The 115,966-nt window shown below is 46.9% G+C and overlaps 3 protein-coding genes across 14 annotated transcripts; 1 reads left to right on the top strand and 2 right to left on the bottom strand.

Annotated features, from left to right (window-relative positions):
• Positions 1–1,793: 1,793 nt before the first annotated feature.
• Positions 1,794–48,730, bottom strand: TSC2 (TSC complex subunit 2). Of its 9 annotated transcripts, none has more exons than XM_083584730.1 (42): positions 48,613–48,717; positions 45,805–45,968; positions 44,828–44,914; positions 44,597–44,707; positions 44,321–44,465; positions 43,447–43,564; positions 43,021–43,069; positions 41,734–41,859; positions 40,929–41,002; positions 39,944–40,070; positions 38,493–38,636; positions 37,384–37,521; positions 36,879–36,982; positions 36,659–36,740; positions 35,734–35,889; positions 34,458–34,574; positions 34,224–34,346; positions 33,133–33,239; positions 32,471–32,609; positions 31,011–31,133; positions 30,599–30,733; positions 29,838–30,027; positions 28,644–28,737; positions 28,066–28,168; positions 26,606–26,700; positions 24,629–24,757; positions 23,084–23,248; positions 22,273–22,425; positions 21,455–21,564; positions 19,689–19,904; positions 17,630–17,845; positions 14,002–14,070; positions 11,945–12,105; positions 9,170–9,672; positions 8,440–8,515; positions 8,167–8,253; positions 7,092–7,278; positions 6,410–6,549; positions 5,649–5,727; positions 5,081–5,172; positions 4,642–4,740; positions 1,794–3,373 (listed from the first exon to the last, which is right to left on the bottom strand). In XM_083584730.1, exons 2-42 carry the CDS (start codon positions 45,940–45,942, stop codon positions 3,209–3,211), a joined length of 5,472 nt encoding a protein of 1,823 aa, XP_083440856.1. In that variant the 5' UTR covers positions 45,943–45,968; positions 48,613–48,717; the 3' UTR covers positions 1,794–3,208. The 9 variants fall into 9 exon arrangements, with proteins under 9 accessions (XP_083440856.1, XP_083440855.1, XP_083440859.1 ...); XM_083584729.1 differs by having other exon boundaries at positions 24,629–24,760; XM_083584733.1 differs by lacking the exon at positions 24,629–24,757.
• A 17-nt stretch (positions 48,731–48,747) lies between these two features.
• Positions 48,748–60,711, top strand: NTHL1 (nth like DNA glycosylase 1). 3 transcript variants are annotated; one of them, XR_014541373.1, is made up of 7 exons: positions 48,748–48,884; positions 49,825–50,087; positions 50,627–50,797; positions 52,184–52,343; positions 54,778–54,883; positions 55,869–60,595; positions 60,634–60,711. XR_014541373.1 is itself a non-coding variant. In XM_083584769.1 (6 exons), the coding sequence occupies exons 1-6, from the start codon at positions 48,773–48,775 to the stop codon at positions 55,990–55,992; spliced, it is 936 nt and encodes a 311-aa protein (XP_083440895.1). In that variant the 5' UTR covers positions 48,748–48,772; the 3' UTR covers positions 55,993–60,711. The 3 variants fall into 3 exon arrangements, 2 of the variants coding, with proteins under 2 accessions (XP_083440895.1, XP_083440896.1); XM_083584769.1 differs by having other exon boundaries at positions 55,869–60,711; XM_083584770.1 differs by lacking the exon at positions 50,627–50,797 and having other exon boundaries at positions 48,764–48,884; positions 55,869–60,711.
• Positions 57,941–113,855, bottom strand: NHERF2 (NHERF family PDZ scaffold protein 2). Of its 2 annotated transcripts, XM_083584765.1 has the most exons (7): positions 113,418–113,851; positions 107,745–108,005; positions 75,324–75,503; positions 72,698–72,851; positions 68,798–68,841; positions 67,626–67,688; positions 57,941–63,926 (listed from the first exon to the last, which is right to left on the bottom strand). In XM_083584765.1, exons 1-7 carry the CDS (start codon positions 113,718–113,720, stop codon positions 63,768–63,770), a joined length of 1,164 nt encoding a protein of 387 aa, XP_083440891.1. In that variant the 5' UTR covers positions 113,721–113,851; the 3' UTR covers positions 57,941–63,767. The 2 variants fall into 2 exon arrangements, with proteins under 2 accessions (XP_083440891.1, XP_083440892.1); XM_083584766.1 differs by lacking the exon at positions 67,626–67,688 and having other exon boundaries at positions 113,418–113,855.
• Between the last annotated feature and the right edge of the window lie 2,111 nt (positions 113,856–115,966).

Raw genomic sequence — 115,966 nt, forward strand, 5'->3', positions numbered from 1 at the left:
ATGAGAGGTTGGTGGTAGGCAAGGCCTTCAGGGACACAACAGCAGCACTCCACTTTTAGAGTAACAGCTCCACCACCACAGCAGAAAAGGTGGATCTCGAGAAAGGAGGGTGTCACTCCAAGGAAGAGGGAAATTATCCATTAGAAGGGACTCTTTCCATGGGCAACCAACACTGGGCGACTTCATTAACCCACAAATACAGTGGCCATATTTGTGTTCCAGTCACAACTGGAGGTAACATTTCTAAAAACCCTAAATGAGTGTGCCTTAGAATCAGCACCAGCATATTTGCCCTTCACACTAAGGTCCCAGGATTGCAACAACTAAAACACAATGTTAAAAACCGTTTAAAACACCCTAGAATTACATAAATTAGGTGGGCCTTAGAAACATATACATCTCAGATGTCAAAGACCAGGGTAAAGCTTTCACCAAAAGCTGCATCACTTACTTTTGTAGGGAGGAGATTCCTAAACTTTGGGACTGCCACAGATGTCTTCAGCTGGGCCATGACGCACAAGCTTCTGAGTGCAGTGGAACGACCAAGATCCTCTGCTGATCTTAATAACACCTGAAGGTCTGTAGGGAAGGAGGCAATCTTTCAAAACAGCTGCTCATGGAACCAGAAAGGCAGCAACCCTGGACTTGCTTTTAAGTGGTGCCTAGGTGCAAGATGTAAGTGTTGTTGAACTCACTGGGAACAGTGAGCACAGTACTATCCAGTTCAGCATATATGTAACTAGGCAATGGCCAAGAAAATACAACATGGTCACATTTTACTTCAAAGGAGGAAACTTGCAAAAAATGAGGGGACTGGTAAAAAGGAACTTTCAAGACAAAGTCAAAAGGGTTAAGCCTCTCCAAATTATGGGGGGGGGGGGGTATAAAACCAAGATATTAGAAACATGACTAGAATGCACACCGCAGACCAGGGAAGTTACCATGAAGGCCAAGAGAACACCAACGTGATTAACAACCGAAGTCAAAGAAGCTATTAGATGAGGTAAGAAAAGGCTTCCTTCAGAAAATGGAAGTCTTGTCCAAATAAGAACTAAAAGGAACACAAACTTCAGCAGAAGAAATGCAAACAGACAATAAGAGATACAGAAACAAAGAAATTGAGCACGTTGCTAAAAACACAAGGACCACCAACAAAAAATTATTTAAATACATTAGCAGCAGGAGACCAGCAAAGGAGGCATGTAGATTTTGAACCACAAGGGAGGGTGTGCTAAAAGAAGAAAGGGAGGCTGCAGAGAAGCTAAACGAATTCTTCACATTTGTCGTCATGGTGGAAGATGTAGAGCAGTCCCCCTGTGCTGGAACAAAGTTTCACTTGAGCTTCACATGAGGAACGAATAGTGGTGACTAGTAAGGCGGAATTCTAGGCCTTACTCACAAATCTGGTCTGAATAGCAACCCCTGAAGAGTTCTTAGAGAATTCTGATGTAAAATTGCTGATCTTCTACAAAAATATGCAACTTGTCCCCAAGATCAGTTTCCATACAAAGACTGTAAAGTGGCCAGTGTATCATCAATTATTAAAAAAAAATAGCTTAACATTTCTTACAGGCAAAGTGGTGGAGAGCATTATTAAAGACAGAATTACAAAGCATACAGAAAACAAGCCTTGCTGAAGCAGAACCAGCATGGCTTCTGCAAGGGTAAGCCCTGTTTCACTAACATCTTAAGAGTCCTTTGAGAGTGTCAGGAAGCATATAGATAGAGGTGATCCAACATTTAATCACACTGGAAGGAGAACGTTACAAATGGTGCAAGATGTCAACTGGAAATCTGGTTGTCAAAGAAACACTTTATTTCATTAAGTGTGTTGTAAGACATTTGCCAAACAAGATGGATACAAAGGAAAGTGACATCCAGTCATCTTTAGGTGACCCCCCTTTTAAAATCCCAGTAAAGGAAGGCTTTACCTTCTGTACCATTTGCTATTTCCAAGGAAGACTAGCTACAAATCAAACCCTCACATCATTGCTGGCCCTTGGGTTTAGTCCTGTGAAAGCCCGCCTGCAGTCCTGAAGGGAGCGCCAGCGACCACAGAAGGATGGCAGCAAAAGTCAGCAGAACATCCCACAGGGCAAACTCCCATGCTTCTTCTACTGCAGCACCGCCGCAAATCAAGTGGCGCCCAGGTCAGACTTCCTCAACCTGGCATCTTCCAGGTGTCGCTGGACTGTAACATCAGCCCGACCGCAGTGCCCATGCCAACTGTACTCCCAGTCACATCTAGAGGGCACCAGGATGGGGAAGGCTGCTCTTCCTCTAAGCAATGACCAGAAAGCCTTGGAGATGTTTTGGACTACAACTCACAGCACACTTTGGCTGGGGGGGCTAGAGGGAGTTGCAATCCAAAACAACTGGAGGGCGCCAGTTTGGCAAAGGCCGACACAGCCCACGGCCTCAATGGCAATAAAAGCTCGTCCCAGCAAAGGAAAGGAAGAGGTTAAATTTCTTCCAGCAAGGGACAATTTAAAATGGAAAAGCCAGGGATCTCCTTTTTCAAGGCCAACGTGCTCCTCTTCCCTCCCCAACTCTGCAGCGAATAGATTAGAGCGAAACCAGCCCAAAGTGTCTCTTGACTCTGGGCATGGCCAAATTGTTTGTGCACAAGCTCAGTGTTTGGCATCTTGACCTGCTGCAAAGAACAACTGTTCAGGAAAGACCACTCGCCAGCAGCAAAATCCACACCGCCATTATCCTCTGGGAAAAGAAAAACGAAGTCACTAACCCCCAGGCCTCCTCACCATGAGCTGGAGGCAAAACGCATGCACACTGGGGCCTGGGACTCATCCAGCCAGGAACATTCATGGCGTTGCTGGGGAGTTCATGTCAGGCTACTGAGACACCTTTTCTTCCATCCCTTCAACGAGCATCTTGTGTGTCTTAGATCTGCCTCCATTCACTCATAGCAACGCATCCTCAAAGTGTTAGTTTAAAAAACGCACAACAGCAATGGCAATCCAAGACACCTCCACCGTCCTCTCTGGAGAATGGCAGCCTGACAGGACTGTGGACCAGCAGCTTTCAAAGGGAGCATGAGCCGCCAGAGCGGCAGTGGTGTGTCCTGGATCGGGGAAACCCGTCTCCAAGTGTCGCCAACGTGGAATCTCCTCTCCGCAGCAGCTGGATGGGTGGGGGAAACAAGAAGGCTTTGCCCACCGGACAAGTTGATGCAGGACACGTTCCAACGCTACACAAACTCCGTGAAGTCGTCCACCGAGGAGATGAGGCGCTTCCTCTGTCCCGTTTCGTAGGTGGGAGCCGGGTCCTGAGGAAGGTGGGCAGACGCTTTGGCTGGGGCGGGAGGGTGCATGCTGGGGAAACCAGAAGCCTGGTACTGAGTCTCTTCTCTGATCTGAAAGAAGGGAAAGTAGAGAACGTATTTCAAGTCCTTCAAAAAAACCCAACCCTTTTATTTTCAGTGCTTTCAGAAGTCTTTACAGGGCCTAAGACCATCGTACCTACGGGACTGCCTCTCCTGGTATGCCCCACGGAGGACCTTAAGGTCCATAAATAGCAACACCCTAAATGTCCCAGGCACTAAGGAAGTTAGATTAGCCTCAACCAGAGCCAGGGCTTTTTCAACACTGGCTCCGGCCTGGTGGAACGCTCTGTCTCACGAGACCAGGGCCCTGCAGGATCTGATTTCTTTCCGCAGGGCCTGTAAGACAGAGTTGTTCCGCCTGGCCTTTGGCTTGGAGTCAATTTGATTCTCTCCCCCTCTTTCTTTTTTCCTTTTTCCTCTGTGATGAGGCTGCATTTTAATGTTTTAATGTTGTATTTTAATCTTGTTTTTAAGTTGTATTCATTCAACTTGTTTTTATTATTGGTTGTTAGCCGCCCTGAGCCCGGCCTTGGCTGGGGAGGGCGGGGTATAAATAAAATTTATTATTATTATTATTATTATTATTATTATTATTATTATTATTATTGGGACGCGGGTGGCACTGTGGGTAAAACCTCATTGCCTAGGACTTGCCGATCGTATGGTCGGCGGTTCAAATCCCCGCGGCGGGGTGAGCTCCCGTCGACCGGTCCCAGCTCCTGCCCACCTAGCAGTTCGAAAGCACCCCTAAGTGCAAGTAGATAAATAGGTACCGCTTTATAGCGGGAAGGTAAACGGCGTTTCCGTGTGCTGCGCTGGTGCTGGCTCGCCAGAGCAGCTTCGTCATGCTGGGCACGTGACCCGGAAGTGTCCTCGGATGGTGCCGGCTCACGGCCTCTAGAGCGAGATGAGCACGCAACCCTAGAGTCGGACACGACTGGCCCGTATGGGCAGGGGTACCTTTACCTTTACCTATTATTATTATTATTATTATTATTATTACAAAGAGACCAGCTGGTATTTTCCAAACAACTCCTAGGAAAGCTCAGTTGACAGAGCATGAGAGTCTTAATCTCAGGGTCAGGGGTTTGAGCCCCACGTTGGGCAAAAAGTTTCCTGCATTGCAGGGGGTTAGACTAGATGACCCCTGGGTCCCTTCCAACTCTACAATTCTGTGATTATTACCCCTATATTCGGGATGGGGTGTGTGTGCGTTAAAGTTAGAGGGGAAAGAGTCACATGCCACAAGAAAAAGAAACTTGAGGGAAAACACTAAGAGAGAGCAAAGGCAGTGTTACCCTGTGCCGGAGCCTCTTGATGTGCCGCAGGCGGGCAATCCACTTAGACGGGTACGTGTCTGTGGGGTTGGAGCGGCTGTGATGGACCTGAGAAGCCATCTAAGGGAAACAGTGGGAAACAAAGAGGAAGGTCAACTCAGGCAGGCTGGTTTAAGACGCCATCCAAGTGCAGCAGTCAGTTGTCAACTTGGCGCCCCCTCCAAGCCATTTTGGAAGATGGCTCCCATCAGCCAGCAAGGCTGGAGAGACAGGACCTTTGCCAGCCAGATTCCCTCCAGGCCTTTTGGACTCTCATCAGCCCCGGCTTCCTGCGACTGTGCTGGCTCTGGTCAAGGGGATCTGTAGCCCAAAGCAGCTGGAGGGCAACAGGATGCCAAAGGCTGAGTTGCCAAGTTCAAATGAAAGATGATCTGTTACCAGCTCCCACAAGAGCACTCACGTTGGCGTGCAGAGCCATCTGGCGGGCGACAAAAGCCAAGTTTTTATCGGAAACGATCTTCATCACACTGGTGTCGATAAGCCCTTCCATATCTACAGACCAGAGAGAGAAAGAGAGGGAGACTGCAGCATCCTCAGTCCATAACTGTACAAATTGTATGAATATTATTTGTTTGTGTAGCCGAAGCCATTGCAGGAAACAAAATACATAAAACAGAATAAAATACATCACACAGTTGAAATAATTATTAAAACCAGGCATTCTGTCAGGTAAGAGATTGCGTCCCTGAAGAATTCATCATTTCTACAAACTTGTCTCTTTACACCTTTTTCTCCCTACACCTCTGAAAACGTGGCTTTTAGATGTCCAGGAATAAAAGCCAAAAAATTAAAATTAACATTAAGAATTTTATTTCTGAAATTGTACATCCTGTTTCCTCCCCTGCGCATCCAAGACATAAGCTAAAATCCTTCCCAAGGCTCTGAGATTGCCAGGCCAGTGGAAATCTCTGGAGGTAACACCCTTCACGAACTCTGGTGGTAAAAAGAAGAGAGAGGCCTGGGCCTACCTTTCCTGCACTGCAGAGTGAGCAGGTTACAGTTGTAATCCAGAGGCTTGATGATGACGTGCACAAAGTTGAATTGGCCCTGGAGAGGGAAGAACATTAGGGTGTATGGCGGGGAGAGAGCCAGCGAGGTCCAGGGGCAATGCCCAGGCCTAAGACGTCTCTTACAGGCATGGGAACTCTCTCTTCCCTTGCAGCCACCTTAGTAAGGGTAGGACAAAGCAAGCCTGTCTTGAGTTCCATCAGGCTGAAAGGTTTGGGCCTTAACAGCTTTCATTCCCCTAATCAGCCCAAGTCAGTTTACTGTGAAAAGCTCATTACAGAATACACTTTGCTATTCCTGGAGGAAAACCCTACAGCCTGCAGGCAGAGTTTAGTTTCCAGGTCGAGGGATACTGAGGTTCTCAGATGTTCCCAGTTAAGACTGAGATGTGTAGCGACTGGCAGTTGGGAATGGAAAGGAAGGAGTTTACAAAGTAGAAAGAGTCTGGCCGTCTCGTCCGGTGCCAAACAATGGAGCAGTTTCCTCAGACACAAGCCAAGATCAAGGCTCATGGACGTGAGGGCAAAGGGAAATGCTTGGGGCACACCTGGATCCTCTCAGTTTGGGAACAGGAGACATGGCATTTATCACAGAGCTGTGATTCTTGCAGCAAAACCTTGCTCCTATCCCCCCACATGATCTCCAGGCGGAAAAATCCATCCCAGAACCAAACTGGCCATCTGTCAGGACCAAGCCGCTCAGCAGAGGCACATTTCCTTACCTTGATGGTTCCCAGCTTGAAGTCTTCCCCTGAATTGTTGTAAATGATGGACACAAAGTCGTTCCCCAGATGACGTTTCTTGTCGCAGCGGTATTTGTCCAGGTCTTTGGTGGGCATCAAAGTCGCAATGTGGAAAATGGCTAAGGAGGGAGGGAGGAAGGAAGGCTACATGCAGTTTGGAGTCTCAAGCCACAAGAGGAGGAAACGTTTCATATGCTAGACCAGCCTTCCCCGACCTGGTGATCTCCAGATGTTTTGGATGAGAACTCCCACCAGCCCCAGCCAGGGCAGAAGGGAGCACAGCTGTCCTGATAGAACTGATGGGAGCTGAAATCCCAAAACACCCAGTTGAAGGTCTGTTTAGTGTATGAGCAGCAATGCTGAAAGGAAAATTTAAAAAAAGCCTCAATGGGGCTTACACAGGAGACTTGGGGGGGGGGAGTATTGCCCCCTGGGGCAAACCCATCAACTGCCCTCTCTGCTGCCCTTAAAGGCACCCTCAGGCCCGTTATTCTTCATAGTGGAAGGCATTCAACTTACACACCACACAAACTAGGTTTCAAATTGCATTGGGCCAGTTCTGAGAGAGCCCTCCGCAAAGTGGAAAGCACTATCCCTGAAAGAATAAGGGCACAAAGGCTACCCAGCCTCAACACACAGACACTCCCTCATTCAGGCCTACCTTGCATGATGTCATCGTGCCAGCAGTAGGTAAACAGCCCGTCCTCCCCGCACACATCCAAGCCACCAAGGTAAATCTTGTCTGGCTGGCAGTCTTTCAGCTCAATGAGCGTTCCCAAGCCGGTCAGGAACTCCGTGTACCTGTAGGAGCCGTGCTCGTTGGAAAGGATGGCGAGCTCGTTATTGCTCTGGGGTGGAGACAAAACCACGAGAGCAGCTGTGTGGACAACAGGCTCAAGGGCTCCACATTATTTTACCTAGAGAAAAACCTGGGGCCTTTTTAGGATGTGGAAGGGCCAAAGCCCAGTGGTAGAGCATCTGCTTTGCATGCAGAAGGCTGGCCCAGGTTGAATCCCCCAATGGCAACTCTAGTTAGGGCTGGGAAAGACCCCGACCTGAAACCCTGGAGGGTCCGTATTGGCAATGCTGAGCTAAGCAGACCAAGGGTTTGACTCCACGTAAGGAAGCTTCTTTTGTCCCTCTACAAAATGGATCCTCTGCGAGGCCATTTTACAATGTGGTTCTGGCGGTTCTCTCACTGCAAGAAGTGAGGTTACAGGGAACCAGGCAGAGGGCCTTCTTGGTAGTGGTGCCCTGTGGAATGCCCTCCTGTCGGATGTCAAGGAAATAAACAACTATCTGACTTTGCAGTATTTTTAATCCATCCTTCAGCAAATAGTCTTAGGGCAAAAGATACTAACATGATTAAAGCAGAATACAATAAAACCAAAAATCACATATGCATAAGAATGATTAAAATAACCAACGTCAAATAATTTAATGAAGGAGGCAAGAGGAACATTTCAAACCGAGGGGCTTATAATAATGTTCACCTCCCTCCCAAAGATTTGGGCAAAGTGGTGCATCTTCACCTCCTAACAATTTCAGTGCCTGATGCACCTTAGAGGGGAGGCTATTCCAGAGATGAGGGGGCCGCCACTGAGAAGGCCCTTTTGCATCCAGGGTCCCCCAAACGTCGCAGGCAGCAGAACGGAACAGTTTCCTGAAGGGAACAGCTTATCCCTGAGCACCTTCTGCCAAAAAAAATCCAGGAAGCTGATGCACACGGCCCTTACCTGCCCTTCCCCAACATATAGTACTGCAATCTTGTGGGTATCGTAGGGGGGGATCTGATCCAGCAGCTGAACTGATCTCTCAAACGTCTAAGAATAAAAATATAAATGAGGAAAGCTTTAGAACGGCAAGCATGGTCAAAGCCACCTTGGCATCTTTTATGAAAAGGGAGGAGGGGCTGGCCAGGTATGGGGGTTAGCAAAGGGGTTAGAGGGTACGTGGGGTTGGCAAACAGAGCATGCTCAAACCTACCTAAATGACATGCTCAAACCTACCTCATTTGGCAACAGGAGGGGCTTGTTGGATTCATCACCGAAGAAAGGAGAGTGATACAACTGCAGGAACACAAAGCTAAGGAGAAAACATTAAAATAGATTTAATTCCATTATCTCTAAAGGTTTCGGTCAATCTTAGCATGTAGAACTCTCCACCTCTACAAACAGCAATAGCCAAGTATACAAGTGAGCCCCTCCAAAAGCAACTGGACAAATTCAGACACGATGTGGTGGGATCAGGTGAAAAGGCCCATCAATGCCAGCCTTCTGCTTCAGACACTAGCCAGCCAAACGCTCCCAGGACACTGAGAAGCAGGTTGCTTAATACCTTGCAGTCACTCTCCTCTCTCTGTCCCCGGCTCAGCTTTGACCCGCGAATGGAGTTGTGGCTGGTGGTGTTGGGCACAAGGAAGCTGCTAGTCTCTGCAGCTCTCTTGTGCACTGGAGCCAGGCTCTGATGAGGGAACCCATCATGGGGGTGCCTGGTCACGCCCCCTTAGAAAAACATGCCTGGGGTCATGGCCCCTTAAGCCTCACCTCCCCAACACACTATGCCCCTGAGGGTAGGGGGCACTAGGGTTTTCGTTTATGTGTCCAAGGAGGTGGAAGCCCAAAAATGTTTGAGACGCACTGATCTGGACACCAAATCTGTCTTTGATGTGGTCAGAAAGAAAAATGAAAGAACGCTCCCTTGTCTGATGCAGCCTCTTCACATGCACAATTCACTCACCTTGGGTTGATTCCTGGCACTTTCTCCGCGTTGGAAGCTGTTGCGCGGCCCTTGAAGGGGTCCCTCTCAATCCTCTTGCCCCTCCTCGAGGGCGCTGAATCAGAGATCGTGTACCCTCGGGGGCGGTGGCCGGTTGGAGAGCGTGGAGAAGAGACAGGGGCACTGCATCCCACCCTGGGTGCCCCAAGGGGGCGGTCATCTTCCCCTCTGCCTAGCCAGCTCCCGGCTGCCTCCCCTTCCAAGTGTCCCGACTGAGACTTGGACTTCCCGTCACTGCTCAGCTTCCCCGGCGGATCTTCGCTGCCGGTGTCCTTGAGGACTTCCTGGAGGGTCTGAAGCTCCGGAGAGGAACTGGACTTGCTGAGGGGCTGGGAGGGCTGGAAAGAGAGTGCCTCAAACTCACGGCTGTCTTCCAAGTTCCGGGCTCTTTCGATGGGGATGCCCATGGGGGCCAAATCATCTGGTTTCAGAACTTTCTCTTCTTGACTGGATGTCGACGAGGACTACAAAGCCAGGGGTGGAGGAAGGGGAGAAGGAAGGAGAAGAGGTGGTCACTGAAAGATAACTTGAGAGAAGATGACCCTTGACAGCAACCCATCTGGCCAAGCAGGCACTGGGAAGCTGGACCTTTTCTGCAGGAGTCAAGTTACAAGAAAGGAGATTCCAGCTAAACATCAGGAAGTGTTCTGACAGCAAGAGCTGTTTGAAATTGGAATGGTCTCCCTCGGGAGGTTGTGGACTCTCCTTCTTTGGAGGTTTTCAAGCAGAGGTTGGATGGCCACCTGCCATGGATGCTTCGGCTGAGATTCCTGCATGTCATGGGGTTGGACCAGATGATCCCATGAAGTATGTGGAGAAGAATGCACCCTGGGTAGAGGAGAGGGGATGACCACCCTCAACCCTGTTTCCATTTCCCAAGCAGCCCAGTAAAAAAAGGAAGACAGAGGGAGGTTTGGCAACTGAAGGCCACCAGCTGCCAAGCTCTAATACAGAAATACCTTGGGCCCTCCAGGTAAGAAAGATGATGATAGATGAATCATAATACACTAAAGTTTATTATTAGATTTGTGAGGTCCATGCCTTTACACAAAATACCATAAAACATTATTAAAAGATGAACAATAAAATTATAAAAATAAGCTAAAATTCATGCCATGCTGTCCCAGCAAGGAAACTACCCAAAAAACCTCGCCATTCAGGAAAGAAGATACAGCAACAGGTTAGGAGAGCAATGGGAGGAACCTCACCATTTCCTCCAGGAACCATACCCTAGTTTTCATAGCCTTCACCACAAAGACCGCTACCACGTGAGAAATCCGTGGATCAGCGTCCACCAGTAAAAACTTTACTTGGTCCTCAGAGTTAGCTATTGATTTGGGAATAGTTTGTAACATAGCATCCCTGAAGGCCGAATAGATGGGACAATACAACATGTAATGTGTGAGATCCTCTTTGGTTCTCATATAACAAGGACATATACGCTGCTCTACTGGGATTTTTGCATATCTGCCTGACAAATAAGCCGTAGGAATGGTTTGAAAACGGGCCATGGTGAAAGCTCTCCGAAGGGTGGGATTGGTGATATTCGCCAAATAATTGGCGCAGGTTTTGACTGTTTTCAGTCGGGGAAACCAGTGGGAGGACCCTGGGTTCTGTATTTTTGTGATATCTAACAGAGTGTCTCTCTCCAGGATCCATTCCTGAACTTTGTCCGGGCTCCACAGTTTGAGAATATTAAACTCCGGTAGGGTGTATAGGCCCTCCAGGTATTGCTGAACTACAACTCCCATCATCCTTGGACACTGGCTGATGGGGCTGATGGGAGTTTAGCAACACAGAAGGGCCCAAGGTTCCCCATACCTGCTCTAATCACAGGATTGCAACCAACATGCTGTTCTGCTCATGGAAGGGCTGTGGGCTCAGTGGCAGAGCATCTACATTGCCTGCAAAAGGTCCCAGGTTCAAGCGTCAGTGGCATCTCTAGGGAGGGCTGCAAGGACCTAGTCTGAAACCTTGAAGAGCTGCTGCCAGTCAGTGTAGACAATACCAAGCTAGATGGACCAATGGTCTGACTTGGTATAAGGCATCTTCCTATGTTACTGTGCAAAAGCCTTCCCCTCTGGAGCATTGGGGGCGGGGGAATAGGAGAGAGGATAAGAGGAAGTCCTGCTGTGCAAACGGAATTCCACTTGTACAGCAATGGATATAACCCCAAAGTCTCTCAGCTATAAGCTGCTGCTGATAATGATCATGAAGAGAAGCATCAAAATTTCCCTGAAAGCTCGACTGCAGCCTCAGCCAAAGCCTCTTCATGCTTTGGGCTACAGCCCATCAGTCCAAGCCAGCCCATACATGTGTTTTAAAGTTCTGTCAACATGTGTGTCTATATTCTTTTATGTAAACCGCATAGATTTTTCTGTGAATTTGGTCCAATAAACAAGGAAATGAACACCGCTTGGAGGAGACCCTGTTGGGTCAAGAATGTTGCATATGAATCTGAAACTCTTAAGCTCAGGGTCCTCAGTTCAAGCCCCACATTAGGCAAAAAGGTTTTTGCATTGTAGCGGGTTGGACTAGATGACCACCGGGATCCCTTCCAACTCTGTGATTCAGGGAAACTACACTCCTCTTTGACAATAACAGCTAAACCTACACCCCATGCATGTGTGCACACTCACTCACAAAAGGCATACTTATCTGAAGAAAGTTCAAGAATGTCTCATTATGTTCTCCTTGACAGGTTTAACTCAAGATCAAGCAAGGGAGCTTACTGACCCGACTATACGTCCCGGGGCATTTGACCACCTTCTCCTCGCTTAGGCCTTGCTCCGGACACACAGCTTCAAAGTCTTCAATCTCTTGAGATTCCAGGCGAGACTCTGCATCTTTTAAATCCGTCTCCGGTGGGCTTCCTTCTTCCAGAACCACGGCAGATTCTGACAAGAAATAAATAGAGGCCAATTGCACATGCAGAGATTGTTTTCCCCCGCACACACACCCAAAAAACAAACTTAAAAAATACATAGTTTTCGGCACACAAATGAAATTAACAAAACCAGCAAGAAAAGACAAGACCACCACTGCAGCAGCTTGGGGGGGGATATTGATTGCAGCTTGCAAGATAAAAAAAAGTTATTTCAAAGCAGAAATTCAAGAGTTAGCTGTAAACACACACAAAACACACACACCCCTCAAACAAACGTGCTGATCTGCTAAACTGTCCAAGCCAGAAGACCCCTGCCCAGTTTCCTCTAATGCTTCAGAGTGAAATGGCTGCCGTTTTTTAACCAATGTTTTTAAGATTCGTTCAAAGCGAGGTTCATTCAAAGTGAGAGGCACCTGCCTGATCCTGTGGACATTTTAACAGCATCTCTTCAAACACAGCAATCAATGGTGACCTGCAGCAATGCCACATCAGAATTTTACTTGAGTGGTTGTTTTTTTTAAGCGAGGGTTGGATAATGTTCTGTACATTGCACGAAAACAGCATTGATTAGCTTTGTGCTTCTGCTTCTGTTCACCGTAGAACCAAAAGGATTTCTAGACTGCAGCTTTTGCTAACCTGGTACCCTCCAGATGTGTGGTGTACTGGTTAGAATGTTGAGACTTTGACTGAAGACATCAAGGTTCAAATCCCCACTCAGCCATGAAGCTCCCTGGGTGACCTTGGGCCAGTCATCATCTCTTAGCCTAACCTACCTCACAGGGTTGTTGTGAGAATGAAATGGGGTAGAGGAGAACCATGTACACCACTTTGAGATCCTTGGAAGATAAAGGTAATATATAAATGTAACTGTTGATGTTGCTGCTGCTGCTTCAGGCTACAGCTCCCATCAGCCCCAGCGAGCTTGGCTATCCTGGCTGGGGCTGTTAGGCGTTAATAATCCCAAAACATCTGAGGAGCACAAGACTGGCAAAGGCTAAAGTCTAGATTGCAGCCTTCGCGTGAGTAGGCAACAGAAAGACAGACCCCCTGAAAGATTTCTTAACCTCCTTGCCTTAATTCAGATAGAATTTTGATTGATAGACTTATTATCTGTGGCTGGGTTGCAGGGTCAACACACAAAAGAGTTAGGAGGTGGAAATGGAAGACTCAAAACTGAACAAAAGGCAGGGGTAGAGAAACATTGGCAGTTTCAGTTTTTCCTGTTTCTAAGCTGCACCCGAATTGCAACTTTCCTTCTTTCTGTGTTCTATAGCAGAGATAGCCAATGTGGTCCACTCCAGATGTTAGAATGCAACTAATAATAATAATAATAATAATAATAATAATAATAATAATATTTCACCAGCAGGTCCCAGCGTGGGTCACAACAATTTAAAATCTGAAACAGTTAAAACAGATCACAACCACAGGAATAGGATGGGCCCTGTAAACAAACATCTCAGGTGCCAAAGGCCAGGATAAAGGTATAATAACCCCCAGCTGTTGGTGACGTTGGCTGGGGCTGGTAGGAGATGGAAGTCCAACACCATTTGATGGGCAACCACATTGGGCAGCCCTGCCCTACAGTTTGGTGGCCTGCCTATAAAGAGCTTCCCCACCCACCCCAAAACCAAGGCATTATGGAGCTTTCATGGACCAACCGAGGCCATGTCTGGCTTGGACTTGTTTATGCCCACTGGAATTTCCATCCCTGGAGTGCAATGAGATCAGGGACAGACATAAAACATGGAAGGAGTGGATGGAAGCACGAGGAAAGGCAGCCTCTATGAATCACAGTGCTTGTTTCTTTTTATGTCAATCCTTGCTCCCCCTCCCTCCTCCTTCTTGCTTTTCTTTTTATTATTATTATTTTTAATAAACCTCCTTTAAAGATATGCAAGTATACCTGCCCAGGAAATGCTCCTGTGCAACTTTTCTTGAGAACTGGTCAGGTACATGGAAGAGAAAGAGGCCACTGTGAAGGGAAAACCAAGGGAGGAATGACATCAAAAAGGAAGGAGAGGAAGAGAGAGAGGAAGAGACTCTATGGAGAAAATAAATAAATAAAATTAAAGCACCGAGTTTTAACACATAATCAGAAAGAGAGTCAGCTTCAACAAAATACATGGGAGAAAATAACAGGGTAGGGAAGTGTGAGAGCACTTAGAAGAGGTGTAGCCAAGGCTGAGCCTTTGGGGGCTGAGGACCCCTGCAACATAGCTTGGGATGATGGTGATGATTTTAATTTATTAACCAGCCATTTTAGACCAGAATACTCATCAGCCATGGTGGCTGGGAATGATGGGAGTTATAGTCCCAAACATCTGGTGGGCACCATATTGCCAAAGGCTGTGTTACAGGGAGAGTTTCCTCCTCCTACCCCTGCCCCAAACGAGGATGGAGCCATCCAACATGGTGCAATGCAGCAGATGGTCCTCCTTCGCAATTCTCAATGAAAAGAGCAAGAACTTCAAAAGGGCTTGCAGAGAACTTGACAGTGGACTTTGCCCTGCATTATTATTTTTATTCAGACAAATATTTATATACCGCTAATTCATAAAACAAAAACCAGAGCAACGTACAGCAAATGCACATAAAACCGTGTGTGTGTTAAAATAAGAAATCAGCTAACTATTGTGGAAAGATGTATTCTTAACTGCCCAAATAAGGCCTGGCAAAATGGGGAAGTTTTCAGCAGGTGTTTAAAGGCTGGAACAGTCTCCACAGGCACAATACTGGGTCAATGGCACGAAAGGTTCAGTTCCTTGTCAAATGAGCTTCCCCAGCTTGGGAAATGGCCAGTGATGCTCCTGCATTGATCTCAGTGATTGAGCTGGGTTGGAAGGGATCAGGAGGTCCCTGAGGCACCCTGGAACCAAGTTGTTCTGGGCTTTGTAAATCAGTCAATGAGAGAAGGGAGGGAGAAACATCCAGATACCCACACTGAATACTGGACAATGGAATGGTTAAGAAGAGGCGGCTTATGCAAGTAGGTATGGTTCAGGAAGTCAGGAAAAGGAGATATGAGATTAGTCACTTATCCCCCAAACCCTCCCTTTCCCTAAACTAAAACACAACCCAAAGAGGTGGGGAAAGCACCAGCACTTCCATCACTACAGCGGTTCAGCCTTAAAGCACCAGGAAAAAGAAAAGCTCCCAGCTCCCAGGTTCTTGCATCTTAAAATTTCCTGGTAAATGGGCATCTGAACACTACTACTTTTTTTTTTTTTTACACCGCACTTTAGATGCTGTCAATTACACTTGAATTTAAACTGGTCTGTGACCGAAATAATAAATTCACCTGAATTTAGAGTTGTCTCCAACTAAGTCCTACTCAGAGTAGACCCCCTGAAATGAATTTACCAACAGGAGTCATGGCCATTGATTCCAATGTTTAATGCCAGGAGACATGCATGTTCTCTGTTCTTGAGATCTGTCCTGCACAGGTGTAAAATTTGGGAGAGCAGTTTTCCCCAACCTGATGCCTTCCAGGTTGGCCAAGAGTGTGTGGTACAGTGCACAATATTTAGAATCTGGGCATTAACTATATTTCCATCTAAAAACAGAAACAAACCCACCAGCAGCCTCATTTACTGTCATCGGGGCTATTCAGATTAGCTAGAAAGTGAGTGGGTAGCAACAGGTTAAATCTCAGAAACGGGGGGGGGGGGGCTGGAAGGTGAGTAGGCGGGACACTGTTCGTGTGGGCGGGGTTGCAGCAGAGCTGTGCGCAATGCTGCAATTCCAAAGGAGAGTGGAAAAGATGTGGGATATGCAGCTGCCTGCAGGATAAAAAGAAACAAGATTCTAGTCCCTGTGGTTGTGTAAATATTGTGCTTGTGGGGGCAATGGCTGAAGTCAGAGCAACTGCAGGAAACATTCCCAGTTTTATCAGGGCTCTTGCGCAGATCTGTGCCTTTCTCCCCATGATGAGCAGAAACAAAATTACGCACACAAAAAGATCACAGAAAAAATTATGCAAAAAGAAAAAGAAAACCATGCATACTAATTTGCATAATTTAGCCAGGTTACAGAATCTGAGCTACTCTGACACAGAACATTGGTGTTTGAAATAAACACAGACCTGAGCAGTAAGGGAATTCTCCAACCCCCCTTCTTGCTGCAGACCATTGTTTCAGAACAAGGGAGCTTTAACAGAGAAGTCCTCCACCCAGTCTGCCCTGACAACTTCTGGAAGGAGACCTAGACTCATGAGTGAAGCATGCATTGATCAAAACACTCTTTGGCTCAGGCTGGCTCAGCAGAAGCACAGATTCTGCTGTGTTTAGTGGAATGAGCAGTGTGCTTCTTTCTATGACTGAATTATACACACATAAGTAAAATGGATTATTCAGAGTTGTATCCAACTGTTATTCAGAACAGACCCATTGAAATTTACAAATCTTTAGTCTAGGTTTGCCATATTTCAAGAAGTAAAAATCCAGACACAAAAGGCTTTTTTAGGGAAAGCTGCTGAGCTTTTTTTGGGGGGTGGGGATCCAGGAGAATCCAGATGTATGGCAACCCGACTTTAGTCATGCCGATGAATTTCAATAGGTCTAATCCACATAGGGATAACATTGGATACAACCCTAAGGATTTATGTTCCTATTCTGCATTTCTTCAGCAAGACCACATTCACAGCATGCATTAAAAGAAATGTAATACCACTTTTTAAAAAGTCATTCCCTCAAAGAATCCTCTGGCTTCCGTCACGGTGTTCCATTGTGCCAGAAGCGGTTTAGTCATTCTGGCCACAAGACTCGGAAAGCTGTGGACAAACACCGTCTCCCACGGCCTGAAAGCGAGATGACTGCCGCACCCCATAGTTGCCTTTGACTGGACTTAACCATCCAGGGCAGGGGTCTGCAACCCACGGCTCCGGAGCCGCATGTGGCTCTTTTACACCTTTGCCGCGGCTCCGGGGCGGATACTAGCGAGGGGAGGAGGCGCATTGTCGCGCCCCGACACTCCCCACTGTGGCGGGCGCTGTACTGGCTGTGACGTTGCATGGGGGCAGTGCGTGCGTTAGTCACGCACCGTCCCGACGTCACCTTCCCGGTTTTGCGGCTCCCAGTTGTTTTTTCTTCGGAAGCGGGTCCAAGTGGCTCTTTTTGTCTTAAAGGTTGCAGACCCCTGATCCAGGGGGTCCTTTACCTTACCCCATACTGCTTTCCATGAATGGTGTGAATGTGGCTCAAGTGGTCCAAGGCAGCATAATTTATTCAAGAAGCATGATCTAACTTCTATGGAATTATCCCTAATTGATTAAGGCAGCTTTCCCGAACCTGGAGCAATCCAACTGTTTTGGACTACACTTCCCATCAGCCCCTGCTAGCCCCACACATGGCCTGCTGTAACAGTGGCTGGGCTTCAGGCTAGATTAAAGACTTCCTTTTAGGAAGGTGAATCGTGTGCGCCTCCTGTTCTCCTAAAGCAGAGTGGCTCTGCCATGAAGCACTTTGGCTGGGAATGACTAGCTATTGTCTCATCCTCGCACCCTCTCTCCTGGGCCAGCCACTGAGCTGCCTCACCTGTGTTTGAGCGCTGCAGAAAGTACGGCTTGGCAGTCCCCGTTGGCAAGGTGGAGGAAGGGACCGAGAGGGACTTGTACAGGGTGGGGTCGCGGTGCTCCTTGAAGCGCTCGGCCGCCATGAGAGCATTGGAGAGCTCCTGCAGGGGCATGCTGTTGATATCCGAGGAAAACGGGCTCAGGGAGTTCTCCAGGCTCATCAGCCAGCTCGTGTTACCTGGAGTGGTGGGAAGGTGAAGATGCAGAACAAAGCAGAACATGCCACTGAGAAGCCATCCTTTGCACAGCTTTGCCTGGAGCGGGGGGAATCTTCCCCATTAAAAATAAAATAAAATCCCATCCCTGTTAATGACCCCAGTCTTGTTTCCCTCTTTCGTAAATGTCCTGCAGGGGATTCAGGGTCTCATTCCAGGTTGAACACATCTCAAACATCCAGCACTGGCCTCCTAGGTGAATGGAGAGCTCTGCCTAGAAGACACTGGGGCTGTGCACCAGATTCAAATACAGTGGTACCTTGGGTTAAGTACTTAATTCGTTCCGGAGGTCTGTTCTTAATCTGAAACTGTTCTTAACCTGAAGCACCACTTTAGCTAATGGGGCCGCCTGCTGCTGCTGCACCGCCGGAGCACGATTTCTGTTCTCATCCTGAAGCAAAGTTCTTAACCTGAGGTACTATTTCTGGGTTAGTGGAGTCTGTAACCTGAAGCGTATGTAACCTGAAGTGTATGTAACATGAGGTACCACTGTAATGCCTGGACCCAAACTGGGCTGACCCAGGCTTTGCCCCAATGAGGCCAAGAGAGCTCCGGATCGCCTGGGGCTGAGGGGAGGCAGGCAGCATCTGCAGGATCTGCTTCACCCAGCCTGCAGGAAAGGTGCTGGTGATTCCAGCAGGATTGACCTTTCCACTGATCAACATGTTCCCTTCCCAACAGCATGTTTAAAACCTTAATTAAATGCTAGGGCTGACCGCCCCCACCCCAAATCAATTCAGGCCCCTGGTCCAGGTTGGTCCCAGACTGTCCAGAGTCAGATCAGGGCTGATTCAGAGTCCCAGACTGGATTGAGGGTGCCATGCACAGCCCTAAAAGAATCACATAAAAACACAAGAAGCTGCCTTTTGCCAGGTCAGCCTGTGGGCCCCTCCTGCTCTGTGCTGTGGCTTTTCTGTCACTTGCTTCTGATCAGGGAATGCTGGGGATGAAACCTGGAGCCGTTTGCATGCCTGGCACGTACTCTACCACTGAACTCCAGCCCCAGCCCCTCGTGCCACACTTCCCTGCAGCTACATATAGAGCAGGGGGGAAACAGATAGCAATGGGCAAGTTGCTTTTCACAGGACTTTGTGCACCGTTAACTGAGCTTCATGTTGGGGAATACCTGGTAAGTTTTCACGGAACGCTGGAGGTCCCCTACACCAAAGCCACAAGGCATGATAAGTGCTCTCTCCAAGCGCTAATTGCTTTTTAGCATTACAACAAAACACTTCGCACCAGGCTGATGGAACATCATTGCTTGTCCATGTCACAACATAAACAAGGGGCTGCAACTAGGACACATTCCTGAAAAACTCCTATAATAACACACAGTGTTACATCATTCCTATGATTCTAGGATAAGGCACTGATTAAGCCGCGGGTGGTGCTGTGGGTTAAACCACAGAGCCTAGGACTTGCTGATCAGAAGGTCGGCGGTTTGAATCCCCGTTATGGGGTGAGCTCCCGTTGCTCGGTCCCTGCTCCTGCCAACCTAGCAGTTTGAAAGCACGTCAAAGTGCAAGTAGATAAATAGGTACTGCTCCGGCGGGAAGGTAAACTGCGTTTCTGTGCGCTGCTCTGGTTTGCCAGAAGCAGCTTAGTCATGCTGGCCACATGACCCGGAAACTGTACACCGGCTCCCTTGGGAAATGAAGCTAGATGAGCGCCACCACCCCAGAGTCGGCCACGACTGGACCTAATGGTCATGGGTCCCTTTACCTAAGCCCTTTACACTCAGCAACATGGAAACATGTGCACCAACACATGCCATATTTGTGAAGGCATACATTTCACCTGGCCTACCTGTCGGTCTCCGCACCAGTATCTCCGCCCAGCCTTGTGTTAGCAGGGGGACGTACGCAGCCAAGTTGGCCTTTTCCTTCTGTAGAGGCCCAGGAACAGCCTTTTCCGCTCGAGCAGCAGTAGGAGCAGGAGAGCTCTGAAATCCTTGAGGCATCGGGGTGGCTGGGAAATGGGAGGTGGAGGTGTCTAATGCCCCAACCCGCAAGGCATGGCCACCTGGATGGCAAAAGGGCATTCGGAGGAAGCAGAGAGGTTAGGAGGATTTTGCAGAAGGGCTGCATATTGGTTCAAAGACAATACAAAAAACATAGGCAGCTATTGAGAAGAAACGGAGTTGAACTGTGTGTGCTTAGGAATATAAGAAGCGCCTGCTGGATGAGGCCAGTGGCCCATCTAGTGCAGCCTCCTGTACTCACAGTGCCCAAACAAAAGCCTACAAGGCAGATATGAACACAAGAGCGCCCTCCCCTCCTGGGGCTTCCAGTGACTGTTAATCCCACTCTAGGGCTGTATTGATCTAGTATTGATCTAGCAGTGCAAAGATCCTCTGCCTGGGGGATCCTCTCATATCCAAAGCTATTATTATCAGGGCAAGCAATCACCAGTGTGAATCAGAAGGCAGAGACAGACCCTAAAGTAGTTCAGGTGATGTCTTTTATTGGGCAAAGCGGGGGGGGGGGAATCGTCTGCACACCTGTGAATTCTCCTTAACACTTGTTCGACAGGCAGCTGTATGGAGATTGTGGTGGGCTCCACTGAGGTCAGAATCCGTCTCCTGCTGGGTAGAGGCTAAACTAAGATGCACCTCTCCCAAACCAGTTTCTATTGACTAAGCACTGAGAACCTAAGAAGAGCCGGCTGAGTCACGCCCATGGCCCAGCATCGCGTTCTCACAGTGGCCAACCAGATTCCCGTGGGAAACCTGCAAGCAGGATTCAAGCACAAGAAAATGACATCAAGCCCCTGGTCCATTAGCCCCCAAGTAACCAGGCCAAGCCTGGGCCACTGTCTAGCAAACAAGGAAAAGAGGAATTCAGAGAAGCCCCAGAAACTGGAAACATGTAGGTAGGACTTAGAAGTTGCTTATAAGGACAGAACTCCAGTTATTCTAAGAGGGAGAACTGCTGGGCCGAACAGTCACAATAAGCCAAACTTTGCTAACCGGGTGCCCTTCAGATGTTTGGGACTACGACTCCCATCAGCCCCTCCCCCAGTCAGCACCATTTTAGAATGCAACTCCTACCACCATTTTAGAAAACAACTCCTACCAGCTCCAGCCTGCAAGTGCTGGATAATCAGCTGAAGGCTATGGATGCATTTACCAGGGATCAGCAGGTCAATATTCCATGGCACCTTTTTCTATATTGCTGCACACCGCTCTGGCATACAGTGTGTGAATTGGGGGCATATGCATATCCTTCAGAGCACCATCAATTTAGCTTCTACAATCAGGAAGCCAACCAGCTGCCACTGAAATATTGGCGCATTATCCCTCGAGGAATCACAAGTGAGGAAAATGTATCTGCTGCTTGCTGGCTTCCCACTGGTGCATCTGGCTGGCCACTGTGAGAACAGGATGCTGGGATAGATGGGCCCCTTTGGACCTGATTCAAAAGGCTGCTCCTCTTATGTTCTCAAACCCCGTTTGTCTCAGAAGTATCTACTCTGCAGTAGCTAGGCCTGATCCTGAACAAACAATATAAGCAAGCCTTATGGCTCTAAACACCTGAATCTTCCATACATAAAAATCAGGGGAGGCTCCTTACCAGACATCGACCTAACACGGTTGCGGGTTCGAACCACTTGTGGGCCAGCCTGGGACTCAAGCTTGGCTGGAGCTTCTTTGGTCTGCCTCACTTGCAAGGTGTGGTCTGAGCTAGGAATCCAAAGCAGGAATGTCGTCAGTCCGCAAAGGAATTAATTTGTCTCCGCTGGTAGATCTTGTGGGGAGGGGCCATGGTTCAGTGGCAGAACACCTGCTCTGCAAGCAGAAGGCCCAGTAGGCGTACCACCATCTCCAGTTAAGGGGACCAGGAGACTGGGAAAGGCCAAGACCCTCCAGCGCTGCTATCAACTGGGGTAGATGGGGAAGGGCCACAGCACAAAGGGATGAGCACCTGCCTTCCATGCAGAAGGTCCCAAGCTCCAGCCCCTGTATCTCCAGGTAGGGCTGAGAATGCCTCCTGCCTGAAACCCTGGAGAGCCCCTGCCAATCAGTGTAGACAGTACTGAGCTAGATGGACCAATGGTCTGACTCAGTAAAAGTCAGCTTCCTCTCTTCCTGTGTAAAACAGCATAAGGGAGCATCCTCTTGTGGCAGAAGGAGGAGAAGGGTGATCAAGTGGCCTCCCAGCCCCAGACAGATTTTGAGGCCAGGCTCTTTGTGCAAAAGGGCCCTTTCCTCCCATTTCTACATCCACCATATTAAAAACTCTGTGACATCACCCCACAATAGTTATTTGTCCCTTCTTCCCTACCCTCAACCCCTGGAGTTTTAAGAGTGCCCAGCGTCATTTCCCCAGTCTCCTTTGCTTAGTATTAGTATTATTTTTAAAAGGGGGGTGAGAGGTGCATCAGGGCTTACCTTGCCTCTGTGCTGTTCTGTGTCTCTGACAAGTCAAGGCCCAGGAGAGACCTGGTTCCCGTCCCGACGCTTGTTGTGATTGTCACCAGCTTGTTGCCCACCAGCCACGTCTTGGTCCTCCCTCCAGCGAGGAGAAACTCTCCCACCGGAGACCTGGAAGCATCGGGAAGACATGGGCAATGAATTAAAGCAGCTGCTACAACTCCCATCATCCCCAGCCAATATAGCCATACTCCCATCAGCTCCAGCATCATACGGCGGTGCTGGCTGGGGCTCCTGGGAGCTGTAGTCCAACAAAACATCTGACAGGCGTCAGGCTGAAATGAAGGAACTGAAGAGCCGCCTTGATGAATCTGGCCAAAGGTCCATCAGGTAAAAGCATTCTCTGCCCACAAAACAGGACATTCCCCACCACCGGAGAGACATTCCTTCTGATCATGGGGACTCCACATAGCTATCATGGCAAATAAGACAAATTCACTGGTTCCCACATCCAGTCCTTTTAAGGCCATCTAAGCCAGGGTTAGCCAACTTGGTGCCCTCTAGATGGAATACAAATCCCATCAGTCCTGACCACTGGCGACACTGGCTGGGGCCTATTGGGAGATAGCCCAAAGCAGCACCAGGATGCAGAAAGGTGACGAAGATCCAGTTCATACTTCATTATAAGGGGCATAATATTTCACAATAAGGAAAGGGCGTATCACATTTTGAGAAGCAAATAATGAGCCAAAGCAGTTGGCATATAAAACCAACAATAGCCATCCCTGAAAGAGGGCTGGGGACTCAGGCTTCGAGTAAGAACTGAAACCTTTTGGGCACAGCTGTGAAGTTTGAGAAGACGTATCGAGCCATCATGTCGAGACAGGTCTCCGTCAGCTCCAAGTGGAGATTTTTCAGGCTGTCGTCCGCTTGAGCCATAGAGTTCTCGTCAGCAGATCCCAGGCTGGAACTGGTGATGGAGGTCTGCAGCCGGCTGGAAAAAGGTGGGTTGGATGTTTGCCAAAGCACAATGGACAAGGAAAACCAGTTGTCTCACAATCTCTACAGCATGCAGCAAGCTGGGAGGCAGGGGGGTGGGACACACATATACAAGCTTAGCAGTTTTTTTATGGATATCAAACTTTGGAATGTGGCTCCACAAAGGAGTGACCTGAAATATGGGATCATGAGAGCCTATGTGTCTTCTTAAAATCTAGGAGGGAAAGTAACTAAAGAGGGGCTATTTCATCTGCTTGGAGTAGGCTTGCCTGACCCCTCAATTGCTGGGGGGGGGGGTTGTAGCTGTATGGTGTCTGTGGCAACAGGACCTACTAGCAGGTCACTTATCAGGCTAGGTAGTCACAGACTTGGATTCCATTTTGAAGCAGCCCTCCAAGAGACACAGTTGCTGACTGTGGGGGCTTAAGAGCTCGTTAAGGCTGTGATTCTAATCCTGCAAATTTTGGAGTAAGCCCCGCTTCATTCAGTAGGACTTACTTCTGAGTAGACATGGTTAGGATTGTGCCAGGTCATTACTGTTATAAACTGACATTCCTTTTTATACTTTCTATGAATCTAAGCATGGGATAGCAGGAGGACTAAAGAAATCAGAAGCCCCCAAAGTGAAGGGTACCTGAAAAACAAGGAGCCCCTTGTGGCACCTCAAAGACTAAAAAATATATGATGGCAAAAGACTTCATGGACTCAAGGTCACGTCATTAAGACACAGCATTCCGTGGCTTGAGTCCATGAAAGCTATTATAGCATAATAAATTTGTCCATCTTTAAAAGGTGTCACAAGACACTTTTGTCATTTTTGCTACAGGAGACAAACCCAAGGGCTATCCCTCTAAAAATTTAAGCAACACATTGTGTTGTACAAAATAACGGGACAACACAGAACAGATCTGATCACCAGCTTATCAAAACTTTATACCAAGTGGTCTCTTGTGCCACATGGTAAAGTTACCTTCTATTCCATCCCACGGCTAAATAGTCTTGTGACAGCTGCCCTATAAAATGCAGCACTTTTAATTAATTTTTTTAATTCAAGAAGTTGCCTTTGGAACAACCACCATTTGGGGGGAAAGGTCAAGCCCAGCCAAAACCAGCTGTCCCCTCTCACATCTTTATGAATGGGAGTCTCGCAACTAAACCAACATTTGCAGCAGCGTTAAATTGTGTGTCCTTTTCAACCTTAAAACAGGCAAACAGAAGAAAGAACTTGCATAGCAAACCTTGTTGGGTAGGGCTCAGTTCTAAGGAAATCATGCACGAACCCCAGCATGCAAATCCCCTCTGTTCCATCTGCCACCCTCCCCATCATAGCAAATAATGTGGCCGCGAGCCCAGGTGGCTCTCCAAGAATCACTACCTGTGGGCTGCATGATCAGAGACACTGATGCTGCGGGACCGGAAGGCATCGACACCAGAGGGTTCTTTCAGCTCTTTCACTGGAGGAGAATTATTCAAGCTTTGCCTGGCATTTTTGGCTATCTTAAAGCTACTAGGGGTGAAGAACAGGCAGCGGCACCACCACCAAGACCCCACGTAAAGGAGGTGTGATTTTGCACAGGAGGAAAATCAGTGGAAGGATGGAGGTTGGAAGGCCACAAAAGTCCCGGAAGGTGATGTAAAAATAAAAACAAAAAAACAGGATGCCAAAAAAAGGAGGGAGGGGGGAATTAAACACAATAAGCAAAACTCAAAAAGCATAAACAAACATTTCAAAAATGAAAAAAGACAACAGAAAGACAGCCGACATCTCCCCCATTCTACCCCAGATTGATAAATGTTACAAAATAAAAGTGGCAATTGGAATACTATGGAGCCCTGAGCAAAAATAATAAAAGTGGGCCTGTACAGTGGGTAGGGAATGTGCAATATGCGTTAGCTTAGAGGCACAGTTCACAAAACCCAAACCCAATTAAATGACAAGACAGAAGACTATGGAATCATCAGCCCCAACATCAAGGTCTAAAGCAGATTCCTGGGGTGAGGGCAGCATAAAGCGCAAGTGGCAACAGCTTCTGTTATTTTTCCTTCTGTGAAGTGTCTCCAGCAAAACAAAATGTACCTATGGAGTGAGCAAGTTCCCTCAGGGCAATGCCTGGCTACATTTATGCTGCTGCATCTCACTGCAACATTATCACTAAGGTTTGAGGGTGAAACCGCTGCCTGAATGACTCAAAAAAATTGATAACATAGGGAGGGTGTATCTCCTGCTCAAAGAACACCCTGTAGCTTTTCATACCACAAATGTTCCAATTTATTTTTCGCTGCGCTACAGTGTGAGGGTACCCTCTGGTAATGTTGGGAGAAACGCTGCAGAACAACTACCGGTAATAAACGGGAAGGACGTGTGGACGGACCCAGCACTAATGCAGTAATGTTGTATCCATGACATGAAGACCAAAAAGACACCACCAGTCTGGACTAATGATGCAGCCAGGTCAGGATACTGCAATGGCAATTGCTATGGAATACACCAGTACCACTAGCAAGTTCTGAACACAAGAACATCAGAAAAGTCCTGCTGAATTGGCCCAAAGGTGGCCCTTCTAGTCCAGCAACTAGTTCTTACAGCAGCCAGCTAGATGCTCCAACGGGAAGCCAATAAGCAGGATGTGATTGCAGTTGGTTGTGATTCCCAACCAGTGACATTCAGGGTCAAACCAACTCTGAATCCCTAACCCAAAGACTGCTGCATGGACAGTGAATGCAGGGCTAGGATTGCTTTTCCCAGATGCAAAGTCAGCCAAAGCAGAAATGCTACCCGCAGTTTTTTCAAAAACCCACTGAAAGCAGCTTCAATGCTTTCAATTGACCATAGTTCTCTCTGAACAAATCATAATGCTTTTGCAGAGTTTTTCCTCTCTCTCCAGATTGGGGGTGAAGAAGCTTCTAGTCTGGTGCTGAAAAGCTTACAAAATGTTCCAGTGTAACCACCAGCTAAATGGGCTGCAACCTGATCATTACAGCAGGGGTAGGGAACGTCCAGCTACTGTTGAACAACAAGACCCATCATCCCTGACACTTGGCTATGCTGGCAGGGGGTGATGGGAGTTGGAGTCCAGTGACAGTCGGAGGGCTAGAGGTCTTCCAGCACTGCATTGCAGGATGAGAGGAGGCAAAATACTTCAAACTGGACTGAGCAGTGAGTCGAGGTGGGACAGCTTTCAGCTGCAAGGGCATGGACCATCATCAGAACAAAATCAGGTAGCTTCATTGGCATAAAACCTGACCCATCAGAAAAGTTGTAGCAGCCCCCAGAAGGCAACAAATCGGTGTTTTTAACAAAGAGCACTTCAAAGTGCTGTAAAAAGAAGTGGACCTTCGGGGAACAACCTACCTCTTCGGTCTCTCATTCAAGCTGGTGCTACGAGCCCGGAAGCTGTCTTTCTCTGGTGTGTCATCAAAGGAGAGGAGGACATTTGATCGCAAACCCTGACATAAAGAGAATACGAAGAAGAGTTGAAAGTTGCTATTATTATTATATTTACATTCATATCCTGCCTTTTCCCCAGAGAAGGACTCAAGACAGCTTACACAAATTAAAACAAAATACAGTGGTACCTCGGGTTACCAACACTTTGGGTTACCAACACTTCGGGTTACAAACTCTGCTAACCCAAAAGTAGTTACTCCGGGTTGCAAATTTTGCCACAGGATGAGAATGGAAATCGCTCACCAGCGGTGCACCAGCAGCGGGAGGCCCTATGAGCGAAAGTGTGTCTCAGGTTAAGAATGGTTTAGGGTTAAGAATGGACCTCCAGAATGAATTAAGTTCGTAACCCGAGGTACCACTGTACAAAAAGCTAAAAACATATAAAAGAAAAACCGTAAAAAAAATATTCAACTGTAATGGAGTTAAAACAATATAAAATACAAATATACAGGTAATAAAAGCAATGAAAACAGCACAATTAAAAACAGTTTCCTTAAAAACCAGCCAGTTCTTGAACGCCTGTCAGAATTGGACAGTCTTCCCCTGCCAGCAGAAGGACAAGGAGAAAGCCAGTCTGGCTTCTCTAGGAAGAGAGTTCCAAAATCCAGGAGCAACTACCAAGAAGGCCCTCTCCCTTTCCCCCCACCAAACTGGGCCTGTGAGAATGGCAGGACTGAGATCTTTGAGTCCAGGAATGGAGAAGCTGTGGTCCTCTGGATGTTGCTGGACTCCAACTCCCATCATCCCTGATCACTGGTCATGCTGGGGCTGCTGGGGGATGGGAGTCCAGCAACATCCAGAAGGCAGCAGGTTCCCTTTCCCTGGCTCAGTCTCTGTCCCCAAGCAAATTCCTTCAAGCTTTAATCCCTGTTTGCCTTCTGCTTTTGTTTGGTTGGAGCTATACAATGACCCGGTTCACACATAATGCTAAACCAAACTGTGCGAAAGCACAAGCTCAAGAGTTCCTGGAGAAGGAGGAGGAAACTGCACTCCCCTGCTTCCAGGTCCTCCTGCTAATATACTGCTATGAGTCAAGCCATGGTTTGGCTGAGTACACCACCCAAACCTGAACCTGTAGTTTGCTTCCTCCAGACAAACCACAAACTGTAAAGCTCAAGAACAAAATTTAGTGTGGATCAGCCCACTGGGAATCTACGCCACATTGAAAAACCACCCCAAAAACATAGTTCCGTGGTGGAACAGGGCAAGACGTTTCCCCCTCTGTTTTGTGGACTGCTCTGGAGGTGGAGCTCACCACAGAGCAGCAGTGTCCGTCATGGTCCCATCCTGTTATCCTGTTCCCTGACTCCTGTCCGGCATGTCAGCTCTTCCCCTGTGCTTCTCAGGCACAGCAACCAGCTTACCTTGGTAATAAAGGGGACAAAGTCTTTCCGAAAGGGAAGGCGGCACTTGATAAACCACATGGCTATGACGTGATGTGCCAGGCATACAATGTACTGGTTAAACCTGGAAGGCATTCAAGGGGAATGATAATGTTATGGCAAGATGCAATGCTTAAAATAGTATATATGTGAATTACTGTGCAACACGCCATTAGCATCACACTGTGATATTACTTATACTAGTTGGAAACTTGGAACATAAAAAAGGTTAAGGGGAATGTTTCTATTTAACAACAGGATTTAAAGTGTGCAATCATAGAAAGGCACCCAAACTCCCCACTGAAGGCTGAAAAATAAAATGTAAAGAGAAAGGCTGACAAACACACACCATTTGTTGTGCAGACTGGAGAAACAGAGAGGACAACAGTTACGACAGATGACATATGGGAGGGAGTTTTGCCTTGGTTATGGCTTATAGCAGCCTTTCCCAACCTGGCGGCCTCCAGTTGTTTTGGGACTACAGCTCCCATCAGCCTCAGCCAGCACATCCCACAAAACACCCCCACCAAAACAACCACCACAACCCACCCACAACTTACTTGGAGGGGTTTGTGTAGGGCAAGGAGATGGCAAAGACGCTGGCGTACTGTTCAGCTGCAAAATTCCTGTAGAGGGCAGGCAGACGGGCCAATGCTGGGATTGGGAAAAGAGGAAACAGTAAAAGAGTCTGGCTGCAGATGGGATGGCTAGCAGAAACCCACTTCACACAGGGAGCCACCTTGTTTACAGGGGGGCTGGTTTGGGCATGCCCAAACTGTTCCGTCACAGGTACAGGTTTCTCCAGCATGAATCACAGAGGTCACCACCATGTGCTTATGATCTGGCTGCCTCTCTGGAGCATGGGTGAAAACACCATCCTAGGGGCCAAATGCGGCCCTCCCTACCCAGCCCTTGTGACTCTCCCTGGAGCTTAGCTGTGCTGCTCTGCATCCCTCTTCAGATGCTTTGGCCTGGCTGGAATATGTCATTGGACTGTAATAAAGCCTCTTGCCCAGATGGAGGAGCAGTAGCTAGAGCATAACCTGCTGCATAAAAGATCAGTCGCACCTGTTGCTCTGCCTACCCACCGCAGACATCTGGACCCCAGGAGGTTGCCGAGGAAAGAATGTGGCCATTGGGCTAAAAGAGCCCCTCGCCCCTGCTCCAGATCCAAAGAACACAATTAGCTCCACGTGCCACAGGGGGCTTCTGACTTGGCTTCCCCAAATCAGCCACCATCCCTCTCACACTACATAGCAAGACACATGCAGGATTTGGAAGGCTTTCTAAATCAGTTTTATGCTGTGGCACACCTGGGGGGGTCGGGTGGGAAGCTGCTGCTGTTCAAAAAGTCCCAGAATGAAACTTTGCGAATAAGAAGCTAAGAAGAGCCTTCTGGATCAGGCCAGTGGTCCATCTAGTCCAGCATCCTGTTCTCATAGTGGCCAACCAGATGCCTGTGAGAAACCCGCAAACAGGACCTGAGCACAAGAGCCCTCTCCCCTCCTGTGGCTTCCAGCAACTGGTATTCAGAAGTATTGCTCCCTCTGACCGTGGAGGCTGAGCAGACCTGTTATGGCTAGTAGCCATGGATAGCCTTATCATCCTCCACAGCCTTGTCCAATCATCTTTTACAGCCATCCAATCTACCTACAGATTTTCAAAAATTGCACAGAGGGAAAGCAAAGGTCCCTTCCTCTCCTGAGCTGTAATCCACACGCTGAAAAGCGAGAATGGAATACGCATACACTTACTTGAAAGGAATTCCAGGAGGGGGATGGCCATGTTGGCCGTAGCTGAAATATGTGTCAGCTTGACTATCAGGACAGGCAGGGCCTTGATGATGATATCTGGCATCTCAACGCTGCAGATGGAGAGAGCCACGACACACTGGTTGGCGCAGCGATAGATCAAGCCATGCTCCAGGCAATACACCATCTCCCGCTGGTGAAGGCAAAGACACAAACAGAACATTACCAAGCACTCAGTTCAGATGCGTTTACAGGCACTTCGGTGCAGGGCTCTCTGAGTGTCCCTTTTAATTTAACAAAATTCACACATGACTATATGAACAAAATTCATAGCTTGATTGTAATAAAAGCTCCAAGTGGTTTGTCCCCGCCCCGCCCCCCCCAAAAACCAACACCTACATTAAAATGATTGTAAAAGCCAGTTAAAAGATATATAAACAGTAAACTAAAAAGAGATTATCACACTCGTTAACATTCTACATTGCTTGGATAGGTCTGCCTAAGCAAATATGTTTCAAGCAATAAGCAAGGACCACAGTGAAGGCACCTGCCTGGTGTCAACAGGCAGGGAGTTCCAGAGTACAGACACTGCCACACAAAAAGATTGATGACTTACAGGTCTTTTGTTTCTTGTTTAATAGCTAAATGCAAGTCAAGGAAAGCCAAGCTCAAGTTAAGCCATATTTATTTATTTGGCAGCAGTGTCATTCTCCTGGCTCACCCACTGAGCACGTCCCACTCAGTTCCTGTGCATGCAATAATACCTGCTTGCTTTTGTCCAGGTGATTATGGTAAAAGATCAAAGTAGTCAGCACTGGAACCACAGCCAAATGCAAATCGTTACGGGAGAAAGTTTCCGGGGTGCCCCGCAGGCGCTCGGTCATCTTTTTGTCTGTAAGCTGGCGGCACACACAAAAAGTCACTGCTACAGAATCCAAAGGGAGGCACCCACAGGTTACCCACTCCTGTTCTGCATTGTTGCAACCCACCCGAGGGCCTTACAGTGAATGGTAGGCAAGATATTCAGCAAACGACAACAGGCTTCTCCACTGGAGAGCTCTCCCATGACACTAACACATGCCACAATTGTAGGGCAACCATCAAAAGCTCCCTAATGCGGACCTTTGTTGCCCCATCTGGATGCTCAGATGGTGTCATAAAAAGGCACATTCTCACCATAGAGCAGAGGGCAGAAGACAGCTGGTCAATGTTGCAAGGGGATGTTAAGTAAAGCACTTTGTACTGCAGAGACTCCGGTAACTTGTTCAGAACCAGCTTCAGCACCTTCCAGTCTGTCTCCTACAAACGAAAAAAAGGAAAGAGACACTCAGGGGAGCAGGGCAGTTCAAAGGTGGCATGGAAAGAACTGCAGCCCGGCTGCAAATCACACTCTTTGGGCAGATAGAATGCCAGGCTCCATCTCCAGGAAGCAGAGCTGCAACCATGCGACTACATTAAGCAGCCTTTGCCAAAGCGGTGCTCCCAATGTCTTAACCTAAAGCTCCCATCAGTCCCAGCCAGCCCAGACACATGACCTTGGGGTTGACTCGAGCATGGGCATGCTGGCTGGGGCTGATGGGAGTTGTAGGCCTAAACACTGGGAGGGAACCTGGCTGGTATAAAGTCAGCATTCATATACCCATTCCTGATTGGCAACCAGACCCTTCCAGCAGGACCTATATTTTCAGTTCTCACTAAAAATGACTAGGTTTTATTTTATTTTTTTTATAAAATTTTTATTAGGTTTTAAACACATAATAAAAGACAATACAAGACAATACATAAACAAACAAACATATAAACACGTATACTTTCTTAACATTTTTTCCTTAACCTTCTTTCGGCGACTTCCCCATACCTCCCCTTTCTGCATCCCTGTTATCAATCTTTTCAGCATCCCCTAATTTCCATATAAGACTTTCTTTAGATCTTATTTCTCATATCCAATTGCTAGTCGCTGCAATTCTGTTTTGCATTACCCAAAACATTTTAGCATTCATTAATTTTACAACAGTTCTTAAGATAGATTTTAAACTTCTTCCAATCTTCTTCCACCGTCTCTTTCCCTTGGTCGCGGATTCTGCCGGTCATCTCAGCCAGTCCCATATAGTCTATTACCTTAGTCTGCCATTCTTCCAGTGTGGGTAGTTCTTGTGTCTTCCAATACTTTGCTAATAATACTCTTGCTGCTGTTGTAGCGTACATAAAAAACGTCCTGTCTTTCCTTGACACCAATTGGCCTACCATACCCAGGAGGAAGGCTTCTGGTTTCTTCACGAACGTGCATTTAAGCACCTTTTTCATTTCATTATAAATCATTTCCCAGAAAACCTTGATCCTTGGGCACGTCCACCAAAGGTGGTAGAAAGTACCTTCAGTTTCCTTACATTAAAAATGACTAGGTTTTATATGCAATGCTCCATATGCATTTCAGCATGATGTGCAATGTCTTTCGTAAGGCGCTACTCTCAAAATAAAATAGCATGCCAGTGATGGGCAGGGCCAAAGAAGGCAGAGCCATGGATGGGTTATGGAGAGTCCCAAGGGCCAGAAAGAGAGCTGGAGGGCCACATCCAGTTCCCCATCCCTGATCTGCAGCTTGGGATCCAATTACCAGGTTTTGATTCATCACTCACTTGCTTCAAGCACTGGAGGAGGACTCCAAAGAAAACGGAGTAAGGTAAGTGGCCCATACGAATGCCCGTGCTCTGGGGAGGCACACTGGGGCTTCCCGAGGGAGGGGAGAGGGTGCTGGCAGGTTTCTTCTCTGGTTCCCTGTGACATAAGAAGGAGAAAAAAATCAGCCTGCTGCCAGACCGTAGCATCTTGAAGTACAACCTTACAAAGAATCCATGTTCTAAGTGGCTTTATTTATCTTTAAAATATTTACATTCTACTTGTCTGTGCAAAGTGGATTAACAATGATAAAAACCCATTACAACACACACCCCCCCCCATTACTACCAAAACCCTTTAAAAGAATGGAAACCCATTCAAATCTTCCAATCACATAATCTACTATCCTTAATCCAGTAAACGGGAGAAAGCTTACTCATGTGAAGGCCAATTGAAACAAATAGGTCTTTAAAGGCCTTTCAAAACCCCTGAAGTGTCACTGCCCAGTACAGACCTACTGGGATTTCCAAAGGCACAAGGGCCACCACTGCAGAGCTAGAGGCTGGGCCCACCAATTGAACTGAGATTTCAGTTTCTGGGCAGCATGGTAGAAGGGAGCCTCAGGTTAGAACATAGCAGAACTATTTTTGGGAAACAGTGGCTACAATCAGACAAAACCTACAAAAAATCGCAGAGGCAGTAGGGGCTGAATTTCATGAGCCCTTCTTTGGTAGCCAGGCCCAGTCGGTGGAGAGAGTCAGCCCGAAGTGAGAGCAAGAAGTCAAATACCTAAAAATAAGCAAGAGAAAAATAATTAGCCTAGCATTCCCCCACATGCTCCAAGGCAGGTTCAGAGATCTTCTCAATCCAATCCAAGCAGTCCTGCAATGTTTCTAAAAGATGGTTGCACTTCAAGCAGCAGGGAGTTCCACAGGAGCAGAAGAGTGACGGAGACATCAGCTCTGCAAGCCAAGGTAGTGAACTGGTAGTGCACGGGGCCTAACCACGGGGCCAAGCAAGCCACTTGCCACGACTCACCAGACGTAATTTACCACCAGCAGGAGTGGTGAAATCCGTAGCAGCAGCGAGACTTGCAAGGCTCTGTATGATATGCTGCTCCTCCCCTTTGCCCCTGCCAGCAGGTCAGAGCATTCAAGAAAGATGAAGGAGCACTTTGGACTGAACCATCCTCTCTGCCAAACCCAGCACAGCAATGGTAGGAAAAAATCAACTGAGCAGAATGTGCAGGGTATAGGAATTGCCTATTCCTCCCTTCCTGGGAGGAACTGCCCATCTCTGGGTGTCCTCCTCCATCAGACAGGAAAAAAAATGTATTTATTGATAGGACATAAAGGAGAGAGTGTTATCCAAGACCTTTACAGGTAGGGGCTGAGGGGTATGATTATGTGACAGTTGGGGCAAAGCACACTCTGTTAAACACTGAGCATGGAATTAAGTTCTCAGAATAATTGAAAAAGGGAGGGGGGAGGAATTCAGCCCTTGCTTGAAAACCGCGTGGGTATTGCCTGCTCAAATCTTAGAAGCCAAAGGGAGGGAGTACAGTTGGTGAAGTGGGCTGGGGGAGATCTCTGTGCCCTGCATCACATCCATTGCTGCATCTCAGGACTTAACAAAATCAGAACAAACTTCTGGAAAGTTAGCAGCAATATCCCCTTGCCAGCACCATTTGGAGCCAGTTCTCTCCTCCTTGTCATCTTCCCTGCAAGCCCTGCAAGTTTGGAAGTGGGACTGAGAGGCGCACACATTCCTCACCTGCAGCCGGATGCTGCTGGCAACTGGGAGGCTGTATCTGTGTTTATAGTGGAGCTGAATGTGGAGGATCAACATCTCATAGACGCGGGTGGCGTGGCTGGGGGGGAAACTGTAGAGTTTTGTCTGAAAGGAGGAAAGCAAGATGTTGTCAAGAGGAAAGCCAGAATTTATTTATTTATAAACTAAAAAGCCCAAGAGGAAACCACCCCGGGGCTCAACAACCTGGTCACTTACCTGGAAAATGACCAGAAGGCCCAGGACTGCTGTCTTCACATCTTCTAAAGAAGCAGAGTAAGACAGCAAGTCTCTTTCCTCTAGTTCAGTGGGAGGCAGCAGGGAATGGGAAGCAACCTTTTCAGGGAGAGAGAGCATACACAAGCTTTGCAGAGGGCCAAGGCCCGCAATTACATAAGGATTGCAAAAAAAGTGCTAGGATGGCAAGAATAAATACCCCTGGCAACAGCAGAGCTACATAAAGTATACAAAGCAACAACACCCACATTCATCCCATACATTTAAAGCACTACGATGCCACTTTCATGGCTTCCTGCAAAGGATCCTGGGAACTGTAGTTTGTTAATGGTGCTGAGAGCTGTTAGCAGACCTCTCTTCCTCTCCCGGAGCAACAATCCTCAAGTGGTTTAGCAATCAATCCATATTCACTGGGAACGACTGGGAATTGCAGCTCGTGGGGGTCTCTGAGTAACTCTCAGCACTCTTAACAAACTACAGCTCCCAGAATTCTTTGGGGGAAGTCAGGACTGTTGGGAGAAGTCAGGAAGTCAGCATCATAGAGCTTTAAATGTTGTGAATGAGGCCTGAATCTCTCTAGAAGAAGCAAAATGGTATCTTTGCCTGGACCAACAGGCTGTTTTGGAGGTTTTCCATGCTTGTGAACCCAAAAGGAGTTTCATATGTGAGTTTTTAGATCTGATAATCAGCTATTTTATAGCTGTTATGTCTCATCCACGAAAATAGGAGAGATTCCATTTTCATCAGACTTCACATGAATATGCTAACATGTGCTGCAGCATAGCCAAGCTTGGTTAGGTGGCTAGCTGTGTCCATGACACCCAGTGACATCCCATCTGGTTCTTCATTTTCAGAGATTTCAGTGGAGTTGCTACTTCAGGAAATCTTAATACTTTAATATTTGTAGGTTTCATAACCAAGCCATTGTCCTGATGACTACGGAACACAGAAGAAACAAATAATTTGTTGATTGAAGGTTTCTACCCTGATCCAAAACAGAGCACCTGATGATGCCTATGCAAAATTAAACAGCAAAGCTCTTTAGATCATTACCCGAAATTGACACACTGCCATCCCCCCTGCAAAAACACACTCAGCTTTGCAAAACCAAACAGGATATTCAAACCAGCAAAGTTCCTCAAGTTCATAGTGCAAACCCCTCCCCAAAGCAAAATTTCTTCCCTTGTTTTTGACACTTCCTGAGAGCAGGCACAGCTCCTGCTGCCAAAGCCCAGAGCTGAGCTGACAGCTGCCTCACCTTCTCTATGATATCCAACAAGCTGTTGAAGTGGTGGGAGGTGCAGCCTTCTGCCAGGTCCACCAGCAGCTGGGTGGCCAGTTTGCGGACTTGGTGGTCTTTGTCTTCTTGGATGTGGGCCAGCTGGGAGAGGACCACCAGGTTAATCAACTCCTCCTGCAACAGGACAAGACTTTTGTGAGCTGACTAAGACAGAGTGGTCTAATGAGGCTGGTAAAAGAAAGAGGTGGAACATTGATTTTGACAGCTGTGCTAATACTGTATTAGTAATTTTTCACTGTAGGTTTTTACTGTTTCTATAAACGTATGGTGAATACGTTTTATGAAAAACCAGGACAGAAATATTTTAAATGCACTAGAATGAAGATAAAATTGAGAAGGTGCAAGCCAGGAAGCTGGGGGAAGGTCCAGACAGCTCTTTAATTGAGGGTGTCATAAAGTCAAATGAAGGAATGAATTTTATTTAATCCAAAACATAGTTCAACATCATGTAAGAAATAAGGAAATGAAAATATAAGGGAATGAAACATACAAAAAAATGTAAAAATTTAGGTCCTTGTATTCATGATCCATGGAAAGTGTAATAATTATTGGTATTGGAGGGTAGTAACGTGTCATTTTTAAGGTTGGTTTTAGTTATTAGGATGTTGTCCTAGTGTGAGGAGGTATGCTATTCTCATTTGAAGCTGAAGAGCTACTAAGAATTTTAAATAGTGGCATATTTCACCGGATGAATTTGAACATAGCTGTCATCATGTGCATACATAATATATATTTTTGTGGTTGAAAACTCATTTTTTTGTCCTCTGCTGCCATTTTGTTTTCCTATCTTGATAGAAGTTCAAGGAAGTGACCTTCTGCCAGACTTAAACATGTGTCTGACATCACCCAAAGAACATTTATCAGAGTGAAAATGAAAACTCACCTCATAAATCTGCCTATTGACGCTCAAGACGAAAGAGAGAACATGCAGAACTTTGATGCGAATAGCACTCCGTGTCTCATTCCTGAGGAGGAAAAAGGGACAATGGTGTTTTCAAAAAGGAGGAGGAGCCCAAATCATCTGGGTTGTGACCAACATCCAGAGGATGGAAAGTCAGAGATATGAGGAGAGGAGCCACAGGTAAGAGCTGCAGGGTCCCTACCTGAAGAACCTCTCCATCAGCCCCTGCAGCTTCTGGATCCAGCTGTCCTTCGCGGGGTGGATGGACTGAGCTCGGTAGGTGATCAGGTTCAGAACAGAAGATTCCTTTTAAGCAAAAGGAAAGGCAGGCCAGTACTTAAAAAAACATCCAAGTTCAACAAAGTAAGATTGTAAACTGAGAATTACTCATATATAAAGGGTGATCTGTCAACACTGTTTATTGAATGGTAGCGGAAGTCCCATGCTCAGCGGCAGAGCATCTGCCTTGCATGCAGGAGGTCCTTGGAGGTCCAAGTAGGGCTGAGAATGGCCCTTGTCTAAAACCAGAGTGGCCCTGCTCACCTGCCCCCCAAAAATCCCCCCGAAGGGCAAACCAGTTCTGGATCCACCCCTCCCCATCCCTTGCATAATATAAGATTTTAGTTCCCTGTGCCCCTCCGCTGAGTGCTCTTTAAGGAAGTCCTAAGGAAACAACAGGAAATTTCTCAAACATTGCCATGCCTTACAGGTCTCTGACTTGCACATTTCTCCACAAGCTCAAAGTAATGTTTCTTAGAGCCATGGAAGTCATTCTGGTCACATAGCTCCTCCACCGTGGTCAGCAAGTCATGGACAATGGATTTCAGCTCCGGGCTCTCCAAGGTCTGAAAGGAAGAAAACACAACTTGAGAATCTCAGTGCAGTCACTTGCAGGCTAAATCAAGACAAAATAACTTTTATCACACTACATGTGCATCAATTAGGTTACCAATGCTGGAATATCTGTGTTATCAATGACTGTTTCTTGCCAATGGTTCCCTGTCCCACTACAAGTATTAATACAATCATCTCAGCCATGTCACCAATTGGCAACAATAAAAAGGGTGCCTATGTAACATGGATTTAAGCTCTAATTATCACATTCCATTATAATTCAACTTCCACCTTACGATTTTCTTCCCCATATATCTGCCAACTAAGATTTCACTTCATATACGTGATGAAGTGGGCTGAGTCCACAAAAGCTTACTCCATTTAAAAAACTGTGATGTCTTTAAGGTGCCACGAGACTCTGAATGTTTTAACTCGGAAGGAAGTGTCAGAGTCTCCTATGCCTCTATCCTTTACTGATGCTTGGAAAGACACAGAACAGGCAGTAGCAGGCTAGAAATTAAAGAAAGTGAAACCCTTCTCTAATCCTACTCCAATAACTCTGCCATTTTGCACCCCTCCCCCCAGAACACATCCAAAATAGCCTCTTTAAATTCTATTCCATGGTGTTAGAACAACGGACGTTGATTCCGTGAGACCTTATGGCTGCAGAGCCTGCTATTGAAAGGCTGGAAAAATAAGCACTCAACCTAGTCAGATGAGTGGCGTATAAATATCATTATCATCATCATCACCATCATCTGCTATTCAGCAGTCTGAAGATCTTACTGCCCTTTCTGTGCTTGAAAGTATAGCTTATCATCTTTGCTCTCATTTGGATTCCATTTGAACATAGGGACTTTCTATATTAATATGTTTAAGTCAGAATATTTGTATTCATAATGCCAGCTGGCAGTGGTTCTCTTTTTCTGTCACGTTTGCAAAACCAGTATTAAAAATAAAACAAAAGGGGCTTCCCATTTACCTGCAGCTGCTCGAGCAGCCGCTCGATGATATTCAGGAGGATGTCCCAAGTGACTGCCTGGAGGTCCTTCCCATATTTTTTGATCAGCCTTGTGATGGAAAGGACTATTTCATAAGACACAATGGTATTCGGACTCGTCATGGCCTGGAAGGGGGAGAGAAAGCCCCAAGTAAGGAACTGACATACCGGGACCACCTGAATGACAGAGGGCCCATTTGCTGGTTCCACTGGGTTAGGACACTTCAAGAAGGAAGCGCCCAGAAAAGTATGTTAGGTGCCATACAACGGGAGTGGTCAGAAGGGAGATCAAGGTTTCCTGGAAGACCTCCCAAGTGATTCATAGAGCAGAAACTGTTTCCAACTCCCAACAACTATAACAGTAGCGACAACAAAAAGTATTTTCCCCCTTCTAGTCTGCTGAAATCGGGAAAGCTTGGGTTCCCAGACTGTGCTCAGAGCACAGTCCCACACTTTGCAATTCTATGCCTGCCTTCCTAAACCATGATTTTGCACCTGGTTTTAGGTGATGCTTATAGTGAAAAGATAGATTCCACTAGCCTGAAGGCTATGCAACCCTGCCATCCAAAACTAATAATGTGTGTGGGAAAACTGCCAGAGAGACTTCAGGTGCACAAGGAAGATCAGAAAGTGCAGACTGCTACTCAGGAGTAAAGAAAGGAACTTCTGAGCCCTGGCAAACTCACTATAAAGACAATTTGCAGCCAAAAACGAAAAGGCTGTAAGTGGTGCAACTGAACCACGGTGAACGGAAGTGTGGTCACAGATGAAACAGCAGGCTGTGACTGCAGGTATCTTTGGCTTTTTCCAACACCCCTCCGCCCCCGTCCTTGCTGCTTCTGAAGCTTTGTTACAGCAAGAGAAACAGCAATCTTTTCAACCGTTATGGAGAGGAGCTTCAGCTCAATAGCCCATAGGTTCCCTCTGAATTCGCGTTCCCCAAAATTTATTTATTGCAGTTTATCCTTTCTCTGAGGAGCATTGTACAGGGATCCTCTCACAACAACCCTATGAGGTAGGTTAGTCTAAGCCAGGGTAGGCAACCTAAGGCCCATGGGCCACAAGTGGCCCACGGGGGTTGTTTAACCGGCCCATGAGCTGCCCCCGAACCAAGCCACCCGCTCAGCGAGTCCCCGCGCGCTGCACTAAACTGGCACAGCACGGCATGGGGACTCACTTCCACAGCACCGGAAATCACGTCTGCACAGATGCAGACACCGGAAATCACGAGCGCACACACTTATGCACACACACAATCTGGCCCACAGAGAGATCTCCGCTGGAGTGAACCGGTAAACCTTGCCGGCCCCTGGTCTAAGAGGCAGTAATAAGCCCAAGATCACCCAGCAAACTTCACACCTGAGCCAGGATTTTAATCTAAGCCTCCACCATCTATCACCCGCATGACCCTGGTTCGAAGGGCTCAGAATTACCTTCAGAAAGGAGGGCAGTACTGAAGTTGGCGAATTCCTGAGTGACTGCAGCCTGTGCGCTCCCCACAAAGCCATGCCCACGAAAAACACAGCCCCTCTCAGCAGTGCGGCATCTACCATGTAGGTCCTGCAAACATGGGAATTTTGACCACGATTAGTGGGTCTCAGACTTGGGCTTCAGGATCTTCCTTAAATCAGTACCAGTGAGAAAGGGGGAGGGAGGGGCCAGAGCCATCTTTCATTTTTTTTGCTCCTATCAGCACAAGTCCACTCCTCCCAACCTCCTTGCGGTGCACACCTGGCCCTATGGGGTCAGTGTCATCTGGATTTCTAAAACTTCCAACAGTGATGACGATATACAGGCAACTCCCCATTTACGCGCATTCAAGTCACACATGGCCGTGCGTCGCTGCAAACCTGCAAGTGGCATGAAATGAAGCAAAAACGGCCCTAAAAGAGAGAAGAAACAGCAAAAAGGGTGCAAAAACAGTGTCTAGCAATCCCACGAGCCTTTGCAAGTGCAAACTCAGGAGGCCTATGGAGATTTTGAGCAAGGAGGTTTGGAGGGAGTGATTGTGGCGTTTGCAGACTTTTTCAATTGTGTTCCAAGTATACACAATTTCACTTAAACGTGCGGTGCCTCAGATCATAACCCCTGTGTAAATGGGGAGTTGCCGGTAGTAGGTCTTGGGGGAAAAATATCAAGAGCTCATGCTCTTCTCTCTGTCTGGATAGCTGCTAAGACAGCCCTATCCAAGCCTTCCTCAGTGAACCGCCACTGAGCATTGGTCTCACAAAGCAGTCCATGCAAAGCTTGCAAGTCCAGCTGCCTGCCCTAGGATGTCAAGAGTGGGGTTAACCCCTGTACCCCTACAATCTTTTGGGCAGCATTAAAGCAGTTCTCTTGTACCAGCGTGGCACCCAACTTTGCGCTTGCTCCCGGCCCCAGGGAAAGCAGAGGTTTCAGCAGGTGGCACAGAAGTACCTGTCCTCCATGATCCGGCACATGTTGTAAATGGCACTGTGCCCCAAGTGAGTTCCTAACAGATTGCGCATGAGCTGAAGGACAAACAGAAGCATGTTGTTAAACAGAAGCAAATCCCTCGGAATTCTGTACACGCACATACATACATGCATGAACACACACACACACACAAACGGACAAAAAGAAAAAAGAAATGCACAAAATTTATGCACTGAAAAATTATAGAAAGTGCAAAGTCTGGTACAAAACCCTGCAGTAGCAATAAGGAACGTATACAAGATTTGCACAATTCTAGTTGCAAGATAATGAATCATCAAGTTTAACAGTTTGGAAAAGATAATGCAAGAATGATCTTGGTGCAAAATGCCACCTTTGGTTTTTCAGCACAGTGAATGCATGCAGAAGCCTTGGGGGTAGCTGGACCTCCTGGGGTGGACTAGATATCCCTTGGTGTACCTTCCAACTATGCAATTCGGTGATCCTATGTTTCTATAACTCAACAGTAGGCAGAAGTTTCTGATGCTAAGAACCGTTGATACAGTGGAGCAGACTACCTGAGAAGGTGGTGGCCTCTCCTTCACTGGAGGTTTTTAAGAAAGGTCTGATCACCATCTGCCAAGCATTCTTTAGCTGGGATTTCTGCACTGCAGGGGGTTGGGCTAGATGACCCCTGGGGGTACCTTCCAATTCTACAGTTCTATGAATCTATTTAGCCTAAATAGCTAAATAGCTTCCTACATTCAGTCTTTTCTCCCCCAGGACCACCGAACTGCCTTCTACCCAGAGAACTGGCAAGATAACGGACCTTCCAGCAAGGCTCACAGAGTTCCTTCACGTTGATCGTCCGGCACAAGGTGATTATGAAGACTGGGAGGGTTTCCGAAGGCAAGCAGTTGTAGCACACCACGGCGTCAAGGACCTGCAGGGAAACCTGGGAAGAGGGAAAAGGAATGTGATTGCCTTGGAACAGTATCATTAATCTTATTTATTTCAGGTACTTTTTAAAACTTAAATTTCAGGATTTCCATATGAAATGCTTTTTAAAAAAGAAATACAAAGAAGAACGATTATAATTCATTTTTTTAAAATACACTTATATCTCACATTTTTTTCTCTGATGAGCTTTAAGTAGTATACATCCTAAAGGTAAAGGTAAAGGTAAAGGGACCCCTGACTGTTAAGTCCAGTCGTGGACGACTCTGGGGTTGTGGTGCTCATCTCGCTTTACTGGCCGACAGACAGCTTCCAGGTTATGCGGCCAGCATGACTAAGCCGCTTCTGGCGAACCAGAGCAGCACACGGAAACGCTGTTTACCTTCCCGCCGGAGCGGTACCTATTTATCTACTTGCACCGGTATGCTTTTGAACTGCTAGGTTGGCAGAAGCTGGGACAGAGCAACGGGAGCTCACCCTGTAGCAAAGGTTCAAACTGCCGATCTTCCAATTGGCAAGCCCAAAAGGCTCAGTGGTTTAGACCACAGTGTCACCCAAGTCTCTAATCCCCACAACAACAGGCTAGGCTGTAGTAGGTTAGGTGAGAGGCAGTGACTGAGCTCAAGGTCAGTCAGTGAGCTTCCTGGCAGAACAGGGATTTGAACCCTGGTCTCTCAGGTCCTAGTCCAACACCTTAACCACTTTATCACACTGGCTCTCAAACAGACAGAAACAAACAGAGAACTACCTTTACATGCCTGCTGAACCAGGAAAATCTTAGCCATGCATCTGAATTCAACAGCAAGGGGACCTCTCTAATTTCAGTAGGAAGAGAGTTCCACAGCCGAGATTTTACAGTCCAGCTTCAACTCTGTCCCAAACCACAACCCCACTGCTATTAATGAAGAGAAGGGGAATACTGTTTCCACTTGAGACAACAAACGACAAATTAACAGAAAAAGTTGGTTCCAAGGAGGGATTGTTGAGAGAGAAAGGTTTGACATCCCAGAGGATTCTGGAGGGAATTCCAGTCATGGGAACCGGAAGGGAGAATGGGTAGAAGTGTTTTAAGAAAGCACCACCAACACCACAAATATTGCTCTCCTATTTATAATGGCACTTTGTCCTAACACCCATAGTATTACACATAACTACTGACCTCAATGTCAACTGCGGAAGATGTCTGAATGCACAAGAGACAAATCATGCTGTAGGAAAGAAAAACATAAAAATAAAAATCTAGCCCTCCAGGGCAAAATTTCTAAATCTACACGCTCAACCCTACCAGGAAGCCCACCCCATCCCAGAGATACAAGAGCTGGTTGCCCTGACCGAATTCTCCTTTATCATCATGCACTTATGATTAGGCACATAGGAAGCTGCCTTCTACCTAGTCAGACCATTGGTCCATCTAGCTCAGTATCATCAGCACTGATTGGCAGCAGCAATCCAAGGTTTCAGGCAGGGGTCTTTCCCAGCCCTACCTAGAGATGAAAATATGGAGTCCACATGGAGGTCAGACTGCTAATTTAACCCTCAAACAGGGTTTCTTAGAACCAACAGAAGGTTTAAAGATTAGCCTTACTTGACCATGTCAGCGATATATTCATCCAAGTAGCAGCTATTGAACTTGACTAGGTTGACCAGCACCAGCAGGAACTCTGAATCCAAACCAATATCCATCCACTGAAGGACAAATTCAGCTGAAGGAGAAGAAAAGAGGAATGCAGCCTGGAAACAAAATCACTACAAATTAACTTGTTTTCAACTTGCTGTAACACCTCCTGTTTTCTGAACCCCAGAAGGCGTTTCACAGCCGTGACAGATGTACCTCTCGTGCTTCTGCCTGACCCATCCAGATATTCACCAGACATGTCTTATTGCAGGAACATCAGAACCGCCTTGCTGGACCAGGTCAAAGGTCCTTCTGGGTTAGCATTCTGCTTCCACTAATGAGCAGCCAAGTACTCCTGGGAAGTCCTCAAGCACGAAGGAAATACCACCAGCCCACCCACAGAGGAGACATATGCTGCTGTATTTATTTCATTGACCTTTAAACCTGCCTCTGTGTCAAACTATGTGTGTATGATTCAGATCTGGGATTCATTATTGGGGGGTTAACTTACAGGAACAAAGGAAGCTGCCTTATACCAAGTCGAGCCATTGGTTCCTTTTATTCAGTCTTGTCCATCTAGCTCAGTCTTGCTGACACTGACTGGCAGCAGCTCTCCAGGGTTGCAGACAGGGGACACTCCTAGCCCTACGTAGAAGTTCAGTTCAGTGACTGAACCGGGAACCTTCTACATGCAAAGCATATTAACTAATAATATTTTTTGTATAGCACAAGTAAACTGAACGTTCCATTATTATGAAACTTTGACACATTGCAGGTTTTGGTCACTCTCCTCTCTGAGCAAGAATTTGCCACGATTAAATTAGTGGCTAAAAAGGGGACATACCCAAATTTTCTTCCAAATACGTTACGCATTTTCCGTTATCCGTAAGAGCCTTGAACACTTCAAGCCGTTCGTGCATGTCTTCATTAGAAGGATAATCTTTAATCACTTTGAAAAAGTGAGCTCGGAGGATACCAAGCCCCTCGCCCTAAAAGATGAGAGGAGTGGCTTCTTGACAAATTGTGGCTACTGGAATTTGGAAATCATGTTTTCTGCTAGTCCATAGTCCCATTCACAGTGTCTAGTTTCTGCATGCCTCAGGTGCACTCTGTGTCTTACCTGCCCTTGAATAATTGCCTTCAGGAGGTGGAGCACAGCATGCCTGGCTTCAGCTGGTCGGTCGGGCTGCAGCATATCATCAACCACTTTCCAGATGGCTTCCACTGCATGCTGAGGGCACAGAAAACTCCAGGTTACCCCCCACATTCACACCTCACTGTCCATTGTGAGGAAGGGGCCTTTTGGTGTAACTTCCTTATACATTTATCAGTTTTCTGCCCATGTACTCACATCTTCAAACTTTCTAGTTTTTGCTACCTCACAGATTTGACCGATTGCTCTTATCCGATTGTTCAAGCCAGATTCTATGCTCAGTTCCTGAAAGGAAAAGAAGGCAGCTTTAAACCATCACAAGTTGCTTGCAGCCCGATTAACCTCACAGCTAAAATGCTGTTCTGAGCCCCACAAGCAAGGGCAGAGTAAAAATGTGATTAATATCTAAACTAATTTGTTTTTGGTTTAAGATGTATATGAGCTTTCTCTATGGCAACACTGAACTCAAATAAAACAATTCCTCTGCTTTTGTGATCTCTTCTTGTGTGGGGTCATGGCCAATGATCAGCATATTGTCACCATACGAAGAGACTGCCAGAACTCTCAGCTGCAAGCAAACAGATGGCACTAATCGTAATTCACAGGTAGATAAATGCCGTGTCATCAAAAAGTGGAAATGGAAGAGTTTTGTCTGTCAGCGACCAGCCATCAGGTCCTCTTTCAAGTGAGGAGGCTGAAGATTCCTGAACCAGAAGGGGAAGGGCACAGAGGGCCAACCCCAGGAGCACTGCTACTGGATAAGCCAGTAGAACCAGCATCCCTCCAGACTGAGGATACGGCACTGCTATCCTCTGACATGAAGGACTCCATTGCAGATGACCCAATAAGGACAGAGGCAGTAAGAGGCTATTGGAAAAGGCTGAGGTGCTTTAGATAAAATATCACTTTCTAGCATGGGTGAAGCTAACACTTTGGATGTAGCCTCCACCTTGGGCTCAGCCTCCATTTGAGCTTTTTGTTAGCATTGCCTCAACTGGTCAAGCACCCAGCCTGAGCCCTGCCTAGCTCTGTACTCTGTATCCTTGGGCTTACCACACCATAGAATAGGACACTGCCTCTTTCCCTCCTGTGTTTAACCTGCTTAGGTAGCCTTTGCCCTCTTTTAATTTCCAGATGCTGATGTATATCAGGCATCCAGTATATTCGTGTGTTACCTTGAGTATTTCTGGGGTGATAACAAATTCCGTTTGCTTTCCTTCCGATGACTTGGAATTAGATTTGGAATTCCCAAGTCCTAAGAGATTCTTGAACTTCTCCTTTAGGCCAGGATCTTTGCTTTGTGGCTTTGCCATCGTTAACTAAGAAAGAATCAAGGAACCTGTGCAAGTAGAAGACAGAGGATGGCACCATCAGCAGAACATAGTCAACAGCCCCACATTTCTTCATATAGTTGGTGCAACACAGATGCTCCATAGATACACAGTGTGCTCCACACAAGCAGAGGTTCCCCCTTCCACTCCTTAAAGACAGTGCCATGTGTGAATCCAATAGAATGCATAAGCTGCTCCAAGGGCTCAATGGGTGGAGTAGTTCCACATGCTCATCAAAGCACCTGCCAAGCACTGGATCGGAGCCTCATATGACACAGACTGCAAAGCCAGAGTACATTATCCATTTATATTATGAGCGTATCATATCTGGAGTGGTAGAGCATTTGCTTTGCACACAGAAATTCCCAGGTTCAATCCTTGGCTTTTCTAGGTAGAGCTGGGAATGTCCCCTCCCAGAAATCCTGCAAAGCCGCTGCCAGTCAGTATTCACAGCTAGATGGACCAAGGACCTGACTCAGTATAAGGCAACTTCCTATGTACCCCCAAAGAGTGAGTGTGGCACAGCAGTTAAAAGTGTTGTACTTTGGACCTATTCAATTCTATCCTCAAGCACTGAAACTCACTGGGTGACTTTCAACCAGTCATTCTGTCTCTCAGCCTAACCTACCTCACAAGGGCAGGGGTGTATGCTGCCTTAGGCTCTTTGGAGGAAAGACAATATATAAATTTAATAAGACATGGTAAAGCAGGCATAGTCACTATAAATAAATCAAATGCCCCTGTCACAATAAATCTGTTAGTCTTTGGGGGCAGGATGGAGGCTATGCAAACCAAAGTCATAGAATCACAGAACTGTAGAGCTAGAAGGGGCCCAAAGGGTCATCTAGCTCAACCCCCTGCAATGCAGTAATCACAGCTAAATAATCAGATGGTCATCCAACTTCTGTGTAAAAACCACCAGTGAAGGAGAGTCCACCACCTCCCGAGATCATCTGTTCCATTGTCAAACAACTCTCTCTTCTTTTAATAGATGGGGTGTTAGGAGAGGGACAGTACCTCTGGTGGAGGACACAACATGCTTTTTCTGAGGTAGTTTGTCCACCTTTGGTCCCCAACCTGCACTCAACTCTCACCTGTGGCTCCTAGAAGCGGTCAGCATGCAACAGTGGCCACACCCCAGGAATGGCTTTGACTGGCCAGTTAAAGCAGGTGAGGGTAGCCCATGGGTCTCAAACCCTCAATGAGTTAGGGACTTTCCCTGCATGCAAAGACAGGCTCCGGTGGATTGAGACAAGACCAACTGTGGGTCCAACGGTCAAGAATGTGGTTTCTTCACATGCTGTAGTGACAGAAGTGAGGGGCAGATGGGGCTCATCAACCTGGGAAGGTAGCCCAATTAGGAGAAAGAAAACTCTGATTCTAAACCTCCACTGCCTTGTGGTATAACTTTGGGAGAAGAAAAAGCTAAGGAGTAAACCCTACATAAAACCAGAGTGGAGTCCCTAAGACAGTTGGAGGGCACCTTGTACACCTCCTCCCGGCAACTCCTTGCAACCAAGCTAGTGCCAAACATATTGCTCAGCTTTCCTTTGGACCACATCAGCAAGAAAGAGAGGGTCTTGCCATCTGGGCAGCCCAGGACTTCCATACACACTGCCCAGACTTGGTCACTGCCCAGGGGAGGTTCACTTCAGTGCTGCTAATGCAGCGGTTTGACTTCACCTCTGGAGGTGCACTCCATTGTCTCTCAAGACAGATGCCAACTACTACTACTATTACAGATTTTATTAAAACAGCTCTTATTTCATTTATTGTAGTTATCTTGAGTATTTTTCCACTATGTTACTCCCAACATAAAAGTGCTTTACAATTCTTGTCCTCACCACAACCCCCTGAGGCAGGTTATACAGCTGCATCCACTTCACCAGAGCACCTTGGCTGGTCCAAATATCTCAGTGCCACTATAAGACTCTTAACAGAAGACTAGAAGAAGGGCCACCATTCTGAAAGTTGTTTCCATGCACAACAAATTCTGCAGAACTCAGTGTCACAACGGTATAATGCATTGCTTGCTAGCAGCACAAGTTCCCCTCTCTAAAACTGGCCTGCAAGTTAAGAGATTGCAAAACACATGCATAGCCATTTGCTCCTAGCATGGAGGTAAGACAAACCCAGGACATCACTTGCAATCTTGGTGACACCACCACCACCTCTGTCTTTGCAGAAGCTAATTCATTATTTGTCTCCACAAAACACCCTCATGCCACAGCTGCTGTTACACGTTTAACACCATTTCCGTTAAGCCTTTTCCAATCAATGCAGCTGCACATGGGTCTAAGCTGCACCCCAAAACCTTTATCGTCACAACAACCCGATGAGGTAGGCCAGGCTGTCCCCACAGACAACAAACTTTGCAACCATCCAGGCATTACATGTTTACATATTTGTTGACATCCTAGCTTTCTTCCAAGGAGCAAAAGGCAGGACGTGCACACAGTCTCTATTCCTCCCTCCCCCACAAAAAAATTATACCCTCACAACCACCCTGTGAGGTAGGCCAGGTGGGGAGAAAGTCAGTGAGGGGAGGGCAAGAAGCTTGCTGCTCCCTCCTGCCCAACCCCCAGTTCGCTCCAGAGCCCCCAGCACCTTGTTATCCCCATGGCACCCATTGCTCCCAGTGAGGCTACTCACCTCCTGTGCTCCTAGCCCCCCACATAAACACACACACTCGAAACCCACCCCCCGTCCCACTCGCCGCCGCCGCCGCCTCCTCCTCAGCCCATAGACCCCGCCCCCTTCCACCGGAAACGCGGGTCCACTTCCGGCTTGGTGTGCGAGGCAGACACGGTGAATGCGCCGGCGGCCGCCGCGGGGCATTGTGGAGCTTGTAGTTCTGGGTCCAGGCGGAGGCATGTGCGCGAGTCGCGGGGTCTGCACCCGGTTGCAGCTGAGCAAAAGGAGAGGTCAGACCCGGCAAGCGGGTTCGGGGAGGCTTCTTGGCTCTGGGGGCAAGAGCCAGGAGGCTTGGGCTGAGCCCCCTGAGACGTATATTGAATCAGAGCATTGGTCTACTTAGCCTAGTTTTGCCTATAGGAATTGGCAGCAATGGCTCTAGTCTAGGGTTTCAGGCAGGGAGTTTTTACCCCGACCCCCGTCCTATCTGCAGATGCCGCTGGGGATTGGTGCTGCGACCTCCTGCATGCAAAGCACAGACCCTCCAAGTGTCTCTCTTTTCCAGCGACGTCCCTGATTTAGAGAAGCCGCCCCGGTTTCGGATTTGATCCTGGAATGTACCACTTTTCCTTAGAATGTCCCTATTTTCATGGGAGAAATGTTGGAGGATATGGAGTTATCCGACCCCCGAGCCGTCTGAAGGCAATCCTGTATAGGGAAGAGTTTTTTAAATGTTTAATGTTTTATTGTGTTTTCATATATGTTGGGAGCTGCCCAGAGTGGCTAGGGCAACCCAGTAAGATGTGTGGGGTATAAATAGTAAAATTATCGTTATGAAATGGGACGTCTCTATTTTCATCGGAGAAATGTTGGAGGGTATGAAAGCAGGTGCTCTGCCACTGAGCTGCATCCATTGGTGGTTCCAGACAAGGGGTTTTTCTTCCAGCCACACTTGCAGATGCCATTGAGGATTGAATTTAGGGCCTTCTGTGCTCAAAGCAGATGCTCTACCAAAAGTGGGAAGGCTTTGTGCATGCAGGTGGTATAGCATGAGACACTTAATCTCTGGGTCGTGGGTTTGAGCCACTGTGAGCTATTGGGAAAAGAGACGGGATATAAATGCAATCCATCAGAACCAGCACCTTGAACTTAGCCTGGTAGCTAATTAGTATCCAATACCAATTTAAAGTTCACTGCAGTTCAGTATTCTCTCCCTCTCTTTTTTTGCAGGGGGGGAAGGGGGTGTTCCTACACTGAGTGAAACCTTCTGCGCAAAGATCCACCGAAAGCAGAAGACAGTCAGTGTTGCCTATGACTCTCCCGGAGGAAATGGTCTGGGCAAGACAAACGAAGCAGAGGGCAAGAAGCAGAAGTGGGAACCAAAAAACTGGGAGCAGCACCTGAGCAACATCCGGGAAATGAGGAAGGAGAGAGATGCCCCTGTGGACCAGATGGGTGCTGGGAAATGCTTTGACAGTGATGCTCCTCCAGAGGTGAGGAGAGAGCCCTGGAGCTCAAAACTGAGCTAAACTGCACATATTTAGGAGCTGGAAGGATCTTGGCAGGTTGCATTGTCTGCCTTCCTGCCCTCAAAGAGCAGGACTGGGCAGGAGGTAGAGGTTGAGATCTGTTTGTAGAACAGATCTGGTTTTAACAATGATAACATGGGTTTCCCCACCTGAAGCTAGGAAAGCTAACCACTCACTGGCCCTGCTCTGCACCCTCCTTGAGTGTTTTTGCCTGGTTGAGATGTGCCCTTGAACCCTGATAATGTTTCCATCCATTTACCTGGATGGAAGACAGCAGAGAAATCTGTGTGTGTAGAAACCTCTGGCTTTTACGTAGCTGGGATGTAAAGGCTCTAGCCACATCCATTGCTCCAACTACTTTTGCTTTTGGCCCTGCCCATTACTAGCATATGTTGCCTATCAAGAAATATGGCCCCTAGGTGGTTCTAGCAAAAAAACAAAGTAGATCTGACGAAAGATGATAACCTGTGATGATCACCTTCCATCTCCATACCATACTGTAGGTTAGGCGCTACCAGGTCCTCTTGTCACTCATGCTCTCCAGCCAAACCAAAGATCAGGTGACTTCGGCGGCCATGATGCGCCTGAGGGAACATGGCCTCACTGTGGACAACATCTTGGAGACTGATGACGTGACTCTAGGCCAGCTCATCTACCCTGTGGGGTTTTGGAAGGTGAGCCATTTGAGAGAATAGGAAAGAGGAAGAGCATTAAGCCAATATTTTCCTTGCCCTAATCTTAGTAATCAGCGCTGGGCATTTTGAGGAAATGAAGCTGGTTATATCTGTGTTTGGTAGAGTTGCGGTAAGGTTCTTAGAAACTGTTGGGAGAACAGCTTTAAAGACTTTAGAAAATGTGAACGTCTGAAGATCATAGCTGCTGTATTGGGTTAAAGGGGGCCAATCCAGCCCAACATCCTGTTCTCACAGTGACCAACCAGATGCCCCAATGGGAAGCCCGCAAGCAGGCCCTGAATGCAACAGGTCTGCCCACTTCCAATTCCCAGCAGCTTGTGTTCAGAAGCTTTCTGCCTCTGACAGTGGAGGTAGAGCACAGCCATTGGTGTGGTGTGGAGTGGTGCATGCTCTAGTTATCTCCCGCTTGGACTACTGCAATGCGCTCTACGTGGGGCTACCTTTGAAGGCGACCCGGAAACTGCAATTAGTCCAGAATGCAGCAGCTAGACTGGTGACTGGGAGCGGCCGCCGGGACCACATAACACCGGTCCTGAGAGATCTGCATTGGCTCCCAGTACGTTTCCGAGCACAATTCAAAGTGTTGGTGCTGACCTTTAAAGCCCTAAATGGCCGCGGTCCTGTATACCTGAAGGAGCGTCTCCACCCCCATCGTTCAGCCCGGACACTGAGATCCAGAGCCAAGGGCCTTCTGGCAGTTCCCTCATTGCGAGAAGTAAGGTTACAGGGAACCAGACAGAGGACCTTCTCGGTAGTGGCACCCGCCCTGTGGAACGCCCTCCCTTCAGATGTGAAGGAAATAAGCAGCTATCTTATCTTTAAAAGACATCTGAAGGCAGCCCTGTTTAGGGAAGTTTTTAATATTTAATGCTGAATTGTTTTTAAATATGCGCAAGTTGTGGGCTTCCTGTATTTCAATATTAAGTAATCAATGGCACAAAAGGAAAATAGATTGGATGGGAGGAGGAAATAAGCAAACAGGTTCAAGATCTTGATTACAAGTGGTCCTAATGACTAGCTGGGTTGTGGAAGCTGTTTAAGGAGAGGAGGCACCAAATGTTGTGGGTCTGGTTGAGACCAGAGAGACCTCCTTACCAAGGGGCTTAATAATCCTTCCTGCCTTGCGGTTCTGAAAGCACACCCCTGCTAGATAATAAATAATAATTCTGTAATATCATTTTATTTATATCCCGCTCTCCCCAGCCGAAGCCGGGCTCAGAGATTCCATTGTCATTGTGGTCCCTGCTTCCATCCCGGCCCCTCATTCCTCATAGTCAGCCCCCTTATTCCCTCCATTGCTTGAGGCCTTCTTTGTCAGCTGGCTAAACCTCCAGCACACATCCCCCCATTTTTCACTGAATACAGCGGAAAGTGAGCTACATCAAGCAGACCACAGCAATTCTGAAGCAGGACTATGCTGGAGACATCCCAAGGACACTGGCGGAGCTGGTGAAACTCCCAGGGGTTGGACCCAAGATGGCTCATTTGGTGATGGACATTGCCTGGCAAGACGTCTCTGGAATCGGTACTGTTTCCATTTTTCTCTTAGCAGTCCCAATTCATTTGCTCTAGGAATCGGAGCTTCTAGAAGGATCTGGGATGGGGACTCTTGGGCCTAGGGGCCAAAGGTGGCCCTTTGGGCCTATCTATCTGGCCCTTTGAACATTCCCCAGGCCACACACCCTCACCAGTCTTGCTTCACACACCCCTTGAGCATTTTTGCCTGGGGAGAGGGCTTTTGTGTGCGGGTCCTGCTTGCAGGTTTCCCTTTGGTGCATGTGGGTAGCCGCTGTGAAAACAAGATGCTAGACTATATGGGCTCTTCTTACGTACATAGTTTGTCTAAGGCCACCTGAAGCAGAGGTGAAATGGGTCCTTTGTGGCTCACACACTTACAGAGCAATCATAACCATGTCTACTCAGCACCCCCATTGAATTCAGTGTTAGAATCTATGTTTTTCTTTTTTTATATAAGATATTTATTAGAATTTTCCATTTTATACAAACAAAGAAAAAATTAAAAAGAAAAAATAATAAAAACACATAAAGTTCATAACTTATTTTTCAATAACATATTTCCCTGACCTCCTCATGCCTCCCCTTCTTGTATTCCAGTTCAAATTGTTTATCCAGCAAATCCTTATCTCATAGCATTACAGTTAAAAAAACCCTTATTTTCTATCCATCTTCTTAAATTATTGTAGCTTAAACTTTTACTTATATACAAAGAAAAAAGAACCATTTTTTCATATTCTTTTGTACCATTACAGCTAGAAACCACTTAATTTCAATCCAACATCACTCAACATTCATTAATATTGCAGTGTTTTTGTAAGTAGTCCTTGAATTTCTTCCATTCTTCTTCTGCCGACTCTTCTCCCTGGTCACGGATTCTGCCAGTCATTTCTGCCAATCCCATAAAGTCAATCAACTTCGTCTGCCATTCTTCCAGAAGAATCTATGTTTTTCAAATGAATAGCTGTCACTTCAAAACAGTTCCTGTGAGGAGGCTTCTTCACTTTTGCCTACCTTGAATTTTGGGACTGTGATGCAATCCTGCTATAGGCAGGAGGTGGCGCTGTGGCTCCATGGCCCATGCTTGCACCAACCCACCTTTTTTATTTTAACAGTACTTCCATTTAACATTTTAGGTTGCTGGTTACAGGAAACCTGGGAGGGCTGATTCTTGATGAATGGGACTTCAGGAACCAGTTGATTAAAAACTGAGGGTGGGGAGAATCTCATTTGGGGGTTCTCTGGTGGAATTCCTTCCCGATTAATCAAGGAGCCTGTGTGTTTCGCCCAGAGATGGCGGCAGTGCTGGGTGACAGACAGTGCCCAGTAATTTCAAAGGTGGGGAATCAGCCATTGTTATATTTGAGGCCTTGAGGCAACCTGATACCTCCATGGCAGCTGCGAGCCTCTTCTGAATGCCTCCTCCCACCTTCTGACTTAAGACTCTTACAAAATGCAGACTCGGGACATTAAAAGGGGCATTATTTTTCCCCTCCCCCCACTTTTGCTTACCAGCTAGCCAGGCTATTTGCGTTGGCCTAATAAAGGCCTTGCCCTAATAAGGATGTTGAAATTTCCATTTCTGATTCCAAAAGTCGCTTCCTTCCGCCTGCCACTTCACAGCAGCAGGCCCTGATCTTCACAGGCATGCTGTGGACCACCTGAATGAAGTTCACGGACCACTGTGGTCCTCAGACCAGTGCTTGGGAACCCCCTGGTTTACAATTCAGAAAGCAGTATTTTCCGCAATCCAAAACATTAGTATATTAAAATGAATTGACCACACTTGGATTTTCAAAATCAAAACATTGTGTTGTATCCCTCAAAACATAAGAAGAACCTACTGGATCAGACCCATGGCCCATTTAGCCCAGCATCCTATCCTTACAGTGGCTAACCAAATGCCTGTGGGAAACCAGCGAGCAGGATTTGAGCACAAGTGCCCTCTGCCCTCCTGTAGTTCTCAGCAGCTGGTATTCAGAAGCATTGCTGCCTCTAAATTTGGAAGCAGAGCATAGCCATCATGGCCAGTAGCCATTGATAGCGCTTTCCTCCATGAATTTGTCCAGTCCTCTTTGAAAGCCACCTAGGTTGGTGGCCATCACTGCCTCCACAGTTCCACAATTTAACTATGTACTATGTGAAGCAGTATGTTCTTGTATCTGCTACTGACAGCCCAGTGACTATCTGGAACCTGTGGCCCTCCAGTTTCCTGACTCCCACTCCCATCAGCCCCCCGGCCAGCTGGGCCAGCAGCCAGTGGTGCTGGAACTTGGAAGTCCAGCAACATCTGTAGGGCCACGGGTCCCCCAGCCCTCCTCTGGTCGAAAGCTCCTCTCAAAGACAAAACCATCCTTTCAAGTAGGGGTCAAATATCCTCTAACTATTCTGGGAACTGAATATGGGATCTCCTCTCCCCTGACTCTACTCACCATTTTCCATAGGTGTGGACACACATGTGCACCGGATTTCCAACAGGTTGAAGTGGGCAAAGAAGGAAACGAAGCTTCCTGAGGAGACTCGGCTGGCTCTGGAAGAGTGGCTCCCCAGGTGAGGCAGTCGGGGTCAATTCTGACTTGTTTCTTTACTCCACGTGTTCTCTCAGTTTCTTTTTTTTAATTCAGTGACCTGGGCCACACATGATGCCAAGCCATGGTTTGTTTAGCCTAAGCCAGGGATCTGCAACCCGCGGCTCTGGAGCCGCATGTGGCTCTTTTACACCTTTGCCGCGGCTCCGGGGCAGATACTAGCGAGGGGAGGAGGCGCATTGTGCGCCCCAACACTCCCCACTGTGGCGGGCGCTGTACTGGCTGTGACGTCGCATGGGGGCGATGCGTGCGTTAGTCATGCACCGTCCCGACGTCACCTTCCCGCCCGCTCACCCGCTACATTGTAAGGGGCATGTACGCTGGTCACTGCATTGAAAGGGGGCATGTACGCTGGTCACTGTTTTGAAGGGGAGTGAAGAACACACACAAAAAAAGGTAGCTTGTTAATTTAATGTTTATTTCTATGAGGAGGAGTAATTCTGAGGGGTCAAACAAAGAAATAATAAAAAAGTGACAAAAAAGTTGTTTTTATAATGACAAGTTTTGTGGCTCCCAGTTTTTTTTCCTTCGGAAACGAGTCCAAGTGGCTCTTTTTGTCTTAAAGGTTGCAGACCCCTGGCCTAAGCAAAATGTGAAGTCATGGTTTGTTTTTGGCTTACGAGCTGTGGCTTGTTTTAACAATAGTTTGGCTTTATGATCAACCTGCTGTCTTCATTGTCTCCCATTCCATTTCGGAGCCCAATCCAAAGTGGTGTTTTCCATCTTCAGAGCCCTAAACGGCCTCAGAGGAGGACGTCCGAAGGCTTCCCTTCTCCCATACAAAATTTACCACAGGGTTAGGCCTTCAGCTAAGCTCCAGGGGCAGCTAACCAACAACCCTTCAAATCTTTCTGAACTACAGCTCCTGTAGCCTTAGGGTGAAGGGTGGGTGATTAATCAAATTAATAATAATGATAAATGAACATTTCCCTTCCTTCTCCTCCTAGAGATCTCTGGAGTGAGATAAACTGGCTTCTTGTTGGGTTTGGGCAGCAAGTCTGCTTACCTGTAAATCCACGCTGCAGTGAATGCCTCAACAGGGACATCTGTCCAGCTTCGAGGAAACGCTGAGAGATGCAACACTTACTGGAACAGGCCACCATACTGGGGGACTAGGACTTGGGGGCCCACCAATGGACTGATGATGCTGTAGCTGACCTGCCAGTGGCTTGAGCAAGAGGGATTTTCACCCTGAAATCTGGTGGCACTACAGCAATGACTTGGTTCCTGGTTTCCAAGCCATGCACAGGTGAGAGGGGTCCAAATAGCATTGTTCCTCATAAAAGGACCACAGAGTTGACTTAAGTGTGGTGTCCCAGGCTGCCCTGAAAGGACTCCTCTTAACCCAAGTATGAAGCCACACAGAGAGTAGTTAAATAAGTGCAATGTATTGGGGCTAGATTCCAGACTAAGTTAGCTGGACTCGAGTCCCACTGAAATCAGTTGCACGTGTACATCTTGACATAACTCAGTTCAGCTAGCTCAGGCCCCATCAGCACCATACATTTAAAGCAGTGACATGCTACTTTAAACAGTCATGGTCCCCCTGCCAGCCCCTTTCCCCCTCACAGAGCTACAGTTCCCAGAGTTCCTGGGGAAGAGGGGTTGAAAGTACTTTGGGAATTGAAGCTGGAAGGGAATAGGGGGTCTCCCAGTAACTCCCAGCACCCTTAACAAACTACAGCTCCCATGGTTCTTTGGGCAAAGCCATGAGTATTTAAAATGATGAGAGTCTACTTCAAAAGTATAGTCCAGCCCCCAGTATCTTTTAAATGAAGATTTTGTTGGATTCCTGTGGCTAGAAAGAGGAGATGGGGGAACGCAGGCTGAAAATGGGTGAAACTTTCTTTAGGGTGAAAATGAAAACAAGCAGAAAGTTCAGTTTGTGTCCTGTCAATGGAAGATCCACATGTTTTGATATGTCTGGAGATCTCTTTGTCATAAGCTATATATGTCTGACCAGAATTTCTAAGGTTCAGCTCACATGACATCCTCCGGCCTTTGTTTTGAAAGGGCAAGGCTCCCACTTTGAGAGCCTCTGCCTGAAGGGCAACCAGCGCTCAGGGTGTGTTGTATTTCCTTGTCATTATGCCTCTCCCTGCCTCCACACACACTGTGAAGGAGGCCGGTCATATTTTCTTCCCAGACCAGACCTTCCTAAGAAGTGTTTGTGGATTCTGTCAGCTGCCTTTGCCCTTGAAGAATTTCCAATTTAAATGCTAATAAGCTAGTTACCAGGCAAAAGGAGTTATCCAGCTCCACTGGATGATGTCATTCAGGCCTGTCCCAGCGTCATGGAGGAATTAGCCTGTTGCCAAGGTAGGGAGAGTTGGAAGTTTAAAAACAGATGAGACAGAAGAAATTCTTCCCACCCCAATTGTATCTGATAGGCTCCAGGGCTTGGAGATTTTAGATCAGCTTTCCTCCCAATCTATCGCCCTCCTGATGTTTTGAACTACAACTCCCACCAGCCCCAAACAGCTCAGCCATAAAATACAGTCCAAAACATCTGGAAGACACCAGGTTGGGTAAGAGTTCTCCTATGTGAGAACGAAGCCTTTGAGATGTCCCAAACAAAAGGGGTATTTGGAATACAGTGTAAGCCTTGAGCTTTGCTTACCCTGTCACATAAGCCAAGTGCATCTACCTAAAGAGTAATTCTTATTTTTATATAATAAACAGTTTTGTTTTTAATAAGAATTTTGTCTAACAGTCTCTGTTTGGTGCTCAGGTTTCCCGGAAGAGGGGGCTTAATCCAGAGTGGGGAACTTGGGCCCAGGATCTGAAAGCAGCCCTCCAGGCCTTTCCTTCTGTCCCCTGGGACTCTCCCTATGACATACCCCCTCATTGGCCCTGCTTCAAACCTTCCTTGAGGGGCTGGAATATGTTTCCCTGATAATTTAAATGCACCTAGAAGTGAGGCAATCTGGCACAGCCAGGAAACAGACACAAAAGCTGGATGGGAGGAAGCGAGGGATACCATAAGGAAATAATAATTTGGACACCAACATCATAAAACTCGCTGTACATGGGAAACCAGTTTTATTATTGACATTTTAGTATACATTTTTTTACACAATGCAGTTAACAGCTCTTCTTATAACTTTTTAGTGAATGTCTAGGTTAGATGTGCAGAAACTGAGTTAAGTGCTGCAGAGCATATAGGATGGCAGAGAAAAGAGAGCCAGGCGTGCTTTTAAATCGTCATGAGTCAATCCACGGAATAGAGACTGGGATGTTTGCTTTCTTGGAAGGGGTAGGGGGAAAGATACCTCTATAGGTACAGATTTGTATAGGAGGTTTCAATTGTACCACAACCCTCAAATTTGTGCTTCTGTCACACTTCTCCTATCCATAAAGAATGACTTTAGAAATCCTTGTTCAAACCAGTCCTGCATTCATTCATTTCCTTACTATTATATTTCACCTTTCTTTGATCATGGAGCCCAAGGTGTTATCCAGGCGTTTTTCAAAAGGCCTCCTATCCTGTTTCATCTTCCACTGACCAGATGTTCTTTCCATGTATCAGAGGGGTGGAGAACCTGTGGTCTTCCAGATGTTGCTGGACTCCATCTCCCATCAGCCCAAGGCTGGTGGTAACTGCAGCAGCAGCAGCAGCACCTCACACACACCTGTGGTGCATCAGCACCTTTGCTAATAATGAATTGGGGGCAACTCTTTTGGAGGTAAAAAATTTAGCCTAATTTGAAAAACAAGCGCCCTCCAATCATTTAAGGAATCAAAGCAGCCCCCCCCCAAAAAAAGCCTTTATAAATCTCACACCGACCGTTGTCAAAATCAAGTTTCAAGCAACCTTATCAGCAGGTATTAGCATATACCTGAATTACTACCAGTCTTACTCAATAAGTGTTTTCTTTGTTAAAAAAATTAAAGAAGACTCAGCAGAGCATTCTTCAGAAAGCCACATTTTCATTCACAAACGTTTCATTATCCTCCTAGAATCAGTGGTCCCGAGTCATCAAGAGAGATTTATGGCAGGCTTACTCAACCTGGGGCCCTCCAGTTGTTGTTGGACTACAACTCCCATCAGTATCAGCCAGCATGGCCAAAGGTCAGGGGTGATGGGATATGTATTCCAAACATCTGGGCACCAGTCTGGGGAAGGAAGATCTACATGCACTCTTATTTGCATTTGCTCCATAATGCACACCCTTCCTGTGGCATCAGCACGAAGCCCCCTTTCAGTACTAATGGGCATCTATGGGACTAACTGAGCATAACTGGGGCTGGACTGGGAGTCAGCAAGTACGGCTGTTCTCCAATAATAAATGGTTTGGGAATGCGGTAAAATCCCACGTCTGCAGACTGAGTTGTGCAAATTAGTCATATTTACATATATTTATTTTTACATAGCTTCACAGTCTTCAATGGTGCAGGTTTTTAAAAACAAATTGGAATGTTTTGGTCAAGCTTGGCAAAGAATGAGTCTCAAAGGGGGAAAGAATTCCTGACATTTCCCCAGATTCCATGTGGGCTAGAAACCCTGTTTTTAAAATAATAATAATAAAAATAAAAATCATCATCATCATAAAGTGAAGAGCACAGTGATTTGCAGCTAAACCCTTCTTGTCTGCTGAGCTTATAATCACTGAACATCCATGGAATCAATCTGAAATATGGGGGGGGGGGTTGTTGTTTGCAAAAAGACCGCTTTCTAGTTCTCATGCCTACTGAGATAAAATACAAAAGTGGTGGGTGATGCCTGGTGCTACCTCAGAAGACAGAGGGGGTAGGCCTTTGAGGGGACAGAGGTGAGGACTACAATGGTGTCCCTATGATAACCAGGCAGACTATGCAAAATCAGTCAAAATGTGGCATTCAATTAGATTAACTCAGGTGCAGAATTAGGGCACATTTCTTAGGCGTCCAGACCAGCTGCCCCCAACCTGGTGCTCTGGGGCTGCTAGGAATTGTAGTCCAAAATAACTGGAGACCATCAGATTGGTAAAAGCTGGTGTGGACAAAGGGTAACCAACATGGTGCTCTCCAGATGTTGTGGACCGCAACTCCCATAAGCCCCAGCCAACACAACCAATGGTGAGAGATGATGGGAGATGGAGTCCAGAAACACCTAGAGAACACTGCTTTGGCTACTCCTGGGGCAGACTATGAGTACAGGGCTGTCCATCATGGACACCGATACTCCACCTTGCCTTTCTCTCAAAGCCTCCTGTAATGAAACTGTATACTAGGTTATTCCTGAAAACCAATCACATAACAAGAGAATGGTACCATTTACCAAGCCAGCTTTGCTACATGGCAGCCATTTCCCCAGAGGACAGGAGAATAATCTAAGGCACCTTATTCAGCTTAGTTATTTGCAAAACATACACAAAGCCCCCAGAGTGTACTTATATCAAAGGGCACTTGGTCATCTTGCGGGTATTGTAGGGCTGTAAGAGTTGGAAGGGGCCCAAAAGGATCATCTACTTCAACCCCCTGCAATGCAGGAATCACCGCTGAAGAATCCCTGAAAACAAAATGCCCCCCCCCCCACTTCTTGAATACTTATATAGATTGTACATTTGTGCCCTAATTAAAAGGGTGGCAATTGCTTAGTCATACAGACCTCTTTTTATGAAAGAGAAACTGCATCCCATCCAGCTTGCTTTTTAATACTTGTTGTGGAAGTGGTTGTAAAGAAGAAAAGGGTGTGAAAGGTTGTGATGTCTCACTAAAGAAGGCTGGAAGAAAAAACTCTTCCTACCTGCCTCCCCTTACCAGATTAACAGTGTTATAAAATCATTAGCTATCTTCCTTTTTTTTTTTTTTTTTACTCCTCCCTCACTTAGCAGAATCAGGAGAAGAGTTTGGATAACAATTTCTGAGTTGCTGCTGCAATGTGATCACTCTCAGGCAGCCTTTGCCAACTGTGTGCCCTCCAGATGTTCGAACTACAAGTCCCATCAGCCCAAACCATGGATGTGCCTGCTGAGGCTGATGGGAGCTGTGGTTCAAAACAGCTAGAGGGCACCAGATTAGCAAAGGGATCTCCTCAAGAACAGAAGAGCCTAGTGTAGAGGTTCCACAGGAGTGTGTGCTTTACTTTTATGTGGCCCACACAGTTGACATACATCACTCATCGAGAAGGATCAAATTCAGTTAGTAAGTAGGAGCAATACCCCAGAATTATCCACTTTCACTCAGGCCTGGATTCAAGACATTTCAGTGCCTACCACAGAAAAAAAAGCACACCAAACAGTATACTCCCTCCCATGAATTAAAACAGGGAGGGGTAAGAACTTCCCTGGAAATGGTCAATCTGTCTCCCAACTCTTGTCCTCTTATAACAACATCAAGATCTATCTAGGGCAGGCATGTCCAAAGTCTGTTTCGGGGGCCTAATCCAGCCCTCCAGTCGGTTTAATCCAGCCCCTGTGGCAGTTTATTTCCTAGAGTAAAATCCTAAAAAACCTCAACAACTTCAATCCTAAACAAAGCTCAACAACTTCAATCCTAAAAAAAGGTTAAAAACTTTGGTCAGCCCTCACGGCCCTTCACTTCATCAAATCTGGCCCTCTGAAAAACGTTTGGACACCACTGAGCTAGGGAATCACAGAATCATATAATTGTACAGTTGGAAGGGACCCCAAGAGTCATATGGTCCAACCCCTTGCATTGCAAGAATCACAGCTAAATAATCCCTCAAAGATGGCAATCCAACCTCTTCCATGCCTCCTTGCCTTTAATAACAATTATTCTATTTGAGGGGTGGGGGAAGTAACGTAGAGGTCCTAACGCTGGTAATGAGCGAGTCAGATGGTCAGTAGATGCGGATGTGTTGCCGTCTCAAAAAAGAGACACATTCTGTGCTTCTGAGCCATTCCTTCAGAAAGAACACTGCAGAAGCTAAAACACATTCAGAGCTTGTTAAATTCAGCTTTACGCGTCATGGTTAAAGCATGAGATTTGACTTTGGCTATAGGGAGGGGTGCTTCAGGCCCAGTGACCAAATGCGGCTCTTCAGGCCTCTCCATCTGGCCCTCAGGATGCTTCCCAGGCCACTCCCCCTTCTCAAACCAAGGCCTGCTTGGTGCTTTCATCATGTCCTTCATCCCTGACTGGGAAATGTTCTTGGACTGTAATGAAACCTTTTGGATTCCATGGTTGGAGAAGGGTGAGGGTTGGTGTAGAACCTCAGACCTTTGGGGGGGGGAGCCCTGTCAGCTCCACCCCCTTTGCTTCTGGTTTCTCCTGCCACTGGTATGCAGCCCCCAAAAGATCGCCCAGAAGGGAATGTGGTCCTCAGCCTGAAAAAGGCTTTGGGGACCACTCTGTCCATCATCTCCCACCCCGGGCACTGCCTGTGGAAAGGGTTAGTAGTCATATGTTAAAAGGGAGACCATCCACTACAGCCTTTCTTTGGAACAGCTGATACGTGCAGATACCTTACTGCTGCTAAACTGAAAGGAAGGTTGGTCAATGGTGCAGCCACTGAAACATCAGCAATGTTGAAATGGGGTGCATGTTTTCAAAAGGCCTGGAAGTGGAAATAGTTGTGCGATTGGAGGTTAAATGAACTTGCACAAAAAGGGGGGTGCTTCTGCTTAAATCTCAAGATGCCTGTCCGTTTGCCAGCAGGACACCGTCTCCTAGAGGAACCGCTCCCAGGAATGTTAGTATTTCACGGATACAATTGTCTTCCTGTGCTTCTCCCGAGTCTCGCTAGAAAGTGTTATTTCCAGCTTCTGGCTACAGCCAATTCAGATCAGTGTTCCTTATAAATGTCAGGATTTAGAAAGAGGGGGGGCACTTGCTTTTTTCCCCTCCTTCTACCCTACCCTGGCCCCAGGGGGTTGGCAAGGGACAGCATGCATTTCTGCACCTGAGTGCACCTAATAATTGTGGTCTTTTGCCACGATTGGTAGGGAAGGGACTTTTCAAAAAGCACGTTTGTTCTGAAAAGTGTTGAAGGGAAGGGGCTTTTCGGAAAGCGCAGTTGTTCTGAAAAGTGGTAACAAGGCAAAAACAATTTGCAAAGAAAAGGGGGCTTGCTGTGCCTGAGGCTTAAAGGGTCAGGGCGTTTCAAGCACTAACTACGAACAGATGGAGGGGTGGGAAAAATTTCCCTCCTTTAAAAAATAAAAAGTCCAAGTTTAAAGCCACAGAGAAAACTCGCACAATCACGAAATGGTCAGGCAACCACATTTATGAGGATGCCAACATGGAAACCCAGCAGTCTCTGCCAACCTGATGCCCCCTCCTGCCCGAAACCAAGGGCTGCTGCAAGGAGTGGGCATTATCTAGAACATCTGGAGGGCACCAGGTTGGCAACAGCTGCTGTTAACCCATCACAGTGCAGACCGCAGCATCCAGTTAAGTGGAAAGGCTCTGGTTAACAAGTTCTGGTTGGGACATTATAAAAAAAAATATTGACATCGCTACAAGAAGAGGCAGAAGAAGCTCAAACAATTAATGATATAAAAATGATCCTATAAATAATACATTCTAAATATTGCAGGTTAAGCGATTCAAAAAGGAAAGGAAAATTGCCGCTTGCTTTTCCTGCTTGTTACTGTGGCAGTTTCACAGTTGCCTGTTTTTTGTGTTTGAGCCCTGCAGTTTCAATCTCTCTCTCTCTCTCTCTCTCTCTCTCTGACCACTTTTGTACAATAAAAGAGGCTGGGGGCAGGGGGGGGAAGGAGGGAATGTGCTTTGTACAAAGCAACACAAACCTATGGTAAAAAGCAGAGCCTGGCACGCCTTGGAGCGGTGCCCGTTGGAGGCACAGCGCGGCCGTCGCCATCCCCGTGCTCATTTGCAAATGTCTCCAGGCCGGGGTGGGGGGAGCTGCAACAGGAGTCGAGAGGAGCTCCCCGGCTGGCTCAGAAGTTGCTGAAGATCTCCCGCTTCTTGTTCCAGTCCATCTGGGGGGCCCTTTTGTTCACCCGCTTGGCCCGCACTTTCTCTTTGGCCTCCGCTGCCGTGGGACTCAGGTTCAAGCCGCTCTCCTCAAACGGATCCTTCTTCCCAGGCTCTCCCACCTAGCAGGATTTTTTAAAAAAAGAAAGAGAAAAGAATGGGATTCAAAAGAAGGGAAAGGACTGGAGGGATAGAGGGGTACGGTGGGGGCTCCTGTGCTGCATTTATTGCGGGGGGTGGGTTTCCCCCCACTTCAACCTGCCATCTCTTTTCAAACTCATTTTGCAGGGTTTGGAGAGGCTACCTTGCAGATGGAGCTGACAGGAGGCAGCAAAAAAACTAAAGAGTCATCGCAGGATGCAGACTGGGTCTCTTGGGCCTTTGACAGGGCAAAACTCAGCCTCTGCTCTTAGGAGAGGAAGCAGCAACTGAGAAGAACTATAACTCAGGGGCAGAGTATTTGCTTTGCATGCAGAAGGTCCCTGGTGGCATCTCCAGGCAGGGTTAGGAAAGACCCTTGGTCTGAAACCCTAGAGAGCCGTAGCCAATCAATATAGACAATACTGAGCTAGATGGACCAATGGATGTAGCTGAGTGGCAGGACATCTGCTCTGCATGTAGAAGGCCTTGGGTTCAATCCCCGGTCTCTTTCCCAGGCAGGGTTGGGAGACCCCGCAAGTCTGTGTGAACAATGCTAAGCTAGACAGACCAATGCCTGACACAATATAAGGCAGCTTCCTATGTTCCTAATTCTGATGCCGAAGAGCTGCGCTTACTCTTCATAGCACCCAAGTTCTTGGAACGTCAGCAAGTACCAACCCATCTGGCCCCATGTCAACCCACCACAGACCCAACTCTGCAGCCGAAACATCATCATGCATCACCAGCAGAGTGCAGGAGGGATGGGCCTCCAGCTTAATGGAAAGGCATGTGCTTTGTATCCAGAGAAGGTCTCATGTGCTATGCCTGGCCTGAGAAAGGGATGTCACCTGCTTTACAGTGGTGATTAAACAAACCAGCAGTCAGCAACTGGACACCTTCGGGCAGGATCCGACCTCCAACTGCCAACCCAGGGAGCAAGGGGATGTGGATGAGCAGCGTCAGAAAGCAATAGGATGTGGTACCCAACCCCCTGGCGAATTGACATAACCTAAGCTTAAGGTGCCATTTGGCGCCTAGCTTACATATCTGAGTTTCTAACACTGGCCCCACTCCCCTATCACAGTGGACCTCTGGGACAATTAAGTGCCACTTAGGGTTCTCCTTCTATGTCTATTCAAAACCACAAGCCCATGGCAGGATCGGGACCCAAGGCGATAAAACCAAGAAAGGCCCTCAGCGGAACCAAGCCGATGAAGCCTGTAAGAAAGCAGGACATCAGCCAGCACTGGCAAAAGCTGGATGAAACTAGTGAATAATTCCTCTCCCTCACCACCAACCCGGCATGGAAAGAATGCAGAGTTTTTGGACTCCAGTGAACAGTGAGGCCAGTTGCTCCTCTGAAGGAACAGGGATCGGATCCCCCGTAATTCAAGCCTCTCTGTGGTCTTCACAAAACTCTCCTCTAATCAAGGCCTGCATATTTCTCTCTTAAAGAAACAGGGCTGCAGTGGTGGCAGAGCATGAGGAAATAAATAAGCTGCATTGCATTCAAGTATTTCCCTTCGCATTTGAATGCAATTAAGCTTTTTTTTAAAAAAAAAAAAGGATAGGGGTTCGGGAGCAGGAATCTGCTGATTTTTTTTTTTTTTGCAATAAATAGTTCATATTCCCTCTACATCAACATATTCCTAGTGGCTTCTATTGTTCTCTTCCTTCTTTCATCCGGAGGGGTCCCCGGAAGGAGAAATAAGAGAAGACAGTTTGACTCTGGCCACCTCTGTGGTGGAACATGGCAGATGTTTAACAGCTGACAAAAAACCCCACAAAAAAACTTGCTTGTTTGGAAGGAGGGAGCAAGGAAGCTAAATTTTGGAGTGGAAAGCCTTACACGGCAGCAGCAGCAACAGCAACGTCAACAACAACTACATTTCCTATCCACGTTGTTACAGTTACTACTAATTTTTTATGACATGCCCATTGCCATAAGGTCCCAGGGCAGGTTATAACAATAGAAAAAGAAGGACTTAAGAAGAGCTCTGCTGGATCAGGCTAATAGCCACTGTGGCTAGTAGTCATTGATAGCCTTCTCCCCCACAAATTTGTCTAATCCACTTTTGAAGCAAGGCTGGTGACCATTGCTGCCTCTTGAGGGAGTTCCATAGCTTAACTATGCGCTGCATGAAGAAGGAGTTTTATCTGTCCTGATTCTTTCAGCATTCAGCTTCATTGGATGGCTATGGGTTCTAGTGCTATGAGAGAGGAAGAGCAGCTTTTCTCTATCCACTTTCTCCATGCCACAGATAATTTTTATAAATCTCCATCACGTCATCCCTTGCTCGCCTTTTCTCTAGACTTAACGGTCCCCCAAAACAATATTAGGTAAAGGTAAAGGGACCCCTGACCATTAGGTCCAGCCATGACTGACTCTGGGGTTGCGGCGCTCATCTCGCTTTATTGGCCGAGGGAGCTGGCGTACAGCTTCCGGGTCATGTGGCCAGCATGACTAAGCCGCTTCTGGCGAACCAGAGCAGCGCACGGAAACGCCGTTTACCTTCCTGCCAGAATGGTACCTATTTATCTACTTGCACTTTGCTGTGCTTTCGAACTGCTAGGTTGGCAGGAGCTGGGACCGAGAAACGGGAGCTCACCCCGTCGCAGGGATTCAAACCGCCAACCTTCTGATCGGCAAGTCCTAGGCTCTGTGGTTTAACCCACAGCACCACCCGCGTCCCTAAAACAATATTAGAATCAGTTAAAATGATCTGCAGTCACAAAAACAGGGTGGGCCCCCAAAAATATACATCTCAGGTGTCAAGAGGCCAGGGTCAAGAAGCTGCACTATGAAGGTTGCAGGTGCACTTCTGTGGGGAGGGAATTCCACAATTTTGGGGCTGCCACGGGGAATGCCCTCCCCCAGGACACTACCACGCCAAACATCTAAGGGTGGCAGAACTACCAAGAGGGGCACCACTCACTGATCCTAAAACCACATGAAGGGTGACAAGCTTGGAAAAGTTGTGCAGGAAGCAGGAGGTAGTCGGTGCAGAAATGCCCCTGAGATTTACAAGAGGTGGAAGGCCAGAAAGCAGGAAATAATAATAATAATAATAATAATAATAATAATAATAATAATAATAAATAAAAAATTTATTATTTATACCCCGCCCATCTGGCTGAGTTTCCCCAGCCACTCTGGGTGGCTTCCAATCAAGTGTTAAAAACAATACAGCATTAAATATTAAAAACTTCCCTAAACAGGACTGCCTTCAGATGGAAAAAGTCCCAGTCCAGATGAGCAGAAGACAAAAGCCTGTTCCATATTAGAAGCAGGAGAAAAGAGAAGATGGGTGGATCAGTGGCGTAGCGTGGGTTGTCAGCACCCGGGGCAAGGCAAGTAATTTGCGCCCCCTAACCCGTGGATTTGCGCCCCCTAACCCATGGATTTGCCCTAACCCCAGATGTTGCGCCCGGTGCGGCCCGCCCCCCCTGCACCCCCCACGCTACGCCACTGGGGTGGATGCCGCAGAGACACTGAGAAGGAGGGAGAGGCAGAACTTGGCAGAGGCAGGAGGAGGAAGAAGAAAAAGGGGCAGAATCCAGAGGGGGACCCCTGGAAGGATGCAGGTCCAGGGGATTTCCTTGGCAATGCAAGAAAGAATATATACGAGGTTTCCTGTGCAGTGTTTGGGCAGGTCAAGAAATGGGATCGCTTTGTTTACCTCAGACTCCTTCTCAGGACTTTGGCAATCGCTGTGGGACGAGGACATGGATCCCCCATTCAGCTGTCGGGAATGGAAAGAGGGTGTGTGTTTATTACAAGAAAAGTGGAATTGGAGGGGTTAAGAACACGATTTGGACAGCTGTAGGACAGTGCCTTGAGGTTTTGTGCCAGCATGGTGAGCGTGATGGTGCCACTTGGGGAAACATGGGCCATAAAGAAGAACAGGAAGGTGGGTCAACCCATACAATCTCCATTGCAATCTTTCCCCTGCATGGCTCACAATAAAATTTCCAGGCAGAGAACAAGTCACGGAAGTTTTTAAGAAAAGGCAGCATATTGTGTTGGGTCAGTTTGATAAGGATTTCTCATTATAGGCTGCGGCCCTTCGATCTCATGTGATCCATCTCATTTCCTAGCACTGCAGGAAGACAGATCTAAATAAGTTGGGCCAAAGGTTGCTGAAGCCACAGAAACCGGAGGAGAATGAAGGAAGATGGCCAGGGATCTCGTTGATCCGAAATGGACATGTCCTATGTGTCACATCTTAAATTTGTGACTCAAGGTGAATACCTGGAAGAAAACTAGAATTCCCCAGCCATGTGTCATGCAGGTGTGTTGGACTACAACTCCCATCAGCCCCAGCCACCATGGGCTAAGGACACGGGCACCATGCTAGCTGGGGCTGATGGGAGTTGTGGTCCAACACAGCTGCACGGCATCAGGCTGAAGAAAGCTGCACTCAGCTCTGCTGTACATTCTGAACAGGTAACAGGGTAGGGGTGGAAGTTGATTCAGTGTGCATTTCAAGGCAAACCAAACTGGAACTCAAAACACAGTCATCTTTCAAAATTTGCAGTCCTCCCAATTTTGCTGAGCAGTTCTCCAGGCAGGGAATGTGTACAAAAATGAATATACTAGAGTCAGGTATGCATCAAAATGCTTCTTATTCCAGGAAATTGTTTTGCAAAAGGATGTGTATATTGGGCAAAACTGCATACAATAATGTGTATATCGGGGGGGGGGGGATGCACTAAAATGTGGATATTTTCATGATGACTTTTGGGGGGGGGGAATGCCCAATGATATGGAGAACTGAACTTAAGAATGGAAAAATAAGAAACCAAGAGAGACAGAAGCAGGCAGATTCACCCATCCATACCCATCACTTACCTGCGTTTGTGCTGACCCATTGGTCATGGGCTGAGGAAGTCCGCCTGAAGGCAAAGGAGAAAGAACCCCAGTTGAATACAGTCATGTGGAAACTCAACAAACGTCCTGATAACATGCCAAAAAAACAAAAGAACCACAGAACTATCCCTGTGTCAAACATTACTGTCATTTGGTTTCAGAGATTCAAAGTTCTACTAGCACAGACACCTTATAATAATAATAATAATTTATTATTTATACCCCACCCATCTGGCTGGGCTTCCCCAGCCACTCTGGGCGGCTTCCAACAGAACATTAAAATACAATAATCTATTAAACATACCAAAAAGAAAAGAGGCTCCCCATGAAGCCCCACCAAACATTTGCAGGTGAGGGTTGTTCCTATGTATGTCCTTCTGAGGGCCAAACCAGCTGTGACTTTGATTGCATGAATGCTGCACTTCGGAGCTTCCGCCTATTGACATCAGGCGGGCGCCTTCACTGTATTCTTTCTGGCACCTGCTTAAAACATTTTTGTTTAGGCACAGTGCTTTGCAGGCACCATGGCTCAGCTGTCTGCCAGGTCTTGCAAAACCCTGTGCCTTTGCAAGTGCCAGGGACCATGGCAACGCTTGTCAAGGCAACTCCACTTTTAGCAGAGAGTTGCATTTTTGCCATATGACATCAGGTATAGAGGCACCCGTAAGATGGAGGTTCCCCACCACTGCTCTAGTGGGCTCAGGGGGACATCCTTATAAAGTCCCTTTAATTTCCCCCACAAAATTAAGTGAAGGAAGGCAACTTCATAATCTTTCTGCAGAAAATGGAGCATTTTCATAATGTATTGACAGGAAAATATAAAACTATGCACACACTTAAGAACGTTGTAGATCATTAAAGTAGATACGTTAACTCTGTTTAGACAGATAGTATTGCATTTGCTATGCCTATTATCCTTTTTTATGCATATGCATTGCTAACATTTATTTTCTTTTCTTATTGTTATTATGTTTTCACTGACTTGTATCTTGACCGATAATAATAATAAAACATCCTATCAGGTATTCTTTTAGATATATTTCAGGAATATCTTCAGGCATAAATGTTATTTTATCAGGTCAGATCTTTGGAACTGGCACTTTTACAGGTGCTGCATAATACCCATTCAACATCTGGAAGAAACCTTTTAGTGCGGCAGCTTCTACACTTTGGAACTCCCTGCTTATTGATTATCAGGCAGGCACCTTCACTGTACTCTTTTCAGTGCCCACTAAAAACATTTTTGTTTAGACAAGCCTACCCATATAGTGTATTGTTATTTTAAATTTTTGAAAGTCTTAAATTGTTAATATTCTCATTGATAATGCTACTGTTTTATCTCCCTTGTAAAACACTTTGAACGTTAGCAGATATTTATCTCTCTATATGTATATATATAGAGAGAGAAATATAGATAAATACTGCATGCAGGCCCTGCTTGAGAATAGGATGCTGGACTAAATGGGCCACTGGCCAGATTCAGCAAGGCTGCTTTTATGCTCTTGGATAAATTAGGACCAAAGTCACCACATGAGCTCTGACGATGAGTAGGAATCCGAACCCAGGTCCACTGTGGTCCAACACTCTACATGCTGTGTGGGCTCTTCCTGTCCCAGATTTAGCCCATAAAGTTATTCTACAACATCAGGAGCAAATGGAGGAACCAGACCATCTGTAAGAGTCAACATGCAGCAACGATTTCATAAACAGAAGCATCCCTACTGATATCCTGTGGATGTGGGCTCTAAAGGCCTCGTCACTCCTGCAAGACTTCCCCCTCTTTCTCTCCTTTGCCTGTAACTCAGCAGCAGCTGGTCTGGCCCTCCTCCTCCTCCTCCTCAGCTATCGCTTGAAAACAGGCCTCAGCACTCCAAGAGACAACCCGAAACCCTTCATACTTTCTGGGACTGGGTGACCATACTAGCTGCATCTCCTCAAGAGGAGAACAGGGGCTTTATTATCCACCATGCCAAGAAAGAAAAAGAGTTTCTCCCTGACCCTATCTCTTATTTTGCTCCTGCTCTCAGCATCTGACACCATTTCTCTACATCCACCGCCCGCCCCCCTCCAGTTCTGAATTGTTCCAAGTCGTTCTTTTGGATTCCTCTCTCCACTGAAGGCCAGGAAAAGACAATCCAGCACTGGAGGCAGAACTCAGCATAGTTAGATAAGAAACAGCTGTGTTAAAAACACACAGAGCTCTCCATTCAACCCAGCCAAGGAAGGAGGATTGGGGGTTGCAAGGAGAGCAGGGATATGGATGCTTGGTGGAACCCAGTGGTCTCCTCCCCCCCCCCAACTCTGGCTAAGCAACAGCTTACAAAACCCAAAAACTGCAAGGCCAGTAGAGGGGGTATCCACTGCTAGGGTTTTTTTTTAAAACGGCTGTTTTGCAAAATGTTGCTCTCTACTTGGATCCAGGCCAGTGGCTGGTGCTTCATTTGTGAAAGTGTCTGGAGCTGAAACCTGGCAGAGCTCTTCTCCCCTTCATCCCCAGTGCATGGAACCTGGTTGCAGTTTCTGTGATGAAGGGGGAAACTCTGCACATGCCCAGAGCAACTCTCTTCCTTGGCAAGATTGGAGGAATGTTCAGAGTGACTGTAGAAACTTCAAGCAGAGAAAGATGATTCCAAGATGTTTTGTTGTTACTGCAGACAAGGAACATGCTTTGACACTAACTAAAGAGCAGGCTTTCCAAACTGGGTGCCTTCCAGATGTTTCAGACTACACCTCCCATCAGGCTCAGCCATCACAACTGCTGTGGAGCATCAAGCTAGGGGGAGACTGCAGGTTTAAATCCCCACTCGGCCATCTTGCTCACATCTTGCTTGGGCCAGTCATTCCTTGCAGGGTTGTTGTGAAGATGAAATTGCGGCGGAGAAGAGAACCTATGTATCCCAGATCCGCACTATACATTTAAAGCAGTTAACCTGCCACTTTACACAGTCATGGCTTCCCCGGAAGAATTCTGGAAACTACAGATTGTTTTGTATCTCACCGCATTATACTTCCAGTCGTGTGGTGAGATTGGTTACAGTACAAAATCATATGAGCAAAAAAAATTATATAATGTGTGGTGGGTGTCAGCTTTTCTCCTGCTACTGGGTACATAATAAAGGGGTACCACTCTACTGAAAAGTGTCATTTGTTTTCATTCCCTTTGCTGTATTTTTTATTGGTTAGGTTCTCTGGTAATGCTAGCTCTGGGAGGGGAGCAGAGGTCTCCTAGCAAATTTCAACACCCCTAACAAACTACAGTTCCTGGGGGCGGGGGAGGAGCTGTGGCTGTTTAAATAATAAATAATAACAATAAATTTTATTTATATCCCGCCCTCCCCAGCCAAAGCCGGGCTCAGGGCTGCTAACAACAATAAAATAATACACCATTCTAAAATCTAAAAATCACCATTCATTATAAAATTAATTCAAATCAAATAGATGGCAACCACTGGGCTAGAGTTCTGGCCAAAGGAGGGAGTCAGGCTGTGCCCTGGCCAAAGGCCTGGTGGAACAGCTCTGTCTTGTAGGCCCTGCGGAAAGATGTCAAGTCTCGCAGGGCCCTAGTCTCTTGTGACAGAGCGTTCCACCAGATTGGAGCCACAGCCGAAAAAGCCCTGGCTCTAGTTGAGGCCAGCCTAACCTCTCTGTGGCCTGGGACCTTCAAGATGTTTTTGTTTGAAGACCGTAAGTTCCTCTGTGGGACATACCAGGAGAGGCGGTCCCGTAGGTACGAGGGTCCTAGACCGAGTAAAGTAGTGTTATTAAAGTAGTATTATTGTGCTTTAAACGTATAGTGCAGATGGGGCCTATACAGGGACATCTATCTCCCTTGCAAAATCTCTGCCCCCTCTGCGAAAGCTGGTTCTAGGAGAAATGCTTTACCTCCGATGTGCTCCTCTGTAGGGGTGATGCCCAGTTTCTTGAAATACTCATCTGTTTCGGGGTCCACAACTAGCAGTGTGGCTTCATGCTCCTTGGACTTGATATGTGACACTACCTCGGAATGCTTCAGGCCCTCGACGTTGATCCCGTTGACCTGAGGGAGAGAAAACAAGAGAGGTAGGGGGAGAGAATGAATGGCTGGATTACCACAATGCATTTCACATGGAGCTGCCTTGGGAGACAGTTTGGAGATCTCTAGGGTATCTGGTTGGCCCCTGTGAGAGCAGGATGCTGGACTGGATGGCACCTCCCCTGGCCTGATCCAGCTGGCCTCTTCTTTTGTTTTAATCTAGCATTAGATTTTGTAACAAACTGCTCCCCCTCCAATAGATAGATATAAAGGTTTTGTCCCTTTTAGAACAAAGGAACCAACAGCAGCCAGAGGGGAATGGTTCTGCTATGATCTGCTATTTTAAACCAGGACAAAGGGGAAATTCACTCCACACAGCGGCTCTCACGGCTTTGACAAACAATCACTGCCCTTTTGTTGCTAGCCTAGGATAATGGAGCAAAGGGGATCATTTTGTTCATGCCCGGGCGCCAATTATCACCTGACAATGGAAGGCAATTAATCAGTTCATCATGTGGTGTGCTGCTGCTTTCTGCTTTGACTGTTTTCTTTTTATTATTATTTTGGGGATTTGGAGGGGAAATGTCAGCAAACTAGTTACATGGGCAAGGTAGTGATGTGCTTAGCCAAGTGCTTATCCTGGAGCAAAAACAGTGGTGAGGCTGCTCCAGAATATGCTCCCCATCTGGATTACACCTCCCCCCCCAAATACCCCTGACCTGGCTGCTCTTAGCCCCACAAAGGTGCTGAGCTCACCTATCAAACCAAAGCTGTGGTTAAGTTGTTGCTTGGTTTTTTAAAGTAATTTCTCTACTGCTCCATCACCAGCATTTCGGCCTGTGGGGACAGTCCATAAAAATAAACCATACAGAGAATAAAACAAATTAAAAGTTAATCATAAAACCAACCACTATTTTAAAATATCTGCTGGAACAATGCACCTGAAGTTCAGCAAGGACGGGGCCTGTCTAACCTCAGGTGGGAGGGAGTTCCACAGGCTTGGTCCCACTACAGTGAATGCTTCTGGTAGATGCACCTGAGCTATGGGTGACCACCAACAGAGACTCCCCGAAAGATCTCAGTGATTGGGCAAGGATCTAAGGAATCAGGCGAGCCTGAAGATACCCTGGAGCACAGTTGCTAAACTCACAGCATATGACCTTTAGCCAGTCACTGTCTGTCAGCCTAGATTACCTCACAAGATTGTTGTGCGGATAAAATGGAGTGAGGCGAGGGAAGCACCATGAAACCACCTTCAGCTCCTCAGAAGAAAAGGCAAAATTTAAATGTCCCCCAGAGAAGCAGACAGCCCTCTGGTGCGGGAATACAAAACCCTCGGCACTTCTGAGGGCCTCCATTTCCTAGCAACCACCCAAATGGCTTCTCTTGCCAGAGGCAGGCCCTGACTGCTCTTCCACTACAGGCTCAGCTGCCTGCCTCAAGTAGCCAACAGGAAGGTGAAGCTGGAAGGGAGCCAGAAGCCAAGGAGAGCTCTTCAAAGCCTCCCAAGGGCTTCTGGCTGGGACACTGTCTCCATTTGAACACTTGTTGTTGCCACCTGCAGCCTGCACCTTTGCAGGCAGGCCCCTGACAGTTGCTTCAAAGCTGGAGACAGGTGCAAAGAGAAAGAAGACGAGGCAAGAAAAACATGAAGCAGAGACTGAACAGTTCCTCCCCTCACCTCACAAGAGCAGGCACCGCAGCCCAAACTGAGGAGCTGCTGAGCATCAAACATTTATGGGAGCCCCTAAGAGCTGGGATCAGGTTTCCAAATTCCACAGGTTCACCTCCTCCCCTCTTTGTGCACTTCAGGAAACGTGCCAGGGGGTTGCTAAATTAATAATCAGCCACCTATCGGTGACATATTGAGTGCTGGAAGCAAAATCTGTCTTCATGAACACACCTGCCTCCTAGGTGGCCTCTCCTACCTCCCTCTCATGTGCACGCACACACATGTACTGTTGCACTGCAGGCATTAAAGATTCAGGGGAGAGAAAGCGAGAGAGTTCTGTCGCTGCAGAACAGGTGTGTTCCTGCAGAGAGGGCAATAAGAGGCAACTGCAGAGATGAGCAATTGTGTTCTCTCTCTCTCTCTCTCTCTCTCTCTCTCTCTCTCTCTCTCTCTCTCTGAAACATGGGGGTTCAGGGTTTCCAAAGTATTTTTTTTCCCTGGAATTTAACCCTGCCTGATCATCTCAGATGTTGGAAGCAGCTGCTCAGTGACGAGAGAATGCTACTCTGCACATGCTCAAAAGCATGTTTTCTTTCATGGAGAAACACTGCAGGAAGGCACCTTGCAACAAACTGACTGGAAACAGACAGAATTCAAACACCAACATGCAGGTCTTTGACAGTGTCATAGTGTGGGCTCTGCATAAAAAGGTGAATGAACAATTCCAGGGCAATGGGCTACTGTGGAAGTGTTCAGGTGGAGCCTGACTGAGCAGAAGAGCTTCTGCTCCTAGGTCCTCCTCCCTTCAAGCTGTCATCCGTTACCTCAACGAGTTTGTCCTGCGGTCGGAGTCCTGCCTTGGATGCTGGTGAATCCGGGTCTACTGACCGAATGAACTGCCCGGGCCTGGCTTTCTCACTGTGGAGGTTGAACCCGTAGCCAGTGGGGCCTTTCTTGAGATGGCAAAGTCGCGGGCAGAGGTCCTTGGGTTGCCCGTTCAGATCCTGGATTTGGGAAGGAAAAGAGGCCATTGTTGTGTGGGATTGTTTCTTACTCTTTCTTTATAGAAATAAAAAGTGTCACACAATAAGAAAAAATGCACTAAGGAAACAGCCCTGAACAGGAGACACCCACCCATCTCCACAAGGCCAAACAGGGGCAGATTAAAAATAGACTCAATTAGAGGAAGTGCATTTGTTAAAAACCAATTGTCCAATCCCTCCTGACAGAATAAATTTAATACGCTTGCTAAGTGACAAAAGGATAAAATTAGACCCACCCGTTCAGGGCCCTCTCCCACTTCAAAGCACGCCTGACCAACCAGATCTTAAATGAAACACCCTACATAGGATTATCTGAGAGGCTAAATGCTGCCAAAAAACGGGGTGAGCTGCCTATCATTAGCTAAATGTGTGGACATTGAAAAAACAACATGTGTTCCTATCCCTTATGACTGTGGAGACTCTCCATCCTTCTGCCTTCAATTAAGAACAGAAGTAGAGCCCTGCTGGATCAAGCCAATGGCCTGTCCAATCCAGCATCCTGTTCTCCAACAGAAGAACCAACAAGACGCCCCAGTGGGAAACCCACACACAGGATTTCAGCACAAAAGCACTCTGTCCAACGGTGGTCTCCAGCAAGTAGCATTCCTTTCCTTCATCAACACTTTTCCTTGCTGAAAGTGAACTTTTTTTCCTGTAAAATAGTCTCTGGTTTACAGCAGCATCTCCCAAGGAGCTCTTGAAAATTGCTACAGGTCAATAGGCAGACCACTTAATGTCATTCAATTGGCTGTTGTCACAATTGCAACGCATTATTCTAGATGCTACATGGTTTTGGCATCACAATTTTAATTCCCACAATTCAAACTGCATTGCAATCCATTTCTGATTGCTTTCAAGTCACTTCCTCCCACCTGCCATTTCCAGTCTGTCCCATCACAGCTGTTGGTCGTCATCTTCACAGGCATGCTGTGGACCACCTGAATTAAACTTATGGACCACTGGTGATCCTTAGAGCACAGTTTGGAAACCCCCCTGGTTTACAGCACACCGGCAAGGCACAATTTAGAATGTAGCATTTTTCACAATCCAAAACATTAGTATATTTGAATGGATCAGACACCCTTGATTTTCAAAATCAAAACATTAACACAGTGTCCCTCAGAACATAAGAAGAACCTGCTGGATCAGGGCTATGGGCCATCTAGCCCAGCATCCTGGCCAACTAGTTGCCTGCGGGAAACTTGCAAGAAGCACCTGAGCACAAGAACACTTTCCCCTCCTGTGGTTTCCAACAACCGGTTTTCAGAAGTACTGACTGGAGGCAAGAACAAAGCCATCATGGGCAATAGCTACTGATAGCCTTTTCCTCTAGTCTAGTCCTCTTCTAAAGCCTTTCATGTTGCTGGCCATCATTGCCTCCTGTGGGAGTGAGTTCCACAGTTTAACTATTCACTGCATGAAGAAGTACTTTCCAACATTCAACATTCATTAGATGTCCACAAGTTCTAGTGCCTTGAGAGACTTCTATCATGTCATCTCTTTCTTGCCTCCTTTTCTGTAAACTAAGAAGTCCCAAACACTGCAAGCTTTCTTCACAGGGCAGTCACTCCATTGCCTTGATCCACTAATAACTTTACTCAGAGCAGACCCATTGTTAACTTGGGAAACATGATTAACTTAGGTTCATTATTTTCAGTGGGTCTAAGAAGAACTTAGCTGGAGACAACACCTATGCAAAGAAATTCAAGTGCTTGGTGAGTCCTAGAAATCTGTGGCTTTTCACACATCAGTGTTTTTTCTCTTCCAAAAGGTTGTGGGTTTCCTGTGAGCGAACCACAGGTACCACAAGAACACCACAGGGCCACAAACAAGTGAGGTGACATATCTGGGGAGAGGCAGTTGTGGCTGGGGGGGACCGTTCCCATGTCAACACAAAGTCTTTACTATTTGAGCAGTGTTGGGCTGAGTTCAGCACTGGGGCAATTGCATCTTGGAGACCCCTGCCTTAGCATTTCACCCTTTTAAAAAAGGTGCAATATTATATCAGCTGTTTTTTTTCTTTCTTTTACAGGAAATAGTGCCGCAAGGTGGAATAAGCACAAGGCCTGCGGCAGACAGTGGAAGCTCAAGTGGGTTATCTGGGACCCAAACAAGGCACCCAGCAGAGTCACCAGAGCAGAGGCTTTAATGTTGTCAGCACAGGCTATCTTTCCCCAACCTCTTACCTTCAGAATTTTGGTCTGTAAGCCAATGACTTACAAACCATGGTTTGTTGTTAGAAAACAAACCATTGTTGCACCACTGGGAAGGGTTTGCACCTAAAACTAAATCATGGTTTTCACAAACATGTGTATTCTAGGAGAAATTCTAACTAAACCACTGGTGAATTTTCACACCCACTTAAAAAAAAATAATTTGCAACCTGATGTGTAAACGTGGAGAACTGAAGATTGGGGGGAGGGGGGGAGAAAATGGGAGAAAAACCGAAACTGAAAGATTTGCCCATCGCTTGTGTGAGTAACATGTCCTGAGATGAGGGCAGATCAAACGCTGGGATCCCCTTTCTTCCTCCTTTAGCCCTGCCAGGCATGCCAGCAAATTAGCAGGCTGATGACCTTCTGCAAATTATGTTCTCTTTGGTACCTTAATCACATTTGAGATGCCTCTCCAGATTTACAAAGACAAAACGCCTGAAAATGAAAGCCTGCCAAGTTTCTTGGCACAGACGCCCTTGTCCCCCGAAATGAGAGCTGAGTGATGACACACAGGCGATAATTCCATTGCGAGATAGCAAGAGAGGGCCTGCACCCGCCCCTAATCTGCACCAGGTGGCCTGCAGAGAACAGCAGCGCATACACAGCAAGAGAGGCTGTGTGGAGCAATGGGAAGAGTCTCTTGATTCTGGCCAGGATTCAGATCTTCTGCTTAGCTGCTACTGACAATGGCTCACTGGTAGAGCATTTGCTTTGCACACAAAAGGTCCCAGGTTCAGTCCCTGACACTTTCAGGTGACCCTGGGAGAGATCCCCTGTGCCAGACCCTGCAGAGCTGCTGCCAGTCAGTGCAGTCACTACTGAGCTAGAATGGCCAACAGTTTGACTTGAAAAAAGACCGCTTCCTGTTATTTTAGGGGGCAAACTGTAGCTCAGCAATATACCACTGCAACTGATATTATTATTATTATTACTCACCCATCACCAGCAGATACCAGGGCAGATTACAACAATTAAAATTCAGGATTAAAAATAGTTATATTGCATTTTGAGGAATAGGATGGGACCTAAAAACGCACATCTCAGGTGTCAAAGGCCAGGGTAAAGAGGCATGTCTTCAACATTTGTCAAAATCCATATAGTGAAGAAGCTGGGTATGCGTCTGTGGGGAGACAATTCCAAAATTCAGGGACTGCTATAAAAAAGGCCTTCTCCTGGGCTGCCACCATGCACTTGGGCACCTTTCCATGCACTGCTCTGGTTCGCCAGAAGCGGCTTAGTCATGCTGGCCACATGACCCAGAAGCTGTCTGCGGACAAACGCCGGGCTCCCTCAGCCTATATAGAGCGAGATGAGCGCCGCAACCCCAAAATCGTCCATGACTGGAACTAACGGTCAGGGATACCTTTAGCTTTAAGATACCATAACCAAATTTTGCATGATGGTTCCTGAGATGAATGTTTCCTGTCTATCTTTGCATACAACTAGATGCCATTCGAAGTAAGATTGCGGACCGTACTTTTCAAAACTGGTTTTGTTTCTTAGAATTCCTGAGCAACACCAGGTACGAGGCTGCTAGCGATAAATAAAGTGTTCTCTCTTTTCCCTCCTCCTCTCCAGCACATTTGCCAGAGAAAAGAGTTACCACCTGATGACAACTCCCCAAGGTTTGGCTGCAAATTATCTCTGAAGAAAAAAATGGTGTGTAAACAATCCAATTACAAAGAATAGTTTCCAAATGGCTGTCTGTACAGGAGGAGAAAGGAGCAGATTTTCTATTTACCTGCCTTTTTCTTTACAAAGAAGGGTCCCTCGATAGATGCTAATGCAAATAACATTTTTCAAAATACTCCTCGGAGGCTTGGATGTTGTAGAGCTGGGGTGGTAACTTGAGGTTACTAATGGGCTACAGCCCCCATCAGCCAGCATGGCCAGTGGTCAAGGATGATGGGAACTGTACATCAGCAACATCAGAGGGTCCATGGGTTAGCGCCCCCAACCGATTTAGGGATCCCAGGTTCCTTAAATGGCTCCCATCCTTTATTAAGACAGATGAGTAGAAGGGTGAATTTTTGCCCATGAAGCTTCTCCCTCTATGGTGCTACAATGAGGAGAAAAGCTGTCCAGCTATTAAGAGCAGCAGAAGAGGCCCTGCTCAGAATTCTTTCCTGCCACAAGCTAGAAGTGAGAGTTGTTCAGTTATGGGAACTTCCTTCTACGGGGCTCCCTGCCTTGGACCCAGCTAGCAAAAGGAGAGAGAGAAATGAGCCCTGAAAATGGTGTCAGATGTGTAAAAACTACAATAAGGATACCAAACATCCAACCAGCTCAACAAAGAAACAGGTGGTTTCAGTTCAAAAGGGCATTGGGTTTTGCCTTGGAACTAACCTGCAGGAATTCAAGAGGCAATTTAATGTTTTGTTCCCTACTAAGTGGAAGCCCACAAGGAAGCTTTTACTACAAGCTACAAAAGCAGTCTGTATTATTTATTGTTATTATTTATCAGTGCTATTTTTCAAGAAAAATAGAATACCTCCCTTATTCTCTTATAAAAGCAATGACGCTCACCTGAGAGGTGCCGGAACTGAGTTCCGGCTGAAAAAAACACCCTGATTATTATTATTTTGATTTGTTTTTAAATGTATCTGAATCTGATCATTAAAGTAAGACTTTACTGTTTCTACCCCTTGGAGGAAAGTCTCCACATTCTTGCCTTCCTCTCCAATTTCTTCATCACCCCTCTCCTTGCTGATATTTCAAGGAACACTTCTCCCTTTATGAACCGACCCACAACCTGTGATCATCATCTGAGGCCCTTCCTCCTATGCTCCCTCCACAAGAGGCCCAGAGGGTAGTAACAGAATAAGTCAGGCTTCCTCAACCTTGGCCCTCCAGATGTTTTGAGACTACCATTCCCATCATCCCTGACCACTGGTCCTGCTAGCTAGGGATCATGGGAGTTGTAGGCCAAAAACATCTGGAGGGCTGAGGTTGAGGAAGCCTGGAATAAGTCCTTTTCAGTGGTGGCTCCCTGTTCGTGGAATACTCTCCCCAGAAAGGCTTGCCTGGAACCTTCTTTGTCTAGTTTCAGGTGCCATCCCATAACATTGGATGACCATCTGTTGGGGGTTCTTTAGTTGTGATTCTTGCGTTGCAGGGGGCTGCAGTCCAACAACCTCTGGAGGGCCACAGCCTCCCCATATCCATGTTAGAGAGAAAGCAAAAATTTGTGGGCAGAGGTGGCTGGGAATCTGGAATCATGGATACTTGTCTCTTTGGAAATCGACAGCAGATAGCCTCTTATCATGGGAGAGGCAAATCGGGGCTTACCACACAGATATTCAGGGTAAATGTTTGTGTATCCTCTTAATCAACAGTTAAATTGCCTTGAAGGTTATTTTGCTGGTGTGGCAGGGTAACAATAAATAAACCCAATGTAATCTAATCTAAAGCAGATTCCAGCATTGTATTCCACGGTTTGGCTGTTTGTCTTCCACAGTAAAGCAGGATGTCATGTTATTTATTTCTAGCAAGACAGATTAATGCTGGATTGCGTTCAATTCCTCCTCCCCCTCCCCCTTTATTTGCTCTGCGCTCCATCATGTGATTTCTCACGTAAATACTCACCATTAGTGAGAAATATGCTAGGTATGAAGTCAGATGAGCCCAAGTGAAGGGCCTTTTTTAAATAACTTATTCTTATTTTTTCCCAAGAGGCAGAACAAATGCAGGGATAGCTGAAATATTTGGAAAATGAATACAGTATGAACATAAGGAGCTGCCTCATACCGAGTCAGACCATTAGTCCATCTTGTTCAGGGTCGCCTGCACTGACCGGCAGCTGCTCCCCAGGGTTACAAATAGGGAGCCTTCTCTCAGCCCTCCCTGGAAGTGCCAGTGATCACATCAAAGACTTTTCACACACAAAGTTCTTGCACGGTCTTTCCTACAATAGTTGCCTTATCAAATCACTGGTCCATCTAGCCTGCAAAGTCCTACTCTGATAGGCAGGGGATCTCAGGCAAAGAACGCTCCTTCCCATACACTGGCACCCTGCTCCTTTGAGCTGTACATTCCAGACACTGAATATGGAAACTTCAGATTGCAAAAGGAATATTTATATGCCATGGCATGCAGAAGGTCCCAGGTTCAATCCTTGATGCCGTTTCCAGGTACAGCTAGAAAAGATCCCTTCCTGGAACCCTGGAGAACCACTGCTGCCAGCCAGTTTAGACAATACTGAACTAGGTGATCCAACGGTGATGGTTTCATTTATTTATTTATAAAATATATTTATATACTGCCATATAATTTAAAAAGAACAAGAAAAGGTTTACAACACTATCCGTATGTAATTAAAAAACATGTAAAAAAATTAAAATCAACGGCCATCAACTTAATGTTATGGAAACATGTTTAAGACCCAGGTCACTAGTCAAAATGGTGGCAAGCCCAGTTAGCAGAACTTGTGATGTTAAGATTTGACATGGAATACCAGGGTTCAAATTCCCCCCTCAGCCATGAAGCTCACTGGGCAACCTTGAGCCTGTCACTGCTTCTCAGCAAAACCTACTTCATACGGTTGTTACGAGGCTAACATGGGAAGGAGGAAAACTATGTATACAGTCGTACCTTGGAAGTCGAATCGACTTCCAAAATGTTCAAAAACCAAATTGTGGCTTCTGATTGGCTGCAGGAAGCTCCTTCAGCCAATCAGAAGCCCTGGAAGCCCCGTCAGACATTTAGATTCCAAAAGAACATTCGCAAATCGGAACAATCACTTCCGGGTTTGCGGTGTTCGGGAGCCGAAACGTCCAACTTCCAGGGCGTTCAGGATCCAAGGTACGACTGTACCACCTTGAACTCCTTGGATAAATACAATCAAACAAACAAACAAACAAACAAACCACAAACTGTCAATTACCACCACCACCATCAATCTCTTTCTCTCTCTAGGAAACACAATGTTTTGGATAAAGGAGCACAGCATTGTATCACAAAGTCAGGCCAATGTAACATGTACAATTCTCTGTCCCTCCATAGCAACCACATTACTAGGTCAGCGGATATTATCTGGTCCGATTGAGTTTGTCTTTAACGGTTCATATCATCCTGTGCAACACACACACAGCTGTCTCATCTTTCCTGACCAATGTAACAAACTCAGGATATTTCCCAGGGCCTGCAAGCCAGCAAGTTCGTGAGTATCTGCAAATATTTCCAGCCTGCCTTAGAGAATTCTTCAAAAACTGCAGAAAACAGGAAATGATTTAACTGGTTGAATAATATTGGAACTCTGAGCTTTCTCGACCCCAAAGGACACATTTTAACAAGAACGGGGGGGTGGGGGGCTTTGAACCTGGGCTGGAGGGGAGAGAGAATAATCCTATTTGAATTATTATTATTATTTTAGAAAAACTGAAATGACACAGTTCAAAGATCCATTACTGAAAGGGCCTTGTTGGGATTTTATTAGAGTTTTAACTGGAGCTGATATGAAATTTTGTTAGCTTTGAATTACCGGCCTTGGCAACCACCCCCAATCATCTCTGTGTTTATCAAAATACAAACTGTATTCTGACGTTTAAAAAACAAAAGCAAATCTTGGCTACATTCCCTTGGCCCCTTACCTTCCAGGGAAAATAAGGATTTTCTCATATCTGTTCCTGGGAACGCACAATTTATAGTTAGCCTTTGCAGATTTTGGAGATAGTTTGAAAAAACACACAACCAGGTCCGCTCAGAAATCCAGAGAGATGGGTAGGATTGGACAAATCTTAAGTTCAGCTCACTACACTTCCACATCAGAAAAAAAGGTTCTAATGGAAATTCAGCAGAATTTCAGTGTGCATTCTCCTTAATATGCCAATCCTGCGCAGTGTAATTTCTCAATGCATTTTTTAAAATGTTGTTTTCACTAATATATGTAATTTATGCACACTTCCCTTAAGATATGCATTTTCATATACTTTTTTGGGGGGGGGAGAGAATGCCTCTTGCTTTTAATATTTGAAGCTTTTAATGTTTGAAGCTTTTAATGTTTGACGGACTACTGTATTTTAATATTTTGTTGTAAGCCGCTCAGAGTGTCTGGGGAAACCCAGCCAGATGGGCAGTATATTATTATTATTATTATTATTATTATTATTATCATTATTATCATTATTATCATCATCATCATCATCATCATCATCATCATCCAGACGGAGAGGGATGTTAAGAGTATGCATAGAAACTAGGCTAGTGTAACCAGGTAATTTTTTTGCCCCACCTACTTTGGCCTCTGGCTCTGCCCACCGCACACATGTGGCCCCATACAATTCCCAAAAAGGGAATGTGGCCCTCTGGCTAAAGCAGGTTACCTGACCCTGAAATGCAATAAGTAAGGGCATGCTCCTCCAACAGCACAGCAGATAAATCTCAGTTTGGGCCCAGTGGTTAATCCTACTCAGAGCAGACCCACTGAAATTGATGGACTTATTGTTTCATTAATTTCAATAGGTCTACTTTGAATAGAACATAGTTGGCTACAAGCCCTCAATTAACAGTTTCCTGGGCTACCACCCAAGCTCATGTGTAAATTACGTCTGAGTAGTGGCAATGGTGCCTGAATTTCTAGCCTTGTCGACAGGTTCATCGTGGTTATTTGGACTCTTGTGGCAGAATACTTTTCATTTCTTATTATGGAAAAGCAAAACCTCCTCAGCATATTTTGCTCCAGACTCAGCACCATAAACATTGGCACTGGCCTTGATTAACGAGGCGACGTCTGGACAATTAATTAGTCAGGTGTCAGCACTTTAGAGCAAGGAAAATCCATTCTCGGGAGCGCCAGATACAGCTCCACAGAGATTTTAAAGGGGAGGTGGGGAAAGTCCTACAATTTATGCTTGTTTTCTAGCTCTCAGGGATGGGAATGAGCATTACAAAGCAGCAAAGGGGGTGTCTGCAATTTATAAGAGCACAGGAAACACTGTGCTTTAGAGAAAAAAATTAAACATATTCAAACACTTTACCTCAGAAACTCCAAAGACTGCAAGTACAAAAGCATCCGGCACATCAATAAAATGTAATGTTGACTTGAAGAAGCTTGGGGGGGTAATTAAATTTCCCAGCAAGAAAAAATGAGTAAATAATTTAATAAGAGCTGGAAGGACCCTGGCACAGGCATGTCAACAAGAAGCACCTAATGATATCCTGAGATGAGTTAAGGATAGTCTCAGGAGAACCAAGCGTGTGTTTTTATTCCTTGCAAAAAGGTAGCTTCTCAGCCTAACCTACCTCACAGGGTTGTTGTGTGGATAAAACGGATGGGGCTGATGGGAATGTTGTAAGAAATAGTAGTCCAAAACATCTTCAAGGCACCAGACTGGGAGAGGGTGTCCTAAAAAGCTTTTGCTGAACTCTGGCATTTCAGAGCAGACTGTTTTAAAATGCTCCAGCGAAGCCCTAAAAAACACACACACACAGATGCCAGCCAAGGACTTGTCTCATGTTCCCTTCCTGCCATCTCTTCTGAAATATCTTCAGCTCCCTTGCTAGTCATCCCAGTTGGCAAGGCCACCTTCACAATGTACATTAAAAGCACTATGGTACCACTTCAAACAGCCATAGCTTCTTCACCCAATGAATTCTGGGAGCTGTAGTTTGTTAAGGATGCTAAGGGTTTTTAGGAGTCCTGCATTCCCGTTGCAAAGCTACAATTCCCAGAGTGGTTCAGCAGTCAGTATCTCTTCATAAGGAACTCTGGGAAATGCAGCTCTGGGAGAGGAATAGCGACTTCCTAATACTATTCAGCACCCTTCACAGAGTACAGCTCTCAGGAATCTTTGGGTGGAAGCCATGACAGTTCAAAGAAGCATCACAGTATATTAAATGTATGGTGTGAATGTGGCCTTGGAGCAGTTTGCATGGGACCTCCAGAGGTCCGCCATCCAGGTTACTGACTGGGGCCATGTCCAGGGAACTTCTTGCAATGCTTCAGTATCAAGGTATCTGGAGACAGTTTGAGGCAATGGTATGGGGGGCTTGCCATCCACGTCCCTTATGACAATGACACACCACACAGCAATTGACATTATGAAGAGCAGAAAAGGCCACTCCTAACTGACATCTAAGTTGGACATTTTAATATACAGAGCCTTTCGGTGTGTGGAAATTAAATACGAACAATAACTTTTTGTACGAGGAAGCGGTTCACATTACATGTAACCCAAGACCTCAGTGTAACGGGAGGAGCGGCAGCAAAGTAATATTTTAAACGCTCACACAGAATGGACGCCTCGGAACGAAGCAAGAGGAAGGATCCTAAGCTGTGAGAAACTGGCTACAAGCTCCGTCATTCCCAGAGGCTGCAAACACCAGTGGGAGCCTCTAGACTTCCTGCCAATGACCTGGCACCGGCTGCTTTATTCTGAATTTATTTTATTTATTTATCACATTTATATCCCACTTTCCCCCCTCCATTTAATCCTCACAACAACCCTGTGAGGTAGGTTAGACTGAGAGGCAGCGACTGACCTAAGGTCACCCAGTGAGCTTCATAATGGTCCTAGAACCTCGGCGTCCAGATTCCTACTCTGACACACCACTTCATTCCTACATTTGCTTTTCATACAGCTATTTGTTTTATGTATAAAAAGCCGAATATCATAGCATATTTAGTAATATTTATAGTACGGGACACAGGTGGTGCTGTGGGTTAAACCACAGAGATTAGGGCTTGCCAATCAGAAGGTCAGCGGTTCGAATCCCCATGACGGGGTGAGCTCCCGTTGCTCTGTCCCAGCTTCTGCCAACCTAGCAGTTCAAAAGCATACCGGTGCAAGTAGATAAATAGGTACCACTCCGGCGGGAAGGCAAACGGCATTTCTGTGTGCTGCTCTGGTTCGCCAGAAGCAGCTTAGTCATGCTGGCCACATGACCCGGAAGCTGTAAGCTAGCTCCCTCAGCCAATAAAGCGAGATGAGCGCCACAACCCCAGAGTCGTCCAAAACTGGACCTAATGGTCAGGAGTCCCTTTACCTTTAATATTTATAATATAGTAAATATTTTAATATATAATTTTTTTTAAGCCTGCTAGGGTAGGACTGAAAAATGGTTCAAGTGCCTGCCAGAAGCACCTCCCTCTTGTGAACTTTAACATTAAGAACACTTATTTTTAGAGGCTTTAAAACAGCGGCAGAGGGAGCCAAGCCTTTCCTCTCCCCCACAAACAGCTTGTCACAAAAAATGTTGTCGCGGCCCCTGCTCCTCTCACTAAGCCAAAGTTGGGTCCCTGCCACCGAGCAGAGCGGGCATAATTGTCTCCATTCATACAGCACGCCAGCGATCTGATGTTTGTTAAGAGTGGAGCCAGCTTCCCCTCTCAGTGCCAGAGTGAGTCATCGGGGGATCCGAGGGGAAAGGTTTCGCAACGAGGCAGGCCTGAGTGGAAGGAGCCTGCAAGGGCTTCCCGCCCCAGAGATTCCCCAACTTAAAAGGCGGCCCCACACAATGGTTCTGGGTTTGTCCTTGGGAACATGTGCAAGACCCAAGAATGACGCCACAAAGCTCCCTAGGGAAGCCTTTGCCAACCTGGTGCCCTCCAAATAGATTGGACTACCTGGGAAGATGGTGGACTATGCTTCATCGGAGGTTTCTCAACAGAAGATGGATGGTCGTCTTGTCAGGAATGCCATTATTATTATTATTATTATTATTATTATTATTATTATTACTGCAATTACTGCATTGCATGGGGTTGGACTAGATGACCCTGGGGTCCCTTCCAACTCTACGATTCTATGATTCTGTTGACTCCCGTCAACCCCAGCCAGCACATCCGTTTTACTGGAAGGCACTAGGTTGGCTAAAGCAGCCTGCAATCCATGCTGTTCTATTTTAAGCTGGAATTGGAATACCAACTCTACTTCTGGATTTCAAGAATCCAAGTAATAATCTTCAACCAAGTGGGCAGTTCCTCTCTCCCCAGCCTAATTTTCTTTTTTTGAGCGGGGGGGGGGGTGTTTGTCAATGGGCCATTGTATGCATTGAAAGGTTTAAATGCCCCTTTCCCCTCACTGCAATCACGATCCCATCCTGCAGTTGGGTGGGGTGGAGAAAAGAAACAGATATAAAGGCCATGCTATTTGAAAAGGGAAATGTTAAATGGAAGGGGTCGAAATCATTTCTGGAGAGAGGCAGAATCACAGAGAAGAAAATAGCTTGACCAATCTGTACTGACCATAGCAAGCCAAATAACCTACCCCAACAGCTGTGCGATAGGTCACCTACGTCAGGAGGAATTGCACAGCTGTTCCATTATGTGTGTCTTTTCTGTATTAAAATACACACACCAGCTGGATGCTGGTTTTATCTGTCGTCTTTTAATTTAAATTTAAACTTAAATTTAAAGGGAAATCATCTGCAAACACTGTAAAAACCCACCTGGAATCATGAGGCAACCTTCTTCCTCCTCTCAGGCCAGCCAAAGACAGATGAGTATCTTGGCAAATCCATGGGAGGTGATGAAGCCCTTTCCTCTACTCAGGTTTTAAAGTGTTACTAATTGCCTGTAAACTGACACTAAACAGAACCCCTAGCCTGGACATGATCTCTGCAATTCCCAACATATACCCCTCTATCCGACAGGGGAATCTTGAGATTCCCCAGGCAGAAGGGAGGCTTGAGAGAAGGTCATTGCCCTGAAATTTTTGGAATGCTATCAGCACTCCAAAATCATCCAGATTTCTTAAACCCATTTTGAAGGTATGCAGCCTGGTAGGACTCCAACTCCAGCTGTGAGCTCAGAATAATGTGTGCAAACTGAGGTCGTAAAAGCAGTTCTGAGCATTTATCCAGTCCGTTTCAAGGGCTTCAGATATATCATCTTCTAAATTAGACCAGTATTTATCATCCCCCGAATTGCAAACAAGGCTCAAGCTTGAGAGAAGAGCAGCTTGCCAGGAGGTAACAGCTCAGAGTTAAAATCTGAATTGGAGATTTCCTGCCTCACAGCTCATGTTTTCAGTCATCTTTGCTACACCATCTGCGTGCAAAGTATATATATTTGTGCTCGTTGCAATGGTTCGTGTAATTAGCTACATGCAAAGGATAAGCTACACGATAGCTTTGTTTGTATGCACATTTGTATATGAGGTACCTTAAAATAAAATAAAAACCCATCATTAAGGGCAAAACTGGGAATGTAAGATGCTGTTTTATACAGTCAGACCCTTGGTCCATCTAGCTCAGTACTGTCTACACTGACTGGCATCAGCTCTCCAGGGTTTCAGACAAGAGTCTTTTCCCAGCCCTACCTGGATACATCAGGGACTGAACCTGGGACCTTCTACATCCAAAGCAGGTGCTCTAACCACCGAGCCAAGGCCCTTCACCCAAACTACATGTGGTGAAATATGTGTAATTATGCTCTGACCCATTTTTGGGTGGGCAAAAGGGGGAATGAAATGAGAAGAGGGTGAGGAGAAAGGTCCTTAACCCTGTCCCCTTCGGCTCACTTTCCCCCTCAGAATTGCCCTCCCCAAATTGCTCTTCTCTCTGCCAAAAGAAGACAGCAGTCCCTCCCCACTCCTGGACTCCATATTTTCCCCTCAAGGAGAAAAGCAGCTTGGAGAGGAAAATTTGGAAGAGGAAAATAACCAAGCGCCTTTTGGGTCTTCTTTTCTGCACATCTGCCCTTGATTTGGAGCATTTCTTTGTGGTATTTTTCAAGGAGGATAAATGTGCATTTGTGACAGCACAGGCTGTGGTCTGCACCATGAGAGGGAAGCAAACCAGTCCCCCACGTCTTGTTAACATCACCACTTCCGCCAATGGGTATCGTCTCCCTATCATCACCACCACTACTAGTTTTTCCCACTTTTGGACTTTAACTGGCCCAACTCCCTATACTGGGTAGAATGGCATGACACTTAGGCATGGGGTGAAAAGGGAGGCATAAACCCAATTATCCAAAACAAACTGTGCTTTACTTAAAAGTTTTAGTAAGGCAGCAAGTTAGATAGCAGTATTTTTCCCCAAAAGAAAACAAGCTTTATAGTTTGAGGTGTTAGCTGTAAAGGTAAAGGTAAAGGTCCCTCTGCCCGTACGGGCCAGTCGTGTCCGACTCTAGGGTTGTGCGCCCATCTCACTTAAGAGGCCGGGGGCCAGCGCTGTCCGGAGACACTTCCAGGTCACGTGGCCAGCGTGACGAAGCTGCTCTGGCAAGCCAGCACCAGCGCAGCACACGGAAACGCCGTTTACCTTCCCGCTATAATGCGGTACCTATTTATCTACTTGCACTTAGGGGTGCTTTCGAACTGCTAGGTGGGCAGGAGCTGGGACCGAAAGACAGGAGCTCACCCCACCACGGGGATTCGAACCGCCGACCATGCGATCGGCAAGTCCTAAGCACTGAGGTTTTACCCACAGCGCCACCCGCGCCCCATAAAAGAAACACAGGAAAAAATAAGCACATTCAGCTAAACCTATTATTAAACAAGCCAATACATATTGATCTATAACCCTCAATCCAGCTTTTAGGTCCCTTTTAGGTCTTCCTTCGGCTTTTTTCTGCTGCAGTACTCAACTATACTATTTCCAATGTTCCAGCTCAAAGTATTTCAGCCCTTTTAACCTCTTGAACTCTTCAACTGTTAATTAATTTATTTTCCACCTTGATTTATACACATTATTTTCACCTCATCCCAACCTCTCAGCCAATCAGAGGGGGAGAAGACACCTGGTTAAATTTCTATTTCTCAGGCTAAACGTTGGACCTTCCTGTGTACTTTTGACCTTCCTGTGCAGAACTTTTTGCTGTGCACTTCTGACCTTCCTCTCCTGTGCAGGTATAAAAGCCTCAGTCTGATCCCAACCTTTGACAGAGCAAGTTGCTCACTTGGAGCTTTCTGTGATGCAGCAACCTCTGAGGAGCCTTCAGCCTTGCTGCTTTCCTTGTAGGTTGTGGCATCAGACCAGAATACAACAGCCTTATTCTTTCACAACATCCCATGCCTTCTAAACATGCATCTGACTCCACCCTACACCTAGAGGCTTCTTGGCTGATCTATAGATGATGTTTCTACAGTTAGCACCCATGGTCAAATATCAGTGCAGGTGCAAAAGGTGAACCTGTGCCCCACCTTCTTCAGCCCTTGGGTTGAGGACCACCTGTTGGCACAAATCCTGGCACTGAAAGACCACCCAAACTGCCTCCACCAGATTAACCACTGCAAGACCACAGCAGGCCAAGAACAGGTATACTGCAGGGCACCTATGCACAGAGAGGTCAATACTCAAGGTGACTGAAGCAGGTTAGCCAAAGTGCAGCTAATCAGGCCCATAAAGAGCAAACGCAACATCCTTGCAGAAAATGTCACCCTTTTGGCTGACAAGAATGCCAGGGCAAAGACAGGCTGCTGTTTCACTGAAGGACAAAGCAGTACCATCTGGAGAGAGAGAAAACCACGGTTCCAGCCACTCTGCTGCTTTGGCTGTGACGATAAGTTTATCCTCCCATCACACCATACTCCTATAAAAATTAAGTGGTAAAAAACTCAATTGTAAAGTAAGCAGGAAGGATTTCAGCTTTGATATCCATGATCTGGTAAGATTTGGTGATCTTATGTTCTCATGACCACACAGAAATGCCACCCAGTAGGTCAGCCTTTCCCAGCCTACTGGTGCCTTGAACTTCCATCATCCCTAACCAGCACAGTATAATGTTGGGGCTGATGGGAGTTAAAAACAGTTGACAGGCGTAAGGTTGGCAAAGGTTGTCCTTGAGGCAGCAAAAAACACCACCAGCTGCTGACAACAGTCTGAAACAGCCTCCCATAACCTGGTGTCCTCCAGACATTTTGGACTAGAGCTCCCATCAACTGGCTGGGTTTGATGGGGAATTGTAGTCCAAAATATCTGGAGGCCACCAGGTTTGGGAAGTCTGGTCTGGATAAAAGAGTGGCCCCAAGATCAGAAGGGAAAGTTGACTATTCCTGGCCCACTGTGGGCTAGTCAGGTGCAAACATGCACCCATCCCTCAGTACAGTTATTCCCCTTTAATTAAGTGGAAGGATGTGACCAGGATTCTTGCAGGCTTTCCCAAAGCAGAACAGGGTGGGAAAGGAGCCAGTGTCCGAAAAACCTTATCAGCAAGGAACACAGTTCCTCTTCACGGTTTATCTCGGAGCCCAAACTGTACAGCAAGTTCTGAAGCAGCTGCCCCGAGAGCACGCCAACATTCCCTGCATTGCTCCGTTCCCCCCTTATCTCCTGGAGCAAGAACAGCCTGACAAAGAGGGTACAAAGTATTTTGGAACAGCCAGTGGGCAAGTGGGAGGGGAGGAGGAGGAGGGCTGTGGGTGCAGAAGCCATGTGATCACCAACCTCACCCACAAGCAAGGCCCCAACGCAAGATCAAGGGCATGGAGCGAAGGGAATGGTGTGAGGAACGGTTGCAGCATTTGGGGCTTTTCAGTTCAGAGAAAAAGCGAGTGAGAGGCGACATGACAAGTTTATGAAATTATGCATGGCATGGAGAAAGCGGACTGAGAAAGGTTTTTCCAACTCTTTCCTAACACAAGAATTTGTGGTCATCCAATGAAGCTGAATGTTGGAAGGCTCCGGACAGATAAAAGAAAGTCAATCTCTATGCAGCACAGAGTTAAACTTTGGAACTCTCTCCCGCAGGAGACTGTGATGGCCACAGACTTAAAAAGGTAAAGGTAAAGGGACCCCTGACCATTAGGTCCAGTCGTGGCCGACTCTGGGGTTGCGGTGCTCATCTCGCTTTATTGGCCGAGGGAGCCAGTGTACAGCTTCCGGGTCATGTGGCCAGCATGACTAAGCCGCTTCTGGCGAACCAGAGCAGCGCACAGAAACGCCGTTTACCTTCCCACCGGAGCGGTACCTATTTATCTACTTGCACTTTGATGTGCTTTCGAACTGCTAGGTTGGCAGGAGCAGGGACCGAGCAACAGGAGCTCACCCCATCGCGGGGATTCGGACCACCGACCTTCCATGAACAAATTCATGGAAGGGAAAGCTACCAATGGCTCCTGACCATGATGGCTATGCTCTGCCTCCACATTCGGAGGCAGTCATGCTTCTCAATTTCCAGTTGCCGGAAACTGCAGGAGTGGAGAGAACTGGTTGCTGGACTGTATGGGCCACTGACCTGATCTAGCAGGCTGTTGTTATGAGGTATCGATGCCCTGGCCTACAGATCTAGAGAGCAATGGGTTTCGTAGATCTATGAGGTGGGGCATTACGTTCTTGGTAATTTAAAATAGAAGGCAGCCACCACAGATGAGACCTGCGCTTGGGTCACTTTCAAAAGCAGCTCTATCATGTGCTGCTGAAAAGCCTCCAGGGGCCTAGTGGGCGGACAGTCAGTGAATGGTGATGAGTTGGGCCAGTGAGGTTTCTTTTTCTTTTTTACTTGATTACATTTATATCCTGCCTTTCCTCCAAGGTGCTCAAAGTCAGGTACGTAGTTCTCCCTCGCCCCATTTTATCCATACAAGAACACTGAGAGCTGAGTAAGGCTGAGAGGCAGTAAGTGGCCCAAGGTCACCCAGTGAGTTTCAGGGCTGTGTGGATTCGAACCTTGGTCTCCCAGGCCATAGTCCAACATTCTAACCCCTGCACCATACTGGCTCTCTGGTGTCCCCCTTCCAAGCTCCAGGGTCCCTTAGCCAGTGCCTGACCTGGTCAACCACTGGCACCAGGCCTGAAACCACGGCTGGGTGTTACATTTGAACTAAGCTCATGTCGAAGTCCAAACCAAACTAAGAACAGCTGGCAAAGGAACATCTTGTTGCCAGTAAATGGGTATGCCTGCCTCCCAAATCTCATCCTCTTAGCGCTACTGAGCTCAGGCTTTTGAATAAATATTATCATTAATAATAACAGCAGCAGCATTTGCTATTTAGCAAGGCCAGCAGATGACCTTGATTTCCGTTCCTGCAGGAGCTGCCTGTGTGTAAAGTTACAACACACTTTTTTTTTTTGTTCCCGCAAACATCCTCTTAGCAAATGTGGACATTAACAAAATCACAATTTTGGCTCTCTGTCCAGCCCTTTACATTGTAATGCCCTTATGCAATTTAAATGTGGAAAAACTGCACACTGAAAAGTGAAACTCCTAAATTCAATTCTAACATTAAAGAGCCTAATGAAAATTTGTCAGCAGATTTTTCCTAATATAAATATGCTTACATACAGTTTTCCATAAGATACATGTTTTTGCAAAGTGACTTCCCCTACTAGAATGCATTTTTAATGTTATTTTCAGTAATATATGCATTCTATGCACATTTACCCCAGTATAAGCATTTTATGCCTGTATTCTTAATGATTCCGCAACCCTCCTATAGGTGAACAAATACAAGCACGTAGCTGCCCTATCCCATCCAGTTTGGCTCTGAATGGGTCCCCCCCAAATTGCCCCAGAATCCTCTCCTCCCCTCCTAGAACTTGTGCAGAAGTTCCTCAGCAGATCAGCTGAAAATTCTGCATAAACATAGTAAGATCCTTGGCTTTATTTTAGAAACCAAATGGACTTTGTTCTTTTCTGTACATTCCTTTTAAAATGAACACGTACAAGGCAAAGGGGAAATAATTTATATACAATAATAATTTATGGGGGGGGGAGAGCAAAAAAGGGCCATGAATCTTTCTTTACTATCTTACCAGAACATAATAATTTGCCCTGCTGAATCAGGCTAATAGCCCATCTAGTCCAATACCCTGCCCCACAATAGCCAACCACATACACCAAAAGGAAACCCACACGCAAGACCTGACCACACAAGCCCTCTCTCTCCCTGTGGTTTTCAGCAGACCCATCATGAGTAGTAGTAGTAGTAGTAGTAGTAGTAGTAATAATAATAATAATAATAATAATAATAATAATAATAATTTTCTACCCTTCCCATCTGGCTGGGTTTCCCCAGCCACTGACAGCCTTATTCCCCTCCATGAATTTGTCCGATCCCATTTTAAAGGCATCCAAGTTGTCGGCCATCACTGCCTCCTGTACAAGTGAGTTCCACAATCTAACTCTGTGCTCCGTGAAGTAGTAGTTTCTTCTGACTGTCCTGAAGCTTCCAACATTCAACTTCACTGGATGTCTGCAAGTTCTAGTGTTTTTTTGGGGAGAGACAGAAACTTTCCTCCATCCATTTTCTCCCCATCACACGTTAAGGTCATAAACTTAACTATTAGGAAGAACATCTCAAAGACAAATTTTATTAGAGCTTCGGCTTCTGTGCTTTTGTCACTGGGTCCAAGAAATTGACACAGCCACCTCTCTACCCTTCGGAAAACTGTCCAGGGACAGATGTTCCGGTTAATTAAATCAAAAGAAGCTTGCAAGAATTCAGCCGTCCATTCCCACCCAGCTTATCAAAATGCAGCAGCTTCCAGAAACACACGTGGCTGAGGCCCTGATAAAACCCGTCTTACGACTGTTCACGTACGCCTCTACCAACACACGTCACTTTGAGCACTGCATATCCTATGCCAGCCTTCGCCTAACCCTGTGAAACCGCAGAGATGTTTTAGGATACAACTCCCAGCCAGCACGTCTCCACCTTCCCACATTCTTCAATTTACTTTTAAGCAGGTACAAATCACGAATTATCAGCTGGGTCAGATAACCCCGCAGAGAGCAGCGCCATCTCCGGAGAGGCGGGGTGTGTATGGTGTGATGGACAGGATCTATCAGCTCCGTTTTCAGCTTAGCAGCCAAATATAATCCATTCCCGCCCTTTGCTGGGAAGAATGCTGCGATGGAATCTAATCTATCTTGATCCAAGACAAAGCAAAGAGGACAGAGTGACCAGGAACCGTTTTCTCTCCATACACTCTGAAAGCAGCCATTATGGTCTAAGATTTCGCCTCTTGGCAAACATCCCTCTAACAAAGGTGTGAGAGAGGGCAAAAAATAGCTGCTTTGTTTTTAAATGATTTTTTTTAGTTAAAAATCTGCTCAACTTCTTCGGTTTTACACAACAAACTGGGTTATGCAGGGCCAAGTATACAAGCAGCACACAAACAACAAAGAAGCTTGTGGCACCTTTAAAGACCAACACATTTATTACAGTAAACTTTAAGAGGACCCCAAGGCCTCTGGTTTTGCTTATCCTGCAAGAGACCAGCACAATCTACCTTTCTGGAAAAAGAGGCGCCAAGGGAATGAAAGAAGAAAGCACCACATTATCAGCTGGTACCAAAGTGATTCATCAGGGAGTTTATCTGAAGATCGCCAAGACTCACAGTAAACTGGAAGGAAACTTAGCAAGGAAGGAAGACATGCAGTGTTGAAACCGACCCAAAATTTATCCACATCTTCCATGGCAGTCAGGTGGCCGTGAGCACCAGGGATAGGTGTTTTCTCCCTGATGGGCACAGACATCCAGAACTGATTGTGAAAGGCATGAAAGAACCACTTGTAGAAAGCAGTGGCATTTCTTACCATAACAGAAGTTTGGGTGGTGTGACACAGAGGAGCTGTGAGGGGATATAGGAGCTGTGATGGGATGGGGGTTTGGGTGAGCTGTAAGGAGATGGGCTGGGGCTTGGCAAGGCAAGTCAGGGGTTTGGAAAGCCATGCAAACAGGGGCAGCAGCCCTTACTATATTCAATATTCACGAATAAAGCCACCAACCCTTTTATACCCTGGCTGCATAAGAAGGTAGTGTGAGCCTGGAGAGGAGACAGAAAGGACCTCTGCTTTTGGGTGGAGCTGATCAAGTATGTTTGCTCCAGCTTGGAAGGCGTTCCTGACCTGCTTCTTCATTTGTGTCACGGCTGTGTTAACAGGAGAACTGTTAGCAACATGGCACAGGCCCAACAGGTTCCAATCTTGCTGCAAACAGAGAACAGCCTTCTCTGGTGCTCTCCAGGTGTTGCGGGCCCGCAGCACCCATTCAGCCCCACTGCTGAATCCCCCACACTTCCTGTGTACATTTCCTCCATTTTTATTGTCCTGTCCTCCTGCTTTTAATGACTGGCAAGGCCAGATGAAGAAATGTCGCTGCCTGAGGCAGACAAGATGGTGCCCACAAAGGCACACACCATACTTCATGTAGCACAACAAGCTGCCTTGTTGATGGGGCAGCATCTTAAAGGCAGAAAGGAGGAAGGGCAAGCTCTTAATTCCCCCCCTCCCCTGCTTTGCTCTCCAGTCCCTCACTGGTATTTCCCACCCATCCCAAATCTGCCACATGAAGTGGGTGCCCAATGGCTGGACCAGCCCTGAAGAAGAAGAGTCCTGCTGGATCAGGCCAATGAGTCAATGGGATAGATGCCTCAATAGGAAGACCACAAGCAGGATCTGAGTACAAGAGTGACTCTCTGCCACTGTGGTTTCTAGCAACTGGTATTCAGAAGCATTGCTGCCTCCAACTGTGAAGCCATCATGGCTATCCTCTGTAACTCCTGAATTCCAACATTCTGTTTTGCTGGATGTCCACAAATTCTAGTGTTATGAGAGGGGGAAAAAGACTTTTCTCTATCCACTTTCTCTATGCCATGCATAATTTTGGAAACATGTATTGTGTCACCTCTTGCCCAACCTTTCTCTAAACTAAGAAGTCACAAACACTGCAACCTTCCCTTGCTGCGGAGACCCTAGTATCACTAGAGGCCCTTGTCAAGGAACCATATTCCCTATTTATTTCAATGTTTTGCCCTGCCCTTCCTCCTGAAAAAGCTCAGTGTGGCAAACACACCAATTATAATAAAAACATAGTCAAAGGCATTCTAAAAACAGTTAGAAACATTCTAAAAACATTCTCTCAGCTGGTGATTATGGGGTTACCAAGAATACTATCTTCTAGCCATCAAATGCCTTGAGGAAACAGGAAGATCTTTAAATTCCTCCTAAAAGTCCATCATCTCCTTAGGGAGATATATGCTAGAGCAGACATATTTTACCAGCCTTCCCCAACCTGGTGCCCTCCAGATGTTTGGTACCATGAAGCTGCCTGAGGATGATGGGAGCTGGAGCCCAAAAGAGGCTTCAGATTGGGGAAGGCTCAACATAAAGCAGCTCCACATTGAATCCTACAATTCATCTTCACCCCACTTCAAGCACCTCAACCTCTCCTAGGGCAGCATCCAAAAATATAATCCTGAAGTCAAAGAAGATGTGTGTCTATAATTCTTTGCTAAACCTGTAGGTCCCACATTTCAAAACATTTTTGTTCCACTAGAGACCTGCCTCAAATCTGAAGCTAAAGATTTCACAAGCTGAGTTCAAATCAGTTATGTGTAACTCGACCTTTTTGATCCCACTGCCTTTACTCACAGTCTCCTGGGCACCAAAGCTGTCTTGCCTGTTCAGATCAAGCTACTCACTCGCAGATCATTAGTATTGCTATCTATTTGCTCATTCAAAGCATTTAACACCCTGCTCTTCAGCCAGAAAAAGCTCTCAGGGGGACTTACAGATCAATAGAGCACAACACAGTCCTAGCCCTCAGGTTTAACAACCTATAAAGACATGACACAAAAGGAAAAATGAATGAGGAGGGGAAAGGAAAGGAACTCAGGTACCAAGTTCTTGTTGTTAAGATTCATACAATAAACAGCTTTGAAGCTCACTTTTTTTTTTAATGGAATGCTTATAGTTAAATTGGGGGGGGGGTGAAACAGGCCTCAGAGGCCTCTGAGAAATATCCAGGTGACCCAACCTTTTTGGAAATGGCGATAATGCAGGAACAAGTTATTGACCTTACAGGGTGGGGCCTCGGCCTTCCAGGGCGAACCTGGAATGTGCTGGCTTTTTGTCCCTCGCCATGCCAGGTAAGCCGATGGCAGCTCAGTTGATACCACTATCTCCAGAGCAAAATGGTTCTCCTCAGAGAGCTGTTGGCTTCCATTTCTTGACTATGAGTGCTTTCTTGGAGAGATTCTGCAGTCATGTTATGTACGTTCCACTTCTTACTACTATTAAAGCTATAAATGTAATTTTATTCAAAGACAGCTGGAAAAAAACACCTCTTGGTTTTGACTGAGAGGGTTTCCACACCAACAACCAAAGCTGCTGGCCTTGAAATGTTACCTAGGCCAGGAACAGCACTTTAGATGGCTTACTGTCAACACAAGAGGAAATTTTGAGCTGACATAACAGTGCTGTTAATTAAAGCTAAGCGGCTAATCGAGATCTTTAGCAGGAATGTAAATAGTGCCCTGAAAGATCAGAACAGAGATCTATCCAAGCCTTCCCTAATCTAGGAACATAAGAAGAGCCGGGTGGACCAGATCGATGGCCCATCTAGTCCAGAATCCTGCTCTCACAGTGGCCAACAAGATGCCCCAGTGGGAAACCCACAAACAAGATTCAAGCACAAGAGCAACTCTGCCTCCCTCCTGTGCTTCAACCTCACACCCTCCAGATATTTTAAACTACAGCTGCCATCAGCCCCAGCATCCTACAGCTGTGCTGAACGAGGCTGCAGTCCCAAACATCTGGGGAGCACCAGGCTGGCGAAGCCTGCCCTGCCATGTCTCCATTTTAACCGTCTTTCCCCCCACTACCCGCCCAAAAAGCCCTTGCTTACAGGAACAGCACTCCAATCCACTGATTATTCTGTCTGCAGGACCCTGACGGATTCTGCTCTCCATCACTGCAGGCTTTTCCAGAGTGGCAGATCTGTCTCCATTATGACGCACTTGGCTTCTGAAGGTGCTTTTAATCACAGTCTATCAAGAAGGCTTCATAGCTATTAACCTGGCATGATAATCCTGATATATTGCTCTGAATTACAGCTGAAGCATTTGGGAACCTGTCCACAGATCCCAGCCTTTGTTCAGAACAGTCAGCCAGGGAGGTTGTTTTTTGCCAGAGGTTTTTTTAAAAAAGGCAAGTTATCTTGACCACTGTGTGTGTAAAAGGCTAAAAGGCAGCTCCCTGACATGTTGAAAAAAGGGTTTGCATGGCTACCCTAGCGGTATGAAAGAAGGGGATAATTTCTCAAGGGTTCCAATGTAGCAGTGTGTTCCTTAGATAATTTATGTTGCCACCCTTTGCAAAAGAGCAATTTGCAAACAGGCAAACAGATTTTTTTTTTAATCATACAATAACACAATCCATAAAATAATCTTTAAAAACTGGATAAATGTTACGATTTATCTATACATACTGCTTTGGGGCCCCAAAACATCCACTCTAAAGCAGTTAACGGGATTCTAATTACAACCAACCAATCAAAAGAATATGAAGTAGCAAAATCTCCCACCAATCACACTGAATATGTGTTTGTGAGCTGGATTCATGCTCTAACCACAGATGCAGCTCCCTGCCATTCCTCTTCACTCTTGGGAGCCAGGTGAACCCACACGCATGCACCTGCCAGCTGCTCCAATCTCTCACCAAGGAGCAAGCCCACCCACAACCCAAGGGAGTCTCCTTGCCCTCATCACACCCCCTTGGGGCCACCCACCGATGCTGGCACACTAGCGCTGACCCAGCATCGATGGCAGCCAAAGTGCCCATGCAGTATCCTCTGCAAAACTGCAAGAGATTGCCTTTTTCTGAATCCTGAGAAGATTGCCCAGCCACCTTGGGTGATCCCTAAGCAGAAGGAAATCTGTCATTTTCAGCTTCTCATTTCTCCAGTCTTAAATTCAGTTCGCCAAATCTGTTTGCATTGTTGAAAACCCTCCTTAGAATTCATCAGCATTTTAGTGCAAATTCCTCCCAATATACACATTTTGTATGCAATTTTGCCTAAAGTACACTTGTTTACAAAGCAATTTTCCCCTTTTGCATGTTATTTTTTACCAATATAAGCATTTTTATGGACATTTTACCTTAGCATGTGCATTTTTGTACACATTACAACTGCACTGCAAAAGTCAGGAAAGCACGTATTTCCAAGGAGGCTGTGCTTTGGTTCTTGCATTGTTTTGCAAAGTGTGAATTCGGCAGGTTCGCTTTTAATTGTCAGTTGGGTCGACTTTCTCCCCCTTCCCTAGCGATCTCCCATCCCTAGAGATCATCACAGACATGTTAATGGAACTCTTTCCCCACCACCCATCATCACCAAATCGCTTGGGCCGTTGGCATAAACACAGCTCTACTTCCAGGAAACATCACCAGCAGGCCCTTTCCCCGAAAGAGAACAGAGCTGTGAGCAGCTTGGTTCCGAGAAAGCAAAAGGAGGCCCTAAAGGACACCAAAGATGGGGTGGAGGAGATCGTGCAACAAGTCTGTTGATGTTCTTTCCCCTGCAAAAAGGTATCCAGGGACAACAGCAGCCATGAGCTTTTAACAGAATCATTGCATCTAATCTCTAAGAAGAGAGGAACTGGGACCTGAGGCTTCTAGTTTGTGGACTTTATAAGTTGATGGTTATTTGGTGGTAAGGGGAAGGAGATAAAGTCCTGCTCAGAGGCACCGCCTCCATTACTAGTTCACATGCCTCTGAAAAGCCTAGGCCCTGGCTCAAAATAATTCCTCTCGCCAACCCCTCTCTGCACCAAGTTGAACATCTTGCTTTCCTGGGGACCAAACACACTGGCCTATCTCAAATTCGAGAGAAGTGCTTGTTTTCTAAAAACAAAAGGTGAGGGGGCTGAAGCCGGACATCATCTTCCCTGACCTCAAAGCCTTCTCCTACAGCCTCAGATGTTTGAGGGTTCTGCTTGAGTGTTTCCCACTGGCTTCTGGTTGGCCATGGGAGAACAGGATGTCAGGCAAGTTAGGTCCCCTCTGGCCTGATTCATCAGTCTCTTCTTATGGAATCAGAGTGCCAACACCATCATGAGTGCAAATCATCACAAATGCACACTGAGAAGTCTGAGAAGCCTGCATCAATTGTTCCAAGTGCACAACTTTGCAATCTCAACTCTCTCTCTCTTTTGCCACCCATGGCCTTGCAGGGGGCATTGCATTGTTGATGACCCTCGGGTCCCTTCCATGGTTCTGAGTTGTCAGCACCTGACTACTGCTCATTTTGCCTCTAACTCTTCCAGTCCCTCAGGGAGCTTCTAAAACACCTCCTGCTCCCTTCAAACCCGTGGGAAAATCAGCTCTGGTCTACTGGGGCCTTTGGGTTTTTCCCCAGAGCTCCTTTATCAGAAATCCCAATGAAGAGCCGCTCAGAGGTCTTAAATGACCCGTTAATCCCGCATTCGCCAACCCGTTAATGGAATTAAAAGGCCCTTCAGAGAACTTTAAAGCCACCACTTAAATCTGTGGCTTGCCTGAATGCAGCTCTGTTTGTCAGGCAAATGCTTAAACAGTCAGATGTAAAAGATTAAGCTGGGATCTGCAGAATAAGGAGTACACGAGAGCTCACGCAGTCGCCTGGGTCCTGCCAACATATTCCTAATTAGTTTACAGCTATTTAATATTCTTACAAGCCAGTGAGTGAGTTTGAAAGTTTCTGGCTTATTAATTAATTCCGCAAATAAACGAAGTTTACATTTTTAAAAAAACAAAAAACCACTCTTTCTTATCTGGCTAGAGAGAGATTGAGAATTTGAGGCTGCCCAGTCCTTTCCAGACCCATTCACCAGTCAGGAAACCAGGAAAGAAAAAAGAGGCAGCTGCTCCTCATTTATTCCCCACAACAACCCTGCGAGGTAATGACGGGCCTAAAGGCACCCAGGGAGCTTCATAGCCAAGTGGGATTCGAACCCTGGTCTCCTGGGTCCTAGAATAATATTCTAACCACTGTACTGCACTGGCTCTCACTATCTCATTTGAGATAGATCAGGGATGAGGGAGTGCCCCTTTGGATAATGAGGTTTTTGTTCCTTATTGCACGCTCAAGATCACTTGATACGTCTCCGTTTTGCATGTGTTCGTTCATAAGTCTCCTACTTCCTGTTTCTCCATCAATCTACAAATTGATATTTTTCAACCCGCGTGAAGCACTGTCTCTGAAGCAATTTTGTATTTCGCAAACTATGCATCTTTGTACCCATTTTATCTGCGTAAAACATGCACTGAGGCAGGTTTTGAGCCAAAACCTCTTATCACCACATGCAATGCCAGCATGGTGTAGTGGTCAGAACATCGGACTAAGGCCTGGGAGACCAGGGTTCAAATCCCCCACTCTGTCATGCAGCTCACTGGGTGATCTCAGTCACTCGCTCTCAGCCTAACCTCCCTCACAGGGTTGTCGTGAGGGTGAGATGGGGAGGAAAAGAGCCATGTACTCCTCAGAGGAAGGGATATAAATGCAACAAATACACAATAAATAAACAAAAATCCTGGGCAATGGAAGAAGAGAGTCAAGATGTTGGGGTACTACTTCCATCTCTTTAGAGCCAACATGAGGACTAACAAGATGATTTTATAGTACAGTGGTAGGTACCTCGGGTTAAGTACTTAATTCGTTCCAGAGGTCCGTACTTAACCTGAAACTGTTCTTAACCTGAAGCACCACTTTAGCTAATGGGGCCTCCTGCTGCTGCTGCACCGCCGGAGCACAATTTCTGTTCTCATCCTGAAGCAAAGTTCTTAACCTGAAGCACTATTTCTGGGTTAGCGGAGTCTGTAACCTGAAGCGTATGTAACGCGAGGTACCACTGTATTGTTCTTTTGCACCCAGCGGCCTGATCCTGGCCATGGAAACATCACACTGCCAAGTCTTCCACTGAGACATTGGTGCACAATTCCTCAGTAGCACCCACCCTTTCTGCTGGGAATCTGAAGCTCCTTTGGTCCAGAGACCCACGGCGCTCGCTTGTGTCCCTGGGAACAAACGTGGGGCCCAGCCTAGCCCATCCTGATGCTAATCTTGCTCCCACCTCCCAACCGTTTCCACTTGCTTTGTGTTTCACTAAAAATACAGCTGCAGAGGAAATTTCTGTTGTGGGGTGGGTACCTTCCTTCTTGGGAGGGGCTTCCTGCCAACACCCCGACTCAAAAACAACCAGGCGGTTCAAGTTCCTGGCCAGAACTCTAATGGGAGGCGGGAGAAGGAGAGGAGGATGCTCTGAGGTCATGCGTATGGCACCGAGCGCACACTTTGATCCCATGCCTGCCCCAGACCCTCCCTCGGTTGCAGGCTTGCGCTTTCTGCAAGAACGCTGGTAGATCAACACCGCAGATTTCAAGCACGTTCAGCGTGCATCTAAAGCACTTCCTCCCATAATGGGAACTGTAGTTTAAGGGTGCTGGGAACTGTAGCACGGTGAAGGGGAAACAACAGAGGGAAATGATAGCGATAATAAGAATAGTGGTGACAGGCAAAGAGAAGGAAAAGCCAAGGGGGTCAAGGTGCCAAGAGGAGCATCAACATGTTTTATAACAGGGGTGGGGAACCTACGGCCCTCCAAGCTTCTTATCTGGCCCTCAGAATTCTCCCGAAGCCACGCCCCTGCTCCATCCCCTCCTGGAGGATTGTTGCCTGCCGGGGACATGTCCTTGAATTCTGATGATGTCTCCTGCTTGCCTGGAGGATGGAAAGTGCAGCGGATGTAGAAACTAGCCCACTGTACAAAGGTAATATTGACACTCATTCCCCTGCCCGCTTTTGCCTCTAGCCCTCCCCACTGCAGGCATGTGGCCCCTGGAAGGTTGCCCACAGGAAAATGCAGCCCTCGGGCTGAGAAAACTATCCCCACTGCTGTTCTAGAGGGTAACCAACAACAAGCCATCCCAAATCATTGAAGTGTAGAGTTGGAAGAGACCCTGAGTACCATCTAATGCAACCCCCTGCAATGCAGGAATATGCAGCTGTCCCATACAAGAATCGAACCTGCAACCTTGGCGTTATCAGCACCAAGCTCTAACCACCTGAGCTACCTGCCTGGGACGATAACATGTCTCACTGGGTCTAGCAACAGTTAAAACTGGACTGTGTCAGCAACGTGGCAGGCTCTCAAACGGCCATGAATCTTCCTTGTCCTCTCAGAAAAGCGCGCCGTTGAGGCCTAAAACATGCCACTGTGCAATCTTCCCTCACAATCAGAGCTCCTCTGATAAAAGACATAAAACGAACCTTTCCTGGGCTGGATATGAATGCTTTGAGTTTTTAAAAGCCAGCCCTGTATAGAATCTGGAAAACGTTTGAGGAGGGTCTGCAGTTCTGCGGCAGAGGACCCTGAATCACAGCCTCACCAGTTAAGTCTGCCTGAGAGCAGCCAGGCCGGTGCGGTGCACCAAAGGCCACAATCCTGCAAGACTTCAAAAATGGATTTTAATTTTAATTTTTTAAAAAAAAAAGAGCAGGTCTATAGTCTTCAGTATAAACCTGAAAGCACAGATCCATTTATGTACTGAACTCTGTGAAGCTAGCTAAGGGGGACATATGGATGAACAAAAGTTACAGCAGACAGAAAATGTTAGTCACTGCCCCTCACCCCAATAATGCAGAATAAGAGGAGGATGGGAGAAAAATGTAAATATGCTTATCTGCCTCATTTCGGCAGGTTGCAGAACTGAGATTTCCGTGGGGCATATAATTTAATTTATTTCCCTTAAATATATATATATATGGTGATACCTTGGTTTACAAACTTAATGTGTTCTGGAAGTCCGTTCTTAAAGCAAAGCGTTCTTAAACCAAGGCGTGCTTTCCCATAGTAGCGGGAGACTCAATTTACAAATGGAACACACTCAACAGGATGTGGAACATGTTCTGCTTCCAAGGCAAAGTTCACAAACCAAAACACCTACTTCTGGGTTTGCAGCGTTCTTAATCCAAGTTGTTCATGAACTAAGCTGTTCTTAAACCAAGGTACCACTGTAGTGGGGTACACACTGCCATGAGTTCAACTTTACTCAGGAGAGGGGCTGATGCTTCCCTCCCCCTTAGCGATCCATTCGCAACATGCGAGAGAGCGATTTCCACCCACTCCCCTGGAAAACATCACAAGTGGGCTAATTAGTGCTGGGAAGGCTGCAGATCCTGCCCCAGGGTCTCTCTAATAAGGTGTTTCGCAGCAGCTGTAATTTAAGCTTTATAAACCTGACCTGATGGTGACCCTCTCTGTTCACTGTTGCTTTTTCTCTTTTTCAAAAGCCTGCGCAGAGCAAGAGCGGAAGTGCATTTGTAAAGGAGTCAAGGGAACATGACGGCATTCTCAGGAGCTGAGCTACATGCGCTTGCCTGAGGTTATCAGGGCTCCTGGCCTGGGGCTCGTTACAACGCAAAGGCACCTATAAAATCAGTAGGGTTCTCGACCGGTTTAAGACGTACCTGGTGCAAGATTGTTTGCCCTTGCCTGGGAGCAAGCCCCATTAAAAATATTTATTCATGTGCTCATTTCAAATAATAATAATAATCTGCCCATCACCCAAAGGTCCCAGAGCGAAATGCACACATTTCAGAATCAAATTTAACTATAATATGAAAAGCAGCATTTTTAAAAAAAAACTGGATTCAAAATACAAATTAAAAGACAGCAGCAACCAAAACCCCAATATACCTCTCTCTTACACACAAACCCAATGGCCTATGCAAAGGCCAGGCATATATGGATAGGATTATTCTGTAAATTTAACTGTATTTCAAAGAAGAGCTCACAAATCACCAGTCCACATTGAGGCTGTTTTTTAAAACAAGGCTGCCTGTCTAAACACCACTATGAAAAACCATTTCCAATACAGGATGAGAGAGGAAATTTTTTGTCAAGTTTCTCAGCTAGGTAGCAATTCTGACTTTTTTATTATTGTTGTCATTTATTTCTCCAATTTATTTACATTTGCATAGAACCAAGGTGAGTCATGTCTGATGCAGAAGAAGTTTTGCAGGCCTGGGTAGGAGGGAGGGGGAACAATACTTCAAACAAATGTTTGAACTTCAGTTATCCATGTAGTTCCTTCTGCCCACACCCAAACAGATACCCTTTACTCTATCGAGAGCCAATCCAAAACTGTCTGCAAACTTTTGCAAACCTGCTTAGCTTCCCTTCAATTATTCAGGACACAGAATCTGGGTTTCGTGGTCGCAGAATTCCCATTTTGCCTGCCTGTTTTGCTACAAACCACCAAATGAGGTCGGAATTAATGGAGCTAATATCTTAGCCCCCTTTTCAGCCTAGAGAATCTGCTGATGGCATAACCCCAGGCGCCTGTAAATAGAGCCCTAACGACACATCTTGACCTCATTTGCCACAGAGTAACTAAGGACCACTTCATTCCCCTAACCCTTCCCTTTCCGCTAATGCCAGATTATCTCTCCCACCACCATACCCCTCCCTGGTGCAGGAAAGCCCAACTAAAAACCTCCCTCTGCTGTGTATTCATCACAGTCCCAACACTCACTCCCAATGTCCAGTCAAAATGCTCCTGGGTGCCCCTACCCACCCACCCTTTTTGTATTCCTTCAAAGCAAGTCCATCTGCCACCTTCAGCCCAAGAGAAACACAATCAGGCTTTTCAGTGGCTGGGCAAGGGATGGGGGAATCTGACCATTTCAGCCTCTTTCAGTAGCTCATTCCCCCAACCTTAACATCTACACATTCCCATATAAGTTTGGCTAGTCTTCATGAAAATCCGTCATGCATTTCAGTGCTGATCTCTCCCGATATCCACATCGTTGTATGCAATTTTGCCCAAAGTACACATTTTTTGCAATACAATTCCCCCAATACAATGCATTTTTGAATCTTATTTTCACCAAAAGGGGCATTTCTATGCACACAAGTATACACATTCTTTTATGCATAAGCTGGCCAGCAATCTGCTTTGCAAAATCCAGAATTTCAAAGTGTTGTTTCAGAAATTGCAAATGAGGTAGCTTCCTCTTTAAATGCAAACTCCGTCAGGCATGTGCAGCATGCCTTCAAAGTGTGCTCTCATACCACTCTATAACATTCATGGGAACTGTCGTTTGCAACGGGTGCTGGGAACTGCAGCTCTGGGAGGCCAGCGCGCTTGACAAACTACAGCTCCCAGGATTCTTTGAGGGAAGCCATGACATAAAGTGGTGCAAGTGTGCTTCAAGCGGAGAAATATAAATCACGCTTGCGCATGGCCGCCACCATCCTGGAAAGTCCAGAGCAACCCAGAAACCTCTGGCTGCCCGGAGTTACACCCACACAACCCTCCACATGCGCCCGAAATTGGCCTTACCTTCTTCCCACTCTCTGAGCTCAAGCTGTGCTTGTGCCTCTTGAGGTTTCGGTTGCTCAGGTCCAACTGGGGCTTCCAGGCCTCGCCGTTGTTGTCGCTTGCAGTCGGCTTGACCGGCGACACCTCGGGGTTTGCCACGATGCCCGTGCGGGCCATCTCCTCGGTGCAGGTGAGCTGCAGGCTCCGCAGGTACTCGTCGGTCTCTTTGTCCACCACCAGCAAGCGAGTCTCTGCTTCCACAGCCTTGATGCGCTGCACCACCTGGCGAAGGATGGGCAGGAAAGGAAGAAAACAAATATGAGCAGGGACTCCCGGGGGCGGAAACCAAGCAATTACGGCTACAGAATTTCTGCCGAGTGCAAACCGTATGCCTGGTGCGTTGTGTTTATTTATTTGCTGCATTTATTCCCCAGCTTTTTCCTCCAAGGAGCTCAAGGTGGCATTTGTGGTTCTCCACCGAATCCTCACAACAACCCTGTGAGGTAGGTTGGGCTAATATAGCCTATTAACCAGGCTTCCTCAACCTCAGCCCTCCAGATGTTTTTGGCCTACAACGCCCATGGTCCCTAGCTAGCAGGATGCAAAATGGCATCCAATGGTACCCAAAAATAGCCAAAACCCTGCTCCTTGATCTCAGGGGCCAACATGCAAAATCTGCTCACTGTATCTTAAGAATGTTTCCAAATGCATAAAAGAACAGACGGACAAACAGCTTTCCAAAATTCATAGCAGATGCCACAGAGTTAAAATCTATGAAAGTTAAGCAAATATTGGAGAGAATAGCCTTCCCCAGCCTGGTGCCCTCCATGACTGCATGAAACTGGGGGTGATGTGAGTTGCTGTAGCCCAAAACATCTGGGGGGCACTAGGCTGGGGAAGGCGGAGACAGATGCTGTACAGGATTACCTCTTGCAAGCATGTACCTGCCCACGTGCTAAGAGATCATCCCAGGAGGCCCCTTAGGCAATTAGTAACCAGAGAGAAGGGGGTCCATTTCCCCTCTGCTGCTCTGCTCATTGAATGCTTTTCCCAGCTGTGCAAAAGCATGACAGGCAGACCAGCAGCGACTGCCATGGGCCCTGCCTGCATGGTCAAGAGGTGCGATGGCAGCCCGTGCCAGCCATTTGCTCCTGCATTTGCCCACATGCAGCTTCTCAGAGAGGACACTGTCCAGCCACCAAGGTACCAAATGACAAACGATGCTGAGGACCTAAGTGCCTCTTCATTCATCTACCCTGAACGCAAGGTTAGGCAGCCAGTCTCTGTGGATGACAGAATGCCCACGGTGTGAAATTTACAGAGTGCAGCCCATCTTAAAATGAACTAACTAAACTGATCCAGGGAGCTGCCTGCAATCTCCAGAGGCAATGAGCCAGGCACTGCCAATCATATGCTTGCTGGAAGAGCAACGATGCGAGTGCCAGGCAGGCCTTCTGCTCCCTTTCAGAGCCACTTTGCATCAGCCACCTGGTGACACATACCATTTATGGCCCCAGAGAAGCAGGGGGTAGGAATCACCTATTCGCCTCTTCTTCCAGTTTGCAAAAGTTCTGTTGCTTGTTCGCCTAGGGACACCTCTTGCTTACCGCAGCCGACCCAGGCGAGCAGCTACTTGCAAGGCTGCATTCATCTACCAATATGAAAATTTCCACAGAGGCATTCATGCTTTATGCTTTGTGCAACTAATTCACCTGAGCTAGAGAAGAACGTTGCCAATCCAGCTCGACTCCTACATGCACAAACGAAAGGAAACCCCCGTGGCTTGAAAACAAAACAAAACAAATCCTAAAACCTGATTTCCGACGCAGATTCCAGCCTGCTCATTCCTTCCCATTAAGACGGCCTCCGAGCTCAACCGCAGAGCAAGTAAACGTTTCAACTGTGCAGCAATTGCAATGAAGGATCAGAAGGAACGCAGAGCTATTCAAGGAGCTTTGCAAAAACACAAGCAATACACATAGCAGACCAAGGGAAGTGAACAGAGGCCAGGACCACAGAGAAGGCAGTGGCAGAGGTGGGTTAAAGACAAAGGTCTCCCCACTCCTGGAAGCAACTGGGCTTTGGCAGGAGTAAGTTCCTCAGCAAGGCAAGGGAAGCTGGTCATTTTTGTGACACAAGAGAGCAGCTGATCACCTCTCAAATCCTCTTTGGGGCTTGATTTGATTGCTTGTTTCTTTGTATACCACCCTATACCCGTAGATCTCAGGGCATTTCACAACATAAGATCATAACATAGAAAGGAGAAAATACATAACAATAACAACAACAAAAAAGACAACCCAATAACCTCCTCTTCCACAACACATTTTAAAAGGGCGTAAATACAAGTTCTAATTATTTTGGCATCCACACTCAGAGCAAGGCATAGCTACTCTCTCCAGCGCAAACAGAAAGACTCTCCTACAAACATTCCCATTCACCCCATCACTGCCACTGTCACCTCTGATCTCTGCCTGTCCACTGACTTCTCACTTCTACAGCTTCAGACGTGGTTGCCTGACCATATAGCCTTGCCTGATGCTGTTGCTGTCTAATAGCAACAGGGAGCATCCCTCGGTACCAAGCGAAATGTACATGGTAAGCCACACCACAATAATTTCATAGAAATCACTTAGAAGGTGCCTGCACATTTTACTCCATAACTTCCTTTCTAGGAGGGCTGGAGACTTACTTTTTTAAATAGATAAGAAAGGAAAGAAAGCTCAGAATCTGGGGCACCTGCCCAGAGGCTGCCATGGCGCATGCGGGTGCTAGGTTGGCAACCCCTACTGTACAACATGGCGGCTCATCTGCTGGGGGCCACCTGTGCTGAAGTGATCTATCCTGTTTGCATTTTTGTGATGACCTATGTTTTCCAAGAAAGAAGTCTGACTGACTGAATGCAGGTATTTCATAAAGTGCCAAGTTACAGCTTCTTGAATCCTGAACCAAGTGGATCTAGATAATCCCAAGAGTTGGTGCCCAAGTCAGCTGAATGTTAATCCAATGCTAACTGTCGGAAGATTCAGGACAGATTCAAAAAAGTACTTCTCTGCACAGTTAGCATTGTTAAACTACAGAATTTGCTACCAGAAGATACAATGGCGGCTATAAACTTGGATGGCTTCGAAAAAGGACTGGACAAATTCATAGCTGGCTCTTCTCAGGTTCTTCTGTCAGAAACTAATTTCTTTTTTTTTAAAGATATTTATTGAAGTTTCACAAAAACATAAGTTTACAAAATGAAAAAAGGTCATATAAAAAGAAAAAGATACAAAAAAGAGAACACAGAAAAATACATGAAAAAGAAAAAAGATGAATAAAAATACAAAACACAAAACAGAAACTAATTTCACTTGAGAGCCAGGCTTGGCAAGGAAGGTGAGGACAGCCAACACCCTACTGCCCTGCTGCAACATCTCATTTCCACAGACGCTGCTCATCTACATCCAATTTATGCTCTCCCTGGCTTGGTAACCGAGAGGCAAAATGGCACCAAACAGGGAGTAGGGCAGATTTTGCCCAGAGACCGCCGGCTGCCAACCCCAAAACTAACATTTTGAGATTCTCTCTCTACTCACTCACGCTGTGCTAAGCGTCACCAACCTGGTGCCTTGCAGATGTTGCTGGACTACAACAGATTAAGTCAGACAACATCTGGAAGCCGCCAAGCTGGTGCCGGCTGCTCTCTACACCATTCACAATTCACCACAGTACTTAGCTGCCTTTCTGTCTAAGCCCAAAAAAGTCCTACAGGATAAAATCTCTGTTTATAAGAGCAAATACTTAGCCTAAAAACCTCAGTTGCTATCGCTGCTCTTTTTCTATACTCTCCCTAGCTTCACGATATGCATTCCAAGAAGGAGTGACCATGACTGCATGTGAAATTTTCATTTTATTTCCTTCTTATTTTCCTTTGTTTTCTTATTTTTGCTTCCGTTCCTTTTTAGATTAGATTTCAAAAGCATTTCTTTTATTCTGAAGTATTATAAAAAGATACTTTGTACTGGGTATGAACTTTTGCATATCTATGGACAAGCATCAATAAAAATTGTTATTGGAACGAAATTGCAAACGAAATTGCCTGCCCAGCTTAATTCTTTTGGATCACCACGAGGATCCACAGCTCAAGCCCCAATCTCAAGAGACACAGAGTGGTGCTGGGGGGGTATATTTGTCAAAAGGGACTCCACAGTGGCACCCAGCTTGGCAGATCCAAAACATCCATCCAGCGAGCAAGTCGTGGGGACCAAGTAGGTAGAGAGGGTGTCAGGCCCCCCATACGAAGGGTCGCTTAAAGCCTCTTCTGAGTAGGGTTGGGAAAGCCTCCCTGCCAGAAAACTTGAAGAGCCACTGCCAGTAAGTGTAGGCAATACTGAGCTAAAGGTGTGACTCATTATAAGGCAGCTCCCTACATTCTCAGATCTTTGGGGAAGGGCTGCAGCTCAGTGCTGTCCACACTGACTGCCAGAGGCTCTCCAGGGTTGCAGACAGGGACATGCCCAACCTAACCTGGAAATGCCATTGTTGAGGATTGTACCCCAGGACCTTCTGCATGCAAAGCAGGTGCTCTGCCACTGAGCTATCCAACTTGATCAACAGTCTGACTTGACATGAGCTTCCTGCGTTCCAACATTACATTTTGATGCGTGCACCTAAGGCTTTGGGCTTGCACGCCTGAAACATTTGCAGCCGCAAGAACCTTACAGGCTTCCAGAGACGTGTATCTGCTGCAGCACCTTCACAAGTACACATAACTAAGAAGGCCTTAGGAGGTCCACAACCATGTCCGCTTTGCATGCATAAGGTTCCAGGTTCAATCCCCAGCATCTGCAGGTAGGGCTGGGAGAGAACCCTCCTTGAAAGCCTGGAGAGCTGCTGCCAATCATTACAGACGACACAAAGTTAGACGGACCCAATGGACTGACTCAGTACACGGCAGCTTCCTAACTGAAAACCCTGAGACCCAGGGCAGGAAAGGCGCTCTGAAGGTGGGTCCCTCTTTCACACATATCTACCAGCAAGAGCAAGCAAGCTGGTTTGGAAGCCCTTATCAGGCAGTCCCAGAGCAGCAGGAGGACGGGAACAGTCCTTTTGGCTCCTATCTTGGTGGCCTGCCTTCACCTCTGCTCCCCAAAAGGGCATTTCCCCTCAATCTGGCACTCCAAGCCCACCCCAGCCGCATCCAGAAGTCAGCCCTTCAAAGCAGGTTGGATCAGGCTAAGAGTCCCTAGCCCACAGCTTCGGACACCTCTAAGGTCTCCGGAGCAGAACACCAAGGTGACAGCCAGCTCCCTAGGGGGCCGTCGTCATTTAGAGGTAGACTGCGTGGCCTCAGGAGGTTCCATCTGGCCACCACGTCAAACGGTTGCCAGCGTCGATCGATTCCGTTGATTGACGCCCTGCTTTTAACTAATTGACACCTCTTCTCCCAAAAGCTGTTGTTAAACTAAAACAGATGCCAGTTTAGGAGTCAGACGTGCCTTGCCAGGTCGTGGCAAGGAAGGTCCACCCAAGCCTCCTTGGGGAAGCCCCACCTGAGGCCTCTGGTGTAGCAGGTGCTCAGCAACGGTAGACTGCGCCTGAGCCTGGAGGCTCACCGTCAGCCCTCCCAGCACCGGCAGACAGCGGCTGAGCCTTGGCGGCTTCCCGTCGACCCCCACCCCACCCCGAAAGCCCACCGTCTCCCCGGACCTGGTGGTGCGTCTCCTTCTCGACGTTGAGCCCGTTGACTTCGACGACGCGGTCCCCGGCTCGCAGCCCCGCCGCCTCGGCCGGCGAGTCGGGCTCCACTTTGCGGATGAATTGGCCGCTCTTGCCCTTCTCGCCGTGCAGGTGGAAGCCGTAGCCGTTGTCGCCCTTCAGCATGTGGCAGAGGCGCGGCTGCAGAGGTGGCGGCGGCGGCGGCTGGCGAGCGCGGCTCCCGGGGGGGCCTCCCGCCCCGGCTGCGGCCGCCGACGCCGCGCCGGCCGCCTCGGCGTCCTGCTCCTTGGCCATGGCCGGCCGGCCAGCCCGCAGCCTGTGCAGCAGCAACCGCGGCAGCAGCGCCTGAGCCGCCTCCTCCTGCGCCCCAGGCGCTTCCGACGGTCGGAGAGCGGCGAGGGGGCGGCCCTTAGGGGGGCGTCGCCGCCGCTGGGCCGCCCCGAGGGACCATCCCGACCCTCCCGCCTGCGCCCGCGACGACGACGACGGTCAAGAGCCCGGCCCTGGAAGCTGCGGCGGCGGCGCACCGATGGGCCAACTCGCGAGCGGATGGCGCCCCCCTGAGCGCTCGCAGGCCGAAGGCGCAGCTGCGCCCTCCCGCCTCCTCCAGGCTGCAACCCGGAACCTTCCAGAGATGGGGAGGGAGGGGGTCCCCCCTTCTTCTTCCTCCTGCAGTAACCTCTCTCTTCCCCCCGAGGGCAGCCTGGGCGAAAGACCCCCAGATGCCGGCGGGGTCGGGAGAAGCGGCTGGGTTAGAACCTTTGGCGCTGGGATGAATTAAAAGGGGCGACGGAGTTCGTTGGGGCAAGGCAGCCCTTCTCCCCGGACCCCCAAACAGTTTTTCGAAGGCCAGCCTTGGGACTCCGGGTGAAGCAGCCGCCCAGCAGAAAAGGGAGCAAAGCGTGCCTCTGGCCTCGTGCAAAGCGCCACCCCCATCTTTCCGCAGCCACCCTTTTGAGAGGCGAGGCGGGGAAAATTCGGAGCAGGAAGAGTTCCCAGGCAGGGCTGGATCTTTAATAAGAGTTTTGGGGCTTAAAAGTGTACCCGGAAGAAAGGGGGCAAAAGGGAGAAGGGGGGTGCAGCTATTGCCAAGCTGGTGCCCTCCTCATGTTGTTGGACTGCGATTCCCATCAGCCAGGAATAATGGGACTTATGGTTGAAAATTCTTGGACCACACTGGATAGAAAGGGGAGAGAGCCTACGATTACTCCGCATTTGCTTCATTGGCATGCAGTGGGAACGGGATTGAGTTAGGCATGTGTCTTTGCCAACCTTCGGTGCCCTCCAGCTGTTTGGGACTACAACTCATATCAACCCCAAGGAAGCACAGTCTTAGGATGCTGGGGCTGATGGGAGTTGTAGTCCAAAACTGCTTCAGAGTGCCAGGTCAGCGACTGCTGGTGTACAGGATTGGAGGTACTCAGGGGTGTAGTGTGGGTTGTCAGCAAGGCAAGTAATTTGCGCCCCCTAACCCATGGATTTGCGCCCCCTAACCCATGGATTTGTGCCCCCTAACCCGTGGATTTGCGCCCCTAACCCATGGATTTGCGCCCCCTAACCCGTGGATTTGCACCCCCTAACCCGTGGATTTGCGCCCCCTAACCCTAACCCCCAGATGTTGTGCCCGGTGCGGCCGGCCCCCCCTGCACCCCCCACGCTACGCCACTGGAGGTACTGTATCCCCTTCACGTTTCCAAGATTCACTTCACTTGCTGATTATTACAGCCACTGCATTTTAAAATAATAATGCTTAACATCTGTCTAGTGTTCAAAGGGTTTCACATTTTATTTTCTTGCTTACTATATTTAAATAAGGCCACACAACATGATTGTTCTCTGGCAACACACAGATAAAATAAAATGCAGTTTAAATGTACTATACTATAAAAAGTACAGTTTACAGCAGAAAAGGGAATAAAAACAACTAAAAATGTACAGTATATAAGCAGTGCTTACAAAGCAGTGCTTTGTAATTTTGACTACGACAAACCTGTAAGGTGAGTCGGTCTTTACCGTATTTTTCGCTCTATAACACGCACCCGACCATAACACGCACGTAGTTTTTAGAGGAGGAAAATCCGTAGGCATGCCATCCATAGGCATTCCCTCCATAACACGCACAGACATTTCCCCTTACTTTCTAGGAGGAAAAAAGTGAGTGTTATGGTGCAAAAAATACGGTATTTATAGATGCTGGGGGCGGAGCTGAGAGAGACTTGCCTTAAGGGAGGGCGCCTGAAATAGGCAAGACTTGAACCCAGATCATCCTGATTTGCAGGCCAAGCCATTATGCATTTAGTAGGATTCCACCAATTTGGTTTTCAAAAGTTAATTTGTTTTGTTGGTCTTTTTAAAAGTGCATTCATCTAGCACACATCTGCAACATTTGAAGAGATGTGTGGAGACACAGGGTTTTCAAATGACTACTAGTCATGGCTATGTAGTAACAACAACAACAAAAATTTATTTCTTATACCCTGCCCAGCTGAGTGGGTTGCCCCAGCCACTCTGTGCAGCTTTCAACAAAACTACAGGAAAAG

This window comes from Podarcis filfolensis (assembly GCF_964270895.1).
Source record: "Podarcis filfolensis genome assembly, chromosome: 14".
NCBI classification, from domain to species: Eukaryota; Metazoa; Chordata; class Lepidosauria; order Squamata; family Lacertidae; genus Podarcis; species Podarcis filfolensis.

What these genes read in the sequence shown, in the direction of transcription:
- TSC2 (XM_083584729.1), bottom strand. Translation starts at nt 45,942, where the DNA reads ATGGCAAAGCCACAAAGCAAAGATCCTGGCCTAAAGGAGAAGTTCAAG. An exon ending in TTCACAGCTGTGCCCAAAAG is followed by an intron (nt 22,426 to 23,083) that starts GTTTCAGTTCTT and finishes CGATGCTTCCAG; the next exon opens with GTCTCCGGTGGGAGAGTTTC. An exon ending in TCAAGAGGCTCCGGCACAGG is followed by an intron (nt 3,374 to 4,641) that starts GTAACACTGCCT and finishes CCCTTCTTTCAG; the next exon opens with ATCAGAGAAGAGACTCAGTA.
- NTHL1 (XM_083584769.1), top strand. Translation starts at nt 48,773, where the DNA reads ATGCGCCGGCGGCCGCCGCGGGGCATTGTGGAGCTTGTAGTTCTGGGT. An exon ending in GCAGCTGAGCAAAAGGAGAG is followed by an intron (nt 48,885 to 49,824) that starts GTCAGACCCGGC and finishes CTTTTTTTGCAG; the next exon opens with GGGGGGAAGGGGGTGTTCCT. An exon ending in ACCCTGTGGGGTTTTGGAAG is followed by an intron (nt 50,798 to 52,183) that starts GTGAGCCATTTG and finishes CACTGAATACAG; the next exon opens with CGGAAAGTGAGCTACATCAA.
- NHERF2 (XM_083584765.1), bottom strand. Translation starts at nt 113,720, where the DNA reads ATGGCCAAGGAGCAGGACGCCGAGGCGGCCGGCGCGGCGTCGGCGGCC. An exon ending in GCTCAGAGAGTGGGAAGAAG is followed by an intron (nt 75,504 to 107,744) that starts GTAAGGCCAATT and finishes TCCCAAATCCAG; the next exon opens with GATCTGAACGGGCAACCCAA. An exon ending in CGCAGGACAAACTCGTTGAG is followed by an intron (nt 72,852 to 75,323) that starts GTAACGGATGAC and finishes TCTCTCCCTCAG; the next exon opens with GTCAACGGGATCAACGTCGA.